The following is a 135,000-nucleotide window of genomic DNA, read 5'->3' as shown; positions in this document are numbered from 1 at the left end:
TAACCCTAACCCTAACCCTAACCCTAACCCTAACCCTAACCCTAACCCTAACCCTAACCCTAACCCTAACCCTAACCCTAACCCTAACCCTAACCCTAACCCTAACCCTAATGTAACCCTAACCCTAACCCTAACCCTAACCCTAACCCTAACCCTAACCCTAACCCTAACCCTAACCCTAACCCTAACCCTAACCCTAACCCTAACCCTAACCCTAACCCTAACCCTAACCCTAACCCTAACCCTAACCCTAACCCTAACCCTAACCCTAACCCTAACCCTAACCCTAACCCTAACCCTAACCCTAACCCTAACCCTAACCCTAACCCTAACCCTAACCCTAACCCTAACCCTAACCCTAACCCTAACCCTAACCCTAACCCTAACCCTAACCCTAACCCTAACCCTAACCCTAACCCTAACCCTAACCCTAACCCTAACCCTAACCCTAACCCTAACCCTAACCCTAACCCTAACCCTAACCCTAACCCTAACCCTAACCCTAACCCTAACCCTAACCCTAACCCTAACCCTAACCCTAACCCTAACCCTAACCCTAACCCTAACCCTAACCCTAACCCTAACCCTAACCCTAACCCTAACCCTAACCCTAACCCTAACCCTAACCCTAACCCTAACCCTAACCCTAACCCTAACCCTAACCCTAACCCTAACCCTAACCCTAACCCTAACCCTAACCCTAACCCTAACCCTAACCCTAACCCTAACCCTAACCCTAACCCTAACCCTAACCCTAACCCTAACCCTAACCCTAACCCTAACCCTAACCCTAACCCTAACCCTAACCCTAACCCTAACCCTAACCCTAACCCTAACCCTAACCCTAACCCTAACCCTAACCCTAACCCTAACCCTAACCCTAACCCTAACCCTAACCCTAACCCTAACCCTAACCCTAACCCTAACCCTAACCCTAACCCTAACCCTAACCCTAACCCTAACCCTAACCCTAACCCTAACCCTAACCCTAACCCTAACCCTAACCCTAACCCTAACCCTAACCCTAACCCTAACCCTAACCCTAACCCTAACCCTAACCCTAACCCTAACCCTAACCCTAACCCTAACCCTAACCCTAACCCTAACCCTAACCCTAACCCTAACCCTAACCCTAACCCTAACCCTAACCCTAACCCTAACCCTAACCCTAACCCTAACCCTAACCCTAACCCTAACCCTAACCCTAACCCTAACCCTAACCCTAACCCTAACCCTAACCCTAACCCTAACCCTAACCCTAACCCTAACCCTAACCCTAACCCTAACCCTAACCCTAACCCTAACCCTAATGGAATGGAATGGAATGGAATGGAATGGAATGGAATGGAATGGAATGGAATGGAATGGAATGGAATGGAATGGAATGGAATGGAATGGAATGGAATGGAATGGAATGGAATGGAATGGAATGGAATGGAATGGAATGGAATGGAATGGAATGGAATGGAATGGAATGGAATGGAATGGAATGGAATGGAATGGAATGGAATGGAATGGAATGGAATGGAATGGAATGGAATGGAATGGAATGGAATGGAATGGAATGGAATGGAATGGAATGGAATGGAATGGAATGGAATGGAATGGAATGGAATGGAATGGAATGGAATGGAATGGAATGGAATGGAATGGAATGGAATGGAATGGAATGGAATGGAATGGAATGGAATGGAATGGAATGGAATGGAATGGAATGGAATGGAATGGAATGGAATGGAATGGAATGGAATGGAATGGAATGGAATGGAATGGAATGGAATGGAATGGAATGGAATGGAATGGAATGGAATGGAATGGAATGGAATGGAATGGAATGGAATGGAATGGAATGGAATGGAATGGAATGGAATGGAATGGAATGGAATGGAACCCTAACCCTAACCCTAACCCTAACCCTAACCCTAACCCTAACCCTAACCCTAACCCTAACCCTAACCCTAACCCTAACCCTAACCCTAACCCTAACCCTAACCCTAACCCTAACCCTAACCCTAACCCTAACCCTAACCCTAACCCTAATGGAATGGAATGGAATGGAATGGAATGGAATGGAATGGAACGGAATGGAATGGAATGGAACCCTAACCCTAACCCTAACCCTAACCCTAATCCTAACCCTAACCCTAACCCTAACCCTAACCCGAATGGAATGGAATGGAATGGAATGGAATGGAATGGAATGGAATGGAATGGAATGGAATGGAATGGAATGGAATGGAATGGAATGGAATGGAATGGAATGGAATGGAATGGAATCCTAACCCTAATGGAATGGAATGGAATGGAATGGAATGGAATGGAATGGAATGGAATGGAATGGAATGGAATGGAATGGAATGGAATGGAATGGAATGGAATGGAATGGAATGGAATGGAATGGAATGGAATGGAATGGAATGGAATGGAATGGAATGGAATGGAATGGAATGGAATGGAATGGAATGGAATGGAATGGAATGGAATGGAATGGAATGGAATGGAATGGAATGGAATGGAATGGAATGGAATGGAATGGAACCCTAACCCTAACCCTAACCCTAACCCTAACCCTAACCCTAACCCTAACCCTAACCCTAACCCTAACCCTAACCCTAACCCTAACCCTAACCCTAACCCTAACCCTAACCCTAACCCTAACCCTAACCCTAACCCTAACCCTAACCCTAACCCTAACCCTAACCCTAACCCTAACCCTAACCCTAACCCTAACCCTAACCCTAACCCTAACCCTAACCCTAACCCTAACCCTAACCCTAACCCTAACCCTAACCCTAACCCTAACCCTAACCCTAACCCTAACCCTAACCCTAACCCTAACCCTAACCCTAACCCTAACCCTAACCCTAACCCTAACCCTAACCCTAACCCTAACCCTAACCCTAACCCTAACCCTAACCCTAACCCTAACCCTAACCCTAACCCTAACCCTAACCCTAACCCTAACCCTAACCCTAACCCTAACCCTAACCCTAACCCTAACCCTAACCCTAACCCTAACCCTAACCCTAACCCTAACCCTAACCCTAACCCTAACCCTAACCCTAACCCTAACCCTAACCCTAACCCTAACCCTAAGGACTAACCCTAACCCTAACCCTAACCCTAACCCTAACCCTAACCCTAACCCTAACCCTAACCCTAACCCTAACCCTAACCCTAACCCTAACCCTAACCCTAACCCTAACCCTAACCCTAACCCTAACCCTAACCCTAACCCTAACCCTAACCCTAACCCTAACCCTAACCCTAACCCTAACCCTAACCCTAACCCTAACCCTAACCCTAACCCTAACCCTAACCCTAACCCTAACCCTAACCCTAACCCTAACCCTAACCCTAACCCTAACCCTAACCCTAACCCTAACCCTAACCCTAACCCTAACCCTAACCCTAACCCTAACCCTAACCCTAACCCTAACCCTAACCCTAACCCTAACCCTAACCCTAACCCTAACCCTAACCCTAACCCTAACCCTAACCCTAACCCTAACCCTAACCCTAACCCTAACCCTAACCCTAACCCTAACCCTAACCCTAACCCTAACCCTAACCCTAACCCTAACCCTAACCCTAACCCTAACCCTAACCCTAACCCTAACCCTAACCCTAACCCTAACCCTAACCCTAACCCTAACCCTAACCCTAACCCTAACCCTAACCCTAACCCTAACCCTAACCCTAACCCTAACCCTAACCCTAACCCTAACCCTAACCCTAACCCTAACCCTAACCCTAACCCTAACCCTAACCCTAACCCTAACCCTAACCCTAACCCTAACCCTAACCCTAACCCTAAACCCTAACCCTAACCCTAACCCTAACCCTAACCCTAACCCTAACCCTAACCCTAACCCTAACCCTAACCCTAACCCTAACCCTAACCCTAACCCTAACCCTAACCCTAACCCTAACCCTAACCCTAGATGCCCCAACCCTGACCTTTTCCCCTAACCCTAACCCTAGATGCCCCAACCCTGACCTTTTCCCCTAACCCTAACCCTAGATGCCCCAACCCTGACCTTTTCCCCTAACCCTAACCCTAGATGCCCCAACCCTGACCTTTTCCCCTAACCCTAACCCTAGATGCCCCAACCCTGACCTTTTCCCCTAACCCTAACCCTAGATGCCCCAACCCTGACCTTTTCCCCTAACCCTAACCCTAGATGCCCCAACCCTGACCTTTTCCCCTAACCCTAACCCTAGATGCCCCAACCCTGACCTTTTCCCCTAACCCTAACCCTAGATGCCCCAACCCTCTACCTTTTCCCCTAACCCTAACCCTAGATGCCCCAACCCTGACCTTTTCCCCTAACCCTAACCCTAGATGCCCCAACCCTGACCTTTTCCCCTAACCCTAACCCTAGATGCCCCAACCCTGACCTTTTCCCCTAACCCTAACCCTAGATGCCCCAACCCTGACCTTTTCCCCTAACCCTAACCCTAGATGCCCCAACCCTGACCTTTTCCCCTAACCCTAACCCTAGATGCCCCAACCCTGACCTTTTCCCCTAACCCTAACCCTAGATGCCCCAACCCTGACCTTTTCCCCTAACCCTAACCCTAGATGCCCCAACCCTGACCTTTTCCCCTAACCCTAACCCTAGATGCCCCAACCCTGACCTTTACTTCTGGGGTGCCCCCTTTACTCCTGGACCCAAGGGTTTCTAAATCCTGGTCCTCAGGGCACCCCTGCCCTGCACATTTTAGATTTTTCCCTACTCCAACATACTTGACACAAACAAACTGTCATTACTAAGCTTCTCCAGAGCTTGATAACAACCAGTTCATTTGTATCAGGTATGTTGGAGCAGGAAAAGACTAAAATGTGCAGGACAAGGGTACCCTGAGGATCAGGTTTGAGCACTAGTGATTCTCTCCCTTAGTTACTAGAGCTACGTAACAAACATTTCAGTCATATCAGGTATGTTGGAGTAGGTAGAAATCTAAATCAAGCAACAGGGTATCTTGGGAAGTAGTGATTAATCTCTACCTTGGTCCTTGCAAACCACCTTTACTGTACACTTTCCATGTTTCCCCTTCTCCCTATACCTGATTTTTATGAATTGGTAGTTTTCTAGCTCTGCAGTAGCTTGATAATCACCCTTCATTTGAATCAGGTATGCGTGAGAAGGAAAACATCTACCACATGCAAGACAGGGGGGGGGCCCAAAACTAACATTTCGAACAGCTGCCATAACTACCATACTAAGGTCACAATTGCTGCCCCTGTTGGTGGATTTAAGAACGTGTTGATTGTGGTTCAAAATATAGGTAATTTGTATAGAAGGATAATACCTGTGCTTTGACCGCTGGTATGCAAGTGGGTCATACGAAGGTCCCCCTCGGGAACAGGCATGGACAGCAAGTCTCCCAATTTGATGTCTGTAGCCCATATGGGTCCAGCAATCGGAGAGGACAACGTTCATTGCTGACTCCACATGTGGAGGTGGCCCTCAAAGATAATGGAGGGAGAGGCTTGTTTGGTGAGGTCCAAGGTGGTGGTGGGGGTTGTTGGAGTAATAGACAGGGTTTCAAAAAAAGTCCTCTGATGATGAGTAAGTAGTAAGGGAACCCGCCATGGGTTTATTGGATGGAAGTCTAAGGTCAAAGGTACTCAGTGGCAGAAAGCCAAAAGGCTTGTCAAAATAAGTCAATTTAGGAAGAGGGCAATCGGCGGGTAAGGAAAGATCTTACAAGGGTGTTATTGTAGGAAGACCATGATTGACCAGTGGTGGGTGAAAGATTTCCTTCAAAATAAGAGTCCCTTCAAATTGTGCCCGAGAGGGAAAGTCATGATGGTAGCAGAGAGGTCCGATGACGGTCCTATTAGAATGAGAGTTTGGGGGTAACCAAAGATGGGCGTTAGGATTTTCAAAATAAAAGTGCCAATGAAGTGAAAGTATGGTAGGATGATGACCACCGGGGGTGGGGGAAGGCCATGGGTGAGGATGACCAGTGGCAGATGAGCGTAAAGCCTTTCCAAATGAAGGTCCTTTAGAATTGCAGGCACAGGAGGAGGTGGACAGAGATGAGGGTTAGCCAAAATAAGTCACATTGGAGTGGAGGAGGTGCTGTAGGTAGCAAGAAGGTCAGAACCGGATCCTTTAGGATACGCCCTGTATTAGGGTTAGAGTCAGAGGGTCGGGTTCTGGTTACAACAGGGTCTAGTACAGGTCCGAAATTCCAACAAGGTTACATTTAGGTGTTGGTCCTGAGTTTAGGTTAAGGGTATAGGTCGAGGCTCAAGGATGTATAGACAGGAGAGATCACAAGGAGGAGTCAAGAAGTGGAAGGGAGAGAAATAACTACAGAGCAGACACCCACAGGGCAAAGGACACTGTTGCCCACAGGGCTAAGTAAGTCTACCTCCCATCCCAAAGGGTGGTCCAAAAGGATGGGATGGGAGGGTATTTATTGTTTTAGGTTGAGAATCACAAGCTTCCTCCCAGAGGATTGATGGGTGGCTGCGGTGTTATCCTGGCAAGGTGAAATTGGGGAACTGGACCGTACCCATTTCAATCAGGAGAGCCCTGGGATGATTAAAGTGATGCTTATTACAGAATTATAAATGTACTACAGTGTTGAGCTTAGACCCCATGGGGAATTAGTGATCAAAGGGCGCCTGCCCAACATCCAAAGAAGAATCCCCCACGGAATCCAGACACTGGTGGCGGTGGCTGCAGCCGAAAACCCAGCCAAGGAGTCAAAGAACAGAGACAAGGGTTAAGGTGCGGAGGTGCAGGGTCGCGCACCTAATAGCATGGACAAGCTAAACCGGGAGAGAATCGTAATCAAAGGCATGGGATCATTGTGATAGGCTGACAGCAACGAGGAAGACTTGACAGCTTTGATAGACGGGAGCGCTGATCTAACTGAAACCAAGATGACAGCCCGACATAGGAAGAGGAAAAGTAGATCATTCTTAGTGGGGGGAGTAAGTCATGAAACATTAGAATATGCCCGAAAGCAGGGGTCGGTCTTGCCTATCCCAACATGCGCCAAGCTTCATTTCCCGGAAGGACGCAGCTGCCATCAAGGGTCCCCAAGGCGAGGATAGGGTTTTTTTGGGGTAAAGGAAGACAGCAGAAGGAGGAAATTGTGAGACGGACAATCTTCAGTTCTTCTTTCTGATAAGAGAATCAAGGCAAATCTAAGGTTGGAATTAGAAGGAGCTGTAGGGGTGAGTAGACACCAAAGCCCAGGAAGGTTAGGTGTGGTAGCATCAATGAGGCAACACCCTGCGGGACCACGGTTAAGGTGAGACCCCACAAAAGCACTTTTAAATCTCTCAGCCCGTCTTCAACAATAAGTATAGAGAACTGGTAATCAGTCTAACAGTATCATAACCACCAGGGTTGATATTATCGGTGTCTGGAATTTCCGAGACTGAGGTTATATAAAAGGTTTTGGCCAGAATCGATCCAATTGAGCGCTGGTGGTTAAAGGTCTAAGACCATTGGTCTTCATCTATAATAGATGTCAGTCTGAGTATCGCCACCCTCCAGGGGTTGAGCGATAACTGGTGTCCGGAGACTAAGACTGAGAGGTCAGGGAGATTTGCTTGAATTTATAAAGTCCAAACTAGCGACCAAGGGTTAAAGGTTCCACGTCCCCTTCTTCAAGATCTCAAACCAACAACAAACACCATCCAGGTTGTAACAGCTGGTGTCCGGAGACTTTAAGCCTGAGTCAATGGTCCATTGGGGGTCTCAGAGTAACAAACCCCAGGGTAGGTATATTGTAGTCTGGAGATGTTTAGAGGAACAACCGCTTGCGTAGTAGTATACAATATCCCTCTGTCAATATATAGTTACGTTTGAAGCAACACTACTAGGAGGAAAGGACACTGGTCCCTGGGTATCAATCAGTATTAACACCACCTGGGTTGAAATATTGTTGTCTGGAGACTTGAAGCTTACTAACTGCCAGGTCATAGTCATAAAGATACATGTTGGTCAGGTTGAAGTTAAAGGGTCCTGAATTGTGGAAACGCATCAGTAGTAAACCCAGGGTCATTGGGTGTTTTCAGCCTTATTGTAATTCACTGAGACACCCCTCTCCTTAGGCAGGGCCACCAGGGTTGAATCAAGTCCCAGTGACGGCGTCAAGGGGACACATTGCGAAAATGGGATACTGGGAAATGCGGAACTCAAGATACGGTCCAAAACTTCTTGATTGGGGGGTCAAAATGCAGGTCGTTTGCACAGGGAGGGGTAAGGCCCATTCTGTGACCATGGGTATGCAAGTGGGTCATATGAAGGTCCCCCTAGGGTTAGGGTTAGACGGCAAGTCTCCCAATTTGATGTGTTTATCCCCCAGGGGTCCAGCAATCGGGGAGGACAACCTTGATTGGTTGGGTGTACAAGATGACAGTTTCATGACCGCCTCCACAGTTGTTTGGTGAGATCCCAGGTGGTAGGGGCTGTTGGAGTAAAGCATGGGGTTTTCAAAATAAGTCCTGAAAAGGGTGAGAAGGCTGATGAGCGAGTAGGAGGGCCCGCCATGGGTTTTATTGAATGGGAGTACAAGGTCAAAGGTACTTGATGGCGGAAAGCCGAAATAAGTCCCTTTAGGAAGAGGACAATCAGGGTAAGGAAAGATCTTACAAGGGCCTTATTGTAGGAAGACCATGAATGACAGTGGAGGGTGAAAGGAAAGTCCTTCAAAATAAGAGTCCCTTCAAATTGTGCCCGAGAGGGAAAGTCATGATGGTAGCAGAGAGCTCCAATGAGGGTCTTATTAGAATGTGAGTGTGTGGGTAACCAGAGATAAATGGTATGATTTTCAAAATAAAAGTGCCAATGAAGTGAAATTATGGTAGGATGATGACCACTGGGGGCGGGAGGGCCCTACAAGGGTTCAACAAATGAAAGGCCATGGGTGACCAGTGGCAGGAGGGGAAAGCCTTTTAAAATAAAGGTCCTTTAGAATTTCAGGCACGGGGAGGGTGGGCAGAGACAATCAATGAGAGCTTGGTAAAATTGAGTGGAGGAGGATGCTGTACATCCAGTTTTAGGTTTAGGCATAGTTCCCAAATGGTTAGGGTTAGACTCAGAGGGTCGGGTAGGGTTCTGGTCACAACAGGGTGTAGTACAGTTCCGAAGCTCCAACAAGGTTACATTTTGGTGTTGGGGCTGACCCTAACCCAGAGGCTCAAATTGGGAGTGAACTACCAGGGTTGGTAATGAACTGCCAGGGTTGACGTAACAAGAGAAACCAGGTCAAGTAAGGTAGGAATCCTGTCCATACTTGTAGGTAACAAGGTGATAGAGAAAAGTTGTGGCATAAGATTGGTTGGTGCTGCAGGTGTGTGATATGAGGGTAAGACAATGTTGAAGATCAGTGTAATTATGTGAGAGGAGATTGGTGCGATTCAAGAATGAGGGTATTGAATAAGAAAATGGTGAGACATCAGGAGGAATAATATCTTTACAGGGCTGAGAGATTGTGACCGAGGAGATAAGGGTGGGGTGACTGGGAATGGAGGGGAATCGAAAAGGAGTTGGTGAGTTCAACTAGAGGGTAGGGATAAGTGGGGAATAAGGTGTGAGAAATGGAAGCTAGATATGGGTGGGGTGTTGGTGTAATAGGAGATGAGGGCCACTAGATGTGTGTGCATGCATCGGGGGGGGGGGGGGGGGTCTAATTGAACTTTATTTTTTTGTGATTTTTTTAGAAATGTTGATTGTGCATTATGAGGGGAGGGAGAGGCGAGCCTATTTTTAGGATGAATTGGAGAGTCTAAGGCAGTGGTTCTCAACCCTGAACCTCAGGGATCCCCTGTCCAGCATGTTTTAGATGTTTCCCTGCTCCAACACACCTGATTCAAATGAATGGGTCGTTATGCAGAAGCCTGTTAACGACCATTCATTTGAATCAGGTGTGTTGGAGCAGGGAAACATCTAAAACATGCAGGATAAGGGGACCAGGGTTGAGAACCACTGGTCTAAGGTAATGTGGAATAAAAAATAAAATAAGTTTGTTTAACAATCAGTGTTGAACTAATAAGCTAAATTGTGCAATTCTTACCTTGGATCCTGCCCACTGCTCTCGCCACACGGAAAATGTTGGGGTAGAATGGATACCCAGTAAGAGGCACAAAATGTGCAAGAGAATAAGAGAAGAAATTTCTCATAAGAAAGCCAACAAGCGCCAGGAACCAGGGAGGCAAAAGCGTATCCTGGGGTATGGGTTTGATCACACCCCTTGGGCTAAAGGGTAATGTTCAGGATCAGTCAAAGGTGTAGTGCAGTGGTGCATGAGTGGGGCGAACCCCCGTAAAAGACTGGGCTGCGATCAAGGTCCTTTGCCCTGGACCACCCCATCCTGCGTGCTGTCCCAAATGGGACCCAGGAGGGCCGCATACTTACCGCCCACCCAAACAGACTGCTTGTTAACACCGCAAGGTTACCACAGCCTGCCCGGAGAGGGCCTGAAGAACCACTTGCCCGGACAGACTGCTTGTGATCACAGCCTACCCAGAGTGGATCAAAGTCTCCTGCCCACCCAGACAAGCTGCCCCTGTCACAGCTTGCCCAGCAAGGGCAAAGGAGAGTGCTGGTGGAAGGGAGGTAAGGCTCTTATCGAGCCTTGGAACTCCCTACAAGCTTCTACCAGCGGCTAGGGCCTAGGATTGTCGGCGGGTGAGTCCTGGGAATATGTCCCATTGTGCTAAACCACTGGACCCACCAATCTTCTACCGACGCTAACTATACCTCGGAAAAGTATACTCACCACAGCCATGGAAACCCCGGTCTGGAACCCCTACTTGAGGAGTCTGCCGAGGGATCCGGATGAGGCTTTGAATCGTTTCAGGGAGACCACATCAACTGAGGTAGCAAACCTTTCAACGGTGAGAGCGGTAAGCGGCGGCGGGTATCAAAAACCCAATTGAGCCTCTGAATAAGAGCATCTGCTAAATGACTAAATGTAAATGTAAATGTGAGTTTAATCAAACTGGAATATTCTGGAAAATGTTCGAATTCCATCAAACAGTCAGCCCCAAAGGATCATGGGAACTCAATGATTGAGAAACCAAAGGCAGGAATGGTAGCCCCGAAAAAGGGTATCTGCCTGAGTATTAGTGAAGATTCAATCGATCTGCTTGTCTATAGACACAGCGATTTGTCAACTGGCACCAAAGTGTCAGGGCAGCTCCCCAGAAATGGGGAGGGGCCCTTGTGAAATAAAATGGGTCCCCCAACCTGTCAATCCAGGGGGCATGACAGTGTATGGAGGGCCCCCACACCTGAGGGTGTCAGGGCCACACCCACCAGGAATGGGGGGGCCCTGTAAAATAAAACAGTCCAGGGGACATGGCAGTGTAGGGCCAGAACAAGGCACCTGAGGGTTAGTGTTAGAAAAAGAGACATTAGGACTTAGAAAGGCCCGAAACTTGGCCTGGCCTGTTAATCAGAGTCCCCTCCATGGGCGTGTTTTCGATTGGATTTGGAGATTTTTTGGACCAAATTCGCCCTGCCCTTTTGTCGGGCTCATAACTCTGCCTAGGAAGGCCCCAAACTTGGCCTTGCCTCTTCATCAGAGTCCCCTCTAAGGACGTGTTTTGGATTGGATTTGGAGATTTTTTGGAACAAATTCGCCCTCCCCTTTTGACGGACCCATAACTCTGCCTAGGAAGGCCCCAGAGGCCCCAAACTTGGCCTGGGCTGTTCATAAGAGTCCCCTCTACGGGCGTGTTTTGGACTGTATTTTGAGACTTTTTGGACCATATTCGCCCTCCCCTCTTGTCGAGCCCATAACTCTGCCTAGGACGGCCCCAGAGGCCCCAAACTTGGCCGGGGCTGTTCATCAGATTCCCCTCTACGGGCGTGTTTTGGACTGTATTTTAGGATTTTTTGGACCATATTCGCCCTCCCCTCTTGTCGACCCTATAACTCTGCCTAGGAAGGCCCCAGAGGCCCCAAACTTGGCCTGGCCTGTTCATCAGAGTCCCCTCTACATGCGTGTTTTGGATTAGATTTGGAGATTTTTGGACCAAATTCGCCCTGCCCTTTTGTCGGGCCCATAACTCTGCCTAGGAAGGCCCCAGAGGCCCCAAACTTGGCCTGGCCTGTTCATCAGAGTCCCCTCTAAGAGCATGTTTTGAATTGGATTTGGAGATTTTTTTGACCAAATTCACCCTGCCGTTTTGTCGGGCCCATAACTCTGCCTAGGAAGCCCCCAGAGGCCCCAAACTTGGCCTGGCCTGTTCATCAGAGTCCCCTCTACGGGCGTGTTTTGGATTGCATTTGGAGATTTTTTGGACCAAATTCGCCGTGCCCTTTTGTCGGGCCCATAACTCTGCCTAGGAAGGCCCCAGAGGCCCCAAACTTGGCCTGGCCTGTTCATCAGAGTCCCCTCTAAGAGCATGTTTTGAATTGGATTTTGAGATTTTTTGGACCGAATTCGCCCTGCCCTTTTTTCGGGCCCATAACTCTGCTTAGGAAGCCCCCAGAAGCCCCAAACTTGGCCTGGCCTGTTCATCAGAGTCCCCTCTAAGAGCATGTTTTGAATTGGATTTTGAGATTTTTTGGACCGAATTCGCCCTGCCCCTTTGTCGGGCCCATAACTCTGCCTAGGAAGGCCCCAGAGGCCCCAAACTTGGCCTGGCCTGTTCATCAGAGTCCCCTCTAAGAGCATGTTTTGAATTGGATTTGGAGATTTTTTGGACCAAATTCGCCCTGCCCTTTTGTCGGGCCCATAACTCTGCTTAGGAAGCCCCCAGAAGCCCCAAACTTGGCCTGGCCTGTTCATCAGAGTCCCCTCTAAGAGCGTGTTTTGGATTGGATTTTGAGATTTCTTGGACCAAATTTGCCCTGCCCTTTTGTCGGGCCCATAACTCTGCCTAGGAAGGCCCCAGAGGCCCCAAACTTGGCCTGGCCTGTTCATCAGAGTCCCCTCTACAGGCATGTTTTGGATTGCATTTGGAGATTTTTTGGACCAAATTCACCCTGCCCTTTTCTCCGGCCCATAACTCTGCCTAGGAAGGCCCCAGAGGCCCCAAACTTGGCCTGGCCTGTTCATCAGAGTCCCCTCTACAGGCATGTTTTGGATTGCATTTGGAGATTTTTTGGACCAAATTCACCCTGCCCTTTTCTCCGGCCCATAACTCTGCCTAGGAAGGCCCCAAAGGCCCCAAACTTGGCCTGGCCTGTTCATCAGAGTCCCCTCTACATGCGTGTTTTGGATTAGATTTGGAGATTTTTGGACCAAATTCGCCCTGCCCTTTTGTCGGGCCCATAACTCTGCCTAGGAAGCCCCCAGAGGCCCCAAACTTGGCCTGGCCTGTTCATCAGAGTCCCCTCTACGGGCGTGTTTTGGATTGCATTTGGAGATTTTTTGGACCAAATTCGCCCTGCCCTTTTTTCGGGCCCATAACTCTGCCTAGGAAGCCCCCAGAGGCCCCAAACTTGGCCTGGCCTGTTCATCAGAGTCCCCTCTAAGAGCATGTTTTGAATTGGATTTTGAGATTTTTTGGACCGAATTCGCCCTGCCCCTTTGTCGGGCCCATAACTCTGCCTAGGAAGGCCCCAGAGGCCCCAAACTTGGCCTGGCCTGTTCATCAGAGTCCCCTCTAAGAGCATGTTTTGAATTGGATTTTGAGATTTTTTGGACCGAATTCGCCCTGCCCTTTTTTCGGGCCCATAACTCTGCTTAGGAAGCCCCCAGAAGCCCCAAACTTGGCCTGGCCTGTTCATCAGAGTCCCCTCTAAGAGCATGTTTTGAATTGGATTTTGAGATTTTTTGGACCGAATTCGCCCTGCCCCTTTGTCGGGCCCATAACTCTGCCTAGGAAGGCCCCAGAGGCCCCAAACTTGGCCTGGCCTGTTCATCAGAGTCCCCTCTAAGAGCATGTTTTGAATTGGATTTGGAGATTTTTTGGACCAAATTCGCCCTGCCCTTTTGTCGGGCCCATAACTCTGCTTAGGAAGCCCCCAGAAGCCCCAAACTTGGCCTGGCCTGTTCATCAGAGTCCCCTCTACAGGCATGTTTTGGATTGCATTTGGAGATTTTTTGGACCAAATTTGCCCTGCCCTTTTGTCGGGCCCATAACTCTGCCTAGGAAGGCCCCAGAGGCCCCAAACTTGGCCTGGCCTGTTCATCAGAGTCCCCTCTAAGAGCATGTTTTGAATTGGATTTTGAGATTTTTTGGACCGAATTCGCCCTGCCCTTTTTTCGGGCCCATAACTCTGCTTAGGAAGCCCCCAGAAGCCCCAAACTTGGCCTGGCCTGTTCATCAGAGTCCCCTCTAAGAGCATGTTTTGAATTGGATTTTGAGATTTTTTGGACCGAATTCGCCCTGCCCCTTTGTCGGGCCCATAACTCTGCCTAGGAAGGCCCCAGAGGCCCCAAACTTGGCCTGGCCTGTTCATCAGAGTCCCCTCTAAGAGCATGTTTTGAATTGGATTTGGAGATTTTTTGGACCAAATTCGCCCTGCCCTTTTGTCGGGCCCATAACTCTGCTTAGGAAGCCCCCAGAAGCCCCAAACTTGGCCTGGCCTGTTCATCAGAGTCCCCTCTACAGGCATGTTTTGGATTGCATTTGGAGATTTTTTGGACCAAATTCGCCCTGCCCTTTTGTCGGGCCCATAACTCTGCCTAGGAAGGCCCCAGAGGCCCCAAACTTGGCCTGGCCTGTTCATCAGAGTCCCCTCTACAGGCATGTTTTGGATTGCATTTGGAGATTTTTTGGACCAAATTCACCCTGCCCTTTTCTCCGGCCCATAACTCTGCCTAGGAAGGCCCCAGAGGCCCCAAACTTGGCCTGGCCTGTTCATCAGAGTCCCCTCTACAGGCATGTTTTGGATTGCATTTGGAGATTTTTTGGACCAAATTCACCCTGCCCTTTTCTCCGGCCCATAACTCTGCCTAGGAAGGCCCCAAAGGCCCCAAACTTGGCCTGGCCTGTTCATCAGAGTCCCCTCTACATGCGTATTTTGGATTAGATTTGGAGATTTTTGGACCAAATTCGCCCTGCCCTTTTGTCGGGCCCATAACTCTGCCTAGGAAGGCCCCAGAGGCCCCAAACTTGGCCTGGCCTGTTCATAAGGGTCCCCTCTAAGAGCATGTTTTGAATTGGATTTGGAGATTTTTTGGACCAAATTCACCCTGCCGTTTTGTCGGGCCCATAACTCTGCCTAGGAAGCCCCCAGAGGCCCCAAACTTGGCCTGGCCTGTTCATCAGAGTCCCCTCTACAGGCATGTTTTGGATTGCATTTTGAGATTTTTTGGACCAAATTTACCCTGCCCTTTTCTCCGGCCCATAACTCTGCCTAGGAAGGCCCCAAAGGCCCCAAACTTGGCCTGGCCTGTTCATCAGAGTCCCCTCTACATGCGTGTTTTGGATTAGATTTGGAGATTTTTGGACCAAATTCGCCCTGCCCTTTTGTCGGGCCCATAACTCTGCCTAGGAAGCCCCCAGAGGCCCCAAACTTGGCCTGGCCTGTTCATCAGAGTCCCCTCTACGGGCGTGTTTTGGATTGCATTTGGAGATTTTTTGGACCAAATTCGCCGTGCCCTTTTGTCGGGCCCATAACTCTGCCTAGGAAGGCCCCAGAGGCCCCAAACTTGGCCTGGCCTGTTCATCAGAGTCCCCTCTAAGAGCATGTTTTGAATTGGATTTTGAGATTTTTTGGACCGAATTCGCCCTGCCCTTTTTTCGGGCCCATAACTCTGCTTAGGAAGCCCCCAGAAGCCCCAAACTTGGCCTGGCCTGTTCATCAGAGTCCCCTCTAAGAGCATGTTTTGAATTGGATTTTGAGATTTTTTGGACCGAATTCGCCCTGCCCCTTTGTCGGGCCCATAACTCTGCCTAGGAAGGCCCCAGAGGCCCCAAACTTGGCCTGGCCTGTTCATCAGAGTCCCCTCTAAGAGCATGTTTTGAATTGGATTTGGAGATTTTTTGGACCAAATTCGCCCTGCCCTTTTGTCGGGCCCATAACTCTGCTTAGGAAGCCCCCAGAAGCCCCAAACTTGGCCTGGCCTGTTCATCAGAGTCCCCTCTAAGAGCGTGTTTTGGATTGGATTTTGAGATTTCTTGGACCAAATTTGCCCTGCCCTTTTGTCGGGCCCATAACTCTGCCTAGGAAGGCCCCAGAGGCCCCAAACTTGGCCTGGCCTGTTCATCAGAGTCCCCTCTACAGGCATGTTTTGGATTGCATTTGGAGATTTTTTGGACCAAATTCACCCTGCCCTTTTCTCCGGCCCATAACTCTGCCTAGGAAGGCCCCAGAGGCCCCAAACTTGGCCTGGCCTGTTCATCAGAGTCCCCTCTACAGGCATGTTTTGGATTGCATTTGGAGATTTTTTGGACCAAATTCACCCTGCCCTTTTCTCCGGCCCATAACTCTGCCTAGGAAGGCCCCAAAGGCCCCAAACTTGGCCTGGCCTGTTCATCAGAGTCCCCTCTACATGCGTGTTTTGGATTAGATTTGGAGATTTTTGGACCAAATTCGCCCTGCCCTTTTGTCGGGCCCATAACTCTGCCTAGGAAGGCCCCAGAGGCCCCAAACTTGGCCTGGCCTGTTCATAAGGGTCCCCTCTAAGAGCATGTTTTGAATTGGATTTGGAGATTTTTTGGACCAAATTCACCCTGCCGTTTTGTCGGGCCCATAACTCTGCCTAGGAAGCCCCCAGAGGCCCCAAACTTGGCCTGGCCTGTTCATCAGAGTCCCCTCTACGGGCGTGTTTTGGATTGCATTTGGAGATTTTTTGGACCAAATTCGCCCTGCCCTTTTTTCGGGCCCATAACTCTGCCTAGGAAGCCCCCAGAGGCCCCAAACTTGGCCTGGCCTGTTCATCAGAGTCCCCTCTAAGAGCATGTTTTGAATTGGATTTTGAGATTTTTTGGACCGAATTCGCCCTGCCCCTTTGTCGGGCCCATAACTCTGCCTAGGAAGGCCCCAGAGGCCCCAAACTTGGCCTGGCCTGTTCATCAGAGTCCCCTCTAAGAGCATGTTTTGAATTGGATTTGGAGATTTTTTGGACCAAATTCGCCCTGCCCTTTTGTCGGGCCCATAACTCTGCTTAGGAAGCCCCCAGAAGCCCCAAACTTGGCCTGGCCTGTTCATCAGAGTCCCCTCTACAGGCATGTTTTGGATTGCATTTGGAGATTTTTTGGACCAAATTTGCCCTGCCCTTTTGTCGGGCCCATAACTCTGCCTAGGAAGGCCCCAGAGGCCCCAAACTTGGCCTGGCCTGTTCATCAGAGTCCCCTCTAAGAGCATGTTTTGAATTGGATTTTGAGATTTTTTGGACCGAATTCGCCCTGCCCTTTTTTCGGGCCCATAACTCTGCTTAGGAAGCCCCCAGAAGCCCCAAACTTGGCCTGGCCTGTTCATCAGAGTCCCCTCTAAGAGCATGTTTTGAATTGGATTTTGAGATTTTTTGGACCGAATTCGCCCTGCCCCTTTGTCGGGCCCATAACTCTGCCTAGGAAGGCCCCAGAGGCCCCAAACTTGGCCTGGCCTGTTCATCAGAGTCCCCTCTAAGAGCATGTTTTGAATTGGATTTGGAGATTTTTTGGACCAAATTTGCCCTGCCCTTTTGTCGGGCCCATAACTCTGCCTAGGAAGGCCCCAGAGGCCCCAAACTTGGCCTGGCCTGTTCATCAGAGTCCCCTCTACAGGCATGTTTTGGATTGCATTTGGAGATTTTTTGGACCAAATTCACCCTGCCCTTTTCTCCGGCCCATAACTCTGCCTAGGAAGGCCCCAGAGGCCCCAAACTTGGCCTGGCCTGTTCATCAGAGTCCCCTCTACAGGCATGTTTTGGATTGCATTTGGAGATTTTTTGGACCAAATTCACCCTGCCCTTTTCTCCGGCCCATAACTCTGCCTAGGAAGGCCCCAAAGGCCCCAAACTTGGCCTGGCCTGTTCATCAGAGTCCCCTCTACATGCGTGTTTTGGATTAGATTTGGAGATTTTTGGACCAAATTCGCCCTGCCCTTTTGTCGGGCCCATAACTCTGCCTAGGAAGGCCCCAGAGGCCCCAAACTTGGCCTGGCCTGTTCATAAGGGTCCCCTCTAAGAGCATGTTTTGAATTGGATTTGGAGATTTTTTGGACCAAATTCACCCTGCCGTTTTGTCGGGCCCATAACTCTGCCTAGGAAGCCCCCAGAGGCCCCAAACTTGGCCTGGCCTGTTCATCAGAGTCCCCTCTACATGCGTGTTTTGGATTGGATTTTGAGATTTTTTGGACCGAATTCGCCCTGCCCTTTTTTCGGGCCCATAACTCTGCTTAGGAAGCCCCCAGAAGCCCCAAACTTGGCCTGGCCTGTTCATCAGAGTCCCCTCTAAGAGCATGTTTTGAATTGGATTTTGAGATTTTTTGGACCGAATTCGCCCTGCCCCTTTGTCGGGCCCATAACTCTGCCTAGGAAGGCCCCAGAGGCCCCAAACTTGGCCTGGCCTGTTCATCAGAGTCCCCTCTAAGAGCATGTTTTGAATTGGATTTGGAGATTTTTTGGACCAAATTCGCCCTGCCCTTTTGTCGGGCCCATAACTCTGCTTAGGAAGCCCCCAGAAGCCCCAAACTTGGCCTGGCCTGTTCATCAGAGTCCCCTCTACAGGCATGTTTTGGATTGCATTTGGAGATTTTTTGGACCAAATTCACCCTGCCCTTTTCTCCGGCCCATAACTCTGCCTAGGAAGGCCCCAGAGGCCCCAAACTTGGCCTGGCCTGTTCATCAGAGTCCCCTCTACAGGCATGTTTTGGATTGCATTTGGAGATTTTTTGGACCAAATTCACCCTGCCCTGTTCTCCGGCCCATAACTCTGCCTAGGAAGGCCCCAAAGGCCCCAAACTTGGCCTGGCCTGTTCATCAGAGTCCCCTCTACATGCGTGTTTTGGATTAGATTTGGAGATTTTTGGACCAAATTCGCCCTGCCCTTTTGTCGGGCCCATAACTCTGCCTAGGAAGGCCCCAGAGGCCCCAAACTTGGCCTGGCTTGTTCATCAGAGTCCCCTCTACGGGCGTGTTTTGGATTGGATTTTGAGATTTTTTGGAACAAATTCGCCCTGCCCTTTTGTCGGGCCCATAACTCTGCCTAGGAAGCCCCCAGAGGCCCCAAACTTGGCCTGGCCTATTCATCAGAGTCCCCTCTACGGGCGTGTTTTGGATTGGATTTTGATATTTTTTTGACCAAATTCGCCCTGCCCTTTTGTCGGGCCCATAACTCTGCCTAGGAAGGCCCCAGAGGCCCCAAACTTGGCCTGGCTTGTTCATCAGAGTCCCCTCTACGGGCGTGTTTTGGATTGGATTTTGAGATTTTTTGGAACAAATTCGCCCTCCCCTTTTGTCGGGCCCATAACTCTGCCTAGGAAGGCCCCAGAGGCCCCAAACTTGGCCTGGTCTATTCATCAGAGTCCCCTCTACGGGCGTGTTTTGGATTGGATTTTGAGATTTTTTGGAACAAATTCGCCCTCCCCTTTTGTCGGGCCCATAACTCTGCCTAGGAAGGCCCCAGAGGCCCCAAACTTGGCCTGGTCAATTCATCAGAGTCCCCTCTACGGGCGTGTTTTGGATTGGATTTGGAGATTTTTTGGACCAATTTCGCCCTGCCCTTTTGTCGGGCCCATAACTCTGCCTAGGAAGACCCCAGAGGCCCCAAACTTGGCCTGGTCTATTCATTAGAGTCCCCTCTATGGGCGTGTTTTGGACTGGATTTTCAGATTTTTTTGGACCGAATTCGCCCTCCCCCTTTGTCGGGCCCATAACTTGGCCTGGTCTATTCATCAGAGTCCCCTCTACGGGCGTGTTTTGGATTGGATTTGGAGATTTTTTGGACCAATTTCGCCCTGCCCTTTTGTCGGGCCCATAACTCTGCCTAGGAAAACCCCAGAGGCCCCAAACTTGGCCTTGTCTATTCATTAGAGTCCCCTCTATGGGCGTGTTTTGGACTGGATTCTCAGATTTTTTTGGACCGAATTCGCCCTCCCCCTTTCTTGGGCCCATAACTCTGCCTAGGAAGCCCCCAGAGGCCCCAAACTTGGCCTGGTCTGTTCATCAGAGTCCCCTCTACATAAGTGTTTTGGATTAGATTTGGAGATTTTTGGGACCAAATTCGCCCTCCCCCTTTCTCGGGCCCATAACTCTGCCTAGGAAGCCCCCAGAGGCCCCAAACTTGGCCTGGTCTGTTCATCAGAGTCCCCTCTACATGCGTTTTTTGGATTAGATTTGGATATTTTTTGGACCAAATTCGCCCTGCCCTTTTGTCGGGCCCATAACTCTGCCTAGGAAGGCCCCAGAGGCCCCAAACTTGGCCTTGTCTATTCATTAGAGTCCCCTCTATGGGCGTGTTTTGGACTGGATTTTCAGATTTTTTTGGACCGAATTCGCCCTCCCCCTTTGTCGGGCCCATAACTTGGCCTGGTCTATTCATCAGAGTCCCCTCTACGGGCGTGTTTTGGATTGGATTTGGAGATTTTTTGGACCAATTTCGCCCTGCCCTTTTGTCGGGCCCATAACTCTGCCTAGGAAGACCCCAGAGGCCCCAAACTTGGCCTTGTCTATTCATTAGAGTCCCCTCTATGGGCGTGTTTTGGACTGGATTTTCAGATTTTTTTGGACCGAATTCGCCCTCCCCCTTTCTTGGGCCCATAACTCTGCCTAGGAAGCCCCCAGAGGCCCCAAACTTGGCCTGGTCTGTTCATCAGAGTCCCCTCTACATAAGTGTTTTGGATTAGATTTGGAGATTTTTGGGACCAAATTCGCCCTCCCCCTTTCTCGGGCCCATAACTCTGCCTAGGAAGCCCCCAGAGGCCCCAAACTTGGCCTGGTCTGTTCATCAGAGTCCCCTCTACATGCGTTTTTTGGATTAGATTTGGAGATTTTTTGGAACAAATTCGCCCTGCCCTTTTGTCGGGCCCATAACTCTGCCTAGGAAGGCCCCAGAGGCCCCAAACTTGGCCTGGCTTGTTCATCAGAGTCCCCTCTACGGGCGTGTTTTGGATTGGATTTTGAGATTTTTTGGAACAAATTCGCCCTGCCCTTTTGTCGGGCCCATAACTCTGCCTAGGAAGGCCCCAGAGGCCCCAAACTTGGCCTGGCCTGTTCATTAGAGTCCCCTCTACGGGCGTGTTTTGGATTGGATTTTGAGATTTTTTGGACCAAATTCGCCCTGCCCTTTTGTCGGGCCCATAACTCTGCCTAGGAAGGCCCCAGAGGCCCCAAACTTGGCCTGGCCTGTTCATTAGAGTCCCCTCTACGGGCGTGTTTTGGATTGGATTTGGAGATTTTTTGGACCAAATTCGCCCTGCCCTTTTTTCGGGCCCATAACTCTGCCTAGGAAGCCCCCAGAGGCCCCAAACTTGTCCTGGTATGTTCATCAGAGTCCCCTCATCATGCATGTTCTGGATTGCATTAGGAGATTTTTTGGACCAAATTCACCCTGCCCTTTTGTCGGGCCCATAACTCTGCTTAGGAAGCCCCCAGAAGCCCCAAACTTGGCCTGGCCTGTTCATCAGAGTCCCCTCTACGGGCGTGTTTTGGATTAGATTTGGAGATTTTTTGGACCAAATTCGCCCTGCCCTTTTGTTGGGCCCATAACTCTGCCTAGGAAGCCCCCAGAGGCCCCAAACTTGGCCTGGCCTGTTCATCAGAGTCCCTTCTACGGGCGTGTTTTGGATTGGATTTTGAGATTTTTTGGACCAAATTCGCCCTGCCCTTTTGTCTGGCTCATAACTCTGCCTAGGAAGCCCCCAGAGGCCCCAAACTTGGCCTGGCCTGTTCATTAGAGTCCCCTCTACGGGCGTGTTTTGGATTGGATTTGGAGATTTTTTGGACCAAATTCGCCCTGCCCTTTTTTCGGGCCCATAACTCTGCCTAGGAAGCCCCCAGAGGCCCCAAACTTGTCCTGGTATGTTCATCAGAGTCCCCTCATCATGCATGTTCTGGATTGCATTAGGAGATTTTTTGGACCAAATTCACCCTGCCCTTTTGTCGGGCCCATAACTCTGCTTAGGAAGCCCCCAGAAGCCCCAAACTTGGCCTGGCCTGTTCATCAGAGTCCCCTCTACGGGCGTGTTTTGGATTAGATTTGGAGATTTTTTGGACCAAATTCGCCCTGCCCTTTTGTCGGGCCCATAACTCTGCCTAGGAAGCCCCCAGAGGCCCCAAACTTGGCCTGGCCTGTTCATCTGAGTCCCCTCTACGGGCATATTTTGGATTGCATTTTGAGATTTTTTGGACCAAATTCGCCCTGCCCTTTTATCGGGCCCATAGCTCTGCTTAGGAAGCCCCCAGAAGCCCCAAACTTGGCCTGGCCTGTTCATCAGAGTCCCCTCTATGGGCGTGTTTTGGATAGGATTTGGAGATTTTTTGGACCAAATTCGCCCTGCCCTTTTGTCGGGCCCATAACTCTGCTTAGGAAGCCCCCAGAGGCCCCAAACTTGGCCTGGTCTGTTCATCAGAGTCCCCTCTACATGCGTGTTTTGGATTAGATTTGGAGATTTTTTGGACCAAATTCGCCCTGCCCTTTTGTCGGGCCCATAACTCTGCCTAGGAAGCCCCCAGAGGCCCCAAACTTGGCCTGGCCTGTTAATCAGAGTCCCCTCTACGGGCATATTTTGGATTGCATTTTGAGATTTTTTGGACCAAATTCGCCCTGCCCTTTTATCGGGCCCATAACTCTGCTTAGGAAGCCCCCAGAAGCCCCAAACTTGGCCTGGCCTGTTCATCAGAGTCCCCTCTAAGAGCATGTTTTGAATTGGATTTGGAGATTTTTTGGACCAAATTCGCCCTGCCCTTTTTTCGGGCCCATAACTCTGCCTAGGAAGCCCCCAGAGGCCCCAAACTTGTCCTGGTCTGTTCATCAGAGTCCCCTCTACGGGTGTGTTTTGGATTGGATTTGAATATTTTTTGGACCAAATTTGCCCTGCCCCTTTGTCGGGCCCATAACTCTGCCTAGGAAGCCCCCAGAGGCCCCAAACTTGGCCTGGTCTATTCATCAGAGTCCCCTCTACGGGCGTGTTTTGGATTGGATTTGGAGATTTTTTGGACCATATTCGCCCTGCCCTTTTGTCGGGCCCATAACTCTGCTTAGGAAGCCCCCAGAAGCCCCAAACTTGGCCTGGTCTATTCATTAGAGTCCCCTCTACGGGCGTGTTTTGGACTGGATTTTGAGATTTTTTGGACCAAATTCGCCCTCCCCTTTTGTCGGGCCCATAACTCTGCCTAGGAAGCCCCCAGAGGCCCCAAACTTGGCCTGGTCTATTCATCAGAGTCCTCTCTACGGGCGTGTTTTGGATTGGATTTGGAGAATTTTTGGACCAAATTCGCCCTTCCCTTTTGTCGGGCCCATAACTCTGCCTAGGAAGCCCCCAGAGGCCCCAAACTTGGCCTGGCCTGTTCATAACAGTCCCCTCTACATGCGTGTTTTGGATTAGATTTGGATATTTTTTGGACCAAATTCGCCCTGCCCTTTTTCGGGCCCATTACTCTGCTTAGGAAGCCCCTAGAAGCCCCAAACTTGACCTGGCCTGTTCATCAGAGTCCCCTCTAAGAGCATGTTTTGAATTGGATTTGGAGATTTTTTGGACCAAATACGCCCTGCCCTTTTGTCTGGCTCATAACTCTGCCTAGGAAGCCCCCAGAGGCCCCAAACTTGGCCTGGCCTGTTCATAACAGTCCCCTCTACGGGCGTGTTTTGGATTGCATTTTAAGATTCTTTTGGACCAAATTCGCCCTGCCCTTTTCTCCGGCCCATAACTCTGCTTAGGAAGCCCCCAGAAGCCCCAAACTTGGCCTGGCCTGTTCATCAGAGTCCCCTCTATGGGCGTGTTTTGGACTGGATTAGAAGATTTTTTGGACCATATTCGCCCTGCCCTTTTGTCGGGCCCATAACTCTGCCTAGGAAGGCCCCAGAAGCCCCAAAGTTGGCCTAGCCTGTTCACCAGAGTCCCCTCTATGGGCACTTTCTGAACTGGATTTTGAGATTTTTTGGACCAAATTCACCCTGCCCTGTTGTCGGGCCCATAACTCTGCCTAGGAAGGCCCCAGAAGCCCCAAAGTTGGCCTAGCCTGTTCACCAGAGTCCCCTCTATGGGCACTTTTTTAACTGGATTTGAAGATTTTTTGGACCATATTCGCCCTGCCCTTTTGTCGGGCCCATAACTCTGCCTAGGAAGGCCCCAGAGGCCCCAAACTTTGCCTGGCCTGTTCATCAGAGTCCCCTCTATGGGCACTTTCTGAACTGGATTTTGAGATTTTTTTGAACAAATTCGCCCTCCCCTTTTGTCGGGCCCATAACTCTGCCTAGGAAGGCCCCAGAAGCCCCAAACTTGGCCTGGCCTGTTCATCAGAGTCCCTTCTATGGGCACTTTCTGAACTGGATTTTGAGATTTTTTTGAACAAATTCGCCCTGCCCTTTTGTCGGGCCCATAACTCTGCTTAGGAAGCCCCCAGAGGCCCCAAACTTGGCCTGGTCTATTCATCAGAGTCCCCTCTACGGGCATGTTTTGGATTGCATTAGGAGATTTTTTGGACCAAATTCGCCCTGCCCTTTTATCGGGCCCATAACTCTGCCTAGGAAGCCCCCAGAGGCCCCAAACTTGGCCTGGCCTGTTCATCAGAGTCCCTTCTACGGGCGTGTTTTGGATTGGATTTTGAGATTTTTTGGACCAAATTCGCCCTGCCCTTTTGTCTGGCTCATAACTCTGCCTAGGAAGCCCCCAGAGGCCCCAAACTTGGCCTGGCCTGTTCATAACAGTCCCCTCTACATGCGTGTTTTGGATTAGATTTGGATATTTTTTGGACCAAATTCGCCCTGCCCTTTTTCGGGCCCATTACTCTGCTTAGGAAGCCCCTAGAAGCCCCAAACTTGACCTGGCCTGTTCATCAGAGTCCCCTCTAAGAGCATGTTTTGAATTGGATTTGGAGATTTTTTGGACCAAATACGCCCTGCCCTTTTGTCTGGCTCATAACTCTGCCTAGGAAGCCCCCAGAGGCCCCAAACTTGGCCTGGCCTGTTCATAACAGTCCCCTCTACGGGCGTGTTTTGGATTGCATTTTAAGATTCTTTTGGACCAAATTCGCCCTGCCCTTTTCTCCGGCCCATAACTCTGCTTAGGAAGCCCCCAGAAGCCCCAAACTTGGCCTGGCCTGTTCATCAGAGTCCCCTCTACGGGCGTGTTTTGGACTGGATTAGAAGATTTTTTGGACCATATTCGCCCTGCCCTTTTGTCGGGCCCATAACTCTGCCTAGGAAGGCCCCAGAAGCCCCAAAGTTGGCCTAGCCTGTTCACCAGAGTCCCCTCTATGGGCACTTTCTGAACTGGATTTTGAGATTTTTTGGACCAAATTCACCCTGCCCTGTTGTCGGGCCCATAACTCTGCCTAGGAAGGCCCCAGAAGCCCCAAAGTTGGCCTAGCCTGTTCACCAGAGTCCCCTCTATGGGCACTTTTTTAACTGGATTTGAAGATTTTTTGGACCATATTCGCCCTGCCCTTTTGTCGGGCCCATAACTCTGCCTAGGAAGGCCCCAGAGGCCCCAAACTTTGCCTGGCCTGTTCATCAGAGTCCCCTCTATGGGCACTTTCTGAACTGGATTTTGAGATTTTTTTGAACAAATTCGCCCTCCCCTTTTGTCGGGCCCATAACTCTGCCTAGGAAGGCCCCAGAAGCCCCAAACTTGGCCTGGCCTGTTCATCAGAGTCCCTTCTATGGGCACTTTCTGAACTGGATTTTGAGATTTTTTTGAACAAATTCGCCCTGCCCTTTTGTCGGGCCCATAACTCTGCTTAGGAAGCCCCCAGAGGCCCCAAACTTGGCCTGGTCTATTCATCAGAGTCCCCTCTACGGGCATGTTTTGGATTGCATTAGGAGATTTTTTGGACCAAATTCGCCCTGCCCTTTTATCGGGCCCATAACTCTGCCTAGGAAGCCCCCAGAGGCCCCAAACTTGGCCTGGCCTGTTCATCAGAGTCCCTTCTACGGGCGTGTTTTGGATTGGATTTTGAGATTTTTTGGACCAAATTCGCCCTGCCCTTTTGTCTGGCTCATAACTCTGCCTAGGAAGCCCCCAGAGGCCCCAAACTTGGCCTGGCCTGTTCATAACAGTCCCCTCTACATGCGTGTTTTGGATTAGATTTGGATATTTTTTGGACCAAATTCGCCCTGCCCTTTTTCGGGCCCATTACTCTGCTTAGGAAGCCCCTAGAAGCCCCAAACTTGACCTGGCCTGTTCATCAGAGTCCCCTCTAAGAGCATGTTTTGAATTGGATTTGGAGATTTTTTGGACCAAATACGCCCTGCCCTTTTGTCTGGCTCATAACTCTGCCTAGGAAGCCCCCAGAGGCCCCAAACTTGGCCTGGCCTGTTCATAACAGTCCCCTCTACGGGCGTGTTTTGGATTGCATTTTAAGATTCTTTTGGACCAAATTCGCCCTGCCCTTTTCTCCGGCCCATAACTCTGCTTAGGAAGCCCCCAGAAGCCCCAAACTTGGCCTGGCCTGTTCATCAGAGTCCCCTCTACGGGCGTGTTTTGGACTGGATTAGAAGATTTTTTGGACCATATTCGCCCTGCCCTTTTGTCGGGCCCATAACTCTGCCTAGGAAGGCCCCAGAAGCCCCAAAGTTGGCCTAGCCTGTTCACCAGAGTCCCCTCTATGGGCACTTTCTGAACTGGATTTTGAGATTTTTTGGACCAAATTCACCCTGCCCTGTTGTCGGGCCCATAACTCTGCCTAGGAAGGCCCCAGAAGCCCCAAAGTTGGCCTAGCCTGTTCACCAGAGTCCCCTCTATGGGCACTTTTTTAACTGGATTTGAAGATTTTTTGGACCATATTCGCCCTGCCCTTTTGTCGGGCCCATAACTCTGCCTAGGAAGGCCCCAGAGGCCCCAAACTTTGCCTGGCCTGTTCATCAGAGTCCCCTCTATGGGCACTTTCTGAACTGGATTTTGAGATTTTTTTGAACAAATTCGCCCTCCCCTTTTGTCGGGCCCATAACTCTGCCTAGGAAGGCCCCAGAAGCCCCAAACTTGGCCTGGCCTGTTCATTAGAGTCCCCTCTACGGGCGTGTTTTGGATTGGATTTGAATATTTTTTGGACCAACTCTGCCTAGGAAGGCCCCAGAGGCCCGAAACTTGGCCTGGCCTGTTCATCAGAGTCCCCTCTACGGGCGTGTTTTGGATTGGATTTTGAGATTTTTTGGACCAAATTCACCCTGCCCTGTTCTCGGGCCCATAACTCTGCGTAGGAAGGCCCCAGAGGCCCCAAACTTTGCCTGGCCTGTTCATCAGAGTCCCCTCTATGGGCACTTTCTGAACTGGATTTTGAGATTTTTTGGACCATATTCGCCCTGCCCTGTTGTCGGGCCCATAACTCTGGTTTAGGAAGGCCCCAGAAGCCCCAAAGTTGGCCTAGCCTGTTCACCAGAGTCCCCTCTACGGGCACTTTTATAACTGGATTTGAAGATTTTTGGACCATATTCGCCCTGCCCTGTTGTCGGGCCCATAACTCTGCCTAGGAAGGTCCCAGAGGCCCCAAACTTGGCCTGGCCTGTTCATCAGAGTCCCCTCTAAGGGCGTGTTTTGGACTGGATTTGGAGATTTTTTGGACCATATTCGCCCGGCCCTGTTGTCGGGCCCATAACTCTGCCTAAGAAGGCCCCAGAGGCCCCAAACTTGGCATGGCCTGTTCATCAGAGTCCCCTCTACGGGCACTTTCTGAACTGGATTTTGAGATTTTTTGGACCATATTCGCCCTGCCCCTTTGTCGGGCCCATAACTCTGCCTAGGAAGGCCCCAGAAGCCCCAAAGTTGGCCTAGCCTGTTCACCAGAGTCCCCTCTACGGGCACTTTTTTTAACTGGATTTGAAGATTTTTTGGACCATATTCGCCCTGCCCTGTTGTCGGGCCCATAACTCTGCCTAGGAAGGCCCAGAGGCCCCAAACTTGGCCTAGCCTGTTCACCACAGTCCCCTCTACGGGCACTTTTTTAACTGGATTTGAAGATTTTTTGGACCATATTCGCCCTGCCCTGTTGTCGGGCCCATAACTCTGCCTAGGAATGCCCCAAAGGCCCCAAACTTGGCCTAGCCTGTTCATCAGAGTCCCCTCTACGGGCGTGTTTTGGATTAGATTTTGAGATTTTTTGGACCAAATTCACCCTGCCCTGTTGTCGGGCCCATAACTCTGCGTAGGAAGGCCCCAGAGGCCCCAAACTTTGCCTGGCCTGTTCATCAGAGTCCCCTCTATGGGCACTTTTTGAACTGGATTTTGAGATTTTTTGGACCAAATTCACCCTGCCCTGTTGTTGGGCCCATAACTCTGCCTAGGAAGCCCCCAGAGGCCCCAAACTTGGCCTGGCCTGTTCATCAGAGTCCCCTCTACGGGCAATTTTTGAACTGGAGTTGAATATTTTTTGGACCATATTCGCCCTGCCCTGTTGTCGGGCCCATAACTCTGCCTAGGAAGGCCCCAGAGGCCCCAAACTTTGCCTGGCCTGTTCATCAGAGTCCCCTCTACGGGCGTGTTTTGGATTAGATTTTGAGATTTTTTGGACCAAATTCACCCTGCCCTGTTGTCGGGCCCATAACTCTGCGTAGGAAGGCCCCAGAGGCCCCAAACTTTGCCTGGCCTGTTCATCAGAGTCCCCTCTATGGGCACTTTTTGAACTGGATTTTGAGAATTTTTGGACCAAATTCACCCTGCCCTGTTGTTGGGCCCATAACTCTGCCTAGGAAGCCCCCAGAGGCCCCAAACTTGGCCTGGCCTGTTCATCAGAGTCCCCTCTAAGGGCGTGTTTTGGACTGGATTTGGAGATTTTTTGGACCAAATTCGCCCTGCCCTTTTGTCTGGCTCATAACTCTGCCTAGGAAGCCCCCAGAGGCCCCAAAGTTGGCCTGGCCTGTTCATCAGAGTCCCCTCTAAGGGCGTGTTTTGGACTGGATTTGGAGATTTTTTGGACCATATTCGCCCGGCCCTGTTGTCGGGCCCATAACTCTGCCTAAGAAGGCCCCAGAGGCCCCAAACTTGGCCTGGCCTGTTCATTAGAGTCCCCTCTACGGGCGTGTTTTGGATTGGATTTGAATATTTTTTGGACCAAATTTGCCCTGCCCCTTTGTCGGGCCCATAACTCTGCCTAGGAAGGCCCCAGAGGCCCCAAAGTTTGGCCTGGCCTTTTCATCAGAGTCTCCTCTAAGAGCGTGTTTTGGATTGGATTTTGAGATTTCTTGGACCAAATTTGCCCTGCCCTTTTGTCGGGCCCATAACTCTGCCTAGGAAGGCCCCAGAGGCCCGAAACTTGGCCTGGCCTGTTCATCAGAGTCCCCTCTACGGGCGTGTTTTGGATTGGATTTTGAGATTTTTTGGACCAAATTCGCCCTGCCCTTTTGTCGGGCCCATAACTCTGCCTAGGAAGGCCCCAGAGGCCCCAAACTTGGCATGGCCTGTTCATCAGAGTCCCCTCTACGGGCGCTTAATGGATTAGATTTTGAGATTTTTTGGACCAAATTCACCCTGCCCTGTTGTCGGGCCCATAACTCTGCGTAGGAAGGCCCCAGAGGCCCCAAACTTTGCCTGGCCTGTTCATCAGAGTCCCCTCTATGGGCACTTTCTGAACTGGATTTTGAGATTTTTTGGACGATATTCGCCCTGCCCTGTTGTCGGGCCCATAACTCTGCCTAGGAAGGCCCCAGAAGCCCCAAAGTTGGCATGGCCTGTTCATCAGAGTCCCCTCTACGGGCGCTTTTTGGATTAGATTTTGAGATTTTTTGGACCAAATTCACCCTGCCCTGTTGTCGGGCCCATAACTCTGCGTAGTAAGGCCCCAGAGGCCCCAAACTTTGCCTGGCCTGTTCATCAGAGTCCCCTCTATGGGCACTTTCTGAACTGGATTTTGAGATTTTTTGGACCATATTCGCCCTGCCCTGTTGTCGGGCCCATAACTCTGCCTAGGAAGGCCCCAGAAGCCCCAAAGTTGGCCTAGCCTGTTCACCAGAGTCCCCTCTACGGGCACTTTTTTTAACTGGATTTGAAGATTTTTTGGACCATATTCGCCCTGCCCTGTTGTCGGGCCAATAACTCTGCCTAGGAAGGCCCAGAGGCCCCAAACTTGGCCTAGCCTGTTCACCAGAGTCCCCTCTACGGGCACTTTTTTAACTGGATTTGAAGATTTTTTGGACCATATTCGCCCTGCCCTGTTGTCGGGCCCATAACTCTGCCTAGGAAGGCCCCAGAGGCCCCAAACTTGGCCTAGCCTGTTCATCAGAGTCCCCTCTACGGGCGTGTTTTGGATTAGATTTTGAGATTTTTTGGACCAAATTCACCCTGCCCTGTTGTCGGGCCCATAACTCTGCGTAGGAAGGCCCCAGAGGCCCCAAACTTTGCCTGGCCTGTTCATCAGAGTCCCCTCTATGGGCACTTTTTGAACTGGATTTTGAGATTTTTTGGACCAAATTCACCCTGCCCTGTTGTTGGGCCCATAACTCTGCCTAGGAAGCCCCCAGAGGCCCCAAACTTGGCCTGGCCTGTTCATCAGAGTCCCCTCTACGGGCAATTTTTGAACTGGAGTTGAATATTTTTTGGACCATATTCGCCCTGCCCTGTTGTCGGGCCCATAACTCTGCCTAGGAAGGCCCCAGAGGCCCCAAACTTTGCCTGGCCTGTTCATCAGAGTCCCCTCTACGGGCGTGTTTTGGATTAGATTTTGAGATTTTTTGGACCAAATTCACCCTGCCCTGTTGTCGGGCCCATAACTCTGCGTAGGAAGGCCCCAGAGGCCCCAAACTTTGCCTGGCCTGTTCATCAGAGTCCCCTCTATGGGCACTTTTTGAACTGGATTTTGAGAATTTTTGGACCAAATTCACCCTGCCCTGTTGTTGGGCCCATAACTCTGCCTAGGAAGCCCCCAGAGGCCCCAAACTTGGCCTGGCCTGTTCATCAGAGTCCCCTCTAAGGGCGTGTTTTGGACTGGATTTGGAGATTTTTTGGACCGTAATTCGCCCTGCCCTTTTGTCTGGCTCATAACTCTGCCTAGGAAGCCCCCAGAGGCCCCAAAGTTGGCCTGGCCTGTTCATCAGAGTCCCCTCTAAGGGCGTGTTTTGGACTGGATTTGGAGATTTTTTGGACCATATTCGCCCGGCCCTGTTGTCGGGCCCATAACTCTGCCTAAGAAGGCCCCAGAGGCCCCAAACTTGGCATGGCCTGTTCATCAGAGTCCCCTCTACGGGCGCTTTTTGAACTGGAGTTGAAGATTTTTAGGACCATATTCGCCCTGCCCTGTTGTCAGGCCCATAACTCTGCCTAGGAAGGCCCCAGAAGCCCCAAAGTTGGCCTACTCTGTTCACCAGAGTCCCCTCTACGGGCACTTTTTTAACTGGATTTGAAGATTTTTTGGACCATATTCGCCCTGCCCTTTTGTCGGGCCCATAACTCTGCCTAGGAAGGCCCCAGAGGCCCCAAACTTGGCCTGGCCTGTTCATCAGAGTCCCCTCTACGGGCTTGTTTTGGATTAGATTTTGAGATTTTTTGGACCAAATTCACCCTGCCCTGTTGACGGGCCCATAACTCTGCGTAGGAAGGCCCCAGAGGCCCCAAACTTTGCCTGGCCTGTTCACCAGAGTCCCCTCTATGGGCACTTTTTGAACTGGATTTTGAGATTTTTTGGACCAAATTCACTCTGCCCTGTTGTTGGGCCCATAACTCTGCCTAGGAAGCCCCCAGAGGCCCCAAACTTGGCCTGGCCTGTTCATCAGAGTTCCCTCTACGGGCACTTTTTGAACTGGAGTTGAAGATTTTTTGGACCATATTCGCCCTGCCCTGTTGTCGGGCCCATAACTCTGCCTAGGAAGGCCCCAGAGGCCCCAAAGTTGGCCTGGCCTGTTCATCAGAGTCCCCTCTACGGGCGTGTTTTGGACTGGATTTGGAGATTTTTTGGACCAAATTCACCCTGCCCTGTTGTTGGGCCCATAACTCTGCCTAGGAAGCCCCCAGAGGCCCCAAACTTGGCCTGGCCTGTTCATCAGAGTCCCCTCTAAGGGCGTGTTTTGGACTGGATTTGGAGATTTTTTGGACCAAATTCGCCCTGCCCTTTTGTCTGGCTCATAACTCTGCCTAGGAAGCCCCCAGAGGCCCCAAAGTTGGCCTGGCCTGTTCATCAGAGTCCCCTCTAAGGGCGTGTTTTGGACTGTATTTGGAGATTTTTTGGACCATATTCGCCCGGCCCTGTTGTCGGGCCCATAACTCTGCCTAAGAAGGCCCCAGAGGCCCCAAACTTGGCATGGCCTGTTCATCAGAGTCCCCTCTACGGGCGCTTTTTGAACTGGAGTTGAAGATTTTTAGGACCATATTCGCCCTGCCCTGTTGTCAGGCCCATAACTCTGCCTAGGAAGGCCCCAGAAGCCCCAAAGTTGGCCTACCCTGTTCACCAGAGTCCCCTCTACGGGCACTTTTTTAACTGGATTTGAAGATTTTTTGGACCATATTCGCCCGGCCCTGTTGTCGGGCCCATAACTCTGCCTAAGAAGGCCCCAGAGGCCCCAAACTTGGCATGGCCTGTTCATCAGAGTCCCCTCTACGGGCGCTTTTTGAACTGGAGTTGAAGATTTTTAGGACCATATTCGCCCTGCCCTGTTGTCAGGCCCATAACTCTGCCTAGGAAGGCCCCAGAAGCCCCAAAGTTGGCCTAGCCTGTTCACCAGAGTCCCCTCTACGGGCACTTTTATAACTGGATTTGAAGATTTTTGGACCATATTCGCCCTGCCCTGTTGTCGGGCCCATAACTCTGCCTAGGAAGGTCCCAGAGGCCCCAAACTTGGCCTGGCCTGTTCATCAGAGTCCCCTCTACGGGCGTGTTTTGGATTAGATTTTGAGATTTTTTGGACCAAATTCACCCTGCCCTGTTCTCGGGCCCATAACTCTGCGTAGGAAGGCCCCAGAGGCCCCAAACTTTGCCTGGCCTGTTCATCAGAGTCCCCTCTATGGGCACTTTCTGAACTGGATTTTGAGATTTTTTGGACCATATTCGCCCTGCCCTGTTGTCGGGCCCATAACTCTGCCTAGGAAGGCCCCAGAAGCCCCAAAGTTGGCCTAGCCTGTTCACCAGAGTCCCCTCTCTACGGGCACTTTTATAACTGGATTTGAAGATTTTTGGACCATATTCGCCCTGCCCTGTTGTCGGGCCCATAACTCTGCCTAGGAAGGTCCCAGAGGCCCCAAACTTGGCCTGGCCTGTTCATCAGAGTCCCCTCTACGGGCGTGTTTTGGATTAGAATTTGAGATTTTTTGGACCAAATTCACCCTGCCCTGTTCTCGGGCCCATAACTCTGCGTAGGAAGGCCCCAGAGGCCCCAAACTTTGCCTGGCCTGTTCATCAGAGTCCCCTCTATGGGCACTTTCTGAACTGGATTTTGAGATTTTTTGGACCATATTCGCCCTGCCCCTTTGTCGGGCCCATAACTCTGCCTAGGAAGGCCCCAGAAGCCCCAAAGTTGGCCTAGCCTGTTCACCAGAGTCCCCTCTACGGGCATCTTTTTTTAACTGGATTTGAAGATTTTTTGGACCATATTCGCCCTGCCCTGTTGTCGGGCCCATAACTCTGCCTAGGAAGGCCCAGAGGCCCCAAACTTGGCCTAGCCTGTTCACCAGAGTCCCCTCTACGGGCACTTTTTTAACTGGATTTGAAGATTTTTTGGACCATATTCGCCCTGCCCTGTTGTCGGGCCCATAACTCTGCCTAGGAAGGCCCCAGAGGCCCCAAACTTGGCCTAGCCTGTTCATCAGAGTCCCCTCTACGGGCGTGTTTTGGATTAGATTTTGAGATTTTTTGGACCAAATTCACCCTGCCCTGTTGTCGGGCCCATAACTCTGCGTAGGAAGGCCCCAGAGGCCCCAAACTTTGCCTGGCCTGTTCATCAGAGTCCCCTCTATGGGCACTTTTTGAACTGGATTTTGAGATTTTTTGGACCAAATTCACCCTGCCCTGTTGTTGGGCCCATAACTCTGCCTAGGAAGCCCCCAGAGGCCCCAAACTTGGCCTGGCCTGTTCATCAGAGTCCCCTCTACGGGCAATTTTTGAACTGGAGTTGAATATTTTTTGGACCATATTCGCCCTGCCCTGTTGTCGGGCCCATAACTCTGCCTAGGAAGGCCCCAGAGGCCCCAAACTTTGCCTGGCCTGTTCATCAGAGTCCCCTCTACGGGCGTGTTTTGGATTAGATTTTGAGATTTTTTGGACCAAATTCACCCTGCCCTGTTGTCGGGCCCATAACTCTGCGTAGGAAGGCCCCAGAGGCCCCAAACTTTGCCTGGCCTGTTCATCAGAGTCCCCTCTATGGGCACTTTTTGAATCTGGATTTTGAGAATTTTTGGACCAAATTCACCCTGCCCTGTTGTTGGGCCCATAACTCTGCCTAGGAAGCCCCCAGAGGCCCCAAACTTGGCCTGGCCTGTTCATCAGAGTCCCCTCTAAGGGCGTGTTTTGGACTGGATTTGGAGATTTTTTGGACCAAATTCGCCCTGCCCTTTTGTCTGGCTCATAACTCTGCCTAGGAAGCCCCCAGAGGCCCCAAAGTTGGCCTGGCCTGTTCATCAGAGTCCCCTCTAAGGGCGTGTTTTGGACTGGATTTGGAGATTTTTTGGACCATATTCGCCCGGCCCTGTTGTCGGGCCCATAACTCTGCCTAAGAAGGCCCCAGAGGCCCCAAACTTGGCATGGCCTGTTCATCAGAGTCCCCTCTACGGGCGCTTTTTGAACTGGAGTTGAAGATTTTTAGGACCATATTCGCCCTGCCCTGTTGTCAGGCCCATAACTCTGCCTAGGAAGGCCCCAGAAGCCCCAAAGCTTGGGCCTACCCTGTTCACCAGAGTCCCCTCTACGGGCACTTTTTTAACTGGATTTGAAGATTTTTTGGACCATATTCGCCCTGCCCTTTTGTCGGGCCCATAACTCTGCCTAGGAAGGCCCCAGAGGCCCCAAACTTGGCCTGGCCTGTTCATCAGAGTCCCCTCTACGGGCTTGTTTTGGATTAGATTTTGAGATTTTTTGGACCAAATTCACCCTGCCCTGTTGACGGGCCCATAACTCTGCGTAGGAAGGCCCCAGAGGCCCCAAACTTTGCCTGGCCTGTTCACCAGAGTCCCCTCTATGGGCACTTTTTGAACTGGATTTTGAGATTTTTTGGACCAAATTCACTCTGCCCTGTTGTTGGGCCCATAACTCTGCCTAGGAAGCCCCCAGAGGCCCCAAACTTGGCCTGGCCTGTTCATCAGAGTTCCCTCTACGGGCACTTTTTGAACTGGAGTTGAAGATTTTTTGGACCATATTCGCCCTGCCCTGTTGTCGGGCCCATAACTCTGCCTAGGAAGGCCCCAGAGGCCCCAAAGTTGGCCTGGCCTGTTCATCAGAGTCCCCTCTACGGGCGTGTTTTGGACTGGATTTGGAGATTTTTTGGACCAAATTCACCCTGCCCTGTTGTTGGGCCCATAACTCTGCCTAGGAAGCCCCCAGAGGCCCCAAACTTGGCCTGGCCTGTTCATCAGAGTCCCCTCTAAGGGCGTGTTTTGGACTGGATTTGGAGATTTTTTTGGACCAAATTCGCCCTGCCCTTTTGTCTGGCTCATAACTCTGCCTAGGAAGCCCCCAGAGGCCCCAAAGTTGGCCTGGCCTGTTCATCAGAGTCCCCTCTGAGGGCGTGTTTTGGACTGTATTTGGAGATTTTTTGGACCATATTCGCCCGGCCCTGTTGTCGGGCCCATAACTCTGCCTAAGAAGGCCCCAGAGGCCCCAAACTTGGCATGGCCTGTTCATCAGAGTCCCCTCTACGGGCGCTTTTTGAACTGGAGTTGAAGATTTTTAGGACCATATTCGCCCTGCCCTGTTGTCAGGCCCATAACTCTGCCTAGGAAGGCCCCAGAAGCCCCAAAGTTGGCCTACCCTGTTCACCAGAGTCCCCTCTACGGGCACTTTTTTAACTGGATTTGAAGATTTTTTGGACCATATTCGCCCTGCCCTTTTGTCGGGCCCATAACTCTGCCTAGGAAGGCCCCAGAGGCCCCAAACTTGGCCTGGCCTGTTCATCAGAGTCCCCTCTACGGGCTTGTTTTGGATTAGATTTTGAGATTTTTTGGACCAAATTCACCCTGCCCTGTTGACGGGCCCATAACTCTGCGTAGGAAGGCCCCAGAGGCCCCAAACTTTGCCTGGCCTGTTCACCAGAGTCCCCTCTATGGGCACTTTTTGAACTGGATTTTGAGATTTTTTGGACCAAATTCACTCTGCCCTGTTGTTGGGCCCATAACTCTGCCTAGGAAGCCCCCAGAGGCCCCAAACTTGGCCTGGCCTGTTCATCAGAGTTCCCTCTACGGGCACTTTTTGAACTGGAGTTGAAGATTTTTTGGACCATATTCGCCCTGCCCTGTTGTCGGGCCCATAACTCTGCCTAGGAAGGCCCCAGAGGCCCCAAAGTTGGCCTGGCCTGTTCATCAGAGTCCCCTCTACGGGCGTGTTTTGGACTGGATTTGGAGATTTTTTGGACCATATTCGCCCGGCCCTGTTGTCGGGCCCATAACTCTGCCTAGGAAGCCCCCAGAGGCCCCAAACTTGGCCTGGCCTGTTCATCAGAGTCCCCTCTACGGCGGTGTTTTGGATTGGATTTTGAGATTTTTTGGACCAAATTCGCCCTGCCCTTTTGTCTGTCTCATAACTCTGCCTAGGAAGCCCCCAGAGGCCCCAAACTTGGCCTGGCCTGTTCATCAGAGTCCCCTCTATGGGCGTGTTTTGGATAGGATTTGGAGATTTTTTGGACCAAATTCACTCTGCCCTGTTGTTGGGCCCATAACTCTGCCTAGGAAGCCCCCAGAGGCCCCAAACTTGGCCTGGCCTGTTCATCAGAGTTCCCTCTACGGGCACTTTTTGAACTGGAGTTGAAGATTTTTTGGACCATATTCGCCCTGCCCTGTTGTCGGGCCCATAACTCTGCCTAGGAAGGCCCCAGAGGCCCCAAAGTTGGCCTGGCCTGTTCATCAGAGTTCCCTCTACGGGCACTTTTTGAACTGGAGTTGAAGATTTTTTGGACCATATTCGCCCTGCCCTGTTGTCGGGCCCATAACTCTGCCTAGGAAGGCCCCAGAGGCCCCAAAGTTGGCCTGGCCTGTTCATCAGAGTCCCCTCTACGGGCGTGTTTTGGACTGGATTTGGAGATTTTTTGGACCAATACCGCCCGGCCCTGTTGTCGGGCCCATAACTCTGCCTAGGAAGCCCCCAGAGGCCCCAAACTTGGCCTGGCCTGTTCATCAGAGTCCCCTCTACGGGCGTGTTTTGGATTGGATTTTGAGATTTTTTGGACCAAATTCGCCCTGCCCTTTTGTCTGGCTCATAACTCTGCCTAGGAAGCCCCCAGAGGCCCCAAACTTGGCCTGGCCTGTTCATCAGAGTCCCCTCTACGGGCGTGTATTGGATTGAATTTTGAGATTTTTTGGACCAAATTCGCCCTGCCCTTTTGTCTGGCTCATAACTCTGCCTAGGAAGCCCCCAGAGGCCCCAAACTTGGCCTGGCCTGTTCATCAGAGTCCCCTCTATGGGCGTGTTTTGGATAGGATTTGGAGATTTTTTGGACCAAATTCACTCTGCCCTGTTGTTGGGCCCATAACTCTGCCTAGGAAGCCCCCAGAGGCCCCAAACTTGGCCTGGCCTGTTCATCAGAGTTCCCTCTACGGGCACGTTTTGAACTGGAGTTGAAGATTTTTTGGACCATATTCGCCCTGCCCTGTTGTCGGGCCCATAACTCTGCCTAGGAAGGCCCCAGAGGCCCCAAAGTTGGCCTGGCCTGTTCATCAGAGTCCCCTCTACGGGCGTGTTTTGGACTGGATTTTGAGATTTTTTGGACCATATTCGCCCGGCCCTGTTGTCGGGCCCATAACTCTGCCTAGGAAGCCCCCAGAGGCCCCAAACTTGGCCTGGCCTGTTCATCAGAGTCCCCTCTACGGGCGTGTTTTGGATTGGATTTTGAGATTTTTTGGACCAAATTCGCCCTGCCCTTTTGTCTGTCTCATAACTCTGCCTAGGAAGCCCCCAGAGGCCCCAAACTTGGCCTGGGCTGTTCATCAGAGTCCCCTCTACGGGCGTGTTTTGGATTGAATTTTGAGATTTTTTGGACCAAATTCGCCCTGCCCTTTTGTCTGGCTCATAACTCTGCCTAGGAAGCCCCCAGAGGCCCCAAAGTTGGCCTGGCCTGTTCATCAGAGTCCCCTCTAAGGGCGTGTTTTGGACTGGATTTGGAGATTTTTTGGACCATATTCGCCCTGCCCTGTTGTCAGGCCCATAACTCTGCCTAGGAAGGCCCCAGAAGCCCCAAAGTTGGCCTACCCTGTTCACCAGAGTCCCCTCTACGGGCACTTTTTTAACTGGATTTGAAGATTTTTTGGACCATATTCGCCCTGCCCTTTTGTCGGGCCCATAACTCTGCCTAGGAAGGCCCCAGAGGCCCCAAACTTGGCCTGGCCTGTTCATCAGAGTCCCCTCTACGGGCTTGTTTTGGATTAGATTTTGAGATTTTTTGGACCAAATTCACCCTGCCCTGTTGACGGGCCCATAACTCTGCGTAGGAAGGCCCCAGAGGCCCCAAACTTTGCCTGGCCTGTTCACCAGAGTCCCCTCTATGGGCACTTTTTGAACTGGATTTTGAGATTTTTTGGACCAAATTCACTCTGCCCTGTTGTTGGGCCCATAACTCTGCCTAGGAAGCCCCCAGAGGCCCCAAACTTGGCCTGGCCTGTTCATCAGAGTTCCCTCTACGGGCACTTTTTGAACTGGAGTTGAAGATTTTTTGGACCATATTCGCCCTGCCCTGTTGTCGGGCCCATAACTCTGCCTAGGAAGGCCCCAGAGGCCCCAAAGTTGGCCTGGCCTGTTCATCAGAGTCCCCTCTACGGGCGTGTTTTGGACTGGATTTGGAGATTTTTTGGACCATATTCGCCCGGCCCTGTTGTCGGGCCCATAACTCTGCCTAGGAAGCCCCCAGAGGCCCCAAACTTGGCCTGGCCTGTTCATCAGAGTCCCCCTCTACGGGCGTGTTTTGGATTGGATTTTGAGATTTTTTGGACCAAATTCGCCCTGCCCTTTTGTCTGTCTCATAACTCTGCCTAGGAAGCCCCCAGAGGCCCCAAACTTGGCCTGGCCTGTTCATCAGAGTCCCCTCTATGGGCGTGTTTTGGATAGGATTTGGAGATTTTTTGGACCAAATTCACTCTGCCCTGTTGTTGGGCCCATAACTCTGCCTAGGAAGCCCCCAGAGGCCCCAAACTTGGCCTGGCCTGTTCATCAGAGTTCCCTCTACGGGCACTTTTTGAACTGGAGTTGAAGATTTTTTGGACCATATTCGCCCTGCCCTGTTGTCGGGCCCATAACTCTGCCTAGGAAGGCCCCAGAGGCCCCAAAGTTGGCCTGGCCTGTTCATCAGAGTTCCCTCTACGGGCACTTTTTGAACTGGAGTTGAAGATTTTTTGGACCATATTCGCCCTGCCCTGTTGTCGGGCCCATAACTCTGCCTAGGAAGGCCCCAGAGGCCCCAAAGTTGGCCTGGCCTGTTCATCAGAGTCCCCTCTACGGGCGTGTTTTGGACTGGATTTTGAGATTTTTTGGACCATATTCGCCCGGCCCTGTTGTCGGGCCCATAACTCTGCCTAGGAAGCCCCCAGAGGCCCCAAACTTGGCCTGGCCTGTTCATCAGAGTCCCCTCTACGGGCGTGTTTTGGATTGGATTTTCGAGATTTTTTGGACCAAATTCGCCCTGCCCTTTTGTCTGGCTCATAACTCTGCCTAGGAAGCCCCCAGAGGCCCCAAAGTTGGCCTGGCCTGTTCATCAGAGTCCCCTCTACGGGCGTGTTTTGGACTGGATTTTGAGATTTTTTGGACCAAATTCGCCCTGCCCTTTTGTCTGGCTCATAACTCTGCCTAGGAAGCCCCCAGAGGCCCCAAACTTGGCCTGGCCTGTTCATCAGAGTCCCCTCTATGGGCGTGTTTTGGATAGGATTTGGAGATTTTTTGGACCAAATTCACTCTGCCCTGTTGTTGGGCCCATAACTCTGCCTAGGAAGCCCCCAGAGGCCCCAAACTTGGCCTGGCCTGTTCATCAGAGTTCCCTCTACGGGCACGTTTTGAACTGGAGTTGAAGATTTTTTGGACCATATTCGCCCTGCCCTGTTGTCGGGCCAATAACTCTGCCTAGGAAGCCCCCAGAGGCCCCAAACTTGGCCTGGCCTGTTCATCAGAGTCCCCTCTACGGGCGTGTTTTGGATTGGATTTGGAGATTTTTTGGACCAAATTCGCCCTGCCCCTTTGTCTGTCTCATAACTCTGCCTAGGAAGCCCCCAGAGGCCCCAAACTTGGCCTGGGCTGTTCATCAGAGTCCCCTCTACGGGCGTGTTTTGGATTGAATTTTGAGATTTTTTGGACCAAATTCGCCCTGCCCTTTTGTCTGGCTCATAACTCTGCCTAGGAAGCCCCCAGAGGCCCCAAAGTTGGCCTGGCCTGTTCATCAGAGTCCCCTCTAAGGGCGTGTTTTGGACTGGATTTGGAGATTTTTTGGACCATATTCGCCCGGCCCTGTTGTCGGGCCCATAACTCTGCCTAAGAAGGCCCCAGAGGCCCCAAACTTGGCATGGCCTGTTCATCAGAGTCCCCTCTATGGGCGCTTTTTGAACTGGAGTTGAAGATTTTTAGGACCATATTCGCCCTGCCCTGTTGTCAGGCCCATAACTCTGCCTAGGAAGGCCCCAGAAGCCCCAAAGTTGGCCTACCCTGTTCACCAGAGTCCCCTCTACGGGCACTTTTTTAACTGGATTTGAAGATTTTTTGGACCATATTCGCCCTGCCCTTTTGTCGGGCCCATAACTCTGCCTAGGAAGGCCCCAGAGGCCCCAAAGTTGGCCTGGCCTGTTCATCAGAGTCCCCTCTACGGGCTTGTTTTGGATTAGATTTTGAGATTTTTTGGACCAAATTCACCCTGCCCTGTTGACGGGCCCATAACTCTGCGTAGGAAGGCCCCAGAGGCCCCAAACTTTGCCTGGCCTGTTCACCAGAGTCCCCTCTATGGGCACTTTTTGAACTGGAGTTGAAGATTTTTTGGACCATATTCGCCCTGCCCTGTTGTCGGGCCCATAACTCTGCCTAGGAAGGCCCCAGAGGCCCCAAAGTTGGCCTGGCCTGTTCATCAGAGTCCCCTCTACGGGCGTGTTTTGGACTGGATTTGGAGATTTTTTGGACCATATTCGCCCGGCCCTGTTGTCGGGCCCATAACTCTGCCTAGGAAGCCCCCAGAGGCCCCAAACTTGGCCTGGCCTGTTCATCAGAGTCCCCTCTACGGGCGTGTTTTGGATTGGATTTTGAGATTTTTTGGACCAAATTCGCCCTGCCCTTTTGTCTGTCTCATAACTCTGCCTAGGAAGCCCCCAGAGGCCCCAAACTTGGCCTGGCCTGTTCATCAGAGTCCCCTCTATGGGCGTGTTTTGGATAGGATTTGGAGATTTTTTGGACCAAATTCACTCTGCCCTGTTGTTGGGCCCATAACTCTGCCTAGGAAGCCCCCAGAGGCCCCAAACTTGGCCTGGCCTGTTCATCAGAGTTCCCTCTACGGGCACTTTTTGAACTGGAGTTGAAGATTTTTTGGACCATATTCGCCCTGCCCTGTTGTCGGGCCCATAACTCTGCCTAGGAAGGCCCCAGAGGCCCCAAAGTTGGCCTGGCCTGTTCATCAGAGTCCCCTCTACGGGCGTGTTTTGGACTGGATTTGGAGATTTTTTGGACCATATTCGCCCGGCCCTGTTGTCGGGCCCATAACTCTGCCTAGGAAGGCCCCAGAGGCCCCAAACTTGGCCTGGCCTGTTCATCAGAGTCCCCTCTACGGGCTTGTTTTGGATTAGATTTTGAGATTTTTTGGACCAAATTCACCCTGCCCTGTTGACGGGCCCATAACTCTGCGTAGGAAGGCCCCAGAGGCCCCAAACTTTGCCTGGCCTGTTCACCAGAGTCCCCTCTATGGGCACTTTTTGAACTGGATTTTGAGATTTTTTGGACCAAATTCACTCTGCCCTGTTGTTGGGCCCATAACTCTGCCTAGGAAGCCCCCAGAGGCCCCAAACTTGGCCTGGCCTGTTCATCAGAGTTCCCTCTACGGGCACTTTTTGAACTGGAGTTGAAGATTTTTTGGACCATATTCGCCCTGCCCTGTTGTCGGGCCCATAACTCTGCCTAGGAAGGCCCCAGAGGCCCCAAAGTTGGCCTGGCCTGTTCATCAGAGTCCCCTCTACGGGCGTGTTTTGGACTGGATTTGGAGATTTTTTGGACCATATTCGCCCGGCCCTGTTGTCGGGCCCATAACTCTGCCTAGGAAGCCCCCAGAGGCCCCAAACTTGGCCTGGCCTGTTCATCAGAGTCCCCTCTACGGGCGTGTTTTGGATTGGATTTTGAGATTTTTTGGACCAAATTCGCCCTGCCCTTTTGTCTGTCTCATAACTCTGCCTAGGAAGCCCCCAGAGGCCCCAAACTTGGCCTGGCCTGTTCATCAGAGTCCCCTCTATGGGCGTGTTTTGGATAGGATTTGGAGATTTTTTGGACCAAATTCACTCTGCCCTGTTGTTGGGCCCATAACTCTGCCTAGGAAGCCCCCAGAGGCCCCAAACTTGGCCTGGCCTGTTCATCAGAGTTCCCTCTACGGGCACTTTTTGAACTGGAGTTGAAGATTTTTTGGACCATATTCGCCCTGCCCTGTTGTCGGGCCCATAACTCTGCCTAGGAAGGCCCCAGAGGCCCCAAAGTTGGCCTGGCCTGTTCATCAGAGTTCCCTCTACGGGCACTTTTTGAACTGGAGTTGAAGATTTTTTGGACCATATTCGCCCTGCCCTGTTGTCGGGCCCATAACTCTGCCTAGGAAGGCCCCAGAGGCCCCAAAGTTGGCCTGGCCTGTTCATCAGAGTCCCCTCTACGGGCGTGTTTTGGACTGGATTTGGAGATTTTTTGGACCATATTCGCCCGGCCCTGTTGTCGGGCCCATAACTCTGCCTAGGAAGCCCCCAGAGGCCCCAAACTTGGCCTGGCCTGTTCATCAGAGTCCCCTCTACGGGCGTGTTTTGGATTGGATTTTGAGATTTTTTGGACCAAATTCGCCCTGCCCTTTTGTCTGGCTCATAACTCTGCCTAGGAAGCCCCCAGAGGCCCCAAACTTGGCCTGGCCTGTTCATCAGAGTCCCCTCTACGGGCGTGTATTGGATTGAATTTTGAGATTTTTTGGACCAAATTCGCCCTGCCCTTTTGTCTGGCTCATAACTCTGCCTAGGAAGCCCCCAGAGGCCCCAAACTTGGCCTGGCCTGTTCATCAGAGTCCCCTCTATGGGCGTGTTTTGGATAGGATTTGGAGATTTTTGGGACCAAATTCACTCTGCCCTGTTGTTGGGCCCATAACTCTGCCTAGGAAGCCCCCAGAGGCCCCAAACTTGGCCTGGCCTGTTCATCAGAGTTCCCTCTACGGGCACGTTTTGAACTGGAGTTGAAGATTTTTGGGACCATATTCGCCCTGCCCTGTTGTCGGGCCCATAACTCTGCCTAGGAAGGCCCCAGAGGCCCCAAAGTTGGCCTGGCCTGTTCATCAGAGTCCCCTCTACGGGCGTGTTTTGGACTGGATTTTGAGATTTTTTGGACCATATTCGCCCGGCCCTGTTGTCGGGCCCATAACTCTGCCTAGGAAGCCCCCAGAGGCCCCAAACTTGGCCTGGCCTGTTCATCAGAGTCCCCTCTACGGGCGTGTTTTGGATTGGATTTTGAGATTTTTTGGACCAAATTCGCCCTGCCCTTTTGTCTGTCTCATAACTCTGCCTAGGAAGCCCCCAGAGGCCCCAAAGTTGGCCTGGCCTGTTCATCAGAGTCCCCTCTAAGGGCGTGTTTTGGACTGGATTTGGAGATTTTTTGGACCATATTCGCCCGGCCCTGTTGTCGGGCCCATAACTCTGCCTAAGAAGGCCCCAGAGGCCCCAAACTTGGCATGGCCTGTTCATCAGAGTCCCCTCTATGGGCGCTTTTTGAACTGGAGTTGAAGATTTTTAGGACCATATTCGCCCTGCCCTGTTGTCAGGCCCATAACTCTGCCTAGGAAGGCCCCAGAAGCCCCAAAGTTGGCCTACCCTGTTCACCAGAGTCCCCTCTACGGGCACTTTTTTAACTGGATTTGAAGATTTTTTGGACCATATTCGCCCTGCCCTTTTGTCGGGCCCATAACTCTGCCTAGGAAGGCCCCAGAGGCCCCAAACTTGGCCTGGCCTGTTCATCAGAGTCCCCTCTACGGGCTTGTTTTGGATTAGATTTTGAGATTTTTTGGACCAAATTCACCCTGCCCTGTTGACGGGCCCATAACTCTGCGTAGGAAGGCCCCAGAGGCCCCAAACTTTGCCTGGCCTGTTCACCAGAGTCCCCTCTATGGGCACTTTTTGAACTGGATTTTGAGATTTTTTGGACCAAATTCACTCTGCCCTGTTGTTGGGCCCATAACTCTGCCTAGGAAGCCCCCAGAGGCCCCAAACTTGGCCTGGCCTGTTCATCAGAGTTCCCTCTACGGGCACTTTTTGAACTGGAGTTGAAGATTTTTTGGACCATATTCGCCCTGCCCTGTTGTCGGGCCCATAACTCTGCCTAGGAAGGCCCCAGAGGCCCCAAAGTTGGCCTGGCCTGTTCATCAGAGTCCCCTCTACGGGCGTGTTTTGGACTGGATTTGGAGATTTTTTGGACCATATTCGCCCGGCCCTGTTGTCGGGCCCATAACTCTGCCTAGGAAGCCCCCAGAGGCCCCAAACTTGGCCTGGCCTGTTCATCAGAGTCCCCTCTACGGGCGTGTTTTGGATTGGATTTTGAGATTTTTTGGACCAAATTCGCCCTGCCCTTTTGTCTGTCTCATAACTCTGCCTAGGAAGCCCCCAGAGGCCCCAAACTTGGCCTGGCCTGTTCATCAGAGTCCCCTCTATGGGCGTGTTTTGGATAGGATTTGGAGATTTTTTGGACCAAATTCACTCTGCCCTGTTGTTGGGCCCATAACTCTGCCTAGGAAGCCCCCAGAGGCCCCAAACTTGGCCTGGCCTGTTCATCAGAGTTCCCTCTACGGGCACTTTTTGAACTGGAGTTGAAGATTTTTTGGACCATATTCGCCCTGCCCTGTTGTCGGGCCCATAACTCTGCCTAGGAAGGCCCCAGAGGCCCCAAAGTTGGCCTGGCCTGTTCATCAGAGTTCCCTCTACGGGCACTTTTTGAACTGGAGTTGAAGATTTTTTGGACCATATTCGCCCTGCCCTGTTGTCGGGCCCATAACTCTGCCTAGGAAGGCCCCAGAGGCCCCAAAGTTGGCCTGGCCTGTTCATCAGAGTCCCCTCTACGGGCGTGTTTTGGACTGGATTTGGAGATTTTTTGGACCATATTCGCCCGGCCCTGTTGTCGGGCCCATAACTCTGCCTAGGAAGCCCCCAGAGGCCCCAAACTTGGCCTGGCCTGTTCATCAGAGTCCCCTCTACGGGCGTGTTTTGGATTGGATTTTGAGATTTTTTGGACCAAATTCGCCCTGCCCTTTTGTCTGGCTCATAACTCTGCCTAGGAAGCCCCCAGAGGCCCCAAACTTGGCCTGGCCTGTTCATCAGAGTCCCCTCTACGGGCGTGTATTGGATTGAATTTTGAGATTTTTTGGACCAAATTCGCCCTGCCCTTTTGTCTGGCTCATAACTCTGCCTAGGAAGCCCCCAGAGGCCCCAAACTTGGCCTGGCCTGTTCATCAGAGTCCCCTCTATGGGCGTGTTTTGGATAGGATTTGGAGATTTTTGGGACCAAATTCACTCTGCCCTGTTGTTGGGCCCATAACTCTGCCTAGGAAGCCCCCAGAGGCCCCAAACTTGGCCTGGCCTGTTCATCAGAGTTCCCTCTACGGGCACGTTTTGAACTGGAGTTGAAGATTTTTTGGACCATATTCGCCCTGCCCTGTTGTCGGGCCCATAACTCTGCCTAGGAAGGCCCCAGAGGCCCCAAAGTTGGCCTGGCCTGTTCATCAGAGTCCCCTCTACGGGCGTGTTTTGGACTGGATTTTGAGATTTTTTGGACCATATTCGCCCGGCCCTGTTGTCGGGCCCATAACTCTGCCTAGGAAGCCCCCAGAGGCCCCAAACTTGGCCTGGCCTGTTCATCAGAGTCCCCTCTACGGGCGTGTTTTGGATTGGATTTTGAGATTTTTTGGACCAAATTCGCCCTGCCCTTTTGTCTGTCTCATAACTCTGCCTAGGAAGCCCCCAGAGGCCCCAAACTTGGCCTGGGCTGTTCATCAGAGTCCCCTCTACGGGCGTGTTTTGGATTGAATTTTGAGATTTTTTGGACCAAATTCGCCCTGCCCTTTTGTCTGGCTCATAACTCTGGCTAGGAAGCCCCCAGAGGCCCCAAAGTTGGCCTGGCCTGTTCATCAGAGTCCCCTCTAAGGGCGTGTTTTGGACTGGATTTGGAGATTTTTTGGACCATATTCGCCCGGCCCTGTTGTCGGGCCCATAACTCTGCCTAAGAAGGCCCCAGAGGCCCCAAACTTGGCATGGCCTGTTCATCAGAGTCCCCTCTATGGGCGCTTTTTGAACTGGAGTTGAAGATTTTTAGGACCATATTCGCCCTGCCCTGTTGTCAGGCCCATAACTCTGCCTAGGAAGGCCCCAGAAGCCCCAAAGTTGGCCTACCCTGTTCACCAGAGTCCCCTCTACGGGCACTTTTTTAACTGGATTTGAAGATTTTTTGGACCATATTCGCCCTGCCCTGTTGACGGGCCCATAACTCTGCGTAGGAAGGCCCCAGAGGCCCCAAACTTTGCCTGGCCTGTTCACCAGAGTCCCCTCTATGGGCACTTTTTGAACTGGATTTTGAGATTTTTTGGACCAAATTCACTCTGCCCTGTTGACGGGCCCATAACTCTGCGTAGGAAGGCCCCAGAGGCCCCAAACTTTGCCTGGCCTGTTCACCAGAGTCCCCTCTATGGGCACTTTTTGAACTGGATTTTGAGATTTTTTGGACCAAATTCACTCTGCCCTGTTGTTGGGCCCATAACTCTGCCTAGGAAGCCCCCAGAGGCCCCAACCTTGGCCTGGCCTGTTCATCAGAGTTCCCTCTACGGGCACTTTTTGAACTGGAGTTGAAGATTTTTTGGACCATATTCGCCCTGCCCTGTTGTCGGGCCCATAACTCTGCCTAGGAAGGCCCCAGAGGCCCCAAAGTTGGCCTGGCCTGTTCATCAGAGTCCCCTCTACGGGCGTGTTTTGGACTGGATTTGGAGATTTTTTGGACCATATTCGCCCTGCCCTTTTGTCTGTCTCATAACTCTGCCTAGGAAGCCCCCAGAGGCCCCAAACTTGGCCTGGGCTGTTCATCAGAGTCCCCTCTACGGGCGTGTTTTGGATTGAATTTTGAGATTTTTTGGACCAAATTCGCCCTGCCCTTTTGTCTGGCTCATAACTCTGGCTAGGAAGCCCCCAGAGGCCCCAAAGTTGGCCTGGCCTGTTCATCAGAGTCCCCTCTAAGGGCGTGTTTTGGACTGGATTTGGAGATTTTTTGGACCATATTCGCCCGGCCCTGTTGTCGGGCCCATAACTCTGCCTAAGAAGGCCCCAGAGGCCCCAAACTTGGCATGGCCTGTTCATCAGAGTCCCCTCTATGGGCGCTTTTTGAACTGGAGTTGAAGATTTTTAGGACCATATTCGCCCTGCCCTGTTGTCAGGCCCATAACTCTGCCTAGGAAGGCCCCAGAAGCCCCAAAGTTGGCCTACCCTGTTCACCAGAGTCCCCTCTACGGGCACTTTTTTAACTGGATTTGAAGATTTTTTGGACCATATTCGCCCTGCCCTTTTGTCGGGCCCATAACTCTGCCTAGGAAGGCCCCAGAGGCCCCAAACTTGGCCTGGCCTGTTCATCAGAGTCCCCTCTACGGGCTTGTTTTGGATTAGATTTTGAGATTTTTTGGACCAAATTCACCCTGCCCTGTTGACGGGCCCATAACTCTGCGTAGGAAGGCCCCAGAGGCCCCAAACTTTGCCTGGCCTGTTCACCAGAGTCCCCTCTATGGGCACTTTTTGAACTGGATTTTGAGATTTTTTGGACCAAATTCACTCTGCCCTGTTGTTGGGCCCATAACTCTGCCTAGGAAGCCCCCAGAGGCCCCAACCTTGGCCTGGCCTGTTCATCAGAGTTCCCTCTATGGGCGTGTTTTGGATAGGATTTGGAGATTTTTGGGACCAAATTCACTCTGCCCTGTTGTTGGGCCCATAACTCTGCCTAGGAAGCCCCCAGAGGCCCCAACCTTGGCCTGGCCTGTTCATCAGAGTTCCCTCTATGGGCGTGTTTTGGATAGGATTTGGAGATTTTTGGGACCAAATTCACTCTGCCCTGTTGTTGGGCCCATAACTCTGCCTAGGAAGCCCCCAGAGGCCCCAAACTTGGCCTGGCCTGTTCATCAGAGTTCCCTCTACGGGCACGTTTTGAACTGGAGTTGAAGATTTTTTGGACCATATTCGCCCTGCCCTGTTGTCGGGCCCATAACTCTGCCTAGGAAGGCCCCAGAGGCCCCAAAGTTGGCCTGGCCTGTTCATCAGAGTCCCCTCTACGGGCGTGTTTTGGACTGGATTTTGAGATTTTTTGGACCATATTCGCCCGGCCCTGTTGTCGGGCCCATAACTCTGCCTAGGAAGCCCCCAGAGGCCCCAAACTTGGCCTGGCCTGTTCATCAGAGTCCCCTCTACGGGCGTGTTTTGGATTGGATTTTGAGATTTTTTGGACCAAATTCGCCCTGCCCTTTTGTCTGTCTCATAACTCTGCCTAGGAAGCCCCCAGAGGCCCCAAACTTGGCCTGGCCTGTTCATCAGAGTCCCCTCTACGGGCGTGTTTTGGATTGAATTTTGAGATTTTTTGGACCAAATTCGCCCTGCCCTTTTGTCTGGCTCATAACTCTGCCTAGGAAGCCCCCAGAGGCCCCAAACTTGGCCTGGCCTGTTCATCAGAGTCCCCTCTATGGGCGTGTTTTGGATAGGATTTGGAGATTTTTTGGACCAAATTCGCCCTGCCCTTTTGTCGGGCCCATTACTCTGCTTAGGAAGCCCCTAGAAGCCCCAAACTTGGCCTGGCCTGTTCATCAGAGTCCCCTCTAAGAGCATGTTTTGAATTGGATTTGGAGATTTTTTGGACCAAATTCGCCCTGCCCTTTTTTCGGGCCCATAACTCTGCCTAGAAGGCCCCAGAGGCCCCAAACTTGGCCTGGCCTGTTCATCAGAGTCCCCTCTATGGGCACTTTTTGAACTGGATTTTGAGATTTTTTGGACCAAATTCGTCCTGCCCTTTTGTCGGGCCCATAACTCTGCCTAGCGAGGCCCCAGAAGCCCCAAACTTGGCCCGGCCTGTTCATCAGAGTCCCCTCTACGGGCACTTTTTGAACTGGATTTTGAGATTTTTTGGACCCAATTCGTCCTGCCCTCTTGTCGGGCCCATAACTCTGCCTAGGAAGGCCCCAGAGGCCCCAAAGTTGCCCTGGCCTGTTCATCAGAGTCCCCTCTACGGGCGTGTTTTGGATTGGATTTGGAGATTGCCTTTGCCTTCCTGTAGCATCATACAATGTACATTGAAAAGTATTAAAATAAGTAACTCATAGTAAATGTAAAATGTTTTCTTGTAGCCACAGAAAATATTTTTTGTGTACCGTAATTCATCAATTATTTTGGTAAACGTTTAAATTTTAAAGTCTAAAAGTTTTGTCAGAAGAATCACATTTCAGAACAATGGACAGAGCCTTGTTAAGTGAAGCTTAAGAGACATGTACGATGGTTGTCCTTATGAGTATGTTCGGACGTAAGAAATAACGATGGATCGTTATTTTGATTGTAGAGAACCCTCGTAACAGCTACGATCCATCGTCATTGGGAAACGCAGCCCTGCTGTGTCCAGGCTGTCCAGGAAAGTGAGAAAGTTTACACACTTATAACCCAGTAACCCCTTATGCTTAGCCCTGTAACTATGACCTTATAACTCTACAATCCAAACACTAACCCTATAACCCTCACCTATCGACACGCATTTTTCATGAGATTTTCAAATGATATTCGAAGCCCACACGTTGTTCACACATCTCCTGCATGAGGCTGTTCATGACATAACCCATTGTCACCTTTATTCTCATATTAATTCCCAGTCTGAGTAGAAGCATCTGCTAAATAAACACAATATGTACATGATGTATTTGCTCACTGTATAGGTCACATGTATTCTTGCCTTCCACCAGAGGAGGGGGCCAAACTCCTCGTAGCTGCAAACAACACAGTGGGATTCTGAGAAACTAAACAAGCACTTTACACTTTAATCTTGAGTTTATTCTTAACCGTCACTTATTACCACATTTACAAAAAAAATATTATCACAAAACAAGAAAAGGAACTGTTATTGGGAAGCTATGCTAAGGGTATTAATGTGCTGAGTTTTACAGTACCGAAGGTACAAAACCTTGTTAACTGAACACATGACCATTTATGTTATTAACTTTAAAAATGAGAACTGTGATTCTCCATCTGCATGACTAGGAGTCTCCTCCCAAATCCTGCACTGATATCCTCACGGAAACATCAAACCTGTACAACCTGAACCATGTTCATATAAGCCATGAGAGGGAGTGAGGAGAGGACCCAGATGGGCTCTGTTTGTTCTGACACAAGAATAATCTGGTCCTGAAGGAGTTCTACTTGTACGTGCTTCCCTGCAGGACAGGGACGTTCTGGACACTGATAGTCATGTTACAGTAATTGGGTTTGGGGAAAAACAAGTATCAAAAACAACAAAACAAAAACAGCTTAAGCTTTACCTTAGATATTGAATTTGACATTCTTACCATCGTTAAGTGGTTCATAACCCACATTTTCTTGGTCTTCCTCAAGCAAAAAACTAACAAACTAAAGGACAATAAAACAGCACAGAGGAAGGTATAATTCCTCTAATTGTGGTTCTGGTGGGGGATTGGTGAGAGGAGATCCTCCCATAACTGGAGACACTTTCCAAAATCTCTGCTGCTGTTGGAAAAAGGCTGAATGAGTCAAACAGGAGCCTTGGTGTAAATCCCTCCCACTTGTGTTGTCCAGCGGTCACTTCTAGGTGGTTTGGTAGCTGTCTGCTGTGATGCTGATGAAAGAGTCAGAAGTCAGGGGACCAGGAGTAGTAGAGCAAGAGTCAGGGGAGCAAGGGTGTTAGTTAGGGTTATATCGTTAGGCTTATAGTGTTAGGGTTAGTGGCCTTGGCTACCTTCCTAAAGGGCCAAACAGGGGTTTCCAGGTGTGTCTTAGAAAAGTGTGTTTCCTGGATATATATCCTCTTTTCCTAAGAATGAATGAAAGCTTTTTGTGGGAATAATCATGTATATGCTTTACAAATTCCCCCCAAAAATTGAATAGTATGTGGCCCCAAGCTTGACCTACAAATAATAGATGTTACTTTTCTAACAAAAACATTACTTGCAATGTTTATTCACAATCATAAAGACCACAGAATGATGCAGCTAAACGATGTTGGCATGTGTGCACATACAGTAGTAGAAACTATCTACTACAAGACCATACTGTTACCCAGATAAGAATGGTGCTGATGTATCTACAGTATTTGTATACACTCTGTTTATTATTTATATCTAAGTGACCATCGATACCAAAGTTCAATTGATTGAACCCTTGAAGATATCATGTGCAACCACAAGAGATGGCAGGCAAAGCGTTTACACATTTAGTTTGACAGGGATGCCCAACCACAAGCACAGTCTGGGAGCGGATACCATGCCTGACTCAAAGTCCTAAAGTTCCAGGTCGGCAAAAGGCATCTATGAATAGGTGATCTAGCCACTGGCCTGGGCTCAGCTGCAGGGTCTCTGTGCTCTGCTGCAGGGTCTCTGTGCTCTGCAGCTGGCCTAGCGTGGAGTCACTGGGGACACAAAGTGCACGTGGGTCTCATGGCTCCTGTCAGAGCAGCACTGATGTCTGCAGGACCTGGAGGGGTGGAACACATGTCTGGGGCAGGGTCTCTCTCTGTCTACCAATCTCTACCTCTTACTCCCTCTCTACCTCTCTCTACCTATCTCACTCTCTTTACCTTTCTCTATCTCTACCTCTCTTTCAATCCACCTCTTCCACTCTCTTCCACCATCTTCCTCCCTCTTCATCTCTCTGTACCTCTCTCTCTATCTCTACCATTCTGTACTTCTCTCTCCCTCCCTCTTCATCTCTCTCTCTACCTCTCTCCCTCACTCTTCATCTCTTTCAATGATGTTTCAGGATGTGAGCCCAATCTAAACTGTGTTTTTAATAAAGATGACTATGCTGGTTGTGGAACACAGGGCACAGTGGATACACGGATGAGGTTGGGCGAGGCGTGGGGTCAGCAGGGATGGGGCAGAGGGGGTTAGGATGTCGGAGGTGGTGTGCGGAGGAGGGGATGTGGGGGAGGGGGGCCAGTCAGCAATGGCAGCCTTTCTCGGCCGCTGCTACTGCCTCCTCATCCTCGGAGGGGTACAGGACCTTGGCGGTGAGGCCGCTCTTCACCCCGTCCCAGCCGTCCCGCGTGCAGATCTCCCCCATCTTCATCAGCTGGAAGATGTCTCTGGTCAGCAGCTCGAACGCCCGCTCCACGTTGCTGTTGCACTTGGCGGATGTCTCCACGTAGCGCACGCCCAGGTCTGCAGCCAGCTGCTCCGCCTCCTCACGACTCACCCGTCGCTCCATGGTGAGGTCACTCTTGTGTCCAATCAGAATGTACACCATGTGGTGGGGCAGGATATGCTCACTCACTTCCTTGTGCCACTCCCTCACGTGGTCGAAGGTCTTGCGATTGGTCAGGTCAAAAACCAGCAAGCCTCCCACGGAATTGCGGTAGTAGGAAGTGGTGATGGACCTGGGAGGGAAACACAGAGAGATGTTGACTGTTCAGTTAACCTGGGAGGACCAAACTCAACAGATGGACTGTTGTATAATGTAAAAGCTCAGACCATTTCCATGAGTGTATCTCTACATAGACAGGTACACAGGAGGAGTATTGGTGTGACCAGAGACCCTGGAGCTCAGCCTGCCCACCGGGGTCTCAACCCTGACCCTAACCCTGATCCCACTAGGGTCTTATCTCTGCTTCCCTGCCCTCATTCTACCTTCCACTGGAACAAATACAATACAACTCATCTCCAACACTGGATGACATATTAGGACCCGATTCTTTGATCAGATGCATGAATGAACAGGCCAAGGCGCAGATCTACTCAAGTGAGAAATTGTTAGGTGTGTTCTGTACACATCCTCGAGGCTAAATCCCTTTCATTCGTTTTACTTTCAAATGAAACATATCTGAAGGCAAAGTTTACAAAATGTAATGGGAGGCCTTTTGCTTCATAGAGATGAATTGCGTGCGTGACATCCGGGGCAGCAACCCGGAGACTGACGTTGTTTACTATGTTATCTCTGCGCGGAGCTAATGGGATGTACGCAGATGTCTAGGCTGTCGAGCATAAATAATATTCATTCTACATCCTTTAACTTAAAACCTGATATACACAGCATTATCCTTAGTGAAAATGTAAACGACAAATGTATTGAAATTCGTTCTAGTTTTATGAGCACCGTCCTTATCGAAAAGAAAAATCAAGGCGGTTTGTCAATCAACCGTGAATGAATGCCAATGATGCGCCCCAATTGGCTGCTTCTTATATTGGAGTAAAGGCCTATGGAGGAGATGACCTCTTTCCACAGAGCCCTACATCATACTAACACTAACCGTTATGTTTGAAAAACGTATAAGGCTGTAAAGTCTATTTTGTCATCGTACAAAATGTCCGTGAATGCTACAGACATATTGAAGGCTCAGGCTTTAGCGTTTTGGCTGATTCATAATTCATCTGCTGGGTGGGTACAGGCAACTGATGGCTGTCAGAAACGATTGTTTATCATAACGACGGTTAGTCTTTAACCTGTTCTACATCTCACCTGAATCGTTCCTGGCCAGCCGTATCCCAGAGCTGAAGCTTGATTTTTACCCCTGGCTCGATGTCTAACGAACGGGCATAAAAATCTACACCAACTGTAGGATCTGCAACATCGCTGTATATACCATCAGTGAAGCGTTTTAGCAGAGACGATTTTCCAACGGTAGAATCTCCGAGTAAAATTATTCTAAACTGATATTGCCACAAAATATCCATCGCATGGCTGAGGACGGATCCGCCGAAAGGGGTTGGAAACAAAGCAGCGATGCGTGCGCGGTATTTCCATACAGCCCGTGACTGCCGCGGCTCGCCTTCTGGCCAGAAAGTGATGCGCGCGAACAAGAGAGCGAGCAAGGGCTCTGCAATCATGTGATCATAGCTTACCTATCATGCCGGTATGCTCCCATCTATATAAAACAGTAGCAAAGTAAAACCCATCTTGAAATGGAGGCTATAGTTTTGTTATTTTACACGCCTACACGTATCGCCAAAATATCGTCTCTGTTTTATCTATCAAATTATGTCAATCTTTTATAATGTAGCGCACGTGCTGGCTTGTTTTTCGTTTATCTCAAACTGGTGTGACATTCTGCCACAGCCTACAGAGCCCACATCTGACACGCTACTGTTTAACGAATTAACACGGACACGAGGACACTCTGTTCTCCTGACAAGCACGGGCCCACATAAGCTTCAGACATGGTGTCATAGTTTAGTGGAATAAAATGTCAAATGGTTTGGAAAGCATTCAAGATACAGAAAGACACCCAGCCCGGCCCTGAAGACACCCCTCCACCGAGCTGTCTTCTGTCGGGTCTGGAGCTAGCCCCCTCAGCCCTTAGCCTGGCTCTGCCCTCCTACATACTTCCGCTCAATTTTCATTTTGTGTCTGTACTAGGTCTGGGAATTCGGCACGTAAGTCAGATGTCTCAGGTTAACTTTCTACCAGCAAATCAGCGAACAGAGGGAGTGGCTGAGAACGATGACATTAAGGTTGTGCGCTAGTTTGAGATGTAGTTCCGTAATGGCGGCGGACAAAATATGTGAGCGAAGCCATTCGGTCCGTTGTGGCAACGCTGCCGAATATCCAGAAGGGAAAGCCGGAGCAAGAACAATCTTTGATCCCCACGGGGTTCATTTGATTTTCCAGTTAACTCCGTTAGTGGTGAAGGGTTGGCTAAGGCAAACGCTAGCGATTGGTTATGGCAGATCCAGAGTGCCTCTGGGCAGATCCAATAGTTTTAAACTTTAACAGAGTACCCGCCTTCAAGGAACAAATGTGTACAAATGAAATGTACGAGAGTCTGGTTAGGACCAGGCCCTAGCCCTCTCCATGGTGCTGAAACAGACTGGCTCAACATGGTCTGATGGAACCTGTCCTTTATTGAGCTTCTAGAAAGTAAAGCAGATCCATTTGACTTGCACACCAGTAGCGTTTTTATTAGAGACAGACTGTATCATAGGAAATGTTGTCAGACTAGTCTTTTACAGTCAGAATGGATGCTGCATCTTCTTATGGGGTTATGTGTGCATATCCGATTGGTTTCTGATGGCCTTCATCCTATTATGAAATAATCATCTGTCTAAGTTTTCTCCCTGAAACTGGCGACATATGCAGATCATTCCTGCAGCTAAGCCGTTCATGTTAACTTAAAACAGCAGCTACTTCAGTAAGCAGACAGAAACCTATTTCTAATATGTGGGACCCACAGTGAGGTTGAGGGTAATGGGCACTGGATTATTTATGTTTAGTTATTTCTGTTGTGTTGCCCCACTCATGTTGGGTTTTTTGTATTCACAATGCCAACTATTATATTGTTAGTAAGGCAATATGGGGTTGCCATAAGTAAGGCTGACACAGGCACTTAAACGGGTAAGGAAACGGTGCAGGAGCAAGTGCTCGCACGTGCGATGTAGGGTTCGGGTTAGCAAAGCCAAACCTAATGCATTGTGGTACAGGATGGGAGCAGAGCCAAGCCTGATGTAGTGTGATGCAGGCTGGAAGCAGAGCCTGGCCTGGTGCAGTGTGATGCAGGCTGGTAGCAGAGCCAAGCCTGATGCAGTGTGATGCAGGCTGGTAGCAGAGCCTGGCCTGGTGGAGGCCCGTAGCAGAGCCTGGCCTGGGCTCCTGGGAGGATGAGAGTGTGATTAGGGGGATGTGGAGAATGGTGATGGAGGTGATGTGGATGGTGCACGTATAATTACCGGGTATGAACTCGGGGTGTGGCGGAGAGTCCTTATGGGTAGCAGCTTGACCGGATCCCCGGGGAGCCTGGATAGATGACAGGGCGAAGCAGAGAAAAGGGGAGGGCGGGAGGGAGACAACAACATGCTAGCACAAGGACCAGAGCAATTGAAGACACTTTATACAAACCTCGTAATTTAAACGGGGAGTTTGGTCGTATTCTTCCGTCCTTTCGCTAGGCTGATGCGATTTAGTTGATTGGAGTGGAGGAGGATTCTTGGTGAGCCATCTTCCTCCCGAACTTTAGTTAGTTAATCTAACTCCCTTTCGTATTCTGAAGGCTACTGGGAAGACTTTAACCCTAACTAGCATCAGGTCCAGCAAATCATTCCTAAGAACCGTTGTACTCCCGGAACAAGTGCGTCTTAAGCCTTTTCTTGAAGGTGGGGAGACAGTCAATGTCTATGATGGAGGTGGGGAGTTGATTCCACCATTGGGGGGCCAGATAGGAGAAGAGCTTGTGTTGGGATCGGGCGCTCTTGAGTGGTGGGACGTTTATGTTTCTCCGCTGCAACACACCTGATTCAAATGATTGGCCATTACACGGCTTCCACAGAGCTTGATAACAACCCATTCATTTGAAACAGGTGTGCTGGAGCAGGGAAACATCTAAAACATGCAGGACAGTGGCCCCTGAGGACCAGGATTGCCCATCCCTGCTCTAAGGCCCAATCCCAATGTCCCCCCTGAACCATGAACTCTTACAAACGTGATTGATGTGACCTGATAAGTGATACTTAAGTTCCCTCAAACTAAAGTGCTCAAAATGTTATGAATATGAATGGGACAGGACTTTGCCGAATTATCAGCAAAATAGTAATGTTGTTGGATTAAATCTGATGAAAGTTTATTTGGAATTGATCGTCATAGTACAAACTACACAGTTCTGGCTATATTAACCATCAATTACCTTTATGTTTAAACTTAGTTGTAAACCATGTTTAAGATAGGGTTGGTTGCTCCTTCCATGCATGCTTGTTTACTGTTCTTCTTCTATTTTGTCTTATGAGGCAGGTTTGCCGGGACATTTTTTCTTGCTACAGGGCAAAACCTGGTACCCAAAGTTTGCTCGGCCAAAAAGAACGTTAAATCTTCCGATAAAAAAATTGACGCCGTCAAAATGGGTTTGCGTTAACACCGTCAATAACGCGTTTAACTGACAGCACAAGTGTTTATCTATATTTTATTATGTTTACACATTTGTGCCATGTTTGGTTTGCGAAATCTGGAAAACCAGGGTCTTGAATAGGCGAGCTAACATTACCTAACTAGTTAATGAGTTGAGTCACACGCACATCTTTTGTTATACATTATTTTGTTTACCTACAGTGCAAAATACAAAAGCATAGTAGTATAACTATATACACAACTTTATACAGCAATTAGAACATGTCATAAACGCTCATGCCTCTTGTCTTGCACATCATTTTGGACTTCAGTGAGCTAGAATGCAAACGTTAGCCTGCTAGTTCCTCTCCCTCCAACTAGCGAGTTTATAGATTTCTGCTCAACAAGTTTGGCCATAAAAATGGCAGGACAATGTCTCGTTTAAAAGACGTGCATTGAATCACAAATTCAATTTGATGAATCTGTTCCTAGCAGAACACTTACTATTGTAATAATAATAATAATACATTGTATTTCTAATGCACCTTTCATCTGAAAACAGATCTCTTGTAAATATATCTCGTCAGCCACAAGGTGGCAACCTTGCCATAACGACCAGAGATTACAGGGTGAGTAGAGCAGTGGAGTCGTAGTTTCAGTCCTTGTGTTAGGTGACTCCATCGACCAATTAATACATCAAACTCAGCATTGTCTGGATCCTCCTGATCTCTGGGTTCGGCAGTAGGGCGGCACTCAGAGTAAGCTGATATCTGATGTCAGATCACTGTGCAGTAGAATAGTTTAAATAGATACAATATAGATGGTTTCTGTATATACAGTGTGTGTATGTGAGTGATTCTCCTTTGTGTCCTGGAACCTAGGGGCAGTGTTGGGGAAGACACTCGCAGGCCTGCCTGTGATTAAGGGTTGTACTTATTTTGTCAACACTAGTATTTTCTTCTGTTATTCTTCTATTATCCTTAAAATCCTCCTCTCTCTCTACCCCTCCATCCTCTCCTCCCCCCTCCTCCCCCCCCCTCCTCCCCCCCCGTGGGAAAGCCTGTGCTGTGTGATTGTGGTTGTTCTTTTCTGGCTCCAACGAGTCCAGAATAGTGCCAGTCAGTCACTTTTGTATGTGTGTATGCGTATGAGTGTATGTGCACTCCATAAACATTCCCCTTTATAGCGTCCGTCTGACCACCGGCCTGCATCCACACAAAACCACACTGGTTCAGAATCCAGCCTGGAGACACACACACTCATACACTCACACACACTCATTCATACACACACACACACACACACGCATACTGACACACACACGCATTCCTACACACTCATTTATGTGTACATTACAAACACACATTTAAGCCACACACCTAACAAAGCGTGGATTAAAAAGATTTCTATTAGGTAACACGCAAGTCTCTTCTTTTTCAAATCCTGCTGAAGAAGTTAGTTTCAGTGTCAGGTTGTTCCTGAGAAACATCTTCCAGTTGTCATGACTACACCTGTCCCATGGTGTCAGCTATTTGACCATACTCCTTCAGATCTCTCTCTCACACACACACACAGACACACGCAAACATAGAACATACTGGCAGACAAACAGGGAGAGCCAATATCCCGTTGGTAGACCACAGAATTGACTAGAGAGAGAGACAGACAAATGGAGAGCGAGAGACAGATATAGAAATACTTATGAGGCCAAACATTTATAAACGTCTCTTTGCCAATGAGAGGGCACTATGATGAGCCTGTTTGCTTCCCTGTGGTTAACCAATGCATCCTCTGTTTCCATCTTGTTTATCCTCTTTTGGAAAAAGGCCGCATCTCCCATCAGCCTCCACACCAGACACTCTGATAGGGCTGAAGGGAGATGTAGCTGTTTGCAGACTTGGTCAGCTCTTGACTCCTGAGATTTGTGATGTTTGTTATAGACCCTGACGCAGTAGCACTGAAGGAGAAAATTCGCCCTCTGGTGTTCATTCTGACAGCTGCAAATCATGGAATAGCTTTCTTCTCGTTCCGTTTTTATGGAACTGGTGTGAACACCGAGATTGAAAAAAGTTCACACATCCTTCACTCAAGTAGAAATACAGATACTCATGTTTAAAATGACTGGTAAAAGTGGAAGTACTGACTAAACTTTTTCACTCCAGTTGAAGTAAAGAAGTGTCGTCTCTGATATTTGTTTAAGTATAAAGTAACCATTACTACACATGTTTTAGTGTCACGCTGGTAACTGGACCTCACATCATATTAATACATTAATGCAAAAAGACACTAAAGACACGCAGAGCATTCACCAGGAATCCTTTTTAACGCCGACAATTTCAAACATCTCCATCATATAAGGCCATGGGTGATCAGGAATGTCTCTATTCTCGGTCATGTCAACGTCGTTAACTCCCTCTGTCATCCATAACATATTTTTGAAACCTTTAGAAACAGCTTTTTTCCCACACAACAAGACACAAAAAAGGTTAAAAAAATCTCAAGGTTTTTTCAACATTTTGAAATGTTTAATCAAAATTCACACACAGTGATTAGAAGAGAGGAGGAGAGAGGGAGAACAGAGAAGCCTGGAACAGAGTAGTTTATCAAGAGCAGCGCACACTACAATACAGCCGAGTATCGTCATTTAGTACTCATCAATAATGCAAACTTTTTTATACAAATATTTTTCTTGCTGCCTTCTGCCTTGTTCCATGGTAGCTTACATACAGCTTACCCCGGAAAAAAGCAATGACAAGAAATAATATTGATCCTGCCACAAAATACATATTAAAACTAAATTAACTAGCCTGGGTTTAAAATGTAAGAAGTAAAAAGTACAGATATGGTGTAAAAAATGTAGTTAAAGTAAAAAGTTGTCAGAAAGTGAAGTAAAGTACTGTACCAGAAAAATTGACTGAAGTACAGTAACAAAGTATTTGTGCTTCGTTACTTCCCATCTCCGATGAACAGCTATGAATCTAAATGGTTCAATACAGTATGCCTCTGTATTCAGACACACACACAATGAAAAGTAAAAGGACGAGAAATTGGACATGAAAGGCACCTATTTTTTGTTTGACATTTTTTCAAAACATTCCATGTCAAGTCAACAGAATAATTCACGTTACTGTAATATGAACACATTTTAAATGATTTGTATACTAAGAAATCCAAACATCACAATTTTTCTTTTTTTTTATGAAGGTCTCTTTTGAGCCAAAATCTCAATTATGTCTCTTGTTGTAAACATGCATTTTTACTTACTTACATATGACTTGTGTCCCTTAATGTAGAGAACATGAGAACATAATGACATTTAGGAGTGTTGTCCTGTTCGTCTGCAAGTCACATTAACAGACATGTAGCTTCTACTGCACATCCTCAATCCTCTCCTCCACTACTCACCCACACACTCACAAGGATATTGAGTTTACATAAGTTTATCATCCACTGCACATTCTATTTTTGCTTGAGGGATAAGCTAATGCAGCTCCCTCCATAATTGTTCTGTTCCTTATTCCTTCAACTTTTATCCTTTCCACCTTCTCTTGATCATCTGAGAGCTTGGCTCCTGTCGGACATGGCTTGAGAGAGGTTGAAGTCTAGAGGGAGGGTGAGGTCTGGAGGGAAGGTGAGATCTGAAGGGAGGGTGTGAGAGGAAGAGGTCTGGAAGGAGGGTGTCTGGTGGGAGGGAGAGGTCTGGAGGGAGGTCAGGTAGAAGCATGACCATGGTCTCTCTCTTCATGGTCAAGTGAAGTCGGACAGGAACAGGATGTCTGGTGACAGTGTCCAGGTGGACCAATTAGAAGGCTCCAATCATCTCGGTTCCATATCCCTGTGCCGACTTGGCCCCCACCCCCACGCCCCTGCGCTGGCCCACGGCAGAGCCCAGAGCGGAGAAGGGCCTGAAGGAGACTTGTGGCGGGGCAGAGGGGGAGAAGGAGGAGGAGGGGAGGAGAGGAGAGACTCTAGGGGTACTGGGAGAGTGCTGGGCATGCCTCTGACTGGAGGAAGGTGGGGTGAGGGAGGGGAGACGGGCATGTCTGTGGGTGGGGCAGGGTGGGGAGAGGGCAGGGGAGGGGAGAGACGGTGCCCGGCGGGTACTGGCCAGAGAGGCAACAGGAGGGCCGAGCAGCGCCCCCTGCTGGGAAGCCAGCCGCAGGGAACCGGACGAGGGGTGATCCCCCAGGAGAGATGGCCCCCTACGGCCCCCCTGGAGGGAGGAGGCTTGGGAGGGTGGGGCCAGCTGAGGGAGGGAGGGCCAGGCCCAGCAGGTTGGTGTTTGAAGCAGGAGCGGGTCGCTGGCACACTGAGACAGGTGGGACACTAGGCGCGCCCCCATAGGGTCGGGGGTCTGCCCCTCCAGAGAGCTCAGGTACCGAACCACCTCCCCAACACACTCCCTGAACCCCAGCGTGCGATAGTCCCCTGCCAAGGCACGTGCATCCAAGTAGCCTGAAGGTCCACAGACAGAGGGAAGGAAAGGGAGAGGTATTATGAAAGAAGAAGGAGAGAGGGAGGGAGATGGAGTCAGGGAGGAAGGCTTACCTTTACCACCCATAGCATGCAACAGTTTAAGGTGGTCCACAGTCATCTGCAGGATCTCAGCCTTCTCTAGTTTGGAGGAGCCCTGACAGGGATAGAAAGAGAGTGCTACCTTAAAATCCAACGACTCACAAGGTTCTAGGGGTGCTGGTTGTCTTCCTGGTGATTGGCCGGGTACCTGATTGGCCGGTTACCTGTTTCTCGAAGGCACTGGGGACTAGTCTTCTGAGCTCTGATAGGCTGTGGTTGATGCGATCTCTACGTCTCTTCTCAATAATCTGAACAAGAGGAGCAAGGGGACAATCAGAACCACGATCATCCTTCAACGCTCAGCCAGGTGTATACTCAGTGGTGACACTGTGCGATCCCCCCTGAGATTAACTTACTCCTCTCCTCCTCTTTCTGGCTAAGATCTGAGATGTGCTGCCAGGGGACATGGAGCCAGAGACTGGACTGGAGAGAGGGAGAGGGAGAAGGAGAGGGAGATGTTCACTTTGATTGTATTACATACTGTTTTTGTTATGCTCTCTTTAATACAAGACAGAGGCAAGATGGCACATTGTTGATTTCAATCAGAGTACAAAAGATGGAAGAGAAGAGAGGAGAGGAGAGAAGAGAAGAGGAGGGGGGAGAAGAGGAGGGGAGTAGGGAGGAGAAGAGATTAAGAGAAGAGTAAAGGAGAGGAGAAGGTAAGAGAGGAGTAAGGAGAAGAAGAGAGAGAAAGAGTGGAAGGAGAGGAGAGATTGTTTTGGTTTAACGCCAGTTTACAGACATTAGTTGCAGTTGGATGACATGCAACTCTCCTTCCATGCTACCAAAGCATTTTTTGAGAGATGATTATATAGCTTCAGGGCATCTCTGTAGCTAGCTCCTCTAACATGCACGTTATGTTGTGGAGTCTCTCTGAACACGGCCAGTAAATATGGAACTTGTTTTTGGGAATGCTCTCATCTTACATCTCACAAAGAGCTTGACAGCTTAAAGTATTTTAACCATCGTCTGTTGGAGCTGTGTTGGATTTGGACATAAGACACTGCCAGTTTCTCTTCATGTTCCAGTTTAGATTCATAATATGATTTCAAATTTTTGCTTTCTCTTCCTTTGAACATAAACCCGGGTAAGTTGAGTTGAGGTTGAGTAAATTCAAAATGGAGATTACATTTACCAGACGTTCTTATCCAGAGCGACTTACAGTAAATACAGGGGACAAGTAGGGTGAAGTGCCTTGCCTAAGGACACAACGTCATTTGGCCCAGCAGGGAATCAATCCGGCAACCTTCAGATTACTAGTCCAACTCCCTTACTGCTCAGCCATCTGACTCCGAAGATCAATCAGTCTTCAATTTACAATGTTCCAAAATGACCAGTATAGAAAATGTTTTCTCACAAAAATAAGACTTTTGGGAATCTCATTGAAGATATCACTATAGTAACACAACTTAACCAAGGCTATTCACGAACTTGATATGAATTATACATTCCTGTACATTTATATAACAATACACATGGGAGTGAAGAGCAGGGTTATTGTCAGGAAACTGAAGAGAGATTAGATTAGATATTTTAGATGATTTCTGACATAAACATCCCATAATACTGAAAACTAACTTGTGCAGGTCAGGACGATAAACAGGTCTATAAACCTTCACCCTGCATCCATCAGGTCTATAAACCTTCACCCTGCATCCATCAGGTCTATAAACCTTCACCCTGCATCCATCAGGTCTATAAACCTTCACCCTGCATCCAACAGGTCTATAAACCTTCACCCTGCATCCATCAGGTCTATAAACCTTCACCCTGCATCCAACAGGTCTATAAACCTTCACCCTGCATCCATCAGGTCTATAAACCTTCACCCTGCATCCAACAGGTCTATAAACCTTCACCCTGCATCCATCAGGTCTATAAACCTTCACCCTGCATCCATCAGGTCTATAAACCTTCACCCTGCATCCATCAGGTCTATAAATCTTCACCCTGCATCCATCAGGTTTATTTACTCTCATCTTGACACCACACAGAAGAGGTTCAAACTGAATTTCAAGAACAGTGATATGAAAGGTTCTATTTCTGGGGCACTTTCAGTTGGTCAGGAGTTGTAGGCTAACTGATTCCAGTTCAACCTGCACTGTTACTGCTCCACATCTACATCTCGGATGGGATTGATAATTAACCTGTTTGTTTAAATATGATTGGTCAATCTGATAAATCTAGAATTCTGTTCATAAAGACACCCAACGGTAGGCATGTTACAATGATGACTGACATAAATCTTTACTCTTTGATTAACGTACATTTTAAAATCTCAGGTGTGTTTGGCCACTGGACTGTAATGTCTGGTGTGATTGGCCAAAAGGCTGTTATGTCCGGTGTGATTGGTCAGAGGGCTGTAATCTCAGGTGTGATTGGTGGATGTTCTCACCAGTAGCTGTCCTCCTGTCCCACGTCGATGAGCTCGTCTGCGTCCGTGTCCGGAGAGCTGTAGTCATGAGGTCTCTTCATGTCCCCTCTTCTTCCTCTCCTCTCCAGGACAGCCAACGGAGGCCAAGGTGGGGATTGGATGGATGGCCCTTCTCTTCTCAGTGGGAATTATTCTCCTCTACAGTCTAGATGGACGGATGGATGTATGAAAGACTAGATGTCACACTCGACCTCCTCCTCTTCTCTGTTCTTCTGTCAGGTCGAGCAGCTTGGTCATCCTCCAGAAAACAACATTCATCAGGCAGACGCTGCTCATAAACTGCTAACCTATCACTGCTAACCCTAACCCTATCAGTGGCATCCAATTATAGTCTCTCAGACTTTCTATCTCTCTGTCTCTCCCTCTCCTCTGTGTGTCTCTCTCTCTCTCTCTCTCTCTCTCTCTCTCTCTCTCTTTCTCTCTCTTCTCTGTCACCCAGTGACAAAACAAGACTTTGGCACTTGGGCAGGGTTGCCAGTTTTGGCTCCCCCTCTCTTTCCTCCCTCCTTCCCTCTTTCCCTCCCTCCCCTTTCCCCTCCATCCCCTCTCCTCTCCCCCAAGCACACCCCCATGCTCAGTCATCCTTTCAATTAGCCGTCGCTCTGTGCTGTTTCATCCCACACTGCCTCTCTCCCTTCTTTTCTCTCTGGCTGGTCCTGTAATTACACCTCCTCCTCTAAAGAACAATAGGAGAGAGAGAGGAAGAGAGAGAGGAGAGAGAGGAAGAGAGAGGGGAGAGAGAGAGGAGAGGGACATGTGGGAAGAGCTGTCCCAGTCACAGCTGGTTGGGGTGTAAAGATTAAAGGGTTAGCATGTGATTGTGAAAGAGATCTGTCAGTAGAGTGTGTATTTGTGTGTGTGTGTGTGTGTGTGTGTGTCTGTCTGTCTGTCTGTCTGTCTGTCTACCTGTCTGTCTGTCTAACTATCTGTCTGCCTGTCTGTCTACCTGTCTTTGAAGAGAGGGGTCCGTCAGGTCAAGAGAGGAATCAACTAGTGAGTGTCTGAACAGAGCGGCTTTTCACCAGACAAGATAGCAGTCTACACACACACACACTTAAATGCATATACAAACAGTACATTCACACACACATACACATGCACACCAACACTCACACACGCACAAGACACATACACCCACACACACACACACACACACACACACATACTTTGCCATCTCGGATACACTCATTACTTGTGTTGCTGCAACCGTGGGAAGATCTCTGGTACAGGTTACCATGCCAATGCAAGCAGTTGCTGTCAGGAGCAAGCTACTGACCAAGCAGTGTGGTTGTGTATGAGTGTGTGTGTATGTGTGTGTGCATGCATGTGTGTGTAGTATACCCCCTCCAACACAATTTGAGTGTTTCTCTTCCTGCTTGGCAGACTGGAAGTAATGTTTCATACCACCATGCCTGATCAGAAGATCTCTCTCTGTTTTTTGAATGAATGTGTGTGCGTGTGTCTGTGGTTGTGGTGTGTGTGTCAGGATGAGAGTCTAGAGATCCCATCTTCTCCCTCCACCCCTCCACCCCTCCCTCCCTCCCTCCCTCCCTCCCTCCCTCCCTCCCTCCCTCCCTCCCTCCCTCCCTCCCTCCCTCCCTCCCTCCCTCCCTCCCTCCCTCCCTCCCTCCCTCCCTCCCTCCCTCCCTCCCTCCCTCCCTCATCCATCCATCTATCCTTCCCTCCTCCCTCCCTCCCTCCCTCCCTCCCTCCCTCCCTCCCTCCCTCCCTCCCTCCCTCCCTCCCTCCCTCCCTCCCTCCCTCCCTCCCTCCCTCCCTCCCTCCCTCCCTCCCTCCCTCCATCCCTCCTCCATCCATCCCTCTTCCATCCATCCATCCCTCCTCCCTTCCTCCATCCCTCCATCATTTGCAATCATTCTTTAATTCTGGTCTGGATTTCATCTAAAGTCTTTCCATCAGGAACGAGAGAAGGGTTAGGGTTAGGGTCTCTGAGACTCTCTTGTGAAGGTTAGGGTCATTCACAGTTCAACTTTCTTCTCCTTCGTTTTGCTCATGTTGTTCATGTGCACCTTCTCCTGGATTATGGATTGTGGACTGGATGTTGGATTGTGGACTGGATTATGGATTGTGGACTGGATTATGGAGGAATTCTATGATATTTCTTCAGATCTTAGTCTCCCACTTTACACACACACACAAGCACCCACATACACACACCCCATTAACCAAGGCCACTATCTGGCTGCAGTTTTAATGACTCACACACACCCTCACACTCTTTAATACACACACGCATTTGCGCCCATCAATACACACAAAAATTGTATATGGGCCAAGCACTCCCTGCATAATCATTGATGCATTACTTTTTCTGTTGTGTGGAAATCTGTAAGAGAAAACAACCATGTTTGTACAGGAATCGTTCCAATTTAAATTTAGCAACAGTTATGTTGCTAAGATTACCAGGTTGACAGTCTGGTTGGTTATGATAATGTTTTTCTATTTATTGTAATATTTAATCCTGCAATATTACCTGTAAATACGGTCAATAATAGAAAGAATGAGAAAGGGACACCGAGAGAAGCAGGGAGAGAGGGAGAGAGAGAGGCAAGGACACCGAGAGATGCAGGGAGACGAAGAGAAGCAGGGAGAGAGTAGCAGGGAGAGAAAGGGAGAGATAGAGAACCAGGAAGAGAGAGAGAGGCAGGGAGAGAGACTCTTAGATAAATAAAGAGGCTAAAAGCCAAGCAGAGGAAACAGTGAGTGTATTTTGTGGCTGCAGAGTGGGGTCCCTGTTCCCACAGCACTGAGGCCTCTGAAGACATTCACCATGTCACACACACTCTCACACACACTCACACACACACACACACACACACACACACACCCCAGAGCGCAGTGCTGTGGTGGCTCGCTGGTGCCGGCCCCCAGACAAGAGGAGAGGGCCTTGAGAGCCACAGGCAGCCATTGTGCTGTCGCCGCGGAAACCAGCCTCTTCATGTCAGACATGTTTTTCTGTTTGTTTTCTTTTTCATGTTCTTAATGTGGGCCGGGGGAATGCCTCCCTCCCCTCTCTTTGTTCTGTTGCCCCCCCCAACGACCCATCCGCACTGCCTCCTCCTCCCCTTCTCCCCTCACGTTTGTCTCTCGCTTTCTTCTTTCTCTCCCTGGAGAATGTCATGTGTGAAGCTCAGTGCAGACAGCCCCTATCTCTGTGGTGCTGTGGCCTGCCTCCTCTTTCTTCTCCCTCCATCCTCTCTCTTCCCTCTCCTCCCTCTCCTCCTTCTCCTCCCTCCATCCTCTTTCCTCCCTCTCCTCTCCTCTTCTTTCCTCTCCTCTCCTCTTCTCTCCTCTCCTCTCCTCTCCTCACCTTTTTCTCCTCAATTTACTCTCCTCTCCTCCCTCTCCTCAATTTACTCTCCTCTCCTCCCTCTCCTCAATTTACTCTCCTCTCCTCCCTCTCCTCCTTATCCTCTCCTCCTCTCCTCCTTATCCTCTCCTCTTCTCTCCTCTCCTCTCCTCTCCTCTCCTCTCCTCTCCTCTCCTCTCCTCTCCTCTCCTCTCCTCTCCTCTCCTCTCCTCTCCTCTCCTCTCCTCTCCTCTCCTCTCCTCCCTCCCTCCCTCCCTCCCTCCCTCCCTCCCTCCCTCCCTCCCTCCCTCCCTCCCTCCCTCCCTCCCTCCCTCCCTCCCTCCCTCCCTCCTCCCTCCCTCCCTCCCTCCCTCCCTCCCTCCCTCCCTCCCTCCCTCCCTCCCTCCCTCCATCCCTCCCTCTCCTCCCTCCCTCCCTCCCTCCCTCCCTCCCTCCCTCCCTCCCTCCCTCCCTCCCTCCCTCCCTCCCCTCCTCTGCCTCTCCTCCTTGTCTTTCTAGCTGCATTCTGGAGCTTTGGCTTTCTCTGTCGTTTGGCTCCTGGGTCTGTACAGAAAACACATGCAACTCTAAAACAGCAAAACCTTTCTGTCTTTCCCACGCTTAGCCAATTTTCTTCTCAAGATTAAACAAACTCCAACAACAAAGGGATTGAGATAAAAAAAAATTGAGAAAGTGATGAAGAAAAAAGTCTGGTTATGATTCCAGCCCCCCTCCCCCCGCCCTCCCCCTGTAGAATATGCCCCACAGTCCTACAATGAGAAAAACAAAATCTGAAAAAAAACAAGTTACTATTTTGGAGAGTCTGAAGAATGTTGGTGGGTGCCGTGACTCTAAAGACTGCCGTCTCTCTTCCCTAATCAGCCACTCTGACTGTAATCCTCTACCACATCACACACACACACAGACACACACACACACACACACACACACAGACACACACACACACACACACACACACCCAGGACACAGTCCTTCACCACATCACACACAGGACACAATCTTTTATGGCTGCGAGAGACAGAGAGAGAGTAAGTGAGGGAGAAAAGAGACAGAGGAAGGAAAGAGAGAAGAAGGAAAGAGAGAGAGGAAGGAAAGAGAGAGAGAGGAAGGAAAGAAAGAGGAAGGAAAGAGAGAGAGGGAAGGAAAGAGAGAGAGAGGAAGGAAAGAGAGAGAGAGGAAGGAAAGAGAAGAGCCTAATCCGTTTGGTGTACCCTGCTCAGGCACGCAACCCGGCTGTTTAACTCTGAAAGCCCAAAACAGGATTTATCCCTGCATTCACACTGTATAACAACAGCAGGGTGTATAACATTACCAGGTTGTATAACATCACCAGGCTGTATAACAACAGCAGGGTGTATAACATCACCAGGTTGTATAACATCACCAGGCTGTATAACAACAGCAGGGTGTATAACATCACCAGGCTGTATAACAACAGCAGGGTGTATAACATCACCAGGCTGTATAACATCACCAGGCTGTATAACAACAGCAGGTTGTATAACAACAGCAGGGTGTATAACATCACCAGGCTGTATAACAACAGCAGGGTGTATAACATCACCAGGTTGTATAACATCACCAGGCTGTATAACAACAGCAGGGTGTATAACATCACCAGGCTGTATAACAACAGCAGGGTGTATAACATCACCAGGCTGTATAACATCACCAGGCTGTATAACAACAGCAGGTTGTATAACAACAGCAGGGTGTATAACATCACCAGGCTGTATAACAACAGCAGGGTGTATAACATCACCAGGCTGTATAACATCACCAGGTTGTATAACATCACCAGGCTGTATAACAACAGCAGGGTGTATAACATCACCAGGCTGTATGACAACAGCAGGGTGTATAACATCACCTAACCCTAACCCACTCAGGCGTGTGGCATTTTTAGTATTGATGTATGTACCGACTTCCATACAGTTGGTATCAAATTCATTTTTGAAAGATTTTGACCTTAAAATAGCGATGCTTTTTGTAGGAGTAGAACTACCTTGTTGACATGGTAGTGACCCACCTTCTCCCAGTGCCTCTAACCCTAACCCTAACCCTTCTCCCAGTGCTTCTAACCCTAACCCTAACCCTTCTCCCAGTGCCTCTAACCCTAACCCTTCTCCCAGTGCCTCTAACCCTAACCCTTCTCCCAGTGCCTCTAACCCTAACCCTGAAAGCCTTCAAAGTCTCAAATCCTTGTCAGAGTAACACCTCTGAGCGGCGTGACATCACACACAACACCTCCCTGCGTGGGCAGCTCTGGAAAGAGGAATCAGCCTCAAGGACAGATGTGAGCTAACTTTAGAACTTCCTAGAAGGGGATTACTGTAAGTGTGAGGGAGGGAAGGGAGTGAGAGAGAGGAGAGGAGAGAAGGAAGGCGAGGACAAGAGAGAGGAGGGGACAGGAGGGGAGGTGGTTAGGTGTGAATGTTGAATCAACAGGCCTGGGACTAATTGCAGTACAGGGCTCTGTGATGTAAACTTAAACAAGTATGACTGTATCAACACAGTTCTACACTTTGGTCTGGGTTGCCCCTCCCCGCCTCCCTTGCCCCCCCCCCCCTCCCCTGCCCCCCCCCCCCCTCCCCTGCCCCCCCCCCCCTCCCCTGCCCCCGCCCCCCCCCTCCCCTGCCCCCGCCCCCCTCCTCTCCTCGCAACTGGAAGCTTGTCTGGGCCTGCCAGTCTCCCCTGCTGCTAAATTTAAGATAAAATGAAGGCTGGCAGATTTGTTTCAAAGACAGGCGTCCCAAAACTAAAGAACATTAAGTGGAAATTACAGAGAAAGAAAGTAAAGGTTTCCCCTCTTCTCTCTCTCCTCTCCCTTTCTCTCCTCTCCCTTCCTCTTCTCTCTCTATCTTCCGCCACCCTCTCTCCTCTCTTCTCTCTTCTCCTCTCCCTGTCCTCCATCACCCTGACCACAGAGCAGAGTGGTTAGAGTTAGTGTCTCCTTACTACAGACAGGCGCCCTGCATATTAGCCTCAAAATGATTAGTATTATCTGATCACATAGGGATGAAGGGACAAAGGGATAGATGACACACACATTCCCACACACACACACTTAGAGATATATTCACTCAGCCTTTGAGTTTACATTTACATGCAGCCTTTTTGAGTACAGCTTGAGACAAGAACAAGAACACATAAAACATTCACATAGTTTGACATTGGACTCACACACACACATTCCCTTTCCACCACCAGTCCACCACACTCCAGTCTGGGCTCTTTGATGTGTGACGCAGGGTCCTTCTGGGCCCCAGGCTGGATTCCTGACATTCTGAGGGAATTCAAACGTTTCTCTGCTCATACTTGTCCTCCCGGAGATAGAGGAGACTCCTTGCTGCGGCTCCCTCCATTGTCTCCTCCCTGTAATCAGCCTGGTGGGCTGGAAGCTGCTGGGACAAGATACTTCACATAACTGGATTAGGTTTGAAACTGGCAATATTCTAAACACAACACAGAACACAAACAAATACATTAGCTGAATTTGAACTACCCGGAACAATTATTTAGCTGATCTGTTATCAAAAGGACTTTGTGATACTCAGGGAAGTTCTGAGGGCCTTCCCAATCAGGACCAATAGACAATCCTGTTCACAGTGTAACAACATCTCATCTCAGACACACCACAAGAAGGTTTGGTCACACAACCACTTCCTAACCAGCACACTCCTATAGTTTAGGAGTATACTTTAATGACAAGAGTGCTTAAACACACTTCTTAAGTCAGTAGTCACCGACCTCCTGCTTCACAGCTGGGACGTCCGGAGTACAACAGACAGCACAGCGTCAGGTGAGAGGCTGGGTCATAGCTCCAGGTGAGAGGCTGGGTCATAGCTCCAGGTGAGAGGCTGGGTCATAGCTCCAGGTGAGTGGCTGGGTCATAGCTCCAGGTGAGAGGCTGGGTCATAGCTCCATCAGCCTCGCTGATTTTACAAGCTCTCCTCCGGCTCTTCCAGGAACGGCCTGGCAGACCGGTTTATAATGGTTTATATTTAGGGGTTATGAGAGTGAATGGAGTTTTATGAGCTGCTATAAATGTCATTCTCCAAAGAGAAGGGTGTTGGGAGGCTGATGTATGTAGTTCCTCCAGGTCTTGATGCTTCCTGCTTCCCCATGGGAAAGGAGCTGAAACAAAGAATCTGTCCAGTGGCAGTCCCTGTGTGTGTGCTGGGCTGGGCTTGGCTGGAAGGGCGCGGTGCAACACCCAGAAGAACGACTTGTTTACTTTTGTCTTTTTGTTTTCTGACTTTGTCTGGAGGTTTTCTCTCTGGGAGTGAAAGGCAAATAAACACATTCCTGCGTGGAGGACGATGTGGCGGATCACATAGTAGAAGTGGACCCCCCTCCTCTCTCCTCTCATAGTAGAAGTGGACACCAGGCTGCCCCCCCCACCTCTCATAGTAGAAGTGGACACCAGGCTGCCCCTCCTCTCTCCTCTCATAGTAGAAGTGGACACCAGGCTGCCCCCCCCCCTCTCATAGTAGAAGTGGACACCAGGCTGCCCCCCCCACCTCTCATAGTAGAAGTGGACACCAGGCTGCCCCTCCTCTCTCCTCTCATAGTAGAAGTGACACCAGGCTGCCCCTCCTCTCTCCTCTCATAGTAGAAGTGGACACCAGGCTGCCCCCCCCCCCTCTCATAGTAGAAGTGGACACCAGGCTGCCCCTCCTCTCTCCTCTCATAGTAGAAGTGGACACCAGGCTGCCCCTCCTCTCTCCTCTCATAGTAGAAGTGGACACCAGGCTGCCCCCCCCCCTCTCATAGTAGAAGTGGACACCAGGCTGCCCCCCCCCCCTCTCATAGTAGAAGTGGACACCAGGCTGCCCCTCCTCTCTCCTCTCATAGTAGAAGTGGACACCAGGCTGCCCCCCCCATCTCATAGTAGAAGTGGACACCAGGCTGCCCCCCCCCACCTCTCATAGTAGAAGTGGACACCAGGCTGCCCCTCCTCTCTCCTCTCATAGTAGAAGTGGACACCAGGCTGCCCCCCCCCCCTCTCATAGTAGAAGTGGACACCAGGCTGCCCCTCCTCTCTCCTCTCATAGTAGAAGTGGACACCAGGCTGCCCCCCCCCCCTCATAGTAGAAGTGGACACCAGGCTGCCCCTCCTCTCTCCTCTCATAGTAGAAGTGGACACCAGGCTGCCCCCCCCCCCACCTCTCATAGTAGAAGTGGACACCAGGCTGCCCCCCCCCCCACCTCTCATAGTAGAAGTGGACACCAGGCTGCCCCCCCCATCTCATAGTAGAAGTGGACACCAGGCTGCCCCCCCCCCTCTCATAGTAGAAGTGGACACCAGGCTGCCCCTCCTCTCTCCTCTCATAGTAGAATTGGACACCAGGCTGCCCCCCCCCCCTCTCATAGTAGAATTGGACCCCAGGCTGCCCCCCCCCCTCTCATAGTAGAAGTGGACACCAGGCTGCCCCTCCTCTCTCCTCTCATAGTAGAAGTGGACACCAGGCTGCCCCCCCCCCTCTCATAGTAGAAGTGGACACCAGGCTGCCCCCCCCCCTCTCATAGTAGAAGCGGACACCAGGCTGCCCCCCCCATCTCATAGTAGAATTGGACACCAGGCTGGGAGCTGAAGGGAGCCACTCCCCCCCCCCCCCCCCCCCCTTTGGTTCAAGGAATGAAACACAACATATTGGTAAATAGTTATGTACTACCTCACATAACAACGCCAATGGTTGTCATAGAAACACAAAACTGTTTAATGAAACCTCCAGAGGCCTCGTTCACGTCTCAACTCGTGGGGTTAGTGATTATCTGCCCTCTAGTGATGAGAAAGGAAACGACTTCACTTTATGTTTCCCGACTCCAAGTAGAACTACACATTGTTCTTGTTTTTCATTTAAATATTGATATAATATATATATGATTATGCGTAAAAATTTAATTATATTTTAGTGTCAATAAATGAATGATGAATAAATGAATCAAGCCCTAATTACGAATACGCAATTTAATGTTTCCTTCTTCCTCACTAGCCCCGTCTTTAGGGCGTCATCCCATGTCTGATTGGATGAATGTTTCAGGAAGAGGAAGTGGTTGCCAGCACAGCAGAGGAGCTGAAACAGAGCTAGTTTGGTAGCTAGCGACACTTTTATAAACACGTTGTATATCTATGGTGGTTCGAACGACTTCTTCAAACGACTAGCCAGGTACCGTCATTTATTACATATTTCAGATGTACTCGCAAAATGGTACAGATATATGTGCAAATGTAGCTGGCAAACCTGAAAGAATGAGGTATTGCTAGCTACAGTACACAGCCAAGTGTTGTTAGCTAAGTTGCTATCACTAGACTAATCTTAACACAAACAAGTTTTAACGGATGAGTTTGTATTTTAAGATGTTCAAGTAGTAGGTTGTAATTTGGTATAGAGGCAATATAAGATGTATAGATATATTACTTTAGTTGTTGCAGCTAATATTCTTGAGAACATTTAATATATATTTACGTCTCTCAAATGTTATCAACAATTTGGCTGGTAGGGATCATTTAACTCTGTATAACTCGAGACAACTATCAACTCGGCAGAAAACCTCCCTCCGTATGCATGCACCTTGTCCATTAGCTAATTGTTTAAAGAGGGACAAGTTATACTTTACTTCTCAGCGCGAAAAATACAAGGCGTTGGTGAGAAATGGTTGAAATGCGTGAGTTTCACGGCGAATGCGTGAGACTTGACAGCCCTGTACAACATACGATAATGGGGTCTGGAACGTTGGAGAGTTTGAACGGTGATAATGCAGCCCGGTACACGAGCTAGCCAGGTAACAAAACAGTAGTCTGTCAGCAAAACTGCTTATGAACCCATGTGCTGTCTCGTTACATTTACATTTATTCAAACGCTTTTATCCAAAGCGACTTCCAAGAGAGAGCTTTACAAAATGCATAGGTCACTGACAATAACAACAAGATAGCCCCAAAAACATTGCGGGTAGCCAAAACATGAAGCACACATTGTGAACAACCAAAACTTGTTAACAGTGGTACACAAAGGTACTAAATTCAGACATCTCTCCCATCTCTCTGTATCACTCCTCCACCGCTTTCTCTTGCTCAACAACTTCATAACCGTCCTTTATCCACCCCTCTCTCTCCCTACCCTCTCTCTCCTTACTCTCTCTCACTGTCCTCTCAAATGTCTTTCTCCCTACTCTCTTGAATCTCTCTCCCCCTCTCCCCTCCACAGCTAGTTAGGCAGATGGAGGTTCCGTCCTACCAGGCCAGACTTCTCTCTGAGCTGGATGAGCAGCGGAGGAGGGACTTCTTCTGCGACTGCAGCATCCTGGTGGAGGGGCGGGTCTTCAAGGCACATCGCAACATCCTGTTTGCCAGCAGCGGCTACTTCCGTGCCTTATTGGTCCACTACCTACAGGTGAGACAGGTTTACACTACCTACAGGTGAGACCGGTTTACACTACCTACAGGTGAGACGGGTTTACATTACCTACAGGTGAGACAAGTCTCCGGTCCAAACTGTCTCTAAATGTGTGATTGTGACCTCTTTGCCTAACCCTCCCTCCCTCAGGACAACGGTCAGGGCCACAGCACGGCCTCTCTGGACATTGTGACGGCAGACGCCTTCTCGTCCATCTTGGACTTCCTGTACTCCGGCCGTCTGGGCCTCAGTAGCTCCAACGTGATCGAGGTGATGTCTGCTGCCAGCTACCTCCAGATGACAGACGTGGTCAGCTTCTGCAAGAGCTACATCCGATCCTCCCTGGAGATCTGCTCCCGCGAGAGGGAGGAGGGGAAGGAGAGGGGCGGGGGAAGCGGGGAGGCTGATAGTGGAACCCCTGCCCTCCCCCCTGCCCCCTCCACACTCCCCCCTTCCCCCCTAGGGCCCATGGCAGCCCCCTCTCTGGGGCCCTGTGGGGGTCCTGTTGTGGTTTCAGATGCGTCCAACTCCATGCGGGCCCCCTCGGCGGCAGCCCCCTCCGCCACTGGCGCTGTCAGGGACTCTGAGAGCGATGGCAGCCCCAGGAGGGAGTGCCTGTCTGTGGGTGGGCAGGGGCCCAGGGACCACTCCCAGCCCTCTTCCTCCTCCTCCACATCCTCGGGGCTGTCGCTGGTGTTGGTACACCCAAAGATAGAATACGATCCGGACGAAGAGCTAACCCTATCCTCCGACGATAAAGACCTGTTCAGCAATGAACCCCCTCATCATGACAGGCTGCTCCCCAGCAGCTCCAACCCCAGTGGTGAGCGCTCCACCCTGGGCTACACTGGCTACCATGCCCTGGGCCGAGATGGAGGAGCCAGTCCCCACAGGGACAGAGGGGAACAAGGCCAGATGCTTGCCCAGGGAATAAGCTTTGGATCTGGGGCAGGCAGAGTGGACGAGGGCCTGGGTCTGGGGCCATCCAGCATGGAGATCCACAGTGACTGGTATGGAGAGGACACAGGTATGTCATTCAGACCGGTTCCTGACCGGCCCTCTTTTCCAGGTGTGTGATGATGTAGCAGCGATGCCTCGGTCTCATCACATTAACAACGTGATTCAGGCAATAGTATTCCATATTGATAGTTAATTATTTGGCCTTAAATCACAGTAGAAGGGCAGCACGATTATGGCCAAAATGATAATCACGATTATTTTGATCAATATTAAGATCACGATTATCACGATTATTTGTTGATTTTAACCTCATCAAATTTGATTGTCACAATGCATTGTACCTGCAGAATGGATGTGAATACAACTCAAAATGTACAATCAATAAAAAACAAACAATCTCCGTCCACACATGTCTTCATATCGTTTTCCAAATGTTTGTGGTCCACACTAACACGGTACATGACAATCGTTGTCATGGTTACGCCACTCCTGCCCCTCCCTCCCGCCACGCTGCTCTGTTTACATACTCATCTGGCAATACTATTTGGTGTTTTAAAATTGTGCCACCAACTAGCTGTTCAGCCAGGTCTCACCCAGAATCGCCGCTCTTTGTTTGGTTTAAACCGTCTCCTCTGCCTTGTCCCCTCATCGTTCAGGCACACCGCATAGGCTACAAAACTCGCCTTCTGCATAGGAGTAACACGTTTCTATTAAGTGATAATACTTGTACCTGAAGTAGGCTACAGTAACTTAATTATATAGATGGAGCAGCATATTTCTTTCACCTTCCATGTTCATCTTGACATTATAGCTATAGAGCGAAAGATACCCCCACTGCCATGGCAACTGAACGTCATCGTATCTGAAAAGCTCCGTGGACCCCGTCCTACTACGCGAACCCGGCGTTTTCAAATGTCTCCGGCTAGGGGAGCGTATTCAAATAGCTCGGTTTTCAGTATCCGAATACACCGTATTAGTGTGGACGGGGCCTCTGTCCTCTGTAACCGTCTACATCTAGAAACTAAGCTGCGTGGTGCAGGGAACATCTCGTGATCAGACATTAGGTGTATTCAACTCTATGCAGCGCCGCAGCCGGCTGCAGCCTACAGATTGGAGAAAGAGTTTATCATCGCCCAATACATAAAATGACAAATTTTCAGACTTTACAGAGCCGTTTATAACTCCTCCCCGACTGCAAGTGGCAACTCTCGCTTGTCGTATCATGCAGCCGCAGCTGATGTCGAATGCACCTATTGGTTTCCGGAGCGCTAGATTGGCTTTGCAAAAAATAACTTTGACACAGAGTTCTAAAACAGAATGACGCATTTTAAATATCGCTCATCACGTGAATTTGATTGTGTGAAGCCGAAATCGTGATTGTGATTAAAATTCGATTTATTGTGCAGCCCTACACAGTAGTCTTATTTTTTTGGATAATCTATATTGTATGCCCTGGTTACCTGTGGTTGCTCTGTCTCCCCCTGTAGGTGACGGAGTGCTGGTGCCAGTGAAGCTCCACCGCTGTCCCTTCTGTCCGTACGCGGCGAAGCAGAAAGGCATCCTGAAGAGACACGTGCGCTGCCACACCGGGGAGAGGCCCTTCCCCTGCCAGCTATGTGGCAAGAGGTTCACCAGGCAGGAGCACCTCCGCAGCCACGCACTCAGTGTAAGCTCCTTTACCTCTGACCCTTCACCCCTGATCCTAACAGTGTTAACACAGTGTGGTGTGTGTTAACACGGTGTGTGTGTGTCAGGTGCATCGCTCCAGCTGGCCTGTGGTGTGTAAGGGCTGCAGGCGCTCCTTCAGTGGGGTCGTGTCCAGCGGCCTGAAGCGCTTTGGCCTGTGTGACAGCTGCACCTGCGTCTCCACCACCCACCAGGACCCCGCCCACCTGGACCAAGCCCACCACACCAGCCAACCAGGAGACGGAGAGCACGGGGACGGGGACACGGATTGGTCGAGTTTCATGGAGGATGTAGAGGAAGTGGAAGTTGGGGCCAATATGGAGGAGAGGCTGGAGGAGAGGAGGGGACTCCACACTGCACAGCTCCCTCTGGGGACAGGCATGATGTAAGAGCCCCCCCTCTCTCTCTTCTCTCTCTCCTCATCACACAGATGGAAAACAGGGTTTTGAACCTGAGGTTCTGCTCCCTCTGTTCTCAGCTGAGTGACAGAAAGGGCTAGCCCTTTTTCAGGGGTGTTCGTCAGGACCAGGGATGTAACCCTACAGGAGGGTATCTCTCCAGGAGCAGGGCTGGAGTGTAACCCTACAGGAGGGTATCTCTCCAGGAGCAGGGCTGGAGTGTAACCCTACAGGAGGGTATCTCTCCAGGAGCAGGGCTGGAGTGCCCTGCTCTAAATGAACATTCATTTTCTCACTCTCAGAACAGACATAGAGACCGCACTGTGAACTTTTAAAAGTATCTCTTTGTTTGAATAATTATACTATATCATTGCCATCTTGGGGTACCAGCCAATCACCTATTTATGCCAATTGCAAGATTATGTAAACCTATTTATTAAGCAGGTGTAGGAAAACATGTAATCTGCAATTAAATATGCCACTGTATGTATTGTATTGAATGAATATAAAATGCATAAGGAAATCATGTCTTATTACTTGTTAAGCCTTGTTTTGAGTATGTGAGTAATTTCATTCTATCCTTTTTCTATTGTGATACATTAAACATTATTTCAGTAACCCTGTTGAAGATAAATACATCAGTCATTTTAAATATCGTGCAACAAACTTTGTACAACTTGTTGTGTACTTCCCCGCCGCAATATGTGGTAAGGAACCAGGTGACCAGGCCGGGATTTCCAGTTCAGCTCGTTCTGCTGCATTGTGTAACCCTTGTCAGATGATACCTCTGTGTGAGTGTAGGGTGTTTTTCTCACTCCGACGGAAAGTGTTCCACTGTAGGTTATAAACCTTCCAAAACTCCTGAAGGGTTACAAAATGTTGCTGACCAGTTTCGTTCTGCCGACTGTGGTGCTCGCGGTGTTAACAGGGCAACATGCAGAGGCCGTGATCTACACCGCGGACTGGGCGAGTCTTGATGCGAGGCCGCTGCCAAAATGGTATGACGAAGCCAAAATCGGGATTTTCATTCACTGGGGTGTATTCTCAGTACCTGGATTTGGCCAATACAGCGAGTGGTTCTGGAGCAATTGGCAATCAGCGAAACGGGCCGCAGAAATCGAGTTTATGAAAACAAATTATCCTCCTGGTTTCACTTACGAGGATTTTGCCCCCGACTTTCACGGTAAATTTTTCGACCCTGATTCTTGGACTGAAATTATTCAAGCTTCAGGTGCAAAGTAAGTTCAAAGTATCCTAACAATATTTAACAATCTTACATTTAAAGTATTTTATTAACTTATAGTCACATTTTACGATCTGGGGCTATCTTGTTGTTATTATCAGTGACCTATGCTCTTTGTAAAGCTCTCTCTTGGAAGTCGCTTTGGATAAAAGCGTCTGCTAAACGAATAAATGTAAATCTTCACATGTATTTCGGTTGCCATCCACCAGGTACGTGGTGTTTACAACCAAGCATCACGAGGGCTTCACCAACTGGGGCTCTGAGTACTCGTGGAACTGGAACTCCGTGGACACCGGGCCCCACCGGGATGTGGTGGCGGAGCTGGCGGCAGCCATCAAGAAGACGTGAGTCTTCTGAATGCAGCTAGATATATATCCCTCCCCCACCAGCAGGTTAGAAGGACATAGCTCAGAAAACTAAAGATTCAAATCTCACCTGCAGTTGCTTTGGATAAAGACGTCTGCTAAACGAATAAAGCATTTTTACATTATATTGAGGGTATGCATAATATTATACCAACTTCTATTTTAATGGAATGCATGAGCAGCTGGTGTGGACCGATCAGATTGGTGATGTCTCTATTCAGGGAGGAAGGTTGCTTTTATTTTTAAACTTGCAGTACATACACACAGAGAAATAACATCTTTGTAAACTGAACATATCCCTAATATTTCAAATATTTAAAGAGACCAGAAACTTCTCAGATGCACCTTCATATACCAAACATGAAATGAAGGTTATGTGCTTATTCGAAGCCTCATAACACATAAAACAGCATTGTTGTCACATAGAATGTTACCCAGTAAACATGTGTTCCTACCATATTCTGATAGGTCAGTGCACCTAGGACTGTACCATTCCCTCTTTGAATGGTTCCACCCACTCTATCTAGCTGACAAGGCCTCTGGGTTCAAGAGCCAGAACTTTGTGTTCGGAAAAGTTCTTCCTGAACTTGTGCACCTGGTAAAGACGTACCAGCCAGAGCTGATCTGGTCTGATGGGGACTGGGAGGCCCCTGATTCCTACTGGAACTCCACACAGTTCCTGGCCTGGCTCTACAACGACAGCCCTGTAAAGGTGTAGGATACTACACTCACACCTGCTACCCACACACCTGCTACACACACACCTGCTACACACATACCTGCTATATACACACCTGCTATATACACACCTGCTACATACACACCTGCTACACACACACCTGTTACACACACACCTGCTACACACACACCTGCTATATACACACCTGCTACATACACACCTGCTACCCACACACCTGCTACACACACACCTGCTACACACACACCTGCTATATACACACCTGCTACACACACACACCTGCTATATAAACACCTGCTACACACACACCTGCTATATACACACCTGCTATATACACACCTGCTACATACACACCTGCTACACACACACCTGCTACAAACACACCTGCTACAAACACCTGCTTTTATAAACCCCTACTACACACACGCCTAAGCAGAAGACTACACTTTGGAGGTCAATCAATGAATTTGATTGTTATTATTTCCTATGGTAAACATCATGTTATAGAACCATGGTGTTACCATGGTGTTCATGTGGCTTGCTGTTGTCCTTGATGTCCTTCCTCAGGATGTGGTGGTGACCAATGACAGGTGGGGGAAGGGCTGCTCCTGTAAACATGGAGGGTACTTCAACTGTGCTGATAGGTACAGCCCAGGACAGCTGCCCAATCACAAGTGGGAAAAATGTCAGTCAATTGACCTTCATTCTTGGGGTTACCGTAGAAACATGAGGCTGGATGAGCTGATGGACCTGCCTACCATCATAAAGGTGAGAGGTCACACAGGAAGTGACTTGTAGATGGTGTTGAGGTCAAAGTTTGTCTAATTTCAGAGCTCTAGTGTCTTACGTGCCTAAAATTCTGCAAGAAGATGATCAAGATAGATCCCTAACCCTCTCTCCATGTTTTCCTGTCTGCTTTGTTTACTCTTTTTCTCTCTCTCTCCCTCTCTCTCCCCTCCCCTCTCTCTCTCCCCACCCTCTCCCCTCTCTCTCTCCCCTCCCCTCTCTCTCTCCCTCTCTCTCCCCACCCTCTCCCCTCCCCTCCTCCTCCACCTCTGGCAGGACCTGGTGACCACGGTTGCCATGGGAGGTAACTACCTGCTGAACGTGGGCCCCACCCCAGACGGGATGCTGCCCCCCCTGTTTGAGGAGAGGCTGAGGGGCATGGGGGCCTGGCTGGGGGTCAACGGGGACGCCATCTATGGCTCCCAACCCTGGAGGGTGCAGATGGAGAACACCTCCCTGCCAATTTGGTGAGGGGGAGGAGGGAAGAGGCGTAGTAAGGAGGGGTGGCGTTGGAGGGATATGAAGGGGAGGAGGAGGGGCAGAAAGGGGAGGAAGGGGGAGTTGGGGCGTATTTCAGAGGACATATAAATACATGTGTTGGTAGACTTGGTAACATGTTGTGTTGATTGAGGGTCAGTCATGGGTGTGGTTCTTTATAGGTACACTGCCAAGAACACAACTGTGTATGCAATACTACTGGCCCGGCCATCTGAGTACCTCCTAACTCTCCACACCCCCATTACCACACCTGCTACCCAGGTAAGGATTAGCCTCAGGAGTATGTAAGGATTCAAACCTTGATCATTGAAATGCAGTCATGATAATGAAGGCTGATGTATTATCTTGCCAGGTGGGAAGGGTCTGGGTCATTAGAAGAATTATTAGGACACAGTGAAACTGAAAACGGACAATAGACTCGTATTATAAAACCAATTACACACAAACTGTGTATATGTGTGTACATGTGTGTGTGTGTGTGTGTGTGTGTGAATGTGTGCATGCATGTGTGTGTTCAAGGTGTTCCTGCTGGGTAAGTTCCCGTTACTTCTCAAGTGGGCCCCATTGACTCCAACAGCAGGGATGATCCTTCTGCTGCCTGACCTTTCAGCGAGCCCTGGGCAGGCCTGGACCCTCAAGCTGCTGGGGGTTGTGTGAGCCCTGGGCAGGGCTGAAGCTGCTCTTGCAACTCAAAGAGACAGACTTTATGTGTAGCCATAAGTGCTGCAGTATTGGTGAACCCTCCTGTTCCTTCAGATGTGAGTCAGGTTAACCCTTCACCCTGCTTGCTTCAGGGGAATGTCCCTGTACTTACTGTCCCTGTATTTACTGAATGTAAAATGTGTCTGGATCGATTTTAATAAGATTAAGTTAAAACAACTTTCTCAAGCAAGTAAAATGTAATTTAACGCCTTTAAATGCTTAGTTTCTGACAGTTTTTCCTTGTCTTCCTTGAGGGTTTAGGTTGGTTGAGGGGCAGTTCTGTGGGCGTATATGAAGCCCTCTGTGACATGCTTGCGTGTAAAAAGGGCTATACAAATAAACTTTTATTTGATTTTTGATTTAAATACTTATTTTTGATTAATTATATTTATTAAAAAATGACATTTCTTACATGAGATGTATTTAGCTAACTAGTATGCAGTACTAGTTCTTTTGAAAACATTTAAATGCCACAAAACTTGACCATGGGGGTATTCCAAGTAGCGGGTTTAGTGAAAACTTTGAGTTGTTAAACCCTGAAAAGAGGCATACTCCGAGTTCCGCGTTCCAGAAAGAGAGGTAACAAAACCTTTTGGTAAGTTTCCATGGTAACTTACCCCTTGAAACTATGCCTAACCCTGGTTTCTACCGATCCCCTCCCACTTTATGATCCTGATAGCGTTGGCAGACACGGCATATCATTTCCTGGTTCAGCCGAGCGATCTCGAACAAAATTTAATTTGCTTAGTTATACGCCGGGAGACGATTTTAAGACTGCGGTTTGATGTAGGCCTACTTTAATTCCCTGATGAATACTTAAGTTAACGTTAGGCTACCGTTTCACACAATCTGTAATTTATTTGAGCAACATTCTGAGCCCTTGGGTCTTCATCGATAGTGTTACTCGCCGAGGACTTGAACTCAGAATTGGCCAAATGCCTTTTCGCACTGAAATAAAGACAAATAATTGAAATTGTATTTGGTCTTCTTTATTGCCTACAATTAGAAATCTAACAATGAGTAGCATATTTCTATCTGCTATTGTTCCTACAATTTACATGATTCATATGATTCCTACAATTTACATGATGTAGGCTACAGTCCTGTAACTGTTGTTTCAGCAAATCTATTTCAACATTGTTGGGGGTCAATATATTGGCCAAACAACCGAAACTAATTCCCCTATGGTTTGAAGGAAGATGGGAAACTGAACAGTGTATTAACATTAACTAAATAATGCCAATACCACTGGAATTACAGTTATTTGACTCTTTGGGTTACATCAGAGCAAGAATGGTCAAATTAACATAATAACATAATCATTTTATCATATTGCAAATGAATGCAATCAATGAAGTTAACTCTTATGCCTACTCTACCATGATTATTGTAAACCAGAGATAGAAAGCATGAGGTGAGGAAGAAGGAGTAGGACTAGGACAAGCCAGAGCTGAGGAGGTCTCAGGAGATCAAGAATCCACAGAACAATGCTTCACAATTCCGTCTATACCCAAGAACAACTACAATCACACCAGAATCTTGACCCTTGCTTATCAACATGTCTAGCAATGCTACAGTAAGTTACAAAGATGTGAGAGACATCAAGTTGAGACTCCATCCAGTAACTCCATATTTTACCTTAAGAAAGGTGGGGGCAGGTGGATAGCCTTACAAGATCAGCCTTTATTCTTCTGCCCTATGTATGAGATCTCTTGGTCAAAATGGAAATCCAGAAAATTCAACTATTAATATTCATATAGGTTATTGTTCCTACAATTAACATCACCTGTGACCATGCATCCTCTCGTAACTGGTGTTCCAGTCAATCTTTTTCGAGATTAGCCTTTATTTTTCTACCCTAAGTGGGCCTACACCATCTCTTGGTCAGTTTTTTTTAACTTTCTTCACGAGGTGCAGTTTGTACAACTAATTTACTTGTAACTGGGTATACATGAGATTACATTAGCTACATTTCGCTGTTCCACATGCAAAATTCACCTGCTATTAAATGAACATCTCACTGTATACAGCATGCCCTGTTGTCAGAATGTGCAAATCGTTTTTATATTCAGTATTCTCATAATGTCAGTGTAACTGACAATTACAAAAAAAGCCTGTAAATGCAAGTAGCCTATATGGAGAGAGAACTGCAGTGGCTACCATACATTATTCTCTGCATCCATTTCTGCGGCAGCTGTCATTAATGTCTCTTCGTCATCTTAATCTTCTTCTTCATCCTTTGATAAAAAGCATTATGTTGAGGGAAACTGCTAACAAGTTGAAATAGGCACCAATTGATATTTAAACGTTGTATCATGTCTAATATGATTAAAACCATGGTTGTTCGTAGTATGTTTTTATATGTAATATAACATTGAACATGCTCTTTTATTAGGTCCAACACTTTTTTCCTGTAATGATACAGTAACGGACAGTGGGGTTAAATGTTCAATGTATGAACTGGCCATTCAAATAGTAAATGCATTGACTCGGCAGCAATTGCCCATGCCAATTGTAGCTATAGGCTACGCAGCTACAGCCGTGTTGCTCTTTTACGGAATATGTCCTCAGATTGACCATGAACACAAAATAAAATGTAAAGTGTGGTGAAGTATGACAACGTTTTTTGTCGTCGTTGCCATGGTGAATCCGAGTATCGGAACTCCATAGATGTTGGCTTTTGGTAGTAGGCTATTCATGCACGCGCTAAACTCAGAGTTGCCGAACTCCGAGTTGAGTTAACAAATTCATATCAGCTTTTTTGGAACCGAATTTTCGGAGTTTCCCATGTTAGAGTAACTCAATTCAGAGTTCAGGGTTAATCTCAGAGTTTGTTAAACCCGCTACCTGGAATACCCCCCATATCTACATTTGTGCAACAACAAAAAACACCAAACTCGTTGTTCTTCCTTCCTTCTCCTATTTGATTGGTTAGACAGTCATATGACCAGAGTCGCGTGGTGGACTACGATAACATCATGTGCATCCCGGAACCATAGGAGCAGCCCACATATTCGTTATTGTTAAAAAACAATTGTATTTCTCTGGAGCTGTGGGGCGGTAGGTTGGACATAGGCGTTAGACCAGAGGACATCGTGCACCAACGACAAGCCGGACAGTAGCCTACTTGACCATGTTTGCTCAGGTAGCTTTTGTATGGCTGTGCGTCTCTCTCCTGTTGTCAAAAACCGCCGCCCGGTATGAAGCGAACTGGGCCAGTTTGGATGCTAGGCCGTTACCGTCGTGGTACGACGAAGCAAAATTTGGGATCTTTGTACACTGGGGAGTGTTCTCGGTACCAGGGTTCGGCAGCGAGTGGTTCTGGTGGCACTGGGAAGGACAACCAACGGACCCGAAGTATGTTGACTACATGAAACAAAACTATCCTCCAGAGTTCACCTATGCCGAGTTTGCGCCCCAGTTCCAAGCCCAGTTTTTTGACCCGGAGGAATGGGCCGATATATTTCAATCTTCCGGTGCCAAGTGAGTCAATTATTTTCGTGATTATATTCTTGCTTCCAAATTACAAATTAAACAGAAAGACTTTGTCAGATCCCGCAAGTTATACGAAATGTATCTGTGATTTCAGGTACGTGGTTCTAACCGCCAAACATCACGAGGGCTTCACTAACTGGCAGTCTCCATACTCGTGGAATTGGAATTCCGTTGACACCGGGCCACACCGAGACCTCGTCGGTGACTTGGGAGAGGCAGTACGCAACAGGTATAAACAAACTTCTTTCTCTCATATATTTGGGATTTTATCGATGTTTTAAGTAGGCCCAAGTGTCAGTCACAACACAACCACATAAATAATGATAACTTTTATTTTACGGATTTGTGTTACTTTTCCGTCACACCCAGGTCGTTGCACTACGGACTCTACAATTCACTGTTTGAATGGTTTAATCCCCTATACCTGGCAGACAAAGCGAACGGCTTCAAAACTCAAGACTTTGTCTTCCATAAGCTGCTGCCAGAGCTTTACAACATGGTTGTAAGGTAAAGGACACCCTAAAATTACGTTACACTAGTGCACAGTGCCCGTGATAAAGTTGGTGGCACACACACACAGATAAGTGTGGTACTCCCTAACTTGCATCACATCAAACCCAGGATGAGCATGCATTGACAGGGCAGCTGTGGTGGCAGATACGGATTGGTTCTGGTGGGCCGGTCTGGGTCAAAGTCCAGGGCCTATTTTTACTCCCAGTCCGTCCCTGCCTCCACATCATCTATTCTAGTCACTTGTGAACATAATAAAATCAATTTCTCATTATTTGAAACAAACTATTTTTTTGTTAATGTCTTATGCCTGTTTTCGGCTCGCAACATCCATTTGGAGTTTAGCTTGGTGCTGCTGAGTCCAAAGAGAAAGAGCAAGCCAAACTGGCGGCAAATTATTTTTAGAAAATATCTAAATGGTTATTCAAACATCGTCAATCGCAGCACTGCACTCTGTTGGATTATAAAGAGAACACCTGCAAAATATGAACTTTGCAGACTGCCCAGTTGTCAAGATAATCGATGGAAACTCACTGCCCTAAAAACCCATTCTAATATGCGGTCTAATACAAACACACAGATTATGGCATTATTAAAGAGATAATTATAGGTTACAAATATATGGATCGTTTACTTGCACTGAATTTGAGTTCTCCTTATGGCTTGTGTAAAATGGGTCTTGTAGTAGATTATTACTTCATGTAAAAAGCACTGTTACTTTTTATTGCACACACAGTCCCCCTCCCCCAACACACACACGTTTCATGCTTATTGTTGTGCAGGTACCAGCCAGAGCTGATCTGGTCTGATGGGGACTGGGAGGCCCCTGATTCCTACTGGAACTCCACACAGTTCCTGGCCTGGCTCTACAACGACAGCCCTGTAAAGGTGCAGGATACTGCACTCACACCTGCTACACACACACCTGCTACACACACACCTGCTACACACACACCTGCTATACACACACACCTGCTACACACACACCTGCTATATACACACCTGCTATACACACACCTTTGCTAGATACACACCTGCTATACACACACCTGCTAAACGCTAAGTTTGCTAGTTATTTTGGCACCCAGATAAAAGTCCTGGGTCTAACCTGGTCACCCCAGCAGAAAGGTTGTGGATCTGCCCCTGATACCTACCACACAGAGATACAGCAACACGTTGTGGATCTGCCCCTGATACCTACCACACAGAGATACAGCAACACGTTGTGGATCTGCCCCTGATACCTACCACACAGAGATACAGCAACACGTTGTGGATCACATCAATGTAATTTACTGTGTTTGTGGTCATGGTAAAAGGTAATCATTGCGTTTATTTCTTCAGCATGATTGGTGATTGTATTGTATTTGTGTCCATCATCCTCCAGGACACCATTGTGACTAATGACAGGTGGGGGGCGGGCTGCTCCTGCAAACATGGCGGCTACTATAATTGTGCAGACAAGTACACGCCAGGAGTCCTGCCCAATCACAAGTGGGAGAAGTGCACGTCTGTGGACACCGCCTCCTGGGGTTACCGTAGAAACATGAAGATGTTTGAGCTGATGGACCTGCCTAGTATTATACAGGTGTGGGCTCTCTTTCCCCCATTGGTTCTTGCCTTGTCAACCATCATTCTTTTTCCACAGGGCCTGCAGGGCAGCTCATGCTCACACATCCAGGAGTTTTCCTGGCAAAAAAATAGGCTTAACTAGGTTGGTCATCGTCTTCTACGGATACTGCATTATAAACTCACTAGCGGTGCAGGCTTGTGGGATGGCCGAATCACAGCAATATGGGGACAATATGGCGGAGTGAGAAAAGCCTTAGGCGGGCCGCCTTAGCTTTTTCAACGCAGGAAAAACCCTGACATCCCTTCTTCCTGTTTGTTCATTGCTGTTGATTTTTAAACAGGACCTGGTGACCACGGTTGCCATGGGAGGTAACTACCTGCTGAACGTGGGCCCCACCCCAGACGGGATGCTGCCCCCCCTGTTTGAGGAGAGGCTGAGGGGCATGGGGGCCTGGCTGGGGGTCAACGGGGAAGCCATCTATGGCTCCCAACCCTGGAGGGTGCAGATGGAGAACACCTCCCTGCCGATCTGGTGAGGGGGAGGAGGGAGGAGGGAGGAGGGATTAGGGACTCACTGTGGGAGGGACCCTCTGATGCCTATTGTTTGTGTCTCTGTCTCTCTCTCCCCTCCCTCTCCTCTCAGGTATACTTCTAAAGGGACCAGTGTGTATGCCTTTCTTCTCACCAAGCCTCCGACAGCGACCCTCAAGCTGTCTGCACCCCTGACAAGCGAGACCACCACAGTAAGGGCATCACTAGCTTGTTCATCGTTATTGTGCAGTGCACAACATCTGTATGCTACAGTGTTGACCTTTAACCCTGTACCAGGTGACCCTGCTGGGCCAGGGCCTGAGCTGGGCTCCCCTGCTCCCCTCGGGCCTCATCGTGTTGCTGCCTGAGCTCCCTTTCACCCCCGGCCAGGCCTGGACGCTGCGGCTGGAAAGTGTGCAGTAGATCCACCTGGAGCCTTGTAGCACCAGCATCTGGTACTGCTGCCTCAGTCATACTGACCTGATGATGGGGTACCAGCAACTAGGACAACAGGCTGGGGGCTGTGCAGGTGTGAGAGTCCTCACATGCTCACAGGGATCAATCAAGGATCACATTTGTCAGTAGTTTAATTGTACTACGATGCTCTGAATGAGTCAGATTCATATTTTGATCACTTTGTCACTCTCTGTAGTCCTTTTTTGAAAAGCCTTTGATTGTTAATTGCGATGTTTTAATCAGCAGATAGTGGTTTTAATCAGAAGATGGTGGTTTTAATCAGAAGATGGTTGTTTTAATCAGAAGATGGTTGTTTTAATCAGAAGATGGTTGTTTTAATCAGAAGATCGTTGTTTTAATCAGAGGATGGTTGTGAATGAAGGTTTTAGGGTTAGTGGTGGTCTCACATAGCCTGACGTTGTCATACTCATAATATTCTTGTCAGAATATGAGTCTTAGAAACCTCAGTTGGGCTGTGAGTATTGGGAATGTTTCAACCGAACTCGTAAAACAAATGCCTCTTTGCTCAATTGGATAGACCTACAACCAATCAGAGCAACGTAATATGTTAACTTTTACCGAATCCCATAGGAAGGACGGCAAAAACATATTTTCGATCGACAAATGCCTTCATCGTGTTCCTCTGTTCTTCTTTCAAAATTGATGCGGTGTCGATGTCTTCTAAAACAAACTCGATGGCAGAATCATAACATCTCAGCTCTCCAGCGGTAGCCATGTTTGTTGAAAACGAATTCAACTCAAGCGCTCTTGTGACGTGGTTGATTACGCTACTGTTGATCATCTGTCCATCATCGTATAAAGCCCGCACTGACAATTTGATTGGTCCGAACAGCTCCTGTTCGGATGTCGTTTTTCCCCAACCGGGGTTCTACAGACCCAACTTCCTGACCAATTTTTTTGTTTTGTGGGCGGGGCTAAGTCTCACAGGCTTCACTTTATCTTTCACTTCTCTGTGGGCAAAACTTGATTTTAAAATGTTTTTGCATTAAGAAGTTAGATATTTTATTTTACAATTTTGTAAAATATTTACAATAAAAAAACATTTTTAATTAATGGGCGGGTGGTTTCTTATTTAGCAGGAGAGGTGCGGGGTCATACTGATGTAGGGTCATACTGATGTAGGGTCATACTGATGTAGGAGTCAGGTCATACTGATGTAGGGTCATACTGATGTAGGGTCATACTGATGTAGGGTCATACTGATGTAGGGGTCATACTGATGTAGGGTCATACTGATTTAGGGTCCTACTGATGTAGGGGTCATACTGATGTAGGAGTCAGGTCATACTGATGTAGGGTCATACTGATGTAGGGTCATACTGATGTAGGGTCATACTGATGTAGGAGTCAGGTCATACTGATGTAGGGTCATACTGATGTAGGGGTCATACTGATGTAGGGTCATACTTATGTAGGAGTCAGGTCATACTGATGTAGGGTCATACTGATGTAGGGGTCATACTGATGTAGGAGTCAGGTCATACTGATGTTGGAGTCAGGTCATACTGATGTAGGAGTCAGGTCATACTGATGTAGGGTCATACTGATGTAGGAGTCAGGTCATACTGATGTAGGGTCATACTGATGTTGGAGTCAGGTCATACTGGATTCAGGGATTTAACTTGAAAGAAAGACAAAGACAAACAAGTATCCTTTTTCATTTCAATCGCTAAAAATAGCTTTATAATAATCATATTAATAGTAATAATAGAAGCCATTAGAAAATGTTGGACAACGGTTGCCAGGGATACATTCTGTGTTGGGTAAACCACATCACAGTGTGCCATTTCTCTGGTTTCAGCTAGCAGTGTTTTCTACATATCTATCTCAGTAAACATTGATCAATAAATTAATATCTTTATATATGCACAAAAGAAAGCGATATACACAAGACACCAAACATAATTATGATTAATACTTTAACTGTGCTACACTCTCTCTCATTGGTTGGCACATCTTCAGGCCACCCCCTGTGGAGCATTCTAGACCAACCAGGATGGTTTTTTCATGCATCTGTGCATCCATTGGTGGCTTAAACAGGTTCTTCACTATGGCATCACTATTGCTATATCCTCCTGTCACTCCACTTTACAAAACAAAAGTAAAAGTCAGGTGATCAATTTTCAGACTGACATAAAAGACACAGATACTGTTTGGTGAGCACATCTCCTAGCTTGACACAGAGTCAAACTCGTATAAAAAAATGAACATGAAACGGACATATTTTGAATCCAAAGAACAGTCTCTCTGTGTGAAACCTGCAGGTGGCCTGGGGATGACAGGAGACACCAAGAGAGAGAAAGGTAAAGTGGAAATAGAAGAGGAGTTTGTTTTTGCTACATTATATAAATACTACTGAGAATCTGGGAGGAGACTGGTTTTACTTCCTCCAAGACCAGAAGTGACGGAGTCACTAAAACGGCATACCGTGGACAGCTAAGCGTTCTGTCTGTCAGCCTGTCTGTCTGTCTCCTCTGACGCCATACATGGTCACCATTTCTACCTCCCTCTACAGTTGCAGCCAAAAAGTGATCTCCCTAGAAAAGGCTACTTTGACTGGACACAAAACACGCCCTTGATTACATATCATTTAAATTACAATACTATTCAGAATAATGACAGCCATGGCAATAATAAGTAGTAGGACTAATAATTATATTAATAATACTAAAAATTGTTCTATGTCATATTGGTAAGATTAACGTCCATTGGCAACATAATATTTACATGTAGTTAAACATAAGGGTGATTAGTATATATGTAATTACACAGTAATTACTCTGTTGTTGTCTACAAGCCCACACGGGTCCATGTGAGCCAAGGTTACTGTGTGGACGGTCCATGCTACATCACACACACGCTACCACTGAACACTTCCACCTGTGACTACAGCCTTGTCACGACAAGTCTAGGAGATACTGGCGATATACTGGTTTTGGGCTCAGTGTGACTATAGGCCTCTCCAGGATGCAAGGTTAGGACAGGCTACTCTGAGACTGTGCCCCTCATTTCTAGAATGCTTTACCAAGGCTCCATGCTTGTGTTGTAGAATCTGGGCTAGAGGTTGAGGTACTACGGCGGGTTTGGGATTGTCCTTCTATTCCAGAATGTTAGGATTGTCATTCTGTTCCAGAACGTTGGGATTGTCCTTCTATTCCAGATTGTTAGGATTGTCCTTCTGTTCCAGAACGTTGGGATTGTCCTTCTGTTCCAGAACGTTGGGATTGTCCTTCTGTTCCAAAATGTCTGTTGAGTGTTTGTGAGTGCTGGGGTGACCCCAAGGAAAGAGAACCAGCCCTACTGTCAACAATGTTCATCAACTTTGTAGAACAACGTTTGTATGGCAACCACAATCGCCCATGGAAAGAAAAACGTGTTTCCTTCGTAAAAGGCAAGATGGCCACTAACAAACTACATTGCTAACAACACCACAACTCACTTGGGTTTAGCCATCTCCCATTATTAAATAGTTTGAAATAATAAAAAGAGAGATCAAGGAGAAAGAAAACAGTCAGTGGATGGATACCAAACTGAGGCCTGTTTACCTCTCCTAGTATCCCTCCACGGCAGTCCTGTCAGAGGGACTAAAGTTGTTCACAGTGACTCAGCTGTTTGTGCTTGATTCAAGAGGGTTGTCTCACACAACTCTGAAAAAGCTTTTCGACACGGGATCTCAAGGTGGCATTTTAAGTTCAGATGCAATGTTCACATAAATATGTGTTTGCATGTATGTGCATGTGTGAACGTGTGTGTGTTCATGTGTGAACGTGTTTGTGTGTTCAATAGAAGCTAGAACAGATCTAGGTAGCACTAGAAAAGATCAGTCTGTAGGCTAAAGGAGGCTATCCACCAGATAAACCCCGAGCATCCCTGTTCTGGAGATACTTCATTAAACAGTTTTTCAAGTAAAGAGAATGTTAGTGTATCGTTGATAGATGGACTAAATATTTCACATGGCTGTATCATGGATACGATATAAAGCATGCAACATTGAAACACCATACAGCAGGCTTCTCTGTATTCTTCTAACCTCCAGTACATGAAAGAGTGTGTGTGCATGTATTGGTGTGTGTGTGTGTGTGTGAGTGAGTGGGTGTCTGTGTGTATGTGAGAGAGAGAGAAAGAGTATGTGGAATAAAGTGATTATATGTAAGAAGGGTTTTAGTTAATACAGTAAAATGTAAAACACAATATCAATTATTTTGAGATAATGCACATGTCTGTATTATCTATATAATGCATAAAGCTGTATAGATCAAATGAAGCCCACACATGGTTAGGCACACAGAGTTAGTTCATAGAAGGATATGAGAGGGAGGGGGGGATGAGGAAGAGAGAGAGATGGAGGGGGAGAGGAGAGAAGGCCAGGTAAAGTGTAAAGAGCAAGTGTTACCTGGCAGAATTCTCTCTCCAGTTTGTACCCTGTTATCATCATCAGTCTGATGAGTACAGCGTCTGAATATGCCACATAGTAGTAATATTACACGATGCTACGTATAGTTCATAATACTGTATTTCACATTATAGATTCTCTTTGTACTGTACATATATATTGTACTCTTCATCTCTACTACTCTATAAATGTAAATAACTTTATAAAATATACATCTCCCATTAAAATATTTCATTTTCATTGCAGTCCATTTCAAATATTTAGAAAAAAAGCCAAGTCATGCTTGTGAGATTCTGTCTTTTTTCAAAATGGAGGATTAGGGTTTATATGTTGTTGTTTTTTTCTTTTAAATTGAGCTCCACGTTTTTGCCACTGTCTCTCTGTCACACACACATACAGTTTCTTTAAAATGAAATTGTCCAAAGTATAAACTACAATGGGACTACAGTTGGATCATGCTACTGTACTATGCTTAGAGAAACATACCATACCATCTCCTTGGAGACAAAACAAGATGGAAAATGGCACTCACAAACATGAGTGCACACAAACCTCTTTTCAACGGCAACCAACTCATCAATAATGTCATTGTTACTGCTCCTATAGTACACCATGTGAGCCACACACACACACATTATCATCCTGCTTCCTTTTTCCAGCCTTGTAGTTCTGGAGGGAGGATTCATCTTATATAATACATAGGAGGTTGTCTGTGTCCTTTATGGGGATGAACTGGAGTGGATTCCCCTGTTTGTGTCACACACTTGAAAGGAGAGAGGGATAGAGGAGAGGAAAGAGGGATAGTTGAGAGGAGAGAGGGATTGAAAGGAGAGAGAGAGTGAGAGAGGATTAGTGGAGAGAGGGTTAGAGAGGAGAGGAGAGAGAGTTAGAGGAGAGGAGAAGGGATGAGAAAGGATTAGAGGAGAGAGGGTTAGAGAGGAGAGGAGAGAGAGTTAGAGGAGAGGGTTAAAGGAGAGGAGAAGAGACAGGGTTAGAGAGGAGAGGAGGGAGAGTTAGAGGAGAGGGTTAAAGGAGAGGAGAAGAGAGAGGGTTAGAGAGGAGAGGAGGGAGAGTTAGAGGAGAGGGTTAAAGGAGAGGAGAAGAGAGAGGGTTAAAGGAGAGGAGAAGAGAGAGGGTTAAAGGAGAGGAGAAGAGAGAGGGTTAAAGGAGAGGAGAAGAGAGAGGGTTATAGGAGAAGAAAGGGGTGTGGGAGGGAGGGGAGCAAACAAATCCTCTGCAGATATTGAGATTCCTCTTTGCTCTGATTGGGTGTATTGTTGAGTGTTTCCCTGGATGATCTGGAGCTGACCAGGTGATCCAGTGCGAGTTCATACGAATGTATATCTGTCGTATACAAGTATACAGATACATCTGTATCTACATCTGTAACTGGCAAGGGACCGGGCAGAACCACCTCTCGTGATGCTCAGGGCCCAGCAGGAACCAGTTGGCCACATGGGGGCGCCATTGTCTCACAGTGAAAGAAGGAACCCATTCTGTAAAGTCTCAAAGCGCTTAAAAAGCAGCCTTCAGCCCCCCACCCCACTCATCCACATTGAAAGGTTCAACATCAGAAATATGTTAAAAGAAAACATGACAGGATTCTGCTTATGATGCTCTCTGGCTGTCAGATCTGCACAGCTAAGCTACACTTCCACTGGCACATGCCAGCTGCGTGTGAAAACACACATGCCTTCAAAGAGCTGGATAGAGTCCCCACACAGAGAGGTGAATGTCAGGGTTAGGAAGAGATGCTACACTCAGAGGAGAGGTCGACAGTACATCTTTCGGTAGACAAGCACTAGGTTTTCACTGCAGACTGGTTTCTGTTGTCTGAATGCTGAGTCTGCCTCACCTGCCTGCCCTCAGAGGATGTGTCTGTTCTCTTATGAAAACATAGTCAAGGTTAATCTGGGGTCATCTGATGTGTCTGTTTTGATAGTGTTCAGACCAACCTGTGAAAAATAAATATCAATGTCATTATCGAACCGTGTTCTACAGTTCCTTTTGGAGCACTTGTTTCCTCTGCAGGAGCACCACTACGAGGAACACAGACACACTCATGCCATGAGCACTAGACTCCTCCCACCAGCCTCTCCTCTCTTCCTCTACTTTGTCTGATTCAGAGTGATTAAAGTCGGGTGTCAGGCTAACTGTCTCCATGATGGTTTCTGAGGTTTGTCTCTGTGATTCATGGTGAGTACTGGACTGGGCCATGTGCTTCACCAGCACTGGCCAAACAGGGGGATCAGATGTAGCAGGAACATGGAGGGCGAGAGGAAGGATGAGTCATGGGGGATGATTCTAGTAGGAAGAGGTAGATAGGAGAAAAAGTAGGTGGACAGCTGGAGAGACAGAAAGCAAGAGACTAAGAAAGAGAGAGAGACAGAGACAGACAGAGAGACAGAGAGCAAGAGACTAAGAGAGAGAGAGAGATAGAGAGAGAGAGAGAGAGACAGAGACAGAGACAGACAGAGAGAGACACAGAGACAGAGAGAGAGAGACAAAGAGAGACAGAGAGGCCCAGTCTGTTCACAGCCTAGTCTGGGCCTCTGGGATAAAGATCTCGATGCTGTCAGCGCTCTCCGTGGCTGAGTTCTGTCTGAAGGAAGCGGCCCTCTTGGTCTGCAGCCTCCTGCGTGTATCTGGCAGGTCCAGAGACTTCTCCTTCAAGGGCAGCATCCTGGCCCCGCCCCCGGCCCCACCCCTCGGCACCAGCAGCCCTGCCCCCACACTGTCCGCACGTAGGCCGCCTCCCACCCCACCCAGCGGTTTCTTAGGTAACGGAGGAGGTGGCTTATTGTCATCCTGTTATGTGGGCAGAGGTGCGATGATGTCATAAATGGAAAGGGGGGGTGATCATAATGTCATACATGGAAATTGGGGGGTGATGATGATATCATAAATGGAGAGGGGATGATGATGATGCCATACATATGAAAGGTGGGGTGAGGATGATGTAATGCATGGAGAGGGGGGTGATGATGATGTCATACATGGAAAGGGGATGATGATGTCATAAATGTAAAAGGAGGAGTGATCATTATGTAATAAATGCAAAGGGGGATTATGATGTCATAAATGGATAACAAGGCCATGACAGGGAGGGGCGTGTTAGATTTGTTTGCACAAAGAGGTGAAACCATGTAATATCATTATATTTAGGATTAAAACAACACATTTCGGGACAAGAGCAGGATTGAATATGGATGAATATGGATCAAAGCATGAAAATGACAGATGGAGAAGTGGAAGAGAAAGACCTGAGTTAGTTCATAGAAGGACCTGGTTGGGTTAGGGTTTCATAGAAGGACCTGGTTGTTAACACACACAAACACGTCCACTAACTGACTGGAACTGAAATAGACATTCCACTTCAGTGATACTGAAATGTCATGGAATTATTTAAACGATTCAATTGTTCTAAATCATATTTTAAGATACTGTATATAAATGTTTATGCCCATACTGAAGTCTCATCTCTCTATACCACACACCTCTAATACGAGATCCTCCCCAGTTTGAGACATGCTGGTACATTTAAATAGTATAATAATGTAAACATTGATAAAAGAAGCAGCAAAGCTGTTTGAAGGCCTTGTATCGACCAAACATCTACAAACAATTCCATTCAGGAGCCATTTTGTTGCAGAAACTTTATCTGGAGGAGGATGAAGAGGAGAAGGACTGAGAGAGGAAGAGGAGGAGGAGGAGGAGGAGGAGGAGGAGGAGGAGGGCTGAGAGAGGAAGAGGAGGAGGAAGAGGAGGAGGAGGAGGAGGGCTGAGAGAGGAAGAGGAGGAGGAAGAGGAGGAGGAGGAGGAGGGCTGAGAGAGGAAGAGGAGGAGAGCTGCCACCACCCCAGCACCCTAACCCACTCACCTTCTTGTCGGGCAGCAGCTTCCAGCCGGAGTCCTTCAGTCTCTGGAGGTCCTGGAACAGCAGACACACGTCGTCCATGCTGAGCTGCAGCAGGTCCCAGCAGCCAGCCAGGTCCTGGGGGGGTGGGGACGGGAAGCTAGACGGGTCCTGGGGAGGACGGGGGTGGAGGGTGTGTTGATTTAAATGTATTTGAAGCTTTGATTTGGATCTCTGATATCCACATACCGACTCACTCACACTTACACGCACACACACACTCACTCACTCACTCACTCACCACGCTCTGTTGGCACAGGCGGAAGAACTGCTGGACTTTCTGAGACATGAGCATCTGGGCAGCGCCCACGGCACTCCTGATCTGCTCCAAAACTACACACAGCACAGGAAGGGGACAGGAAGTAGGAAGTAACCAGGAAGTATTCAGAAATCCATCCATCCCTTCCTCCCTCCATTCATCCTGCTTCAGTTCCTCCCTCCTGCTACAGTGCCTGACCCTCCACCTGTTCTCCACCCACCTTCCTCTGGCAGCTTCTTGTCCTCTGCCTCTCGCTCCATGCTCTGGCACCATCCCTCCATCCTCTCCACCTCCGTCTGCAGCAGGCGCAGGAAGATCTCTCCCTCACGGGGGCAGGGCGAGGCACGGGTGGAGTCTGGCAGGCTGCCAGGGCCCTCCAGGGAGGACAGGAGAGGCAGGGGGGAGTGGGCACGCGGGGGCAGGGGGGGGTGCAGGGGGGGGCAGGAGTCTGGGGAGTAGCCTCCCTGGAGGTGAGGAGGAAGAGAGGAGGAGGAGAAGATGAGCAAAGGAGGAGAAGGAGAGGAGGAGGAGGAAAGAAGAACGGAGATGAAAGGAGATAATTGCTATAATATATGGAAGCCTACCTCCAGTCTGCTCACCTCTCGGTAAGCCCCCAGCCCCCTAGCCCCTCCAGTCTACTCACCTCTCGGTAGGCCCACTGGCCCTGTGTGTGCACTGTGCGCTGGTACTCTGCGTACTGGCCGGCCGACTCTGGCTCAGAGGAGTGCCTCTGGAAGGAACAGCTGAACTGAAGGCCCCTGTCCTGGGGGGGGGGGCCCAGAAGGAAGGCCCCATCTGGGCCCAGGTCTGCCTGTACGGCCGCCGTTACACTGTTGGAACGGCGGAAACGAGCCCTCCTGGAAGGAGAGACAAGAGGAGATAGAGAGAGCATTTAGAGAGAGAGAGAGAGGAGAGAGGTTATAGGAGAGGAAGAAGAGATAGGTGAGTGTTATAGAAATAGAGACACAGGAAAAGTTATCACCAGGGGGGGGGGGGTGCTGGTGGGGGGGGTGCTCCCAGGGGGGAGCTGGTGGGGGGGGGTGCTCCCAGGGGGGGGGTGCTGATGGGGGGGGTGCTACGAGGGGGGGGGAGCTGGTGGGGGGGGTGCTCCCAGGGGGGGGGTGCTGATGGGGGGGGTGCTACGAGGGGGGGAGCTGGTGGGGGGGGTGCTCCCAGGGGGAGCTGGTGGGGGGGGGTGCTCCCAGGGGGGGGGTGCTGATGGGGGGGTGCTACGAGGGGGGGGGAGCTGGTGGGGGGGGTGCTCCCAGGGGGGAGCTGGTGGGGGGGGGTGCTACAAGGGGGGGGTGCTGGTGGGGGGGGTGCTACGAGGGGTGGGGAGCTGGTGGGGGGGGTGCTCCCAGGGGGGGGGTGCTGGTGGGGGGGGTGCTACGAGGGGGGGGTGCTGGTGGGGGGGGTGCTACGAGGGGGGGGGTGCTGGTGATAAATCTTACCTAGGGCGCCAAATGTGCTAGGACCGGTACTGCGTCCATCTCCTTGAATTTCTCACTGATTTTTTAAATCAACTTGGGATTCTCTCACGGTAGGCTATGTCTGCACGCGTGTGTGTTGTGTGCAACGCGTGACAACTCGTTTCTCTCAAACAAACAAAACAACTACGGGCATGCTGGCTCAACAGATCAATCTGTTTATTTTCATTCGTTTTTATCAGGGTAACCACATGGAACGGCCGTTTGTTACCAACATTGTGTAGTTTTTAGGTTTTATATAGGGTGAATATTGGTAAAGTACGAAGGCCTCCAAAGTAATATTAAAAACGTTATTTTACAAATGTTCACCGAGTCTACAATTAATGTAGTAAAATCTTAATAACATGTTTTTTTATTCAAATATATCAACTAATATGGTGTATTTTATCATCCTGCAGCCGATTTTGCAAGCGTCTAGTGAAAAAATTCGACCACTTGATGAAACGATCGCTGCAGATTGCAGGCAATCGCAGCCAGTGTGTCCCAGGCGTTAGAGAGAAATAGAGCGAAAGAATGAGGGAGAGAAATAGAGCGAGAGACTGAGTATATTATGATGATGACTGACTCGGATGCTGGTGTGTTAGGAGTACTATGATGATGATGGTGATGAGGGTGAGGATGATGGTGAGGATGATGGTGAGGATGATGAAGGTGAGGATGATAATGAAGGTGACGATGATGATGAGGGTGAGGATGGTGAGGGAGAGGATGATGAAGGTGAGGATGATGATGAGGGTGAGAATGATGATGATAAGGGTGAGGATGATGATGATGAGTACCTCTTGTCGTCCTCCACCTGCACCCCTACAGAGTTGACCTCTCTCAGGCCCTCAGTCTCCGAGTCTGACAGGGTCTCTGAGCTGTCCACCTGACACACACACACCTGTTAGACAGACTGTACAGTTCAAATAGTGCAACCCTCCATCCCCCCTCCCTCTCACTCCCCCTGCCTTACCCCCCCCCCCCCCTCACCCCTCCCTCACCTGCACAGCAATTGACGGCCTCCACCTGTGTCCTCTCCCGTCCTCCTGCCCTGCCCCTCCTCCTCCAGACCTGCACAGTGCCACGCTGTTTTGGGGGAGGGAAGCCTTCCCCAGGCTGCCACCAGCCCTTCCTCCCCTGCCCCCCCTGCCCCCCGGCCCCTCCAGCAGGCTGTCAGCGGAGCCGCTGTGCCTGTTCCTCATGGTCCCCCCGCCCGCGTAGGGCACCAGCTCCCTGGACCCCCCCTCCAGGCTCTCTGCTGAGTTGCTGTGTAGCCGGCCGTGTCCCCCGCGTGGTGCGGTACCTGTGTAGTAACCCCCTCCGGCCCTTGACGTCTGCCCGGAGGAGGGGCCCTCGGAGCCCCCCAGGTCCACCGAGTTGCTGTGCTGCCGGGGGTGTCTGGGCCCCGAGCCCTGGGGGCCCTGTGGGGGCTGGGAGGGTGGGGGCTGGCCTGTGCTCTGGAAGTAGGCATCCTGGGTGGACTCGGTGGAGCTCTGAGCATGCACAGAGAGGGAGGACTTGGACATGCGCGGGGGGAGGGGGGAGGGGGGCCACCCTTTCGGCTGGGGAAGACTGAAGGGGGGAGAGGCAGGGGAGAGGAGAGGGGAGGCAAGAGACACATTTTGAATTTCAACCAATGGCAGGTAGGAAAACTTTATGGACAGCAAGTCAACATGTAACAGAGGAAGGGTGGAGCCTTACTATAGGACAGAGCTGGAAGGAAGGGAGGAAGGAGATGGGGAAAAAGGGATGAACAGGGAGATAAAGAGATAAAGTCATTATTAAGAAGAGCAAATGTTTGTTTTTCAGCATACCGACATCCTAAATTTCAGAGATAGAGGCTGTATGGTTTGTTTTGTTGGTTTCATTTTCAGAGAGGAAAGAAGAAAGGGAGAGAGAGGGAGAAAGAGGAGGGGCACAGATGCAATGACTGTCAGGGTACTGTCCTTAGAGCTAACTTTACTCATTTTTTAAGACCATAAAGCAATTTCCTGAGAGGAATATTAAACCTGAGAGGAATATTAAACCGAAGAGTTGAGAGCACGCAGACTGTAAATATACCCTTTTCTTCACTCCCTCTCTCGGTCTCTCCCTCTCTTTCACACACTCCCCCTGTCTCTCCTCTCTCTCTCTCCCTCTCTTTCACACACTCCCCCTGTCTCTCCTCTCTCTCTCTCCCTCTCTTTCACACACTCCCCCTGTCTCTCCTCTCCTCTCTCTCCCTCTCTTTCACACACTCCCCCTGTCTCTCCTCTCTCTCTCTCCCTCTCTTTCACACACTCCCCCTGTCTCTCCTCTCTCTCTCTCTCTCCCTCTCTTTCACACACTCCCCCTGTCTCTCCTCTCTCTCTCTCCCTCTCTTTCACACACTCCCCCTGTCTCTCCTCTCTCTCTCTCCCTCTCTTTCACACACTCCCCCTGTCTCTCCTCTCTCTCTTTCCCTCTCTTTCACACACTCCCCCTGTCTCTCCTCTCCTCTCTCTCCCTCTCTTTCACACACTCCCCCTGTCTCTCCTCTCTCTCTCTTATGGTTCTTTATTTTCAACCTGCCAAGACGTGATGAGCCTCCAGAAAGACAAGCTCCCTGCAGTGAATGTGTGTGTGTACGTGTGTGTGTAGGTGTTTGTATGTGTGTGTGTAGGTGTTTGTATGTGTGTGTGTGTATGTATATGACACTTATCACAGGCTTTAATACATCTCAGGGGGATTTGCAGGTCTAAGCCAGGAAATATTAGCCCTCTAAAGCAGCAACGATCGTACTGTAGAACGCACATACCGTGGACAGGATCAGTCTGAGAGAGAGGGAGGGAGGAAAGATAACAGGGATTGAAGGAGAGAGTGGATAAGAGAGGTGAAAGGTAGAGGGAAGGAGAGGAGAAGAAAAGTGAAGAAGAAAGTGCAGGAGAGAGAGGGGGATGAAGGGAGGGAAGAGGGATGAACTCACCAGCTCCGCTCTTTAAGCTTCCCTGAGGACCCGACATGGAGAAGACAGACAGGCAGTCGTCGTCTTGGGAACAACCAGCCTGGATGGCGCGGACGTAACTATGGCTACGGGTGCGGAAGGATCCAGGTAGGTCGAGGGCCTCCACAGCGGGGGACTCCGCCCCCCCAAACATACTCTCACACACCACCTCAAACTGCCGGCTCAGACTGGCCCCGAGCTGGACACACAGAGCACAGGGTCACACACACACTCAAATGCTCTCTCTCTCTCTCTCTCTCTCTCTCTCTCTCTCTCTCTCTCTCTCTCTCTCTCTCTCTCTCACACACACACATGTTCTCTCTCTCTCTCTCTCTCTCTCACACGGTGCTGTCTAGGTGCAGGGTGCTACCTGTGAGCTGGTGAGAGAGCGAGTGTAGCTACGAGATCGACCGTGGTTCTTTGGGTGGGAGTCTGTACACTGCTGACAGGAGGACCTGGAAACACACTGCTGCTTTACCCTCACAAACACTAAGATATGAGATGATTGAAAGGATGTGTGGATGTGCTTGTGTGTGGATGCTATTGGATGTGTACATGCATGTGAGCACTGAGCCCTACTTAGAGGTGCAGGACCTCTGGTCCATGCTGATGGACCTCCTGAAAGCGTCTCTCTGGGCCAGGGCGGAGGTCCGGGGGGAGGCTGGGGGGAGGGCTGGGGTCTGGGGTGAGGCCTGGGGGCTGTCCTCCCCGCTGTCTTCATCCCCCATGGCCTTGATGTAGCTGCCACTCCTCATCCTCCTGCAGGGGATCTCCCCCGGGAACACGCCCCACTCGCCTGAGGGAACCTGACACACACACACACACAGGTGAACACACACACAGGTAGATACAAACACACAGGTAGATACAAACACACACACACACACACAGGTAGACACACACAGATGAACACACACACAGATCCACAGATACACACATGAGAATGCACACACACGCATAGACATCCACATTTATAACATGGGAGTGTCATTACTGTAATGAATCGTGTTTTCATAGTATGATGCATACAGGTTAATCACCTAACTAACCCAACATCACAGGTTAGTACAGGCTGGTAATCACCTAACTAATCAAACATCACAGGTTAGTACAGGCTGGTAATCACCTAACTAATCCAACATCACCATAATCACCAGGCAGATGTACTTGCTGTTGCATCACCCACAGGTTATGTTATGAGGAAACTGCTTCGTGTTGACAACATGTGTGAACCCTATACAGCATGAGGTGTGGTCCCCTCAGCAGAAGGAGAGTCAGACCCTGACTCCTGACCGTTCAACTTGACCCTTCAATCTGACCCTTTAATCTGACCCTGATCCTTTAATCTGACCTTGACCCTTTAATCTGACCCTGGCCCTTTAATCTGACCCTGACCCTTTAATCTGACCATGACCCTTTAATCTGACCCTGGCCCTTTAATCTGACCCTGACCCTTTAATCTGACCATGACCCTTTAATCTGACCCTGGCCCTTTAATCTGACCATGACCCTTTAATCTGACCCTGGCCCTTTAATCTGACCCTGGCCCTTTAATCTGACCCTGACCCTTTAATCTGACCCTGGCCCTTTAATCTGACCATGACCCTTTAATCTGACCCTGGCCCTTTAATCTGACCCTGGCCCTTTAATCTGACCCTGACCCTTTAATCTGACCCTGGCCCTTTAATCTGACCATGACCCTTTAATCTGACCCTGGCCCTTTAATCTGACCCTGGCCCTTTAATCTGACCCTGGCCCTTTAATCTGACCCTGGCCCTTTAATCTGATTATGACCCTTTAATCTGACTATGACCTCTGCCTCTGTTGTGCTTAGACTGTATGCGGCTCACCTCAGTGGTTACCACAACACAGACACACACACGCACACTCAGACAGACACCTATCTGGATGTGCATGCACATGCACACATGTAGCATACATTAAGGAACAAAAACTTGCACGCACACACATGCTGCACCAGAGAGCAGTAATGAGGATGGGGAGAAACATAGGTGAAGACTTACAGAGAGAGAGAAACTCTGACAACTAGAAAAACACTGATACAGAGAGAGAGGGAGAGAGGGAGGGACAGAAAGAGGAAGGGAGAGAGAAGGAGGGAGAAATGGAGAGAGAGAGAAAGGTGGAGAAGGAGAAGGAGAGAGAGAGAGGGGGGGTAAGCAGACAGAAACCAAAAAGAGACAGACATATTTTCATCAGTATGTTTGTGTGTGCGTGTGTTCTTGTGTGTGTGTGAGTGCCTGTGTGAGTCACTCATGTACACACACGGTGCACACATGTCCTGGGTGCATGGCTATGTCCAGCCAAGTGTGTTTTTAAAGGTCATTACTTTAAAGACATGATTCAGTTTAATCTGTTTAGCTCCAACCCCCTCCCCCTCTGCATCAGCTAGGGGTTACTATCTCACTATCCTACATCCTCATATCCCTCTTTTTCTCTCCTCCCTTCTTTCACCACCCCAAATTTATCTTCCTCTCTCCCTCCTTCCTGATAAACCTACAGAGAAAAAGGGACAATGGCTTAGAGGAAGGAGGATAGAGAAGAAAGGAGAGAAAGATGAAGATAGGAGGGGGGCTTGAGAGAGAGTAAACTAGAGAGAGGAGGTAGGAGACTGAGAGGAAAGGAAATCTAGGAGGAGGGTAGGAGGGACGGACAGAGATTCACCACAGTGTTGGCTCTCTGCCCTCCACCTCTCAAAGCTGTCAGTTTACACACTCAGCATCCCCTCTCATCCTCTCATCCCTTCATCCTCTCTCATCCCTTCCTCCTATCAGAGACCCCCCTCTCCTCCTCCTATCAGAGACCACCCTCCCCTCCTCCTATCAGAAACCACGCTCCCCTCCTCCAATCAGACCACCCTCTCCTCCTCCTAGCAGAGGCAACCTTCCCCTCCTCCAATCAGAGACTACCCTCTCCTCCTCCAATCAGAGACCACCTTCCCCTCCTCCTATCAGAGACCACCCTCCCCTCCTCCACAGCTGAGTGGTCCTGATGAGAGCTGCTGTCAATCCCTCCTGTTACTGTAGAAACACAGCCTGCAAGGGGGACCACCGTGTGAGTGTGTGAGTTTGTGTGTGTGTGTGGGAATGTGTGTGAGTTTGTGTGTGAGTTTGTGTGTGAGTTTGTGTGTGTGGTACAAAGACATTGACAGTAGAGGTGCTCAAATGACAAGAAGCAATTGAGGTAGAGAGAGCAGGTGAGAGAAGAAAGAGACTAAGAGAAATGGAAGAGATTGAAAGACAGTGAGTTAAATAACCAGTATGCATGTGTGTGTGTGTGACAGCCTGTGTGTGCTCGTACGCATGTACATGTGTGTGTGTGAGTACGTGTGTGTATAAGTATTTGTAAGTATAAGTGTGTGTCTCAGCTGTGTGTTCATCACTCATCCCAACAGTACTGTATTCTCAGCCAGTCAGTCTGGACCCTCACTGTCACACACACACACACCTGCAGGTAGTGGAAGTTCCTCTCCTTTGTCTTGTTGTCCATGGGAACCAGAGCCTTGTCCAGGCCTGCGCCCCTAGCAGAGGGGTACACCTCCCGAGCCTGGCTGACCGTCATGGCTGACCAGGTGCTCCTCTTCAGGGAGGCTCCACCCCCCTCGCCTCCCGCCAGCATCATGCTGGTGCATGCCATGCACTCCCCCTGTGTAGGAGCAGGCAGGGCCCCCTGCCCCCCCCCTGCTCCTCCTCCCCCCCCTCCTCCTCCCCCTCCCCTGGGCTTCTTTAGTGTCAACTCCTGAATGGCTGAGTCCAGGCTCTCATGGCCTGCCAGGTAGCCCCGCCCCCCCCTGGGACCCCCAGTAACCAGGAAGCTGCTGTCGCTGTCCAGGTTGTCGTCGGAGCTCCACCACCCCGCCGTCCTGCTGCGGTGCCGCCGGCCAGACTCGTGCCGGGAGTCTCCGCTCCTGCTGCGCTCACGGGACTTGCATCGCCGGGCGGAGCGTGACTGGTGGCCAGGGCCTCCCCCCTCCTCCCCCCCACTGCGGTGCCCACCCCGGTACTCTCCTCCTCCACGCATGCCGTTGGGCTCCCGCTTGGACGGCGCCTCCAGTGAATGGGACTTTGCGAAGAGTCGCTGGACAGAGTGGACAAGGTGGCGGATGCGAGAGGGGCTCTCACTGCGCTGCTCCCCGCTGGCCGAGCGCTGATACTGCAGAGTGTGGAAGCCGTCCGGCTGGAAGGGGAGCTGCTTCTCAAACTGTTCCAGCAGGCCGGGGGGGATCCGGTGCACCTTCCCCCCAGGACCCACCACCGTGGTCAGGCACTCCTCGCATGAGTCGTACCCCTGCAGGGGGGGGTGCTGGCTGGGATGAGAGCGCGGAAAGGTCCCCCCCCCAGAGTGTGCATGGTGCCTCTTCAGGGCCAGGGGCTCCGGGGGGCCCCCAGGGGGGTAGTACGACTGGTCTTGGTAGTGTTCAGAGGGGTGGTGGTGATGGTAATCCCTGCCCACCCTGGGCTCGCCGTCCTCGGGCATGCAGTGGCAGGGCCCTCCCCCAGAGGAGTGTTGGGACAGGCTGCGGCTGGCGTGGCTCCTCATGGGGGCGTGGTGGGCCGGCCGGGCCGACAGGGGGCGCTGTGGGCGCGACAGGGCTGCGCCAGTCTCACCTGAAAGCAGGGAAGAAGAAACCAGTGGTTAGAATGCCTATTGACTTCTGAAAGCTGTAAATATGTGTGTGAGTGTTTGTGTGTGTGTGTGAGTGAGTGAGACAGAGAAAAGAAAGATACACACAGACACTGAAAAGGCATTAACCTATTAAAGTAATAACTTTACCCACATTTCAAACTTTACACATTTGTGTAAATTTGTTTGAAACCCATTTGTTGTTTGTGAAAACAGCTCCAATCTACAGGCTGGTGAGAATCCTTCAATCCTTGTTTTAGCGTCCTAGGGAGGACTGACGATTCACTCCCATTCAATCCCGTAACCCTGGACAACAAGCCACTAACCCAACCCATCAGCTCACAACCATCAAAACCACATTAACCATCAATTTACTGCAGGTACATGGAGAAGGCAACAACACGCTCACCAAATCTCAAACAACATCGACTGAAATGCTCTGAATTGTGAAATCCAGCAGGTACTGATATTGACTGAGACTAAATGCCACTGAATGTTCTGATGATTTCAGACCACCTAGCTGTGTAGAGCAACAAGGATTCAGAATCCATCACACATAACCCTAACCCATCCTCCATATCTATACTGCAAGGAGACGGGGAGAGGAAAGGAGAGAGAGAAAGAGAGAGAGAGAGGACAGATGTTGAGATAATGTTCTCCTTGATTGGCTGAATGAGAGCTTCCACCCAGGAAGGGCTAGAGATCCAGCCGTATCATTGGTGTAGCCTTGACTACAAGCTTGTCTGAATGAGATCCATAAGGAGGCCACAAGCTGGAAGGTCTGAGTGTCTGTGTGTGCCTTTGTCTGTGTTTATGTCTGTGTGTATGTGTATCTGTGCCTGTCTGTGTGTGCCTTGGTGTCTGTGTGTGTGTGTGTGTGTGTGTGTGTGTGTGTGTGCGTGTGTGTGTAAAACAATACTTCATGTGCAACATGCTGCGGGGTGTGTTGAGAGTGTGTGTGATTTGCTTGGTTATGTGTTTTATGTGCATGCATGACTTACTCATGCTACTCACACACCTTACCTCACACACCTTACACATACCTCACACTCACAACTTACCTCACACACCTTGAGGAAAGAATACGGCAAAATAGAATGTGTAAGAGTAAGGGTAGGTAGGGTGTTGAATCTCTCTCTCTCTCTCTCTCTCTCTCTCTCTCTCTCTCTCTCTCCCTCACTGATTCTTTGAGTGCAATAACATTCTTATTCCCACGTCTCTCCCTCCTTCTCTCTCTCTTCCTCCCTGTATCTCTTCCTCCTTCTCTCACCCTTTCCCTCCTTGTCTTCCTCCCTGTATCTCTCCCTCCTTCTCTCTCTTTTCCTCTCTGAATCTCTTCATCCTTCTCTCACCCTCTCCCTCCTTCTCTTACTCTAAGTATCTCTTTCTCCTTCTCTCACCCTCTCCCTCCTCTCTCTTTTCCTCTCTGAATCTCTTCCTCCTTCTCTCACCCTCTCCCTCCTCTCTCTTCCTCTCTGAATCTCTTCCTCCTTCTCTCACCCTCTCCCTCCTTCTCTCTCTTTTCCTCTCTGAATCTCTTCCTCCTTCTCTCACCTTCTCCCTCCTTCTCTCTCTTTTCTCTCTGTATCTCTTCCTCCTTCTCCTACCCTCTCCCTCCTCTCTCTCTTTATCTCTTTCCCCTTCTCTCACCCTCTCCCTCCTTCTCTCTCTCTTCCTCTCTGTATCTCTATCTCGTTCTCGCACCCTTTCCCTCCTTCTCTCCCTCTCTATATCTCTCCCCCTCTCCCTCCTTCTCTCCCATTTTCCCTCCTTCCATCACCCTCTCTCTCTCTTTCTCTCCCTCCTTCTTCCCCCCCCCTCTCTCTGTATCTCTCCCTCTCTTAGTCTGCTCTTGACCTACTTCCTTCAATCCTCCAGTCAGTTTCCGTGGAGCCGGTCTCTCATTCTGCTTGTCTCACACACACACATACACACACACATGCCAGGGCTTGAAATTAACTTTTTTCACTTGGGGGCACTGGCGCATCCAACTTTGAAAATGTTGTAGCACCCACCAAATGAGGAGTCCCACAATTAGAATGTTGATGTTATAGATTAACAGGACTTGTGGGGGGGGGGGGGGGGGGGGGTTGTTTCTGATGCTGTATAACTAATTTCACAGCTTAAACTGCAAAATTACCTCCATATGCCTCCACCTCGTCAATTCATTTTAGCGGGACAAGTTATACATTACTTCTCAGCGTGAGAAATGAAGCATAGCGCAAGTTCAGTCAGGCAAGACCGATGCTGCACTCGGGCTCAATCGTAGTTACACTACTCACTCCCCCCGCTAAGAACGCCCTACCTTCCCCCGTTCCCGGGTCGGGCGGTCACTGGGGTTCAGGTTGATTAGTGCTCCCGCCTACAATACATGGCGTCATATGATCCGTGCATCTTGCAGTTTCCGAAAAACAATTCCGCTACTGACCAGGAAAAACGTGGTCTAAAGTCAATGGCGCATTATTCAGATGCTATTTTAAGGGCGCAAGCTTGGTCTGTGTGCACTGCTGGCGAGGCCAGGGTCTTCTTTCTGCGAAGCTACGTTACATTGTTTTGATTTATGGCGTGTTACATTTCTTCAATGATTATAAAAAGATTTTCATAAGAAATTTCTATGTATGTGAACTTTATTTGTAACAACTGTGGCAATTTCCTCCCATGACTGTTTAACCAAAGCTAATTTGGTTAGGTTTCTTCTCCCATACCCATCAGAATCAGAATTCGGTTTATTCGCCATGAAGCTTATGTTACACAAATAGGCCTACGCGATTTACTGTGGCAGGAAGGTGCAAACAATAAACGGGTATAAATTAAGTACAAAAGTACATTAGTTAAAGTAATTCTAAGAACTAAACAATTTAAAAATATAACAATTAAAAAAATAAAATATATGTAAAAATAAGATTAATAATTTGAATGAACAGCATGAGCGGGTAATTTAGTGCAATGAGAAAAGTGCTCTGCCTTTCCCATACTATGTAATTCCTCTATCTTTAATGGCTCTGACGAGAACGTCGGTCTCCTCCTGTGAACCGCTCCTGGAGTGCGCCTGGCAAATCCGCCGTTATAATAGCAATTCTCCATTGAACAAGAGCTGCTCTTAAAGGGAATGTGAGATGCTCTGATTGGTTTATTGCACGTTACGCCCAAACCACACCCATTAGTAATGTAGCTACTTCAGACCAACCCTTTTTAGATTTGCGCCAGGCGCAAAGTCATTTATCCCGCCGGCAAAATAACAACCAAGCTGAAGTTACGCCCACAAAGTTACTTGCGCTCTGCGTTTTGATACTTGCGTTTCAGATCGTCAAAATAGGGGGGTGAGAGTGTTTTGTACGAAATTAAAACAGGTTGCACCCTAACGATTATTTGCACTCGCACAAATGCTCTCAAATATATTTTGAGTACATACAATTTTGGGAGCATATGCAACAAAAATTATCGCAATTTCAAGCCTTGCATGCACACAGACATACACACAGATACACAAACGCAGATACATTCACACAGATACACACAACTGATCCACTCAGCCAATGAATGAGCTCTGACCCTCAGAGATGATCTGAAGGAACAGCTAACCGCTAACACCTTTACACCACTAACATCTCTACACCGCAAACACCTCTACACCGCTAACATCTCTACACCGCTAACATCTCTACACCGCTAACATCTCTACTTTGCTAACACCTCTCCACCACTAACATCTCTACACCGCTAACACCTCTAAATCGCTAAAATAACACCTACACTGCTGAGCTAATATCAAGCTAACAATGAATAGATTTGAGGAGACTATGTTAATGGATAAGCTAATGCCACTAATAGTGAACACTGGCCCTTTGTAATAGTCTTTTCCGGACAATGTAGATTAGACAATGTACAGACATCATTCAGAGAACACCACCACTGTCTGGCCTGTGCAGATTTCAACAGTTCCTCATTGTGAAAGCAGATCCATTGTGTTTCTCTGAAACTGCTGTATGGTGGTGTACAGCAGGAGAATGTTAACTCGTTCACACAGCACCTCGTGGAGCAACAATGGGAACATTCAATCAGACACACAGGCACTGCAGCCCCATTCAGGAGGGTTAAAGATGTTTCACTCAGAAAGTGGAACTATTCAGCTCAGCTACAACAAACGTTGATAAAGGAATACATGTTGTGTCACATTCAGCCTGTAAATGTGGGATATTTATTCATTATGGACTTTTTGACCTGATTTAAAGCATCAGAAATATTCACCATTCTAGAAGGAACATATTTCATCAACGGCCATATATAATATGTAGAGACAGGCAGAGAGACAGACAGGCAGTGACACAGGCAGAGAGGCAGTGAGACAGGCAGAGAGAGAGTCTTACTCTATTTTCAATCGTCTTTCCCCTCTCTCCGCCCCAGGCCGCCCCACCTCTCCTGTAGGTTCCTACAGAACACAAGGCCATAAACACTACCGGTCCAACCTATCTCCAGGACCTCCTCACCCCTCATTTCACATCTAGTCACTTCAAGTCCTGGTAACTGTTTTGTTTATTTCTGTGTTGTTTTTAGAATGCATTGTTTCAATTGCTCTGTCCGAAATTAAACATATAACATGTATTTACTGTTTTTAAATACATATTATTCAATCTCATTATAATCGTATTAATTATTTTAAATGTATTATCTTTTTGTATTTTATATCCTATTTTCTGCGCTTCATTGTAACGGACAGACTGCCAAGACAACGGGTACTAAATCCAAATGCAGGTTTATTGAGGCGTGGTCGGACAAGCAGGGTTCATACACAGTCATCAGAGCCAGAGAGGAAATCCAAAAGGGTAGTCAGGTCAAAGGAGTAGGTCAAACAGGTGCAGACTGGGCAATGAAGGTTTAGCACACAGCACCGTAGAACACTCACAAAGCACCGTAGAACACTCACACAGCACCATAGAACACTCACAAAGCACCATAGAACACTCAGACAGCACCATAGAACACTCAGACAGCACCGTAGAACACTCAGACAGCACCATAGAACACTCAGACAGCACTGTAGAACACTCAGACAGCACTGTAGAACACTCACACAGCACCATAGAACACTCACACAGCACTGTAGAACACTCACACAGCACCATAGAACACTCACACAGCACCATAGAACACTCACACAGCACCATAGAACACTCAGACAGCACCATAGAACACTCAGACAGCACTGTAGAACACTCAGACAGCACTGTAGAACACTCACACAGCACTGTAGAACACTCAGACAGCACTGTAGAACACTCACACAGCACCATAGAACACTCACACAGCACTGTAGAACACTCACACAGCACCATAGAACACTCACACAGCACCATAGAACACTCAGACAGCACCATAGAACACTCAGACAGCACCGTAGAACACTCAGACAGCACTATAGAACACTCACACAGCACTGTAGAACACTCAGACAGCACTGTAGAACACTCACACAGCACCAAAGAACACTCAGACAGCACTGTAAAACACTCAGACAGCACTGTAGAACACTCAGACAGCACTGTAGAACACTCAGACAGCACTGTAGAACACTCAGACACCACTGTAGAACACTCAGACAGCACTGTAGAACACTCAGACAGCACTGTAGAACACTCAGACAGCACTGTAGAACACTCAGACAGCACTGTAGAACACTCAGACAGCACCATAGAACACTCAGACAGCACTGTAGAACACTCAGACAGCACCATAGAACACTCACACAGCACTGTAGAACACTCACACAGCACTGTAGAACACTCAGACAGCACTGTAAAACACTCAGACAGCACTGTAGAACACTCACAGCACTGTAGAACACTCACACACCACTGTAGAACACTCAGACAGCACTGTAGAACACTCAGACAGCACTGTAGAACACTCAGACAGCACTGTAGAACACTCACAGCACTGTATAAAACATTCAAAGATATGGAGACAGAAACACAGAGAGAAAGGGCTAGAAAGAAAGAGAGGGAGAGGGCAAGAGGAAGAGAGAGGGGGAAAGAGTGAGAGTGGAACAAAGAGGGGGAGAGGGAGAGAGAAAGGAAGAGGGGGTGAGGGCAAGAGGGAGAGGGCAAGAGGGAGAGAGAGGGAGAGAAAAAGGAGCTGTCTGAAAAGGAAAGAGTTTCATGCTGACTCTGAGTTTGCACAATGCAAAACTGTTCTTAAGTATTTATATTGCATTTTCGTGTATTTTGGATGAGGTCTTTATTGTTTCCTTGCTCTGTGTAGAGGGGCCTTAGAGGTATTAAACACACACACGCAAGCACGCATGCACACACACACAGACAAACTCTTGAGTGTTGCTAGGTTACTGCATGAACTAGGTTACAACATGTAGATCAGATTTGCATAATGAGTTTCCATGACATCCTGATAACGGTCGATCTGCCTGGTCAGATTAATACATATGATCGGCCTCCACATTCACCCCATATAATCCAACCCTCACCCATATAATCCAACCCTAACCCATATAATACAACCCTAACCCTAACCTATATAATCCAACACTAACCCTAACCCATATAATCCAACACTAACCCTAACCCATATAATCTAACCCTAACCCTAACCCATATAATCCAACACTTACAGTGCCTTTACACTGCAGCGACGCGAGCGACGCAACAACATGCTTTCCATTCATTTTCAATGGAGCCAAGCCAATTGCTTGCGTGGTGCATTCGATGCAATCCAAGCGATTTGAGTTGAGATTTTCTCAACTTTATGTAAATGAGGAGCGATTTTTGCCAGCAATGGCCAATCGGAGTGTTTTCTTGTTTCTCGTAACATAGCAACCATGGTAAACATTTCTAGCTTTCAGTTTCAAGATGGAGGAGAAACTAATCTCCTGTGTGGCTGCATATCCAGTCCTGTACGAGACGTCTTTGTATCTGTACAGAGACATGAATAAAAAATTAGGCTTGGCGCAGGGTTGTCGACGTTTCTGTACTTTCAAATTCAGTCTCTCGTCACATTTTGTAACTTTGTTTTGTGGTAACTAGCTAGCTAGCCCGACTGGGACTCCCTTGTCGTATCGACAGATTAGTAGAGAGTTTGAGTATTAAATAAAAAGTTCTTACACATGTCAACGTGTATGTCTGTTAAACATTTTTGTATTTTTTTATAGGCTACAAGTTGTATTTTGATCGATATTGCGAGTACGTAAACTCAAGTCTGCATACTTTACCATGACATTATACAAACTACAACAGTGACTTTAGAGAACTACAACTCTGCATTAATATGTCTGACACGCCCCCGAGCGTGGTGCACTGTGGGAAGGCGAGCGATGGCAAGCGATTTGCGTCGCTGCAGTGTGAACGCACCGTAACCCATATAATCCTTTCTGTATATGTGTGTGTATACTGTTCCACCCATTATCCGTTATGCATGTATTCATATTGTATATCCTCTTAGGTTGGAACGTGTGTATAGATTTGCATTATGTATATATGTGTGTGTGTAACCCTGTATGTGTGTGTGTAACCCTGTATTCGTGTAACCCTGTGCTTATGTTTTGATGTGAGGTTCTGTGAAGCTCTGCACAGTAGCAAGATATCCCTCTCCTCTCCTTCCTTCCATTCCTCTCCTCCCCTCTACACCCCTCAATCCCTTTCCTCCCCTCTCCATCCCTCCATATCTCTCTCCTCCCCTCCATCCCTCCATATCTCTCTCCTCCCCTCCATCCCTCCATATCTCTCTCCTCCCCTCCATCCCTCTCCTCCCATGTGTGGTAATGTGGGTGTCTGGTAATGTGTGTGTCTGGTAATCCCATATGTGATCCCATAATGTGAACATACATGGAGAGGGCATGAATTGAATCGAATTCCATTACTGTAACTGCAATAATAACATAAAATTGCATTATTGTAACTGCAAAACAAATAATTTTGTGTCCCCAGTCCAAAGGGCAGGCTTCGCAGGGCCTTCAGTAAAACATCAGAGCATAACAGAACATCCATGGCATGGTACACACTGACACTACACTGAAAACCACACACACACATGCACTGGTACGTGAACATGCACTTACACACACAGCTGTGCATAAAGACTCTCTCACACATACACACACACTCCATTCTACTGAGGACACACAATTCACTCAAAATCGTGTTTGTCTAACTCAAAACCTTCACGTAATTCTAACAACAACATTCATTCTAAAACTAACACTAGACCCTCTAGAAATAGCGCAAGAAAATGTCCCCTCAAGGTAAATGTTTTCTTAGTAGCTACACCCACACACGGTCACCAGCCCCTCCTGAATGTGACGCTTGTCAGCTTTCACAGCTGAGGTTCTGTTGCTATGAGTGACAGAGAGTTTTTCAAAGGGGACCCTTATTGGTCAGTTCTACAGCCTTGTTTATATGTGTGTGTGTTTATGTATAACTGCATGTGTCCATCGGTCACGTATTGCTCATTACACTCTTCTTTATATCTTCTTTTATTTTTATTGTATATTTTATATATATATATATATATATATTTAGGGCTGCAACAACGAATCGATTAAATCGATTAAAATTGATTATTAAAAGCGTTGGCAAGGAATTTCATTATCGATTCGTTGTGTTGCGCGATTATTACACCACTCAATGAGTCGCCGAGTATAAAAAAAAAAGTTTAATTGAGCGCGGAGCGAAGCGGAGGTAGAGGAAAAACCACAGGAGCATGTTGTGAAACAAGTTACAATTAAACAACATGAACCTCAATCTTCCCTAGAAAAATATGATTTGTACATTACAGAACATTTCAATAAATAATATTAATGTTACTGTTTAATTTAAACTACAATGTTCTAGCCTAATCATTTACTACAGGAAGTACTGTACCCTCCTACTCTGGGTTTGATTCGCCTCCAGGAGGCCACCCAACAACTTCCTTCTGCCACCCCATTGCCAACCCGAATGAAAATCTCTAGATCCGCCCCTGCCAAGGTGTGGGAGCATTTCACACTAAATACTTTGAAAAGGTGTGTTAATTGACCAGGGTGAAGTTAGTTTTATATTCGACATTTGTCTCACATTCGTAGGACGCTACTTTGCAGCGTCGCACTAGGGACCGGGTGAAAACTACCCATACCATTTTGAAAAATGTAGACTTTTATAATATTTTTATGAATATAAAACCTCAGACAGACACCAGAGTATCTTAACAATGTCAGGTATACTTCCACAGCCTTAATTTTTCAATTAAGTTTCAAATAGAAAATCACTAATCTTTGAATATAGCTTTATTCTCGCAAATCTAAACTTTTTTCAAAATGGTTTCAAAAAATCATACATATACACCAGATTATTCTGATAAAGTCTGGCCTACTTCCACAACCTTTCAATTTTCAAAAATGTTTTAAACAAAACTCAAATAAATTGCTCATCTCTGAAAATAGCATTAAATCCACACTAATATTAATAACTTTTTCAAAATGGTGTGCCTGTGCTTGTGTGCTTGTGTGCAGAATGTGCTTGTGTGCACATTCTGAAGATGTTTTGCACTGTGAATCTGCACTGTCAGTTCTGTTTTTGAATAAAGGGTCGGAAATTAATGCTTTTTTGTTTTTTTTATCCGATTCATCGATTAATCGAAAAAAGAATCGACAGATTAATTGATTACTAAAATAATGGTTAGTTGCAGCCCTATATATATTCCATTGTAGAGTAGTGGTTGGAATCATTTAGATACTGTTGTACATTTTCTACATTTTATATTTTCTACATTTTATATTTAAAACTCATATGTTTACCGTATGCACCTTCCAGCAATAGTAAATTCCTTGTTTGTACAAACTTACTTGGCGAATAAAGCTGATTCTGATGTTGCTACATAGCTTAATGCACCCCTCCCCTCTGCCCACCCTTCCTACACCCCTCCCTTCCTACACCCTCCCCTCTGCCCACCCTTCCTACACCCCTCCCTTCCTACACCCTCCCCTCTGCCCACCCTTCCTACACCCCTCCCTTCCTACACCCCTCCCTTCCTACACCCCTCCCTTCCTACACCCTCCCCTCTGCCCACCCTTCCTACACCCCTCCCTTCCTACACCCCTCCCTTCCTACACCCCTCCCCTCTGCCCACCCATCCTACACCCCTCCCTTCCTACACCCCTCCCTTCCTACACCCTCCCCTCTGCCCACCCTTCCTACACCCCTCCCTTCCTACACCCCTCCCTTCCTACACCCCTCCCCTCTGCCCACCCATCCTACACCCCTCCCTTCCTACACCCCTCCCCTCTGCCCATCCTTCCTACACCCCTCCCCTCTGCCCACCCTTCCTACACCCCACCCTTCCTACACCCCTCCCTTCCTACACCCCTCCCCTCTGCCCACCCATCCTACACCCCACCCTTCCTACACCCCACCCTTCCTACACCCCTCCCTTCCTACACCCCTCCCCTCTGCCCACCCTTCCTCTTTTCCCCAGAATCTGAGACAAGCATTTGCTCAGTTGTTCTTAAAAAAAAAAAAAAATACTACCTGAAACTCATTCAAACATCCAACAGTCTCCATGTTGGTCCATATGGTTACTTCACTGAGTGATGACTATGTCTGCACAGTGGCTCTGTTACTACTGCACTCTTGAGTGCTTTTGGGTGTGTGTTTGTGTGTGTGTGTGTGTGTGTGTGTGTGTGCATCCATGTGTTTATAAAAATAGAAGACAGAAGAGAGACAAAACTTTGAACTCAAAATGATGGGGAAAAGAGAGATAAAGAAAGAAAGAGCAAGAGAGATAGAGAAAGAAAGGGGAAGACAGAGAGAGAGGGGAAGAGAGAGAGATAGGAAAACAGGGAAAAAGAGAAGAAGAGAACATGAGTGAGTCTGAAATATGCACATATAATATTCCATGTCTCACCCATGTCACACCATAAACTATTAGGTTTGTACCTAATTAGCAGGAAGCTATTTGACCGGCAGCAGAGCACCTTCAGAGGGAGATTGATCCCACCCTGGTGTCACAAGCTGCTCCATCGGCAGTTCTTCCTGCCAGCTGCCACCAGACTCTATACTGCCTCACTCTGAGCCACTAGACTCTATACTGCCTCACTCTGAGCCACCAGACTCAATACTGCCTCACTGTGAGCCACCAGACTCTATACTGCCTCACTCTGAGCCACCAGACTCTATACTGCCTCACTGTGATCCACCAGACTCTAAACTGCCTCACTGTGTGCCACCAGACTCTATACTGCCTCACTGTGATCCACCAGACTCTATACTGCCTCACTGTGTGCCACCAGACTCTATACTGCCTCACTGTGATCCACCAGACTCTATACTGCCTCACTGTGTGCCACCAGACTCTATACTGCCTCACTGTGATCCACTAGACTCTATACTGCCTCACTGTGAGCCACCAGACTCTATACTGCCTCACTGTGATCCACTAGACTCTATACTGCCTCACTGTGAGCCACCAGACTCTATACTGCCTCACTGTGAGCCACCAGACTCTATACTGCCTCACTGTGATCCACTAGACTCTATACTGCCTCACTGTGATCCACCAGACTCTAAACTGCCTCACTGTGTGCCACCAGACTCTATACTGCCTCACTGTGATCCACTAGACTCTATACTGCCTCACTGTGATCCACCAGACTCTATACTGCCTCACTGTGATCCACCAGACTCTATACTGCCTCACTTTGTGCCACCAGACTCTATACTGCCTCACTGTGATCCACCAGACTCTATACTGCCTCACTGTGTGCCACCAGACTCTATACTGCCTCACTGTGATCCACCAGACTCTATACTGCCTCACTGTGAGCCACCAGACTCTATACTGCCTCACTGTGAGCCACCAGACTCTATACTGCCTCACTGTGATCCACTAGACTCTATACTGCCTCACTGTGATCCACCAGACTCTATACTGCCTCACTTTGATCCACTAGACTCTATACTGCCTCACTGTGATCCACCAGACTCTATACTGCCTCACTGTGATCCACCAGACTCTATACTGCCTCACTTTGTGCCACCAGACTCTATACTGCCTCACTGTGATCCACCAGACTCTATACTGCCTCACTGTGTGCCACCAGACTCTATACTGCCTCACTGTGATCCACCAGACTCTATACTGCCTCACTGTGAGCCACCAGACTCTATACTGCCTCACTGTGATCCACCAGACTCTATACTGCCTCACTGTGATCCACCAGACTCTATACTGCCTCACTGTGTGCCACCAGACTCTATACTGCCTCACTGTGTGCCACCAGACTCTATACTGCCTCACTGTGTGCCACCAGACTCTATACTGCCTCACTGTGATCCACTAGACTCTATACTGCCTCACTGTGATCCACCAGACTCTATACTGCCTCACTGTGATCCACCAGACTCTATACTGCCTCACTGTGTGCCACCAGACTCTATACTGCCTCACTGTGATCCACCAGACTCTATACTGCCTCACTGTGAGCCACCAGACTCTATACTGCCTCACTGTGTGCCTTTAGACACTACACTACTCACCACCACTCCTTATCACACCTCCACACGAATGCACACTACACCTCCCTCATCTCCAGTGTTAAGAATACCATGCTTCCTCATTCATACTGAGCTTTCATTTCTGTACTTCTTGTTGTTCAGCTTAGGTCGCCAGTTCGATTCCGGGCCGTGCCAAATGACGTTGTGACATCATTTGACCCAACTTGCCTGTAATTACTGTAAGTCGCTCTGGATAAGCGCATCTGCTAAATGACTAAATTTAGTGGCAGTGTTTATACCAGCCTGGTGTTTAGACAAGACTGTGAGGTGGCAAAGGAAGACAAAAAGAAAGCTTCACAGACGAATTGACTGCTTGCTCAGTTGTTCAACTGTGTGTGTCAGAGTGTGGAGGCTGTCAATCAACAATCAGTAAAAACCACTGAGCCCTCAAAACAACATTCATGAACAATGGTGAGGAGAGAGTATAAGACAGGAGGAGAGTGGAGAGAGAAGGAGGTTGTTTAGAGTCATTTTAAAACAGAGATTATGGAGGAGGTTCTAGGGGACCTCTGGAACGTCCTTGGTGTGGGAACAGGGGGTTGGTAGAGGGTTCTTTTATATCCTACTGATGTGTAATCAGACTGAACAGCTTGTCAGTGAACACTTCTAATCATCCAATTAATCACAATCACTTCTAATAACCACATTAGCTCCACTCTGCTCATGCAAGCACACACACACACAAACACTCAAGCATGCACACATGCACACACACACGTCTCTCCATAACTCTAACTGCTACTGACGAGCCATGACGTTTTGAATTCCTATCCTGGATGCAGCTCTGACAGGACAGCCCCTCTGAGCTCTCAGGGCACCATGAAACAGGAGCCATTTTGGGGTATTTACATTAGTGATGACCCTGACGCCTTGACACAGCAGCCAGATGTGACCGACTACAAATAAATCAAAAAATACCTGAGTGAATCAAAGCACAGAAACAAGCTGGCAAAGCCACAGGACAGAGAGGAAGAGAGACAGAGGGAGGAGAGGTGTAGGTGTAGGGGGAGAGTGGGAGAGGGAGGGAGAGTGATAGGGGGAGGGGGAGACAAACACACACAGAACAGAGACACACACACAGAGACACAAACAGACACACACTTACACCCACACCCACACACACCCACACACACACTCACCACACCCGTAGTATCCCTCCATCTCCACGGTCACAGGTAGACTTGTATCAACAGAGGAGCCTCATCTGGATCTCTCAGATCCCCCCCAACCAGGTGGGAGGGAGGGTGTGTGGGGAGGGGCAGGGAGGGTGTGTGGGGGTCTGGGGGGCAGGGAGGGTGTGTGGGGGTCTGGGGGGCAGGGAGGGTGTGTGGGGGTCTGGGGGGCAGGGAGGGTGTGTGAGGGGGTCTGGGGGGCAGGGAGGGTGTGTGAGGGGGTCTGGGGGGCAGGGAGGGTGTGTGTGGGGGTCTGGGGGGCAGGGAGGGTGTGTGTGGGGGTCTGGGGGGCAGGGAGGGTGTGTGTGGGGGTCTGGGGGGCAGGGAGGGTGTGTGAGGGGGTCTGGGGGGCAGGGAGGGTGTGTGTGGGGGTCTGGGGGGCAGGGAGGGTGTGTGTGGGGGTCTGGGGGGCAGGGAGGGTGTGTGAGGGGGTCTGGGGGGCAGGGAGGGTGTGTGTGGGGGTCTGGGGGGCAGGGAGGGTGTGTGGGGGGGTCTAGGGGCAGGGAGGGTGTGTGAGGGGGTCTGGGGGGCAGGGAGGGTGTGTGCGGGGGTCTGGGGGGCAGGGAGGGTGTGTGGGGGTCTGGGGGGCAGGGAGGGTGTGTGGGGGTCTGGGGGGCAGGGAGGGTGTGTGTGGGGGTCTGGGGGGCAGGGAGGGTGTGTGTGGGGGTCTGGGGGGGTGTGTGGGGGGGTCTGGGGGGCAGGGAGGGTGTGTGTGGGGGTCTGGGGGGTAGGGAGGGTGTGTGCGGGGGGCAGGAAGGGCTGTGGGGGGAAGAGGGGGCAGGAGGCAGGGAGAGCCCCAGAGAGCCCCCAGCACAGTGCCCCACATCGACAGCCTGCCACCCGCTGTTACCCAGGAGGCCTAGGGGCAGCCTGGGGTATCACGTGACCAGGCCCAGTGCTGGTGCTCCAGTTTCACAAGGACATACGGACTGCTCCATTATTCAACATTGGGGGGGGGGGTGTTCCATACATCAGAACCTTCCATTATTCATCATGGTGGGGGGATTCATAGAGCAGAAGGTTTCCTAGGGGCTGGGGATGGCAGGGCAATCACACTGTGATACTGGGCAGTGTGTTGGGACTGAGACTGGAAGCAGTTTTTCAACAAGCCTAAGGTACTTTGCACCCACACAGAGACAGATGTTCTAAACCAGTCTAGTCCTAAACCTATTCACCCAGTCTGATCTGTAGAGAGGGTTACAGAGAACAGTCACTTGCATACGCTCACACACATTCATCCAAACACACACACACGCAGGCACACACACACGCAGGCACACACACACACGCATGCCATCAAATAGAGCCCTGCGGTTGGTCTAAATTACACTTAATTACTGTTTACATCCTGCCTTGATCTTGAACTTAACTTCATGGGGGAGAAACATTTAAGGAACACACAAGGAATCACATACAAATGCACATACATACATGTGCACACATACATACAGAAGTAAGCTTTCACTGGAAAACTATTGAATGTGGAAAGATATGGAGATCAGCCACAATCTACCTGACTGATTCCTATAGACACACACACACACACACACACACACACAGGTTAGTAGTAAATCTAGCACTTTCCCCTCCTACACACAGCTAAGGAGTATCTCCATGCTGACACGCATACACATCTTTGTGTCTACACAGTTCACTTTGTGTAATGTCCCCACTCTAACTCTAACCCTTATACTCTCTCTCACTATTTCTAACCCTCAGACACTAGACATACCAACATCCTGAGACAAGAGATGCATGGATGACTGAGTAATGTGGCTCATGAATGGATGGATGGATAAATAGTGTGGCTTGTAATGGATGGATGGAGGAATGGACAGATAAATTGAGTATTTAACTGAGAAGATGGATGGGGAAAAGTGGTTTCACTCTGTTAGAAACAAAGAGAGAGAATGAGGAGTGAAGGACCAGAAGGAGAGAATGAGGAGTGAAGGACCAGAAGGAGAGAATGAGGGAATGGCAAGGGAAGGAGAGAGAAGTAGGAGAGAGGGAATGAGAGAAGAAAGAGAGAGAGGGATGATAAGTGGATTGGAACCAGGAATAGCAGTGTGACCTTAGTGTACATTACATTGATGGTATCTGCAAAACAGACCTTTACCTGTATGTAGGCATGGGCCGGTATCAGATTTTGATGGTATGATAACCTTGAGAAAAAATACCATGGTTTCACAGTATCACAGTATTGCGATTAGCTCTAAAATATTTTTGTTGACATACAACATATTTTATTTTTAAGCAACATATAAAATAGTTTGAACAGCAGTAAACATATCAAGTTAAATAGTTCAATTCTTAGTTTTTCATTTTACTAAAAAGAACAATGTAGCCCCTTGCTAAGATGTCATTTGATATTCCATTTACATTTGTTTGTTTATGTTTTCTATTCCAATGTTGTAAACTAATGCTGTTAAATGACACATTTTATATAATGTATTTCTGTTGACTGTTAATATTTGGATTTCAGTTTATGTAAGCTTATTGGTTGATAAGTTGACCCTTGACCTGATGTCGGGATATATTGGGATGAAGAGAAACAGAAGGAGGAAGAAGATGGTTGGGATCAGATCTGAGTTTGTGTGTGTCTAGTTTTGACTAGTGTTGCAGTCCTTGTTAAACTTAAACTTTAGGGTATTAAAGTTAAAGATCCCTGCTTAGGTCGCTGCCCCCGCGACCCGATCCCCGGACAAGCGGTAGATGATGGATGGATGGATGGAAGTTAAAGATCCCATGATATGCTGTTTTTGGATGCTTTTATATAGGCCTTAGTGGTCCCGTAATACTGTATCTGAAGTCTCTTCCCCGAAATTCAGCCTTGGAGCAGAAATACAGCCACTACAAGCAGTCCCACAAAGAGCTTTCCTCAGGACGTGCCGTTTCTGTGTCTGTAGCTTTAAATGCTAATGAGGAGGGAAAGGCCTTAGACTTATATATTAATAGACACAGCTACTTCTGTCTTCCAAAATGGCGTCCCCATTCATTTCTATGAAAAGTACTCGAGGCAAGCGAGAGCGCAAAACCGGACCGCGCCATTTTTGCCGTCTGCAGAGCTGGCAAACGACCCATTCTTTGCAATCAGGTGTGTTGGAGCAGGGAAACATCTAAAACATGCTGGACAGGTGTTCCCTGAGGACCAGGGTTGGGAACCACTGGCCAACATCATGTGAACTTTACGAAAATCAGTGCTTTTAGTACTGTATAGTATTCCGTTCATTTGGTTTTTAGAAATAGAGGCCTATTCTAAGTGGAACAAACGTTCCACATATGACTCAGACTCGCCAAATATACGTTGTTCTTTTTGCTTTGTGTTTTTAGAATGACTGCTTAAGTAGCCTAAAAATCTAGTAGTATGAGCCAGGTTTGAGAATCGAACAAAAATTATTGGGGGAGATAGTTTTAGACATGTTGACTGGAGTTAAAAACAACCGGATGAGTCAAGTAGCAAATCGGAAATACAATACCACCTACATCCACCAGGGACGTTGCCTCAAGCCAAGGGGCAAGGGGTGGGGGTCTGGGAAAGGCAGATATTGCGCGCACCAGAACACCAACAGCAGAATGGTAATCCACATAACAAAGAAGGGTACAACACTTGTAGGAGCCATTTATGATTCGTTGGAAATTCTTTGATTTCAAGTTGACATTATGACCCTGCTGGCAGAACCAAGTAATGGCACCTAGAATAGTTAATTGATCGCCTCACCTGTGTTAATCGTGTTTAATTAGGGGGTGAATCCCTACAAGAAGATGGCATTGTGTGTTGCGTTTGGTAGAGAGCCTGTTGTGGAAAGTTGGGTTTAGAGACGCTAGCAGGCATATGGTTTTTCAATTTTTTCTGAATCTGTTTTTGCACCTTTTACTTTACCATTGATATTTTATGACAACACCTAAGTTTAAATAATCAAATTCAATATTGAAAACTCCTACGGCGTCAAGATGGAAGTGACTGATCAGAGGACACTACAACACTGGCGTTACAGCGTGTTTATTCATCTACCTTTACATTAGCAACAGTAACTGGGCTGTTAGCTGTTATCTGCAGAGCTAATGTTACAGCCACATTCTAAGGGTAACAAGCTCGGTAACCATAGGCTATACAGTAAAGCAACATACAAAACTTTGGGAAGTTGTGTCGGCGCCTTTCCAGAAAAAATACAATTAAGACAGTGATTCTTCATAGGCTCAGATGAAGGAACTAAAACATGATTTAGGTTTTCAGTTGTACGTCCAAACACTGAACAACTGTTCTTGTACTTTGTTCGTTTGCAAGCCATGATGTCTCTCAAGTAAAAAACGATTGTGCACTTGCACGGTCGTAGTTGCTCAGTTTCTCATGGGTGTGCCAGATTCTCTGGGTGGGCAAAGCAGAGAAAGGGGAGGTAACCTTCACTCTTATGACGTCATAAAAGTAAAATTTTCAAAACCGAGCGTTTCAGCTTTCATTATCTCAAGGCAGAGAAGAATACCCAGGGCTTGGTTTACACCTATCGACATTTCTAGCCAATGGGGGACCAAAGGCAGACTAGGATAGGCAACTCTGTTGTGGGTTACAATTCATAAAGGGACTGTGTCAGACTGAAAAAGGACATCATTTGACGGATAACCAAATTCAGGAAACTTTCCATTCTTCTTTCCATCAAAGACCTCAACAAACTCTGTTCTGATTCTCCTGAATGTGGTCGATCTGCTCAGTAGACTTCCCTACCATCATCCCTACCATTATCACGCCACGCCAGACTGTTTTTTATTTTTAATTAGTAAAATGATAATTACAAGCCATTGATATTGTCCATTCAGTTATAATCTTTTATATATGGGGACGGGAGTCAGGTGGCTGAGCGGTTAGGGAATTGAGCGGGCTAGTAATCTGAAGGTCGCCAGTTTGATTCCCGACCGAGCCAAATGACGTTGTGTCCTTGGGCAAGGCACTTCACCCTACTTGTCTCGGGGGAATGTCCCTGTACTTACTGTAAGTCGCTCTGGATAAGAGCGTCTGCTAAATGACTAAATGTAAATATATTAAATGTAAATATGTATGTTTGTTACGTTGGACGCAGATGCATTTTCTTTTGTTGAAATAGTAGACTGGGACCCTTTAAAAGAAGGGCTTATAAATTCATGTATTTTGCAGATATTAGTATAAAAGAACTCAGGGCGCCCTAAGTTATGCCCAAAGTCAAGGCATGAGGGGGGCTACAACAATACATAATCATTTTTTTAAGATGGTGGAAGACTTAAATAAACGTATATACGTTAAACCAGCAAAATGTACAACCAAATTTTTGTATAGCCTTGCTACTAAATGGAGTAGCAAGGCTCTCAAGTTTTATCAAAAGTTTGGCGTAAGATTACAATACCATGTTTCTTATTGTCTGGTTTTTAACTGTATAATTCGAGACAACTATCAACTCCGCAGATATCTGCACTTGAGAAATAGTTTAAATGTGAGTCTCAGCAAATGCGTGAGATTTGAGAGACCTGTAGTGGGCTTATCTGCTCTTCCCCCATTCAGCTCCACAGTCAGCTCCACAGTCAGCACCACAGTCAGCTCCACAGTCAGCCCCACAGTCAGCTCCACAGTCAGCTCCACAGTCAGCACCACAGTCAGCTCCACAGTCAGCACCACAGTCAGCTCCACAGTCAGCTCCACAGTCAGCACCACAGTCAGCTCCACAGTCAGCACCACAGTCAGCTCCACAGTCAGCTCCACAGTCAGCACCACAGTCAGCTCCACAGTCAGCTCCACAGTCAGCCCCACAGTCAGCACCACAGTCAGCACCACAGTCAGCTCCACAGTCAGTTCCACAGTCAGCTCCACAGTCAGCTCCACAGTCAGCACCACAGTCAGCACCACAGTCAGCACCACAGTCAGCTCCACAGTCAGCACCACAGTCAGCTCCACAGTCAGCACCACAGTCAGCTCCACAGTCAGCTCCACAGTCAGCCCCACAGTCAGCTCCACAGTCAGCCCCACAGTCAGCACCACAGTCAGCTCCACAGTCAGCTCCACAGTCAGCACCACAGTCAGCTCCTCCTCTTCCAGCAGCTCCTCAGGTTTTATCCACATCAAACATGATTAAGGAAACAGAATACCTACTGTGCGAGGCTGCAGGTGACAAGAATATCGGTGTCTGAGTGTGTCTGTGTGCGTGTATGAGTGGCATCCTGGATGGACGTGTGATAGGGGGCGTTATGTTCTCTCCGGCTACCAAGCCACAAGATGGCTGCTGGGAACACAACATCTCCCAGAATGCACTCCTCAGAAGGTTGCAAATGCCTCAGCCATCTGATTAACAAGGGAGCTCAGGTGTGGGAAGGAGAGAGAAGAAAGGAGTGGACACACACACCAGGCAGGCAGCCTGTTACATGGAACAAAGTTTCTTCGGTTAACGCAATCTCACTTTAACACGACAAAAAAGAAAATGCGCCGTTAACGCAGGTTTCTTTTTGACCCTGGGAATCACCTGTTGTCACATGACTTCGATTGCCGACAGTAGCTGAATAATGGAGAGAGGATTTTTAGATGGGAAGTTCCATTTCAAAAAGTTGCGAGACGGCTCGGTTGACCAAACTGAGGCTGTGTGTACTGATTGTCAGGCTGAGTTTAGTTATCACCGGAGTACTTCTAGCCTAAACTATCACATGCAAGCAAAGCACACAGCTAGCAGCAGCAGCGTTAGCAGTAGCAGCAGCGTTCACTCTGGCAATAGCAGCTGACTGGGTTCAACAAAAAAGAAACGGTATTGTTCAATATTAAGGTCAATCTGTGGTTGCTTAAGCATCTGAAGTATGTTTGAGTGAGATTTTAATATTATGGAGCAGGATATTGTAGTAGGCTATGAGACAACATGTCTTAAATGTATTTTATATTCCAGAACAAGTCTAATTTTGTGGATGTTTATTATACTGCAGTATAGTTTGTGCGTGAATAAAACTACCTCACAATTTAAATTGTGTTCCATCTGAACTTGTTATATGGACATTATTATCCAGTTAGGCCTATTTGAAGTTAAGTACACCCTTTTAATCCACATATTTAGTCCAAATATTTAAGTTTCAATATTCCTATATGTTTAATGTATGCACCTCCCTGCCAAAGTAAATTCTTTGTTTGTGCAAACACTCATGGCAAATAAAATCCCTTCTGATTCTGATTCTTAATGTTATTTCAACAACAAAAAAACATTTATTGGGGTAAAATTTTAACAGATAAAATAGATTGAATAATTTTGCGATTTATTGCCATTAATCATCTCAAATAATGCGATTAATCGCGATTAAATATTTTATTCTCTGGACAGCCCTAATTAAAAGCATTTTTTGCCTGCTCTGTCCTGTGGTGATGTATTGCCCTACAACCCGCTTAGTGGTCAAGCCTCTCATGATACAACAGTGTGTGTGTGAGTGTGTGTATGAGTGTGTGTGTGTGAGTGTGTGTATGAGTGTGTGTGTGTGAGTGTGTGTATGAGTGTGTGTGTGTGAGTGTGTGTATGAGTGTGTGTATGAGTGTGTGTATGAGTATGTGTGCCATTAGTTCTACTCACCACAGTCTCATGAGGAAACGGTGCTCCATATCTTCGGGATAAAAGGTCTGCAAACACACACAGCGTCTGAGTCATTGCATTCAGAAACTTCTACCACACTCCACCAGTAAGCAGAGAGGGAGGACAAAAGAAGGGAGTCAAATGACATAATATGAACATGCTCTTCATCTCCCTTTGTCCTTCCTGTCACCCCCTAAAGTCACCTGGTAAATCGCTCCACAGACTGCCTGGAGGTGGAATGTCCCAAAAGAAATCGTAGTGGCTGAGTCGGTTGGTTCCCAAATAAAAAGCTCACACACAGAAAATGTATTTCTTTTTTCAGAGAGCATGGAATGGTAGTAGTTAGGCTACAGTGTGTATGTGTGTGTCTGTGTGCATGTCAGCATCTGTGTGTGTATGTGTATATATGTGTGTGTATAATGATAAGGCCTGAGGAGAGAGCAGTAAGACAGGCAGGTCCTACTATGCATGCTCATACTGATTACCTCTCCCTGAGCCGAAGCATAAAGGCAATTAGATAAGGGCTACAAGCTAAAGGCTAATTCCTAATGGCTACAAGCTAAAAGTTACAAGCTAATGGCTACAAGCTAATGGCTACAAGCTAAAAGCTACAAGCTAAAAGCTAAATCCTAGACCTATGACTAGTGATAAACAATAGCTGGGTGCAATCAGTCTCCAACGGGCGGGGAGAAGTCTGTTAAACATGTACGTCTATGTGTGTGTGTGTTTCGGTGGGGGGGGGGGGGTACATATACAGTATGTATTTGTTTGTGCAGGCTCTCAGCAGCATACATATTTCATTTGCATAGGGTGTATTACAGTGACATCACATAGGGTGTATTACAGTGACATCACATAGGGTGTATTACAGTGACATCACACAGGGTGTATTACGGTGACATCACATAGTGTGTATTTCAGTGACATCACATAGGGTGTATTACAGGGACATCACATAGGGTGTATTACAGTGACATCACATAGGGTGTATTACAGTGTCATCACATAGGCTGTTTTACAGTGACATCACATAGGGTGTATTACAGTGTCATCACATAGGGTGTATTACAGTGACATCACATAGGGTGTATTACGGTGACATCACATAGGGTGTATTACGATGACATCACATAGGGTGTATTACAGTGACATCACATAGGGTGTATTACGGTGACATCACATAGGGTGTATTACGGTGACATCACATAGGGTGTATTACAGTGTCATCACATAGGGTGTATTACAGTGACATCACATAGGGTGTATTACAGTGACATCACATAGGGTGTATTACAGTGTCATCACATAGGGTGACCAGACGTCCTCTTTTACCCGGACATGTCCTCTTTTCGAGACCTAAAAAATGCATCCGGCAGGGATTCCAAAATCATCAAGGATTTTGCCTCGTCGGATATTTGTGTTTCTCTGGGTCTTTCACAAACTAGTTATTATACCCTTACAAGTTTTGGACAGGGTATCTCCCTTACATTCCACCTTCTTGCGCGGGCTCTGACCAGTGTTGCCAACTCCTTAGTAAGGAAAGTTGCTATTGGCAGTCCTAAAAGTCGCTAAAAGTCGCTAAATCACGTCATAGCCTAATTTGCGTAATGGTAACAGATATGTAACAGACACATTTGAGGAGGTGAGTAAGTGACTGTGTGAGGTAAAATGTTGACAGATGCATGATAATTATCCTCCAAATACTATCATTTTGAGCCGTTGGTACGATACTTTGCCATTTCCAATCTGGCACTGGTCTAATACAAACACACATACAATCCTAACCAATGCTCTTAAAACTCTGAACCTTTTCTTTGCTGGAACACTTGAAATGGATGACTTGAACTGAGATTTCAAGTTATTTGTGCAAAGTAGGCCCCGGACTCAAATATATTGAATATTACTTCACCCAGAATCCTTTAGAGTCTGGCACAGTTTGACCAATAGGATGTCCTGGACAGAGAGGTTTCTGTAATGTCGCATTGCAGGAACTCAAGATATCTCATCACCTCCACTCCCTCTCCCTTTTTCCCTCCTCTCTTCCCCCCTTTCTCTCTCTGCTTTTCTCTCCCTCACCCCTCTCTTTACCAAGGGGCTGCAGGGGTGTTCATTAGGCCCAGTGGTTCCAGGTACTACCCACCTAGAGAGCCAAACACAGTGCATAGCTTGAACACAGCACAGAGCCTGACCACAGCCCTGCCTAGAGAGCCAAACACAGTGCATAGCTTGAACACAGCACAGAGCCTGACCACAGCCCTGCCTAGAGAGCCAAACACAGTGCATAGCTTGAACACAGCACAGAGCCTAACCACAGCCCTGCCTAGAGAGCCAAACACAGTGCATAGCTTGAACACAGCACAGAGCCTGACCACAGCCCTGCCTAGAGAGCCAAACACAGTGCATAGCTTGAACACAGCACAGAGCCTGACCACAGCCCTGCCTAGAGAGCCAAACACAGTGCATAGCTTGAACACAGCACAGAGCCTGACCACAGCCCTGCCTAGAGAGCCAAACAAACGGACAGCCCATGAATTTACATGGTTACAATTAATGAATGTATTAGGTGCTTTTATTCAAAGTAACACATGAATAGATAAGATCAAGGAGCAGAAGTGCATACTTCTACAGTATGTTGGTGGTCTACTAAAATGAATATATGTCATGTACTAGCTATTTACTAGCTGCATTGCCTCCACAACCGACAAACCCACAAAACACTAAAACCCTCAACACAGACACACACACATTCACATGCACACACACACACACACACACAGAGACACACAGAAATAGAGACAAACACACAGAGACACAAAGAGACAGACACACAGAGATACACACAGAGACACAAAGAGACAGACACACAGAGATACACACAGAGACACACACAGAGACAGACACACAGACACTCACACAGACACATACACACACATTGAGACAGACACACACAGAGAGAGACACATTGGAGGCACAGAGGACTGGACACAGTTGGAGGAGGGGAGGGTAGATCAAGCAGAGAAACAGAGACAAAAAAGTGAGAGAATAGGAGGTGAAAAGACAAAAATGTAAACAAACCTTGTGGGAATTAAGGGCAACTGTCTCAATTTCAGGTTCATAAAGCTGGCTGTGTGTGTGTGTGACATCAGTATAAGCATTGTTGGAACACACACACTTCCTCTGTGGTCTTTCCATCAGGGCAAAGCACTTCCAGTCTATTCTCTTGTGACAGCAAGCAATATTTCATCCCTCCAGTCCACATCCTCACCTCTTCTCCCTGTCTCTCTCGGTTTCCTGCCCATTTTAATCTCTTTCTCTAGAACACCTTCGCTCTCCCAAAATGGTTTAACTCCCCCTCTCTCCGTCTCTACCTCTCTCCCTGTACCCTCTATCTATCTCTCTCTATCCCTCTCTCTCTTTTTCTTTCCCATTACCTTTATGTCTTGCTGCTTTCCTCCCCCTCACTCCTGTTTTCTTTCATTTTCCAACCCATTCCTCTTCACATGCTAAGAAATAACAATGAAGCAAAACAAAACAAAACAGCAACACTTGAAAACAAAGCTAGTCCACTCTCAGATGAGCAAGAAGTTATGATAAATTAAATTCATTTCAGACGATGAACACAGCTCTGCCCTCAGCGCTTTAAACACTCAAATAGCTGTTAGTAGCATACTCCTGCTTTCTCCATATCGTTTACAGAGAGAGACACAGAGAGATGGAGAGATAGAGAGACAGAGAGATAGCGAGACAAAGATGGAGAGAAAGAGACAGAGAGATATGGTGAGAGAGAGAGACACAGAGAAATGGAGAGATAGAGAGACAGAGAGAGAGAGATCAAGAGAGAGAGAAAAACAGACACTGGAAACATAAGATACACTGACTGACAAGTCAGGTGAGGGAATAACACAAATACGTTAGGTGTGTATGCGTGAGTGTGTGTGCGCGATGTGTAGTGTGTCTGAATGTGTGCATGTGTGTGTGTGCTCAAGGGGTAGTAAGTGTGTGTGTTGTGGTAGGCTTTGACGTCATATGACCGAAGAAAGAAAGATAGCACAACCAGGGACAGTTTAACCAGGTGGGACTTCCTGGTGGAGGGAAAGGTCTGCTGCCAGCCCCCAGGGGCTGTTGAGGGCTCTGGTCCAGGTTAAAGAGGAAACCAGCTGAATCATCTGTCGGCTGGAGCTCCGGCTGTGGTTGCTCTCTCCCCTGCCTCCCTGTACTGGTCAGCTGACATGCTGCGGCTCCCCTGGTAGGCTGACAAGGTGCAGCTGTGGTCCTCGTAAGCAGCTGGGGAGCAGGACCCTGTGGTACTCCTCATGGATCACATGACCCTGTGGTACTCCCCCTGGATCACATGACCCTGTGGTACTCCCCCTGGATCACATGACCCTGTGGTACTCCCCCTGGATCACATGACCCTGTGGTACTCCTCATGGATCACATGACCCTGTGGTACTCCCCCTGGATCACATGACCCTGTGGAACTCCCCCTGGATCACATGACCCTGTGGTACTCCCCCTGGATCACATGACCCTGTGGTACTCCTCATGGATCACATGACCCTGTGGTACTCCTCATGGATCACATGACCCTGTGGTACTCCCCCTGGATCACATGACCCTGTGGAACTCCCCCTGGATCACATGACCCTGTGGTACTCCCCCTGGATCACATGACCCTGTGGTACTCCCCCTGGATCACATGACCCTGTGGTACTCCCCCTGGATCACATGACCCTGTGGTACTCCTCATGGATCACATGACCCTGTGGTACTCCTCATGGATCACATGACCCTGTGGTACTCCCCCTGGATCACATGACCCTGTGGTACTCCCCCTGGATCACATGACCCTGTGGTACTCCCCCTGGATCACATGACCCTGTGGTACTCCTCATGGATCACATGACCCTGCACTCCAGGGTTGCCACAGTGTGTGTGTCTTGTGCATTCTGTGTGTATGCAAGGGTTAGTGTGTGTGTATGAGTGTGTGTGCACAAAGTGTTGTGTGAGTGTGTGTGAGGTGTAGTGTGGTTTTGTGTGTGTGTGTGAGGTGTAGTGTAGAGTGGTTCTGGTTGTGTGAGGTGTAGTGTGGTTCTGTGTATGTGTGTGTGTGTGTGTGTGTGTGAGGTTGTAGTGTGGTTCTGTGTGTCACCAGACTCTATACTGCCTCACTGTGATCCACCAGACTCTATACTGCCTCACTGTGATCCACCAGACTCTATACTGCCTCACTGTGATCCACCAGACTCTATACTGCCTCACTGTGATCCACCAGACTCTATACTGCCTCACTGTGATCCACCAGACTCTATACTGCCTCAACGTGAGCCACCTGACCAGTTGACCAGTGTTCAGGCTACAGTCTTGGTAATGTGACACTGAACTCATGGTTTAATCTTTCCATCTTTCCTGTTCACACATGATTGTGACAGCAGACTGTGTGCATGTGTGTATGTGTCTGTGTGTGTGTCTATGTCAGTGTGTTGACATAACAGGAAAAGGTTATTAAACCTACCATCCCTTCCTCCTACAACCTCTCCTGAATATTTAATGATGAGGGAATATAATTTCAAAGTCTATTCAATCAAAATTGGTCCCTCCAGGAGCTGGTCCAATCAGAGCCTGGTATTGTGTACCGTGGGTCATAGTGAGGTCATCAGGCCATGTCACCATGATGTGCTGTTGGCTCTTCCTTTCACTCCTAATGAACAAAACTACTCTTGGACACATAATTATGTGGGTGTGTGTGTGTTTACTTGTTTGTGTTTGTGTGTGAGAGGGAAGTCTGTCTTGAATAATGAGTGTGTGTGTGTGTTGACAAGAGCTAATTTAGTTTAAAATGCAATGTTCAAAGCAGCAGGCAGTACTCTGCAGTCTGACGGTGATGGGGTGTGTGTTTATGTGTGTGTATGTGTGTATGTGTGTGTGTGTGTTCATATGTGTGTTTGCATGTGTGTATGATGATAAAAAGAGAACTGAGACATGATCAAAAGTACCAGGACACAATCCTGCACCATCAAACAAGCCCATCATAATGGTGACTGGTGTGGTAGAGAGGGGACAAAAGAGCAGGTCACAGAAGGGAGAGAGAGAAGAGAGATGTAGTGAAAGAGAGGGAGAGAGAGAAGGGAGATGTAGTGAAAGAGAGGGAGAGAGAGAAGGGAGATGTAGTGAAAGAGAGGGAGAGAGAGAAGAGAGATGTAGTGAAAGAGAGGGAGAGAGAGAAGGGAGATGTAGTGAAAGAGAGGGAGAGAGAGAAGGGAGATGTAGTGAAAGAGAGGGAGAGAGAGAAGGGAGATGTAGTGAAAGAGAGGGAGAGAGAGAAGAGAGATGTAGTGAAAGAGAGGGAGAGAGAAGGGAGATGTAATGAAAGAGAGGGAGAGAGAGAAGGGAGATGTAGTGAAAGAGAGGGAGAGAGAAGGGAGATGTAATGAAAGAGAGGGAGAGAGAGAAGGGAGATGTAGTGAAAGAGGGAGCTAACATGACATGAATCAGTTTATGTTACAATAGCAAGTAGCACTTGTAACTGTTGGGGATAAACGTCACTCTTTCTCTCTTTACCTCTCTTCCTCTCATCCTCACTCTCTCCCTCTATCTCTCTTTACCTCTCTTGCTCACTCTCTCCCTCTTCTCTCTTTACCTCTCTTTACCTCTCATCCTCTCACTCTCCCCTTTGTCCTTGTCTCTCTAGATCTTTCCTTCTCTCTACCTCTTTCCCTCCTTCTCTCTAGCTCTCTCCCTCTCTATCTCTCTCTTCCTCTCAATTCAATTCAATGGGCTGTACTGGCATACGAAAGAACAAATGTTTATATTCCCAAAGCAATGGTGGAATTACAGAAATATTTCACAGCTTCATACATACTTATATTCATACACACAGACACATAATATTTAAATGTATCTACCTCTCTCCCTCTCTCTATCTACCTTTATCAACTTCTTCCTCTCTCTCTCTCTCTCCCTCCCTCCCTCTCCCTCTCTACCTCTCTCCCTGTACCCTCTACCTCTCTCCTTCTCTCCCTGTACCCTCTCCCTCTCTACCTCTCCCTAGCTCTAGCTCTCCCTCTCTTTTTCTCTCTATATGCA

General features: G+C 48.6%; 6 protein-coding genes across 8 annotated transcripts; 3 read left to right on the top strand and 3 right to left on the bottom strand.

Annotated features, from left to right (window-relative positions):
• Positions 1–50,380: 50,380 nt before the first annotated feature.
• On the bottom strand, positions 50,381–54,472 carry rab42a (RAB42, member RAS oncogene family a). The gene is made up of 2 exons (XM_084695490.1): positions 54,000–54,472; positions 50,381–52,920 (listed from the first exon to the last, which is right to left on the bottom strand). The coding sequence occupies exons 1-2, from the start codon at positions 54,365–54,367 to the stop codon at positions 52,485–52,487; spliced, it is 804 nt and encodes a 267-aa protein (XP_084551616.1). The 5' UTR covers positions 54,368–54,472; the 3' UTR covers positions 50,381–52,484.
• Positions 54,473–59,915: 5,443 nt separating this feature from the next.
• On the bottom strand, positions 59,916–64,593 carry heyl (hes related family bHLH transcription factor with YRPW motif like). The gene is made up of 5 exons (XM_084696020.1): positions 64,321–64,593; positions 62,282–62,348; positions 62,090–62,173; positions 61,899–61,980; positions 59,916–61,805 (listed from the first exon to the last, which is right to left on the bottom strand). Exons 1-5 carry the CDS (start codon positions 64,398–64,400, stop codon positions 61,153–61,155), a joined length of 966 nt encoding a protein of 321 aa, XP_084552146.1. The 5' UTR covers positions 64,401–64,593; the 3' UTR covers positions 59,916–61,152.
• Positions 64,594–73,710: 9,117 nt separating this feature from the next.
• zbtb8b (zinc finger and BTB domain containing 8B) lies at positions 73,711–78,660 on the top strand. Of its 2 annotated transcripts, none has more exons than XM_084697131.1 (5): positions 73,711–73,863; positions 74,902–75,087; positions 75,241–76,117; positions 77,538–77,716; positions 77,805–78,660. In XM_084697131.1, exons 2-5 carry the CDS (start codon positions 74,914–74,916, stop codon positions 78,123–78,125), a joined length of 1,551 nt encoding a protein of 516 aa, XP_084553257.1. In that variant the 5' UTR covers positions 73,711–73,863; positions 74,902–74,913; the 3' UTR covers positions 78,126–78,660. The 2 variants fall into 2 exon arrangements, with proteins under 2 accessions (XP_084553257.1, XP_084553256.1); XM_084697130.1 differs by lacking the exon at positions 73,711–73,863 and adding an exon at positions 74,212–74,479.
• Positions 78,661–78,878: 218 nt separating this feature from the next.
• On the top strand, positions 78,879–82,790 carry LOC146295906 (tissue alpha-L-fucosidase-like). Of its 2 annotated transcripts, none has more exons than XM_084697132.1 (7): positions 78,879–79,372; positions 79,587–79,721; positions 80,211–80,454; positions 81,007–81,207; positions 81,502–81,692; positions 81,885–81,984; positions 82,243–82,790. In XM_084697132.1, exons 1-7 carry the CDS (start codon positions 79,011–79,013, stop codon positions 82,378–82,380), a joined length of 1,371 nt encoding a protein of 456 aa, XP_084553258.1. In that variant the 5' UTR covers positions 78,879–79,010; the 3' UTR covers positions 82,381–82,790. The 2 variants fall into 2 exon arrangements, with proteins under 2 accessions (XP_084553258.1, XP_084553259.1); XM_084697133.1 differs by having other exon boundaries at positions 79,239–79,372; positions 80,270–80,454.
• A 2,591-nt stretch (positions 82,791–85,381) lies between these two features.
• Positions 85,382–90,063, top strand: LOC146295905 (tissue alpha-L-fucosidase-like). Its single transcript, XM_084697129.1, has 8 exons — positions 85,382–85,908; positions 86,015–86,149; positions 86,290–86,427; positions 87,213–87,318; positions 87,818–88,018; positions 88,344–88,534; positions 88,646–88,745; positions 88,831–90,063. The coding sequence occupies exons 1-8, from the start codon at positions 85,559–85,561 to the stop codon at positions 88,954–88,956; spliced, it is 1,347 nt and encodes a 448-aa protein (XP_084553255.1). The 5' UTR covers positions 85,382–85,558; the 3' UTR covers positions 88,957–90,063.
• Positions 90,064–95,935: 5,872 nt separating this feature from the next.
• dlgap3 (discs, large (Drosophila) homolog-associated protein 3) lies at positions 95,936–106,622 on the bottom strand. The gene is given in 12 exon segments (XM_084695840.1): positions 95,936–96,211; positions 97,284–97,430; positions 97,561–97,652; positions 97,799–98,042; positions 98,222–98,435; positions 99,845–99,933; positions 100,049–100,588; positions 100,591–100,619; positions 101,992–102,208; positions 102,380–102,464; positions 102,604–102,815; positions 105,475–106,622. Coding segments are annotated over 12 exon segments (3,237 nt in total). The 5' UTR covers positions 106,567–106,622.
• Between the last annotated feature and the right edge of the window lie 28,378 nt (positions 106,623–135,000).

This window comes from Hypomesus nipponensis, chromosome 4, assembly GCF_054491055.1.
Source record: "Hypomesus nipponensis isolate SF chromosome 4, ASM5449105v1, whole genome shotgun sequence".
Taxonomy (NCBI): Eukaryota; Metazoa; Chordata; class Actinopteri; order Osmeriformes; family Osmeridae; genus Hypomesus; species Hypomesus nipponensis.
This window is presented reverse-complemented; position numbering and strand designations above follow the sequence as displayed.

What these genes read in the sequence shown, in the direction of transcription:
- LOC146295906 (XM_084697132.1), top strand. Translation starts at nt 79,011, where the DNA reads ATGTTGCTGACCAGTTTCGTTCTGCCGACTGTGGTGCTCGCGGTGTTA. An exon ending in GCGGCAGCCATCAAGAAGAC is followed by an intron (nt 79,722 to 80,210) that starts GTGAGTCTTCTG and finishes ATATTCTGATAG; the next exon opens with GTCAGTGCACCTAGGACTGT. An exon ending in TTACCACACCTGCTACCCAG is followed by an intron (nt 81,985 to 82,242) that starts GTAAGGATTAGC and finishes TGTGTGTTCAAG; the next exon opens with GTGTTCCTGCTGGGTAAGTT.
- LOC146295905 (XM_084697129.1), top strand. Translation starts at nt 85,559, where the DNA reads ATGTTTGCTCAGGTAGCTTTTGTATGGCTGTGCGTCTCTCTCCTGTTG. An exon ending in TTTCAATCTTCCGGTGCCAA is followed by an intron (nt 85,909 to 86,014) that starts GTGAGTCAATTA and finishes CTGTGATTTCAG; the next exon opens with GTACGTGGTTCTAACCGCCA. An exon ending in AACACCTCCCTGCCGATCTG is followed by an intron (nt 88,535 to 88,645) that starts GTGAGGGGGAGG and finishes CTCTCCTCTCAG; the next exon opens with GTATACTTCTAAAGGGACCA.
- heyl (XM_084696020.1), bottom strand. Translation starts at nt 64,400, where the DNA reads ATGAAGAGACCTCATGACTACAGCTCTCCGGACACGGACGCAGACGAG. An exon ending in GGACAGGAGGACAGCTACTG is followed by an intron (nt 62,349 to 64,320) that starts GTGAGAACATCC and finishes CCCTCTCTCCAG; the next exon opens with TCCAGTCTCTGGCTCCATGT. An exon ending in CCAGAAAGAGGAGGAGAGGA is followed by an intron (nt 62,174 to 62,281) that starts GTAAGTTAATCT and finishes CCTCTTGTTCAG; the next exon opens with ATTATTGAGAAGAGACGTAG.
- zbtb8b (XM_084697130.1), top strand. Translation starts at nt 74,453, where the DNA reads ATGCAGCCCGGTACACGAGCTAGCCAG. An exon ending in CCGGTACACGAGCTAGCCAG is followed by an intron (nt 74,480 to 74,901) that starts GTAACAAAACAG and finishes TCCCCTCCACAG; the next exon opens with CTAGTTAGGCAGATGGAGGT. An exon ending in TCCGCAGCCACGCACTCAGT is followed by an intron (nt 77,717 to 77,804) that starts GTAAGCTCCTTT and finishes TGTGTGTGTCAG; the next exon opens with GTGCATCGCTCCAGCTGGCC.
- rab42a (XM_084695490.1), bottom strand. Translation starts at nt 54,367, where the DNA reads ATGATTGCAGAGCCCTTGCTCGCTCTCTTGTTCGCGCGCATCACTTTC. An exon ending in GCTGGCCAGGAACGATTCAG is followed by an intron (nt 52,921 to 53,999) that starts GTGAGATGTAGA and finishes TTTCCCTCCCAG; the next exon opens with GTCCATCACCACTTCCTACT.